Source organism: Ptychodera flava, chromosome 5, assembly GCF_041260155.1.
Source record: "Ptychodera flava strain L36383 chromosome 5, AS_Pfla_20210202, whole genome shotgun sequence".
Lineage (NCBI taxonomy): Eukaryota > Metazoa > Hemichordata > Enteropneusta > Ptychoderidae > Ptychodera > Ptychodera flava.
Genome location: NC_091932.1, coordinates 16,921,807 through 17,065,985, shown reverse-complemented (window position 1 = coordinate 17,065,985; position 144,179 = coordinate 16,921,807). Strand labels below are relative to the sequence as shown.

The following is a 144,179-nucleotide window of genomic DNA, read 5'->3' as shown; positions in this document are numbered from 1 at the left end:
AGAAAAACAAGTGTTTATAAAGATCAAGCAGACTTTCTTAAACGTTTCATTGATGATTTGTACGGTATTTGGACACTTGGTGAAAATAGACTCCAAACTTACCACACTTTCCTCAATAGCATTCACCCGTCAATCAAATTTACTTTAGAATACGGAACAAAAATGCAACATTTTCTGGATATGTCCACCAGCCTAATTAATTCAAGAGTAGAGACAGATCTATATATTTAAACCAACCGATAGCGGTAGATATCTGCCTCCATCCTCTTTTCACCCCAAGCATATATTCAACAGCATTATCTACAGTGGTACCATAAGACTGAGACGCATTTGTTCCCTAGACAAATGGTTTGATCAGCGAATAGAAGAGTTTCAAGATAAATTGGTTAAATCAGGATATAATAAAAATAAGATAATTGAAATCATAGAGAAGGTTCGTAATAACCTAGGACACATTTTCTTCAATAATAAACCTAAGACAACAAAGAGAGTAGCATGGGTCAGTGACTTTCATCCTCTGCGCCCAAATATAAAAGAAATGGCCAAAAAACACCAAGATATATTAAAAATTTCCAAAGAATGCGTGAAGTCGTGCCCCACCCACCTCTTATTTCACAAAGAGTGTGCGCAAACCTTGGCCAACTCATTGTTAGACATAAATTAACATTGAAACGTAGTGACAATATAAATTATGGTTCAGGACCATGTGGAGATAGTAAATGTAAAATAATGTGTTCACATATGGTAAAAACGGACAAAATGACTAATATCCATAATGGAAAAATATTTCAAATAAAAGGGAATTATAATTGTAACACTGAGAATGTTATATACTGTATCTACTGTGATAAATGCATGTGTCAATATGTTGGACAAACCAAGAATAAAATCAGATATAGAATGGCTGGACACAGGAGTATGATTAAATCTAATAAGTCTGACCCTAATAACCCTGCAATGTTCGTGAGCCAACATTTCAATTCATCTAACCACTCCGTCAAAAATATGAAAGTTGTAATTCTTGAAAAAGTACACAAAGATGACAAATTCTCCAGAGATTTCACAGAGTCCAAGTGGATATTTCAACTCAACACTATGTATCCTCAGGGTTTGAACAGAGAGACACCACAAAAATTCTAGATGTGTAAGCAGATTTTACAGCTCTTTCTTCATTTCATTTTGACGATTTTTAGTAGGCATCACTCTTTCAGCAGTATTCTTTTTTAGTTTTCTTTGTAACTGTTCTAGTTTGATGTATTGTAGAATTTCAGTTGTTACATAAGTGTCCTTGGATGTACGCTATTGTCCACGGTTCATAATTTCACCTGTTTGAGCTGTATTTTTAGAGTCGGATATTTTTAGTACGTCATTTCTGTGTGGTTTGCACTGCCACCTTTCCTACACTTTAATATGCAAATGTCTTTCAAGTATAAATAAGCCTTGACGTTGTTTTGAAACAATACCCACACTTTGACCATTCGACTCCTGGGTTTGAAGGAAAGCGGAGCAGTTTTCTGCTCGGCTTTTTCGTAAGTTGGCGCCAATTTTTATTTTTAACTTTTACACGTTTTCCAGTCTCTGTATGATTCAATCTATTTTAGCATGTGTATTTTACTTTAAGTTTGTCGTTGTTATTTTATTTCAGATTGTTTTAACCTTGATAAAGTGGGATTACTCCCACGAAACGTCGGTGTAATAAATTTTATAAATGAAGAGCTTGGTGTCCTGAGTTGGTGCGTCTTGACCTGCTTTGTTCTATATATATATATATATATATATATATATAATATATATATATATATATATATATATATATATATATATATGGTTTACCTTTTTAATCAATTGTCTTTCTCATATCAACGACGTTTCCATAGTGATGATCAGAGCATGTTTTAATGCGTTCTCGACAACCTCACCTCTTTCAATCGTTGTAAGTCATCGACACAACGTGATTAAGATTAAACAACCGTCCTGCATGAGGGAGGACGAAGGTGAGCAGCTGTAGTTCAACAACTGTGCGAAGAATATCAAGAACACGCCATTTCGTGATGACTGGAGCTTCTGCCATCAAAGAACTGAACCCGAGGCAGTTATCGTTTTTATACTTGATAAACAAGCATCAATTTTAGGTTGATACGGAGTATTTCCACGTAAATGGATTTTTGTTTGTCTCAGAGCGCTCTCTTTGCATGGAATAACATCACTGCTCCAGAAAAAAGCGCAACTGTTAAAATGTGTTTATTTTTCCATCTCTTTGCATCCTACTTTTTCAGAGCCACTTGTTTAATCAAAAATTATCTGATGTATATAGCTCTCGGCTATGGCTACAGTTTTCCTTACTTTTGATGGGTGCTGTCAAACCGTGAAGCACACTGGATGCTCCGTTTCTATAGTGATAGTGTTATTGCCAATGAAACTTTCTCTAATATGTGTTCTCACCATGGTCACATGTAGCATGAAGCACCACGCGCACTGTTTCAGGACGTGAGCGAAATTCGCATTACCGACAACCCATAGCTCGACAAAATATGACTAGAACACGATAAATTGAGATATTAGCTCTTCGCAGAGAGGAGACATTCTGATCTCAATTAACATATGTATAGAAAACTTCGTCGAGATACCAGTGCCCGTCCTGCATGCGAGTTCAAATAAAAATGGCAAGCAGTGAGATACTGGCAATTTTTTATCAAATTTCAGGTTGTGATTTGCCGTGGATGTCTGCATATCAGTAAAACGCCAGCGCTATCTTTCGAAGAATGAGCAATCTTTCGAAAAGGACTGAGTAATTTTCTGATCATGAAATACTATGATTTTTTATCATTATGGTAATTACGCTTACTATATATACATTAATGAAAGTGTCAATCACATCGCGGCGATATTTTATCAGGAGACTCTGAAATCCGCGGATCAAGCGTTGAACCATGAAATGGCTCGTTAAGCCCCGTGACCTCTCTCCTTCTTGACCCCTGCTGAGGTCCTTCGACGCTTTACCTCTCGCTCTCTAAATCCCCGTCACAGTGGAAGGCTAATTGTCTGGATTTCTCACCTAGCAACGCTCCAATCTGGTAACTCAAAGAGTGTTCATGGAGGACACTGAAGCTGTTTTATGCTCACTAACGCCAGGAACGCATAACAAACATTAGCGTAGTTAAACAAGGCAGAAGTGCGGTGACTTATTCAACTCTTTCAAAAATATACATGCATGCGCACTTGTACTGTTGACGTTATCCCTTTAAGGTCGTATGCACCTCGAAAATGATAGCCTTCAACATTTGCTCAAAATGTTCTCGATTAAACATTCAGTCATTCTCTTACTTAATCAAGAATAAAAATCAGGCGTCAACGTGCAAAGTTTGGCATGAGAGAGAAACAAATTACCAAACATTTACCGATATTATTTTGAAATTCAAAATGGCCGCCATCCCTGTAGTAACTCTAAGGGGAAACGTGAAATTTTCGATTTTCAAAAAATAAGACGACAAAAAACGTTTCTTACCACAAAAGCTTTAAAACGAGTCCCCACATGTGGTAGACCAGAAAAGTATTTAAAAAGTTGAGAATCTGAATATCTGTCGCCGAGGCGCATTCTACCTTATCGTACAAGAAATATTGGTTTCCACAATCCAACAGAGTCGTGATAAAGAGATGTTCACCAGTAGATCCTAGCCAGAATGAGTAAACAGATTATCGTGTAGAGCGTGTGTCCCCCGATACGTGTTAAACATTCTATCAAGCAGTTTACATTATATGATCGATTATGGAGAGAAAAGAATTTTACAGTCACTGTGCTGTAAGTCGCGCAGAGGATCAACTGTCGCTTTTGTTGGGGTAATTTCTCTGAAAAGGTCTTCACTGCAATTTACTTTAATAAAACGACACCGTGAAGTTGCGAGGCATTATGTCCCACGGTTATTTATGTCTGTGATCCTGCGCTCATAGCGTCGTAAAAAAAGCCTCCGCAAAGAGGCTGCAGTCACTAGTACTTGCGCAGAAATGGCAACTCACCCTCTTTAAAGCCAAAGTGCATGTAATTGAGCCTGTGTTGTGTTTATCAGGCTTTAGCACTGTAAAGAGAGGTCATCCCATCACATAAAGCTCCACACATCGATTTTTTTTTTTGATGCTAGATTTCCGCATGTACAGTATATGTGGCAGTTCTTTCTGAAAATCTCCTGTTTAAACCTAAATCAAGTAATCAATATTACTTGTAAGATTTCTACGCGTCGTCCTCCAGGAAGTGATCGGATGGGTAAGCCGCCAATTTAACACCTGATGCCATTTCTAAAAGCCCCAAATTTGATGGTACAATATAGCAGCTTTGAATTTTTACTTTTTTCGACATTTTCAGTATTGGTGTCCTTGAAAACAAATGCATCTTTTCTTTCTTCTTCCTAAAGTATATTGAAATACGAAGTATTAGACTGGTAGTGCATCGTGAACAGTGTGCTGAGCTCTTCCTTACAGAATATCGATTCTACTCAAGATCAAAACGAGTTAATTGCTCAGTTAATACACACACAGGCCGTGAGACACCAAGTTGAATACTATGCATTTGGACATGACTTGGGAGGGGAGTAGAACAAGGAACACAATATACTGTAATTTGCGAACTGAACGATATGAAAACCAAATCAAAAGAAACTGTTAATTAAGCTTTAAAACACAACAAGTTTTAAAGGTAAAACGAACCTCGTCAAATTTCTACAATTTTTTTCTAATCTACCACTTGTGGGGGTTCATTTTAAAGCTCTTGGAGAAAGAAAAACTTCCAACGTCTTAGTTTTTCGAAAATTTAAAATTTAATTCTTCCCTATAGAGCTAATACTGTAACAGGAATGGCAGCCATTTTGCATTTCAAATATTACACAATGTTGGGCAATTTTCAAACTTTGCACGGTGACCTCCAATTTTTATTGTTGACTTGGTGAAAGAATGGTTGAAGGTTTTATTTAGGAAAGTTTGAGGAAAAGTTTAAGTCTTTAACTTTCGAGGTGCATACTACCTTAATGAAGTACACCCGTTCAACCCAATGAAGAGTATGTTTTTAGACCACGGCATCAATTTTGACGGCAATGTGACGACTGATTCAGTGACGTATACTTAAGCAATGAGTAAGAAGAACATTCTGACTTGTATCACGTGATCATGGTATAAAGTACAAAGATATGATCTTAATATTCGCATGATGCATCAACGATGAGGGCGAGCTATGATTTATTAGCTTAAATTATGTCTCAGTAAGCAGAAATGAAAAAATAATGTGTCACATGCAACCATAAAGCTAAGAAAAATTATCAAATGATAGTGACTTTGTCATTATACACGGTTTCGCCAATCAATTCTCATTAGCAGCCACACTTTTGCCTCAGAGCACCTGACAGATGTAAAATCACTCTGATTCAGTAACTCTTTGCCGAGCGCGAAATTTCACAATCATATGATATATGTTTAAGTGATATCTGGTACAATTCGAGAAACAGAAGCTACGACTGAAGCAATGATTGCCCAAATGAAATAAAAGGTCAGCCTGTAAATATAAAATTCAATGTCGTTTTACTTGCCTAATATTTCCAAGGTAGCGATGACGGATTGTAGAATAATTGCGGAAACAGAATTCATCTACTGGCGCTATGCCTGCGGGAATATTAACTTTAGCGACATAAAAATATTACATAGTCAATAACTTGGGCGTCGATGCCCCGGGCTCTAAAATTGGGTCGACACTCTCTGTTGAACCGGCATGGTTACTTAATGCATCAAGTTTTAGATTCGTGGAGTTTGGCTTAGTGCAGAAATGACAAAATGTTGTCATGAGCTAAGCCATTATTAAAAATGGCTATGTTGTCTGTTTGCCCTACTTGTAATTCCTGGTATTTATCCAAAACTTTGAAGCCCGATGTTCTCTCTTGTTATTATCAGAGATGGTACAGCTGTAAATTGACACTTGAACTCTAATTTCCTGCATTTTCAAAACATGTCGTCTTGTGGAATGCTCGCAATCTCGGTTGAAACTCTCTAGGTCAAATATATTTGTATATAGAACATATCCCTTGTCAAAACAAACATTTCTTTCTTTCGCCGTAAGCAACCAAACACTCTTTTCTTTACCCCACTCGTGCCTTTGCCTTCCAAAGCATTCCGAAAAACAGCATTTCTGACATATCAAAACCATGTCCAATTAACCTCTTGGAAAATATTTGATACAGGGCAATGAATGGTAGATCTCCATGAATATTGATTAGATGACGTAATATGCTTGATTCATCATATAGACTGCGTAGCTGGAAGCAGCTCGCTTCATCTATAGAATTTCAAAGCCGAAACGCTTCCGCGGGTTTTTTTTCTCTCACTCCATTGAAAGGACGATTGTTGTGATCCTACGTAAACATTTTATTTCTTTCAATGTTACCACTTTGCAGTGTTTTGGAATAAAATCGAAATTTTACAGAGAAGAAAAAGCGCTTCTAACGACGCATACAATTATTGCACTGGTTCTTTGTGCTTCAAAGTTGCGCGCCTCCGCCACAGACAGTTAATAACGGCACGAGCCACGCTGTGTTTTTAAAGGAAAAAAACATCATAAATGCACGCTTTTATTGCTATTAATACATCTGACGTCAAGTTGTAAGCCTTTGTGTGTTTCACACAAAAAAAAAATCGTATAACTTACCGTCAAAAAGAGTCCCCACTTGCCCGAAAATAACACCGAAGCTTGAACGTGGAATTTCACGTCGTTGTTAGTTTAAAGAGGGTGCCAATATTTCACGTTTAACATTTTTCTAAACTTTCCTTTCGTGCAATTCCCTGCGGACAAGTATTTGAACACACGACGGCAAAGAAATGTATAACAAAGGTTAGATTGAAGATAAGACGAGACCCTGAGCGACCCTTATCGGGGACAATAAATTTGGCTAATTCAGCTGAAATAGGATATTCCGTACTTGGTCCAGTGATAATGATGGCATGTGTTGCCATTAGAGCCAAGAAGTAGCAAGATGAGATAAATTCAATGTATGGCTCTCTTCCTACGAGAGCAAATCAGTCGATATTCTCTGAGCAGCTTCCGGAATCTTGAGAGTATATAGTATATAGTATATATGAAGCAAGTTGAATGGTTACCGATTGTGTGTGGTTGACTTTTGTCAATGCTCGCTTGATGCCTCATGTAATTGACTTCGATCAAATGAAGGAAAGGCGAGTTGTTGTGTAGATAATCCCCTTGAAATATAGTAAATTCCGTCTACTATCTTTCTATCTATCCACACACCTATCCATCCACCTACCTACCTACTACCTATGTATCTATACAAATACCTAACTGCCTACCCAATGTTCTACCTACCTTTCTACCTGTACATACTTACATGTACCTACCTACCTATACCTACCTACCTACCTACCTACCTACCTACCTACCTGTCCAGTATCTATCTATCTATCTATCTATCTATCTATCTATCTATCTATCTATCTATCTATCTATCTATCTATCTATCTATCTATCTATCTATCTATCTATCTATCTATCTATCTATCTATCTGTCTGTCTATCTGTCTGTCTGTCTGTCTATCTGTCTATCTATCTATCTATCTATCTATCCATCTATCTATCTATCTATCTATCTATCTATCTATCTATCTATCTATCTATCTATCTATCTATCTATCTATCTATCTATCTATCTATCTATCTATCTATCTATCTCTACAGCTGACTACCTATGTAGTTACTTGCCCGTCTGTCTATCTGTCTGTCTGTCTGTCTGTCACGAGAACCAACAAACTAACAACACAATTACACATATCTCGAAGTTTAGGTGTGTCTTTAGAGGGGGAGGTATCTTTCGTCGGATTTAATCACTCGACATCGTATTTCTGTGTATCGTCCTGCCTGCCTAGCTTTCTGTACAATAGACCAGACTGTGGGTTTGTAATGGATAGAAAAGGGTAGAAACAGAGTGGGGTGCAATACAGGCCTATTGGCCAACGAATCATGATAGACCCACATGGAAAAAGAACCTACGAAACAATATTTTCCTGTAATACTGATTTACGTTCAAAGACTGAGTAATAAATTGCCATTTTGGAGAAGTGAATTTATTCCTATTGGAGCTGGTGAACATGTAACCAAATTCCATGCGGCGGTGTTTCACGCAAATAAACTTTCAAACGTGCCCGGAAACATTGCGCTATATCGCAAGAGTTTCAGTAAAACATTGCTTTTTAAAAAAATATCTTCATATTAGGACATTCCAAAAAGCTCCGTAATCATCTGTGAATGAGCGCCAATAAATAAAACCTGGAATCTCGTCTTCGTTCGTGTTGGTTTATGAAGTACAACCCTAACATTGTGTGATGGTCTTAAAATGCCTCAACCTACCTTTCAAAGTTGACTTCCATTGGGTTTTCTAAAAAGGGACGATTTCTGTTCCAAAATCAAATCGGACATGCGCGTTTAAACTCCCTCCATAATTTCGCGCAGAATTGTGACCAGACGTGTATAGCATTTATCCTAACATCACAGCGAGATTGCTGAGACCAGCAACATGTACACCGCGTCGTTTCCACTGCCTTGATCAAATCACTGACAGCGCGCATGCGCACTTCTGTTTACTATCTAGCATAACTTTCACGACAATTTTTCTCAGTCGCCGACTTCCGACATTTCGTACATGAGAGCCTCGGCCGCTTTCAGCACTTTTTCGGCGTCTACAATTTGCTCACAGCGCAACATACAGTAGCAAAGCTTTGGATGTCGATGAGTTATTGTACAAGTACGATCAATATGTTTTCTTGTGGATTAAAACGTCACACTGCGAGTAAACTCGGTGGATATTCTACGACCCGCAAATAAAAGGGTTAACCAAAACGGTGAAAAGTTCTTTTCTTGCTTAAAATAATCGCATCTTTCATTTGACAGCTCACTAAAGCCGTCTGCGAAGTACGTGCCCTGCCGTTACAAGTAATTACCTTGCCGTGTTTTCGCACTGAATCAATGTCTGCCTTCCTTTAATATCATATATATATTCCACAATAGAATATAATTTGTCTTCACAGAAATGATAAGCCTATTGTTTTTATGATACAGGTGAAGGTGCTCATAATGACTGCGATGACAAGCTGGCAACACGACAATAACGCAATACCACATTCTTATCCATCCCTGTATATATGGTAATTAGTCTTTCCGTACCGACGAATGAAACCATGCTTCAGATTTCATAAGATTTCTAATTTAATAAGTCGGATATTTAACCAAATTTAATCTCAATACATTCGTTCATTCTTGCTGTGCCTTGAGTATTTCAATGTAAAATCTCTTACAAAATATGCCTATAGTAAAATTTCCTTCGCAGAATATCTTAGGAGCCTAAAAGAATAGTAACTCCTCGCTACAACTGTCTGCTGTGTCCCACTTTTTGCTGAAATAGAACATCTAATATAAAACAACTGTTCTTGAAATACCAGTAGGATTCCGACCAAAGCGGTGATATTCTAGGGTGAAACCAAATGGCGAAATCGTCCTCGTGAAATGTAAACCGGAACTGCACTCCGTGAATAGATACACTACACAACCACGCAGGCGACAGCATCGCCGTCCCTGAGCGAACACAGTGCACGAATTATTGCCACTTGCGAAATAAAATCATGTAGTCATGGAAACGGCGAACGCAGAGGTTGAAATGGACATGGAGCATACTTTTCAGCGCGATATGAATTGCTCTCCAGGAAAATTGAGCAATAACTCATTTCTGTCAAAACAGATGGCAGTTAAACAAGGAAATCTGACAACGAATTAGTCTTCAGGAGGACGTCATCCATACAGGCACGCATTGAACCCGAGTACAACGCGCATGCACACGTTTTTCAATAGGACATCTCCAGGCACAAAGACTCATCGGTGTTGGTATGGCGACTTCCTGCTGCTTCAACACACATTGTATTCACCGAGGGTAGTCGATGCTTCCAAAGCCTTTGTATGTACAGAAGTGGGAAGTTGCGTGAAAAGAGAGCGGGGATTCCTATTTTTTGTCGCCAGCAGTCGCCCTAATCACGCGGGCCCTTCAGCCTGAAAATGTTCAATATTTACCCTGAACGGTATTAGCGACCATTCAATAAACACGATTGAATCTGTCAGCTAGCTAATGTAGCGATTGTAATTGTTCTCAATGAAATCTAACCGCCTCAGTTGTTGCCACAAGCCGCAGACAAATTGCCTGGCAAAAAAAACAAAAAACTTGTTGTGGATACTTTTATTGAGTGAATCGTGCTAAATAAGCGTTGAACATGCTTGGCTGGTTCAAACCTAAACGACCATATTTGTCGGCAATTACTGTTAATCAGTGGCAATAAAATAACCCCGCATAGAGGTCAAGGTCATTCATACTAAAGGTCGAGAACACGAAATATGCAAAGGTTTCGTTCAATAAAGCGTTAATTACTTGTGGCCGTCTTGAGGATAATCAGTCGGTTTGAAAGTCATCACAGCCAGTCACTTCAGCTACTTTCGATCTACTTTTGAAAGAATCCAATCTCTTGACACAAGACATAAGCTTATTGGAAGAAGGGAAACTTCGTTTCAGTTAAAGTAGAGCGCGCCTCGGTGACAGATAACCGGACTCTCAAATTTCTACGATTCTTTTCTGATCTACCAGTTGTGGAGGTTCATTGTAAAGGGATATAGTCGTCGAAACTGCGCCTGTGCGAGTTTCTTGTTTACAAACAATGTATTTCGTGCACGATATCAAGATGCACCTCATCATCATAGCTGCAACATTTAAATTATACGATGATAGATTATGACAGACATGTTTTAACTGTCATCAATCACCATTGTGCCTTGGATGCATTGTTGCCATGGGTCGTATGGGTCCCATACGACCTTTGAGCGCAGTTCCGACGACTATATCCCTTTAAAGCTCTGGGAGAAAGAAAAACTTTCACCGGCTTAGTTTTACGAAAATCCAAAATTTTATTTTTACCCCATTGAGGTAACACAGGGATGGCGGCCATTTTGAATTTCAAATCTTGCAAAATGTTGAGTAATTTGTTTCGCTAGTTCCATACTTTGCAGGGGACCCCTGATTCTTATTGTTGATTTTGGCAAGAGAATGCTTGAAAGTTTCATTTACGAAAGTTTGAGCAAAATATTAAATCTTTCATTTTCGAGGCGCATACTACCTTAAGCTATTAAAATGTGGTTTCTTTGTCACGATATGCGTAACTATGACGGAAAATTGTACATTTTCATCTATCACCATTATACCTCGTGTTATGTTTTGTTTTCGTCATCATTGCATATTAACAAACAACATATAGGCCTATATAACAGAAGGACGCCAATCTGTTCGTGTCGAGAAATACCAGCACAAGTACGCGTGGACAAAACGGATCGAAATTATGCGCAATGCCATTTTAAATATTAATTACAACATATTTTGGATTCCGATAGAACTTTGTTCATAATATAGACTTATCTAATTCCATATGCAATATATATCATCATATCATACCAGTATATTTATGGCACAAATGCAGCTATCTGATCGGTCGAGATGTGAAAAGAACCGTGGTATATACGCGATATACCACGGTTGGCACACACGCAAAGTGCAAAAATCCGTTTATGACGTTCCACGCCAGAATTTCAATATACTGTTATGATATAATAGCAATAAATCACACCCAACGACGGTATACCACTCGATTTTGACCAGTTCATTCAATATATGCACTCGCTGTCGCTCGTGCATAAATGTCGTGAACTGGTCAAAATCCCATGGTATACCATCGCTTGGGGTGCTTTATTGCTTAAAAATTTCACTTCGCAAAACAAATAATGAGGAAAAGAGTGATATTAATATATCTTAGATATGACCCAATTTAAAGTTCCTTGACTTTCACCATAGGGTTTTTTCATTGCCGACTCTATATTGGGAAGTCTATCGAAAAAAGTCTCATCATGGCTATATTAGCGTTGCGAAGTAACTACGAAGCCCGTATAAACTTGATGCTGCCACGCGACACTGACTGTTTTTCGGCTACCCAAACTGCCTAGATCGGCATTACAAAAAAAAACAGAAACAACCGCTGCTTGTCAAAGTCGTCAGGTTCCCATAAAAGACCTTAGTTTTCTGAGTGTCACTGCGAAGGTCGATGAAACATCTACAGCAATGACTCCTCCATCGGCCGTTACCGTGACCCTTGAACTCTATTTGAAGCGTTACTTAGATCACTTTCACGGCACGTTAACCTCACTAGCCTTGATTGTAAATTTCAGTCCTCAGCATAAATGATTTGAATCGTTCGAACAACAGCACTGAACCGCAATTGTTTTTTTTTCTTTCTTCCATTCCCCTCAACAAACATCAGTCTTAGCCTGTCAGTGCCACAACCTTGACCTTGAAGAAAAACAGGATACGCAACGAAAGACAAATGTATTCGCCTATACATGGCAAGTCTTTTTTTGACAGATGAACGCGTTGCAATTTGAGATTCACGAGGAAAGCTTTTAATCAAACATAGTATTCTTGAACAACACTCAGTAATGGGTAGGGGGCTGAAACGAATGAATTTCAAATCTTAATTTGCTTCAGTTCCCAAAATACTCTGAAGAACATTTCAAAAATGTCCATATCCCAACTATTATATGGCCGAACATGTATTAAACCAACAATATTAAACTAAAAATTTGATATATTTTTTTCAGCATTTTTGCTCTTTTTATCAACTCCCATCTATTGATTTACATCCTGTCTTATTGAAGTATTTAGTATTCCGTGGCAGCTTGCTATTGAACACAGACTGTGCATGTGTACCGTGCATTTGTATCGTTGACAAATGAATTTCAGTCTGGACTCTAATTTAACCATCAACAATTAGTAAAGTATGTACATACAGGCTTTGTTGAAAAGTTGAATATTTTGTGTTTGAATGGAAATAAAATTCATAAGATGATATAAAATAATCCCACGACGCGTTTTATTGTTATCAGCATTAGAGCTATATATTGGATAAACATAACGATCTTATTCATTCATTTTTTTTATTGAATTACCTACCAAACTATGGAATCCCATGTTTTTAAGAATAGGGAATCAAAATATTTTCAGACCCCACCCATATACATACATCTAAGCCAAAACTTCGATACGTATATAGCGAGAGGGGAGTCCTTAAAAAGTTTGTATCTCCGATCTTGGAGTGTATACCCATATACCCAGTGAAAATCGTTCAAATCCACTCTACGACCCCGGGAACCCAAAAATCCCCCTTACATTCCTTCACCCCCCCCCCCCGGTATTGTGAATGCATCCTAACTGCGTGAACTAGTTGTTGGAAATGCCTACAGAATATATTGTGACGTTATTTTTTATTTTGATTTTTATAAGTTTAATCTTGGTATCATTATTATTATTATATCTTTATTTCGGACTTGAGCGTCCATATAATAGTCAAATAAGGCTATAGTATGAAAATTCAGTTACAAAATTAAATTATGGTTGAAAAGATAGAAAAATTGATTATATCTACATACATAATCCAATGGTTTTCTTTTTAAACAGACATTTAAACATAGAGTAACTTATTCCAGTGCTTACCATCTCTGAGTTGAAATACAATGATTTACATACATTTCGTACAATTGCATTGCTACTTTTCAAAAGTCTTTGTCTCAGGCTGTTTATCTGATTTCTCAGAAGAGCATCAAAGTTGCTTATTCTGTTAGATACAAACATTAGACTCGCGCTGCTCCGTTTCTCATAACCCAATAACAGTCGTGCTGCATTATTGTAAGCAACTTTCAATTTTCTCAAGACATTTGCATAATAGCTATTCCATATTGGTCCCCCATACAACTGATAACAATACGCTTTAAATAGAATGCATTTAACATGAAAAGTACACATGTGGAATTTTCTCATTAGCATATTCGCTACTACGTAAAAATATCTCGTCTGCCGCTCAATGTCATCATCATCTCTGAAATGGTCAGTTAACACGAAACCTAGATGTTTTTTCTTAACAACAAAGGTTAATTTAACCCCGTTCAGATACACACATGGAATGCGCCGATTTACTGTGATTCGCAAACACGCACATACAGTTAGTCTTTTTACTGTTGAAAATGATGTCGTGAATATCGCTATAATGAGTACAGAGATCTATTAACTTTTGTGTACCTTTGACAGAAGGACTAATCAAGCAGATATCATCCGCGTACATTAAGTGATTAACAAAAATGCCACCAATATTACAGCCAGTATTCAAGTTTGATAAGAGAACACTCAAATTATCAATATAGATATTAAAGAGCTTTGGTGATAAAATACCACCTTGCTTTACACCGTTAGTGACAGTAAAACCCTCACATAAACATGTACCCCAACGAATAATAATAATTTGAGTTCGATACCATTTGACAAGAAATCTGACAAGGTAAATGGAAATTTTACGTTGAATTAATTTCTTGAAAAGCGTCCAATGGTTCACTCTGTCAAAGCCTTAGAGGCGTCCATAAATGTAATAAATACAGTACTACCATGTTGTTTATAATAATTGATAATTTCCTTCAAATAAAGACGCACATATCAGTGGAATGTCCTGACTTAAAACCAAATTGGTTATCAGTCGTTCCCAGATAAGAATCAATGTGACGCAATAAAACAAGTTCAATTATTTTAGAAGCAATAGTGGAAAGTGCAACAGGACGATAATTGTTTTTATCTGTAATATCACTATTTTTGTCTTTGATAATTGGAACAAGGATAGTGTTAGAAAGTCGTCTAGGGCAAACTACATGGACAAGCATAGCTGTTAAGCACATACTTAGCAAAACAGAAACTTTGTGACTGGCAAACATAAAGTGCTCAGCGGGAAGATAATCGAATCGTTAGTTTCTGCTTTTACGGATTTTGATATTCGTGCGCGAACATCTCGTAAAAATATAAGTGCATCTTTACAGAGAATCCTAATGTTCAAAACCCGTTCAGATGGCAAATGATTCGCCAGAAGCCTTGATTATCTCTCGTTAGCTGAGTCTCTATTGTCGAGCAGTGAGAAATATCAACATTTAATTTAAAGTGGTATTGCGTTAGTCATTACTATTATGTTAATATGGCATCGACACATATCGAGCAATCAAAGTAGTTTTCTAGCTTCTCAAGAAAACGATGGTGACCGTCCCTCGTCGTTGATGAAGGGACTTCGTGTAATAGTGATTATGGGCACAGGAAGGCTTTCTGAAACTTCAGGCATGGTGACTCGGAAGTACTTTACAGAAGGTACAATTATCCGGGAACACAGTAGTTCGCCCCAGGATAGGATCAGAAGATATTACCGTGTACTATGCAATTCCCTTTTATCGATGAATAGAAAAATATTCAATAACAAACTTTGAACTAATTCAGTGCTAATCTTTGCGACATGTAATTTCTATTGTACTGCATAAGGATATAGGCCTACATAAAGGCACTTATTAAGGTATTGCATTACAAGATTGAACAGGTCACCCAACGATTCGGGGTTTTTTGCATCACTGTTAGTAACAATAAAATTTTACTCAAATTAATATAAGGGAGCTATGACTTTGAAAATATTGACTTTGCCCTTATTTATCGTTACCTGTGCAGGAAGCACAAGACTGGATGAATCTCACCAAAGCTCTGATATGGAGCTTTTTCGAGTCGGTATTCTGTAACGTTTATTTCGAAATGAGAAGTCAAAGAACAAAAATCATAATTGTTTAGTAAGGTTAACGGTAAATCAGATTTAGGGTGATAATTGCAGTTTGTGATTATTTGATTTCTCGAAGACTCTTGGTTCGAAAAATTAGTAAATCCGATTCCTGTGTTTTGCATAAATAGTCTTTAGGTTGTCGTTACTACAATCGAACATGAGCAAATAATTGTAAGGTTCATTAGCAAAGAACCGAACTCCTAGTACCCGTCCAACGAACAACGAACAACTGGGCACTTCTAATACCTTCATTTTGGAGTTGGTACATCTGCAGATGGGCGCGATTGTATCATGCAATCGCTGAGGTCAAATTACTATCTCTGCGTCTATCTGCTGAGAGGCACTTTGCTGTCGTTGTAAGTGATGAAATTCTGAGCCCATAGTGCGCCACGTACCAAACCAATATTGGATGTCTCACAAAATTGAACGTGAAAAAGTGTTTCATTCATAATACTCCACCCTTCCGTTAGGTTACTTGCCATGCTTCGGAATGAAACGTCCGGCTGTTGCTAGGCAGTCGTTCGGTGGTTGCTAAGTTACCGCGAGCGGTGTTCATTGCATCATTGCCACCCTCGCTGCGTGGGGCAAGTCGCATCTTAGTCCTCAAAACGAGTTTTTAAACCAATGATCATTGTGGAATTATAGCCATATATAATCGGCATTCCGAGACAGTCTGACATGTAAGATGTGAAAGGTCGAAATGTATACCGTGATTATACCTCAGTGTATCGGTTCAGTGACGTCTTGGTTACGGGGAAATCTAATTCGCTGGAGCCTTGAGAAGGCCGACGTTGCTGACATAAACCATTCAAGGGCACGCATTATGCGTCAGTTTCACGAGTGCGGTCGGCTGTGCAAAGACTGTCATTATCTTAACCAATTATTCTTATTATTAGCGGGATCGTATAATTGCTCACCTTGCAACAAGCCCCACGCATGCGAGATTCATACGGGCTTTTTATGGCACATAATCGGACAAAGTGAGTGTTGTCGTGAACAGCTGAAATCAACATTGTGGTTTCGTTGTGGGAAATGCGTTTGCTTTTGCCCTGGTAATATCATTCAATTTGAAAGGAATACATAATCGTTTTTGTTTGATCACAGAAAGTCTTCAAAGAACACAATTGTACAGTGATATTCTTTAACCATAGACTCTCCAGAAATCTCCCGAGGGTCTCTATTCTAGTTTTGAGTTACCGATTCTAAAATATAATTATGTAGGTAACCAATATCACTCACGTTATTGAAGTCAAACCACAGGTACAGAATCCTCTGTATCAGGGCGTGTTGATTTTTACAGGCAAGTCAATATTAAACGTAAGTCAATATTTTTCATAAAGTCTGCGAACATTTTATCGGTAATGTTGACATCTCCGTCGTGTTTGCGCTGTGTTTCACCAACGCGATTCTGTGTTCTTTTATCGGCTAACACCCTGAATAGTCGGTGTGTGAAAAAAGCCATGTGTGTAAAAAAATAATGTGCATAATTTCTTTTGACATCAATGGATATTTTAAAAGGCCAATGTGAAAAGGTAAGAAGCGTACATTTTCAGTAAAATTATTAAATGACGAGAAAGTGATGCGTTACTTAATACTTATGATCATAATAAGGATAGAGTTGCCTGTCTTTAGATAAGGTTCGGGTAACAGTGACGCGAAAAATACAGGATGGTTTTTTACACATACAAGGGGGCAGGAATTGCAAACTTTCAAAATATTTATATTATATTCAATTCAGGAAAACATGTAGAAGTTTCATTTTTTCTTCCCCAGAGTATAGAATGCTAAAGTTCAAAGTGTTAGCTTTGTGAAAATAGCGAATTCTTGCAAAATGCAATGTTAAGGTTGACAAATGAATTCTACTATGGACCACGTAAACGTAAGATGATATTAGGTATTCAACTCATATCAGCTGTTATTGAAAGTTTAACACTAGGCATTTCGATACGATGGTATGGGGAAGCTAAAACGAAAACTGATATTTTATGAAGACAAAAATACCGAAAAAAACATTATATCAAAATTATAGCTTATAAATATCTCCTGGTTCCAACTTCAGAATGAAGCTTGAATGTTTATTATCAAAAGTGTACGACTCTCAATCCAACACGTCGTCTTCTATCAAGAGTGTTATCACGTGACCCGCATATCTTTTGCGATATCTATTCTCATTATCAGCTACATTCAATCTCGAAATTAAGGTTTGATTCTATCTCAAAGGAATGCTGGGAATTTGAGATTCTTCCGAATGTGTTCGTTATTTGGACTAGGGACAGCTTTATGCAACAGAAACGTCTATTACCAAAGCTCGTTGGGAATTTTCATGCCTGATATATGCTATCGTAATGTTCTTCCATCTTGACGTAAACTGTCATCGGTGAATGCTCGTTAGCGCGCTATCGCGGCGTGTATTCCCCAGCCGATAGCCGGCTTCCAGTTCTACGCTGATAAGGGAAGACATTAGCCGAACCGAGACATAGGGTGACAGGTTCCTGACACAAAAGGGTCGTCCACGACTACGGATCAGATGCAGCTGTCGCCAAGCGCGCATACAATGAGAACACTGTCTCCCCTCAAAGTAGTGCTGGCGAAGTGCGCTCGATTTGATATTGTTCTGAAGAAGCCAGTATATGTCGGATATAATGCTTCCCCAATGTGTTTCTTTGCGTGAAGTTAATGGACGCAATTCTCATCTTATTTCCTGCACGCATACAAAAACTTTGTATTCAACTCATTTTAATATCTTCACGTAATACAAATGTACGCACCTGAAAATTTCAAAGTTTTGCTTAGCGAAAAAAAAATCAGCTTTTGTGTGTTGTGACATCAAATTTTCCCCACACAGGTTAGACGCACACGCTCAGTCTGCGAAGTTTATGATCGAGAATAATAATTCGGGGGGGGGGGGGAGTCATCGTTTACATTTTGACTGGGGGTAAATTTCCACTTCAAATGAATCGGATATCTACAGTTCAAAACAAAATGGCCATCCGTCCTGCATGAACTCATTTTGAAAAATCAGTTTGTTGTTTTCACTAAAGAAGATTGTCCTTCCTTGAGCAAAACATGCCCTTACAGAGGACACATCTACTTTAAAGATTGAAATTTGGTAAATTTGAAAGTGTCGTTTTCACTTTTGATTACTGATTTTGATGTTTTCCTCAAAGGTTCCTCTAAATAGTAATCCGGGTAATATATAGAGTGCACGAAAAATAAAGCTGTGAATTTATTTGATAACCGCAAAGACGTTGCGTGATATTGATGTTTTCACCATTTTCAAAGATAAGCGTTTTATTGAGTTACCTGAAAATCTGAGTTTCATATCGCATCTAGAAGAAATTAAATTACTACCCGTAACAAAATGTAGAAGAGCTGCCGAGCTAAAATTCACCGATACCGGTGCAGAAAAGACATGACATATGGGATCATAGCTTACAAGCTGAACACTAACTGAATTTGTATAATGATACCATTTCCCAGATAATGAGACATTCAAATTATCTGGTGAACTCCAGTAAAATATAAAGGCAACTTGAAGTTTCTAAAAAAAAGGTGACAATGCGAGATGCCAAGCCACGTGTTTCGTGTATTTGATTGACCTATATGCAAAGTTTCACGAAAAGTACCACTATATATATAGAAGCGGGTTATCGATAAACGCTCAACAGGTAACAGTCGGCACATATCCCGAATATTAACGTCTGAAAACTCATTAAATCGCATATAATGACAGACCATATGAGCACCTGTTTAAGGACTTTATTGTATGATTAAAAATCTTCTAAGATACGATAGATTATCCAACTTGTCATATTCCGAGAAGCATGTGCATTTTAATACAAGACGTATTCTAAATTAGGATTTCTAAATGCAACATAAAGCTGAAAATACAGCAAGTTCGTTTTAAACGTTACAAAATTGGATAATATGCTGAAACTTAAGAAAGTTGAATGGTATGTTTAATAACTTGTTTAACAAAGTGTTGGAGACAAAGCATACTCGCCGGTTTGCTGAAACAAATATTCCTTTGAACTTGCTGTTGTTCGACATCAAATCAATATAAGAACAGTGCAACCTGGACTAGTGTACGTGCAATCAAATCAAGTATATGCAAGAATTTCGCATATATGAATTAACATTACAATTGTTACACCGTGACTACACATAGTACCTGGTGGTGAATATAATTATTATCTCGGAGGAAGGACTCGTGCAGGGGTGAGAAATACAGAAGACAAACAGACGGATATGAACGATTCCGGACAGTTTTGGTGACTGTGAAAGAATCAAAGCGCAAATACCTCAGTCCTGAATCGGGGCTGGAGACACAGATAATTAACATTTTCTCGAGATGATGTGGTTTTTGCACAATAACAAATGTTTCTGAAGACTCTTTTATCCATACACATCCGGTTACATTCTAGCTCGCATTCCACGACACGATACGGGTCAGCAGGCTAGCTTTGATAAACGCACACTGGGTGATCAACCGTCGAGGCAGAACGTGTTGTACACTTCAATTTTCCAATTTTGTCGCGATGCATTCGCTAGGTTCCGGTTTTTTGCATGAGAAACATTCTGACATATATCGCAAATCATTACAAAACACGCTCCATTTACGGCCTGAACGTTTGATAAATTTCCATGCAACGGATGTAGAAATGTTGTCATCAGAAACACAAAACCTATATCGTTTATGTGTTTGACCCGTACTCTGCACCAAGAATCAGAAACGGATTCCCTGATATAACCATGGACTATTGGAGCGATACAACTCACAAAAGTGTCACGGTAATGATATTTATTTATTTATTTATTTATTTATTTATTTATTTATTTATTTATTTATTTATTTATTTATTCATTATTTGTTTATACATTATTTGTTTATTTATCTATTTATTTATTTATTTATTATTTATTTATTTATTTATTTATTATCTATTTATTTACATATTTGTTTATTTACTTATTTATTTATTTATTTATCTATTTATTTATTTATTTTGTAAGCAACAGGCTTTTGCACATTTACAGCTCCCGATAGGAAACGTCCATGAAGCATCATTTTCTGTTATTTTCAAGTTTTAAATACCGAATCCAGACTGTAATGTAGCGCGCACCCTTCTGATAGCAGACTTCACGACAAATATTTTCCGTTCTAACAGAAAATTCGAGAACAGCATCGGTAAACGTTTTTGTTATTTACCGATTTAAAAATTTCATGTCATACATTCAATACGTGTACCTGTCCATTGCATGGGGTTTTTTTTCTTATCAAATCTAACAAAACCCGATCGTTATGCCACCAATGGATTTATAGTCTACTGAGTTAGACGGCTTGTTTTCTTCCAAACTGCGTCACAGTTGAACATTCTTGCCACTGCTGTTTGCAATATTTTCTTAAAGTGTTACATGCTACTTTCCATCATTTCAACTTTGTCTTTTTTGCGGTTGATTCAACTATATTTATTTAACTATGCTATGATATGATACGGTCATTTACTATTTGTTTCGTGCGGAGGGGTCAGGTATGATAATAATCTGCTGCAGTATGAAATTACTCAGAGATAAAATTTAGAGTAACGCTATCGTGAATTGAGTATCCGCCTACAAAGAAGTACCCTTAATTGAGAAGTGTCGTTTTTTGTATCTTTGAGTTACACAGCATAAATGTGTACCAAGTGAGCTTTCCAGTTGACCTTGGATATTGGAAAAGAGACGAGTCTACCCTTTTTCGTTAATTAACATAAGGGAGAACTTGCCCCGGCGAGGCATTTTAGGTTGTTGCGCTGTAACTCAACCGACATATCGATGTGCGTTGTGATAGTTATTTGGGGACATGGTCGGTATATCTCGTGTACAAACACTTAGGTATCAGATGTTTTGACGAAATTTGAATATCAAACTTTGTACGCTCACTTGCATGTCTATGACGTCACGGGTAATATATCTGGCAAATGTCCGTCTGTATGACCTCAGTGTAGGACATTGCATGCGCGATAAACAAATAAAACGGCACATTCTTCTCAGCAACCGTTGCTTGGTAATTTAAATTATGCGGTATCGCCTTAAACCTAGGTGATCAAAAAATATAGAAAAAATAGTGTTTCTGACAAGCTAATATTGCTATTGGCTTAGGTGTATTTCATCCTAAGTAAAACGAACGTACCTTACTTTAGTTGTTAAATGACTTTCGTAAAATATTACATCCTTACTTTCCCATAGCCTCCATACTTGCCCATTTTTCTTAGACCTGTAGACCTACTTGAGCTAATTATGGTAACCATATACTCTACTTCTTCACACGTTGACTTGCGAGGGTATGCACTGGGCGTTACAGAGATCACACTTAAGGAGGAACGTTGTGCTGCAGAAATGCAGGCAAGGCGTTGCAGTAGTCAGACGATGTGCTTATGGCAAGATAACAGATTTGTTGTGAAGAAGTATAAGAAATATCGACTCAAATTTCTGCACACTTGAAGATGATATATACATTATCTCTTACTGTTTTGAAGTTTCCCTAAAGTTTAATCAGTACATATATGCAGTAAATATATATATATGTTCTTGATTTCTTCTTACTGTTTCTGTCTGTTCGCCATTTCATGGCTGGCTGTCTCCTTTCCTGTGTATGTTTGCCTCTCTTCGTCTGTCTGTCTATCTGACTCACTCTATCTCTGTCTGTCTGCCTGTCGCTCGCTCTCTCTCTCTCTCTCTCTCTCTCTCTCTCTCTCTCTCTCTCTCTCTCTCTCTCTCTCTCTCTCTCTCTCTCTCTCCTCTCTCTCTCTCTCTCTCTCTCTCTCTCTCTCTCTCTCTCTCTTTTCCCATCACATAACATGGCACAACATGTTAAAAAGGAAAACTATGCCACATTATCAACGGCCCCTGAGTAGTCTCTCGCACAATATACACGCTGTCACGTTTTGCTCCGTACAAGAGATGTCTGGATGGACATGTGGTGTAATTTACTATTTCATCTTGAGGAGCTGGAACAAAGTGGACTATCCGCTATGACATATACATATCCACATTTTAATGTGAATCGCACAATTACTGCCATAAATCTGGCCCTCCTTCACAGTCTTGGATTCCAAAGGGGGATTACGTCCATCCGTTTATCCCACATTAATAATGGTGTATGTCAAACGGTTGTATACCAAGGTTGGAACATTAAATTTATTAGAGCACAAGTGGGAAATGAGCCGCGACATTAGCTTATTTCTGTCGAAACGTTTGTAAGCCCGCTATTCATTAAAAGGCGTCTTTGAATGAAGAAAGCTTATAATATTATAGTTTCAAGTTATCGGCATCTCGGTGAGATATTTAATAATATCCAATTCTAAGCTCTGTCCCAATATCCTCTTTCTAGGGACTTGTGAAATGAATTTTTGGCTTTAATTTTTCCACTACTAGGGTCTGCATACAAGCTTATTAAAGATCACGTCTGTTCATCACGACAGTCTTGTATTATTCTCAGATTAAGCGCATGAAAGATTATATGTAGTGGGGGTTTTCTTTTGAAAAATCACGAAATTATTGCAAAGATATTTCATAGTTTTAGGTGACTTGTCAACAAGACTAGGGAGCTCTGCACCCGAGTCCGTTTTCCGATTGTCCGGCGAATCGATGACAAATTTCTGTCAGATGTTAGGGGGGACTCAGATGCGAGTTCTAATTGATAGATGCTGAACAAAAAATCGGTTCTGTTGACATGATTGTTGGAAACTCTTCTGACTATTTTCGGGAGTTGATTCTAGACATAAAATATGACTCCAATGCACTTAATAAGTCAATACGATCTCGCAAAACACCTGAGACACACAGTCGATCATAGTTGTTTTCACCGTATAGACTATTTGGAATATTTCTCTGCTTCCGTGATTCAGGGAAAAGTACCTCAAGAAAAGAGTCACGGAGAAGTTCGCGCCCTCTCTCACGGGTTCGTCTTACCCAAACGCAAATAAATATCAGTGACTATCCATGAACAGTTCGTAGTACAGCCAAATGCTGGTTTTTCGTCGTTTAACCAGATTTACCAGCTTATTGAATTCGTCAAACGCTCAGCATAACTTTCAAATACACCTTTGCAAAGTGATTACCCCAAAACTGGCAAAATAAAATAGATTCACAAATAATTATTTTTTTTCAAAAAATGTTTTCATCCAATAATGTTGCTAAAAGATGCGAGTCAACGTTACTTGTTAGTCCTTATATAATGTTGGTACGCACGCGCAAATAGGAATCGATAAATGCACACGTATTGCAGTTTAATCATTGACCTTCTTTAAAACTTTTTAATATCCGTGATTTTACACTTGAGTAGAGTGTATGCATGATTCATGGTAATTACTCACATCATTCGGATGTGCCATATTCCTTAATTGTCTAAAGCCCGTGATGTATAAAACTGCTTCTTTTTTCTAGAGAAATAAGTCCTTTCAAAAATGACATTCCGACTCCGAACAAATTGCAAGAAAGTATATATTTGATTTTTGTCTGTACTCATAGATTTTCTAGTTTGCCGCAGCTGAGAGTGTAGTTTTTAGCCGCGTTTTAAAATGGCGGCAAATGACCCTGAGATATAGCTGTGATGAACTATTACGGGAAAAGGCAATGTAAGGGTACCGGTCTTAATGCATAGGCAACGCGTATACTTCAACAGTCACAGAGAATATCGACAAGAAAAAAAGGGAAATTGAAGGACATTTAAAAGACAAAGCAACTCAAAACAGAGAAAAGAGATTACTTTAAATAACTTGACCACAACTTAGACTTTTATATTTGTTATACAATATTTTTGACTAGCTTGAAAAATTGGACGCATGCGCATACATAGTGGTAAAATGGTCTTTTGGATACTGTGTACTGATATGCACAAAGAAGACGATGTTAACCTGTTGTCTGTACATGTAGCAGGTTCAGAAATTGGAGCCTTGTTCATTTCAGATCAAATAAACGATCTTGAACTCGAAAAGCAGCAATGTATGTATGTATGTATGTATGTATGTATGTATGTATGTATGTATGTATGTATGTATGTATGTATGTATGTATGTATGTATGTATGTATGTATGTATGTATGTATGTATGTATGTATGTATGTATGTATGTATGTATGTATGTATATATGTATGTATGTATGTATGTATGTATGTATGTATGTATGTGTATGTATGTATGTATGTATGTATGTATGTATGTATGTATGTATGTATGTATGTATGTATGTATGTATGTATGTATGTATGTATGTATGTATGTATGTATGTATGTATGTATGTATGTATGTATGTATGTATGTATGTATGTATGTATGTATGTATGTATGTATGTATGTATGTATGTATGTATGTATGTATGTATGTATGTATGTATGTGTGTATGTATGTGTATCTATCTATCTATCTATCTATCTATCTATCTATCTATCTATCTATCTATCTATCTATCTATCTATTGCGCGAGAGTACATACGTGCATACTTTTATGTAGAATCTTCCAATATACGTTGTTAGGAATCCAGTAAAGATCACCAAGGTACCATTCAATGAAAATAGTGATTAGAACGAGTACTGAGAAATAATTTCAATCCTCGCCATTTAACCATTCAATTTGCCAATCACAATGGGACAAGTGCTTAACGCAGAGTTGCTGTGTATTCAAGCGTATACAAAGCTGGCTCAGAGGTAGATTTCTGCTTTCTGCGCAGCCGCGATGAAGGTTAGCGTGACGAAAACGAATCAGATAATAACGGGGCCTAGGTGAACCTTGTAAATGAAATACTCTCATTTGCGTCTGAAGTGAATGCCTGTAATAGATTTACTTCCCTCCCTGCGTTTACCACCAACGTCCATTTGAAAATGTTTGGCGTCGGCATGGCAACAAATATTGATTTGCATATCATGCTATATTAAGTAAAATTGCCACCGTAAATGAATGCGAAAGGTCAATGACTATTTAGGGTTTTTTTCTAATTCAAAACGAGTTCATTGATATCGGGATTTCGAAACTCTATTGCACAGTAAAGGAAATGTATCTGTGAGGTACATGTAGCGTTTTTCATATGATAGAGACTATATGCATTGTAGCATTAAATCTGATTGATCGGAGTCAACCATCGATATCGTTCTAGTGTGTGAAGATCATTGATTACATTGATGTAAAGTGTATCATCTTGCACGATGGTGTACTATCTTGTAAAAAAAGTGGTTTATACAAACATAAGTGCGTTAAGACGTTGCTTCGGGGCTCCATCAAACGAATAATGCTTATAAGACTCTCAACGCATACCGAGATTCCAATGCCTGTAGGACGGCCAATTTACGTTTTTACAGTCGCTTTTGTATGAAGAATAAGGTGTCGATAGAAAACACATCAAAGTTGTGTCGGCAGAAAAACAGCGCGTTTAATGTCAGGGTTTTAATAAAGACTCACAGGGATATAAAACAGCGTTTCCTGAACTTGCGACGATATCGAACAACTGTAAACGGCAAAAGACGCTCGAAATTGTGAAATTTACAAGCACCTGGTCGATTTAAATACAATTCTTAAACGACTCCAAAATAAAGATACTGTGTGCTTTTTTTAGTACGAGCTGTTCTGCCAGCAAGTGAAAAAGTAACGTCAACGTGATCTTCTTGTCGATTACCGCGGGGTTTTTTTACCGTTCATTGGCTTTGTATACATTTACGCCAAGGGTATAAAAAGTCAAGAGTGCCGTCATTACTTTTTATTCAGGAGATGAGTGCCAGTCTAATCTTCTCCACCTTGACTTTGACCCAAACCTGTGTACATATTTTATAAAACAATTCAGGGAAGTTCGAAATCGTTGTCTGAGCGTTTGGTCAATTGCCAGCCCTCATGATTTCGTTGTGTTCAGAATCAGAGCTGGTTTACTCAAGAGTGACACTATCCAACCGAATAAATTAACTTTTGCAGTGAAAAGATTTCAACGTGTACCCACTAAACATGTTAGTTTTCTGATCTCTGCGTCACGTCAGATCTTGTATAAAAATATAAAAGAAAAAGAAAACAGGAAAAAAATACAATGGCTAATTGTCTTTTCTACTGTCTTGTTGTAATATTCTGTTTTCACAATCCAGTTTTTTGTTTTTTTTGGTTTTTTTTTGGTTTTTTTTGAATCAGTGACAATATTGGGTATTAACAAAATTAATCTGGAGCTAGATATACAAGTGGCGTTTTAACTAAATTGATCAGTATTTTCATATTGAAGCATTGCTTACATCTTCATGTAGTGTATCTTTGTGCTGCTGTCATGCGCGTCTTGCCAGTACCTGCACGTCATCATCAAGGATGGGGGGGGGGGGGGCGACAGTATGCGGTGATGTAATTTGTATAGAGTATACTTTGACCAAACACGTACAAGCTATCGAGCGAGTGGGGAGAAAGGGTGTTCATTTCATTGGACAGGTATTAGATACGTATTACTGGCACAACGTACGCATGCTCGGTCGCGGTGTGTCAATACCATCGAAAAGGCGCCGGATTATGCGCTCGGACTTTCTTTGCTGGAACTGTTAAAGCAAGCTAAACAGGAAACGAAATATGCATCGACATTTATTAACCTCCATCAAATCGTTAGTTTTATTATAAAATTACCAAATGCGAAGAAAAGCTTCGAACGTTTTATTAAAACCACTATTAGAAATTAATTGGAACGCGTTTCGAGGCTGTTTGATATACTTGATAGAAATATAAAGATTTTTTTTCGCGCAAAAGAGAACAATAAAGAGAGTCTAATTTTTCAAAATATTGAAGCGATATTTAGTCATTACAGAAAACCGTTCAAGTTGGCGTAGATTTCGTTTTGACCCAAGTGACCTTTCCAATTAAAGACTCGTCCCATGACGTGAAGTTTCGGCGTTGGGAAATGTTTAATTGGGCATTCTCTTCCCGTGCAGCGTAATTCCTTGGCATATATGAGACTATTTATAGCTCTGGGTATAGTAAAAAAGGCCGTTTCAGCACACCAAGACTTTAATCAAGTCGCTCGGAGCGGTGTAAGCGATACTGACGCAACCAGTCGATCGCGTTTTATGTTGCAGCTTGTCATTAGATGCCCGAGATATCTTCCGCATCGGGTCATGAAAGCAAAGCATTATAATTCTTTTTTGCATTCACCGCTTGGTACACCGCCAGTCTGCGATTGGGGAAAAAAACTTCCATCCGATTTTTCTCAACAAATCTAATCAGATCTTTGGGCAATAACAAGCGTAATTTCGCAATTACAGGTATTTAAAATAAATAAAATGTTGCCTTAGTTTTTATTTCTTTATGGCGTCTTTTTTTTCTAGAGGCTGTTTTCAGCGTTGACGGAGGGGCTATTAAATGCCGCCTTTATGTGACTTTACAGTGGCTTTCTTGAGAAATTACGCTTCATAATTAAATTACACATTCAATATCTCAAAACGAACTGGATACGACTCAATGGTGATTAAGTTGGGCCAGTGTGTTTGTGCAATATGAGAAAAAGCTAATCAAAAGTAATTGGAGGGATACTTTAGAGGCATCTTGAATGAGCATTGTGGCATTTTTTGTTGCTTTGTCAACGTTGCACAATACAGCACTCGCTTTACCTGCCGTTTCATGAATGTACCACTCAATTTGATTGGCAACTTAATTTGTATATTCAGAAGGCGCGTTGCGGTGCTCAGGACAACGTTGATTTTGAACAAACAATAGAACAATCATGGTCATCCCTCTCTGTCCCCCTCTGTTTCTGTCTGTCTCTCTGTCTCTGTCTGTCTGTGAGTCTGTCTGTCTGTCTGTCTGTCTGTCTGTCTGTCTGTCTGTCTGTCTGTCTGTCTGTCTGTCTGTCTCTCTCTCTCTCTCTCTCTCTCTCTCTCCTCTCTCTCTCTCTCTCTCTCTCTCTCTCTCTCTCTCTCTCTCTCTCTCTCTCTCTCTCTCTCTCTCTCTCTCTCTCTCTCTCTCTCTCTCTCTCTCTCTCTCTGCTAATGTAGATTTAGCAACGCGAAAAGTCTTCGCCGGTGGTTAAAAGTATATTGGCTCCATGGTTTGAAATCGATGAGGCGAAACAGTGCTTTTGTCGAAATTTTGTGATTTATTGCAATTCTCAGCTCCTAAAATACACCTCGGGGACACATTTTTGGACTATCAAACGTTACGATTATTTCTTGTTCTACCACTGGCTGGGGCTCATTTTGAAGCTCATGACTCGACTGTTCACCGGTTTATTTTTGTGAAAGTCGGAAACTGTCTATTCTTTCCCTTAAATTTAAACACGGGAAGGCGGCCATTTTGAATTTCAAATATTGGTAAATTTAAGGTAATTTGTTTCCGTTAGCAAAAACTCTGCAGGGTGACTCCCGATTTTTTATTCATGCTTTCGAAACAATATGTTTTAAATGCTTTGAAGCTTGTGGTTTAAGCCAAAGGTTTAGGCCTGTCATTTTCGAGGCGCGTGATACCAGCCTAGACATTAAAGGGACAAAGTCGACCATTTTTTCATGAATTTTGTTTGATACCGAGATACTTCTTATATTGTTTGACATGTTGAAAGATACTGAATGAATGGGTGACCATGCATATAGTCGACCCCGATTTTAGACATGATACATGAAACCATCGCGAGAATGAATTAATGGTCATGACCATTAATTAATTCCTGTGATGGTTTCATTTAATTTGTCTAAAACCGGGGTCGACTATATGCATGGTCACCCATTCATTCATTATCTTTCAACATGTCAAACAATATAAGAATTATCTCGGTATCAAACAAAATACATGAAAAAATGGCCGAGGGAGGAGGTCGTCGGAACTGCTCAAAGGTTGCCAGGGACCCCTACAATCATTGTAATTACTGTATCTAGGTTTTTTGAAGCTGATGAAAGTTAAAACATATTGGTTAACAATGAATATCGTAAAATTTAAATGTTGCGGCTGTGTTGACGTGATGCATCTAGACATCATGCATGAAATACATTGTTTGTAAACAAGAGAGTCTCACACGCGCAGTTCCGACGACCGCCTCCCTTTAAATTTAGTAGCTTTGCATTGCGTACAATACGTACTGTTATTGTTTATATTTGATTCAACTTGTGAACAATGACATTACACACATATAACGTTTTGTTTGACAAGTTCATGGTTAAGAATTTCAACGTGATTTTGTCACAAAACAAAGCTATGTACGTTGCAAACGAAACAGACGATAATTTGGAAAAAATGGAGATCTACGGAATTTTGACAGAGAATTGTCTTCGATCTAAAAGTAGCGGTCCATCAGAAAAACAAAATTGTCAAGAAAATGGTCCGAGAAGTACTTATCTGAGCTTTCAGACGAAATGATACAAATGTTGTAGAGATTTGAACAAGCTTGTCTGGAAACACATTTGTCATCTGCTAGCATATCGACGGACGAGCGAGAAATGTACATGTCACGTTTATTGGAAAATTACCGCAATAACCCCACGATTTCATCGAACGCGGGAAAGTCTAATTTAGATTGCAGCGATTTGCCTAGATTTTTGCAGACAATTACGGCCGCGTCTTCGTCAACGATCGAACGCGTCGCAGCGACCACAAGAATAACGAGGAAAGAGAGATGCGCTCCTCAAACGACTGCTGGCGATGGGAAGAAATGGATTAAGAAGCTGATAATTGTCGAACTAATAAAAAGAATTTGGACAAATTCATTAATTGGTTTTTCGTAATCGCGAAGGGATAAAAAGAAACTGCGACGTTCCTGAATGTAAGAAATTTAAAAATTTATGATTTGGACCTACCTTATCGGCAGCAGTGTGTCTTGCAGTATTCCCAAGCATCGGTACATGCCACTTGATATAATACAATCAGCCCTTTTCTACGCTAATTGAGTTAACACATTACAAGATGAACCGGTGAATCAAGCAAAGTGACAGACGATTGTGCATCCAGATAAAGATTCCATTGCGTAGAATATAACGCCATAGGCTCTCTACCATCCGGGAGAAAAAAATAAACAACAAAATCCAAACAGTAAAAGAAGAGCCGTTTTTTATCAACGCGGAACAGTTTCACAATGCCGTTGTCAAATGTTCTTTTTTCTTCATCCTTCAAGATGAAAGTGGAACCGCCGATTTTTTTATCCAAAATTAATCCTAATCAGTCTCTAGCCTGCCTTGTTGCGTGAAGATGTCACTGCCGACAATGTCTTCCTCCCCGGAGAATATTCACATACAACAGTGTACGCGTACATGGCCGATGAGAGCCACAGCAATCAAATAGATTGCCGGCTCCCTTTTTTTCGCGGGAATAGAATTAACATATAATTAAACCCGCACGGATTTGTTATATAGGGCGTTAAGATGATGAAGTTGAGCGGGGAAGACTGTCTCTGAGGAATTACGGTGTTTACTTGCGCGGGTAAAGCTCTACCGAGGCGCTATCAATATCAATGTGTGTGCAAGATGTAGCCTAGAGCGCGTTCTTAGACAAGTCGTCGCGAACCGATTTCTTAGCGTAATCGCACCGAGCAAATACCTGTCTTTTAATCGACGTGGATACCGTTTCATCGCTCAATCTCTTTTTAAATGAGTGTTTCCGAGATTTTAGACTGAGAAAAAGATGGTCTTATGGAGATTAATTACGATTCTGGGTTATTGCAACCGCTGCTTAAACGAGCGCATCCGAGATTCCAGAATCCGAAATTACATGCTTATGGAGACTAATTACAGCCCTGCTTGGTTGTCATCGCAATGATACATTGCACTCAAACGCTGGCATAGACAAATTACGTAATTACAGTACGGTGCACGCCCCGAGCATGACAGTAAATCCAAAAGCAACCGAATATGAAACTAATAAATGATTTCTGCATAGTTTTTGCAATCCAAACAATCAGACGGTGGAAGATTGACGGTGTCTTTCCTCCGTGTTAATCGAATGCATACGGAATTCGAAGACGACTAGGCTTATCCCGCGGGGCTACGATGAGGCAAACATGTTGCCGGTTGGAACTCAGTCCTCCACCACATGGAGGCACTGTGTTTGAAACAGTGAGACAACAGTGAGCGAATTTTAGAATATTAGTACAATGTGTTGTGTCATAATGGAGACAAATTTTGCGCACGTATGTATGTATGTATGTATGTATGTATGTATGTATGTATGTATGTATGTATGTATGTATGTATGACGTATGTATGCATGTTCTTAATTTGTATAATTATAGCAACACAAATACATCTTGTAGATCCTGTTCCTAAATCCCTCTTAGCGATGGCGCAAACCAAATCAAGTGTAAAATTGTACTTGAAACCTGAACCTAAGGGCAGGGACAAAACAAATAATTTTACATCAAGCGAAGTGTTTCACGAAGCTGTATGTCGCCAGCTGTGTTAGCTACGGTAATCCAATGACCAGGCACCGTGACACAGGGCAGTCCTTTTATTTCGCAACCGTGACAGAACTTGAGAGGGACAGGAGAAAAGATAGTGTTGGATTGGTCGGCTGGTCGATATAATTATGTTTTGAAAGTTGGTCACCAGAACAACCACAGAGGGAAACGAGGAGCTGCTGGGATTGGTGTGATTAATTCTGCTCTTCTTAGTGGCTGTAATTGATTGAATTCTAGTTTCTCCAACCGCCGCCCTTTCCTTTCACATGTATGTATACACTCATAATGTTGGATATGTTGATGACTTTACCTAACCATGAAAAATATATAAAGATAATGCCAATAAAACAAAAATGTAGTGATATGCATGAGAGAGAGAGAGAGAGAGAGAGAGAGAGAGAGAGAGAGAGAGAGAGAGAGAGAGAGAGAGAGAGAGAGAGAGAGAGAGAGAGAGAATAGTGCTAGGTACTTGTAGTAGACTTTGAAAGCAAATCGTCAGAACGAATAAAAAAAACAGGAAATAGAAATGTAGCAACGTTTACCTTTACGCACACACTTGAATAATGGAATGTAACGCCGTATGAACAACATGGGTCCCAACTTGAAGACCAAAAAACATAATATGTCCCATTTAATCAGACTTTATCGCAGTTGCTAACTCTGTTTCCATTCACGTCTATCTCCTCGCAGAAGAAACTGATATGATATATGGTCAGTATAACATATCGAACAGAAATAGCCGCCGAGCATCACAGGTTACAGCTCCGATGGCCAGGTATTCTTGTCATGATCTTCACGTTTTCTGAAGCCTCGCCAATATTGATTTATGACATGTAAGTCTAATTTGCATAAATATGGCAACTGTCAGTTGTTGACGTGTTGTTGGCGTAGCTTCACCTGAACTGTGACCCATCTCAGTCCCTGAATAAGAATCCAACCTGTACTACGAACTTGATCGCAATAGGAATTGCTATGCTTGAAATAAGATGACACGTAACGCAAATGACCTTGAACATGCGGCCTTTCTTAGGTCTTTGGTCAGTCATTTGCACATATTACCAAATGATGGTCGCTCAAAACTGCAAAACCATCTTATTGAAGGTCATTCAAAATATGTTTTGATTTTTATGTAAAAATAAAGAAGCATTACTATGAGCTAAGGTTTCTTTCCCGAAAAATAACAAGCCTTGGTCAGCCCAAAAAAGTGTTCATGTATGTAAAAAATGTGTTGACAAGAGATTTCGTAGCGGCTTTTTAATGCAATAATGGGTAACGAGCGGGTGTTCTAACATTCATTAAATGTCTTGTTGGGACGGACACATTTAATTTTTAGCAGAACAGCCAACTCGGCAAAAAAGTATAGTGAACGGGGAAGAAGCATGATTTTTAAATGGTTTTGTGGGTTTGTTGATTCGAAGAGGAAAGGAATGTGGCAACGAGAGAGCAGATAGGGAGCCTTTGTACTTGCAAATTGGAAACGGTAAAGAGAGGAGGTATTCTAGCACTGTGGAGAGCGGAAGGAGTTGAAAACTAGTGGGCGGGAGGGGAAAATCTTCATATTCTGGTGAAGGGCAGCTACGGACAGGTGTCGTTTTCTCCTCCAAATTTCTTCTTTTTTCAAAATACGCAGGAAAAACTAGTATCATATTTGCATGTAAAACACGCTTGATTACAATTTCTCGGAACCGACTGATTGTCATTACCAAGTGTAGTTACGTACATGCTTCGAACCTTTTGCCCGCTACATTGTGAGTCCGCAACTCCAATCGGGTATCAATGTTTTGAAACACCGATTCTGACACAAGCCCAACAAGTTGCCGTACTCTATTTGAATTTATATCAAGGTTGCAGTCTTGCTTCTGTACCATATAGGCGATGCTCGGTACCTTAAAGGTACACTGTCACATGTTCCAATTTTGCCACAGTTACCATGGAAAGAGAAAATCTAACCAATCACAGATTTTAAGCGGGTGGCCACTTTTTAAAAACAGCGCCCTCACATGGACATTTTGAATACCAAGAACGCCCTTTGACTATATATGGGCATATTTAAATTACAGGTGACTGTGTACCTTAAGTACGATAAATCCACCTATAAGTGAGCCATAAAAGTCTCAACAGGCGGTCGACCATATTTTCAAAATGGAATGGCGGATTTCTACAGGCACTATACGTAAGATTACAGAAGTCAAAGCAAAGTTTTCGGTTATACAGGAATTTTACACAAGAAATGCCTAAAAATATGACAAGAGTAATGAGGCTAGCTGGTTCGCGAACAAACAGAACTTTTCGCCGTGTAGACCATTACATTTGTATTAAAAGTATTTATTCGACCATACTCGTGCTGTGGTGGGAAGTCGATTTTTTACCAACAATGGGTTACAATATCATGCTGTTTGACCCCTTAGCATAAGACAAAAGCTATTTCAGGTAGGGAGAATTTCACATCATGATCCAATTCTATAAGTAAAGTAAATTACCCAAAAATTCCACGATTGCTAAGATAATACCCATCCCAGTTACATCATGACAGTGTTTCCTGCAACAAGGAACATGTTACTATATAGATTTGGCGATATCTTGACGTATCGCGATAACAATCACCGACGGTACACTCCCTTGGGAAGTCATATCGTTATATCTACCTGCATGTGCAGTCGCCGTCGCCTTAACGATGGATGGCAGTTAAAAACCCTCCAAGTTTAATTCATATTTATGTTAGAAGAAAAAAATGCCGGTAGAATACAGTTCATCAATGTGCAATGCCATTTATAGTATCCAGACGTTACAGCTTATCATCGTTTAAATTTCACTTGAATTAGCTTCCTTTGCAGGTGTTCATTTCCACGATAGTGACGGAGACACATTTGCGCTGTTGCTAGGATACAGTAAACATTAATATTCTCCATCTTCCTGTGCGTGATGGTTTCATTGCTAGCATAATGATATGTGACTTCGACAGGCAATGTTCCGTTCCTCGTTTCACGCATGCGCACTGGAACAGGGTTCGCTGACAACCGTGCAAATCACCATACATGTTATATGGATGTACACATTCTTTGTAATTCTCATCTGTTCTTAATGCGTCGAAAATTTTATTTGCAGTGACATTCTGTAATTTAAAATAAATATTGTCTCTTGTATTTCCCTCAATCTTTACGCTTAGTCAAAGATCATGTTAGCGACATAGGTGAGCGATATCTGGAAAGAATGTTTCTTATCTCTCGTGTATCACCGACATGACAGCCGTACACATGAGAGGCCTATCATAATCACAAACGCCAAAAACTGTCAAGTTCTGGCCTAATGAAGATCACCTCGTTCCTCTGATCATGATTTCCATGGGTCATGTCAAAAACTACTTGACGGTTTGAAATACTTCGAAGGTTCCGGACACTCACTGAAAAAGTCTGCGTCAATTTATTCATAATTTTGATTTCAAATTAAATAGTAGTCTGTTTTATTGCAATTGTACAACACTTCTATCATGCCACTCATGATAGGAACGTTTTAATAAAAAAGTTAATTGCGAAAAAAAACCCTGAACTTTAAGCAACAAGTAGTAAAAATGACAAATCTGTCACATGACAATCAAATATATTGTCTTTATAAGACAGCTGTCGGATTTAACTTTATGGAATTATGGTTAAACAGTTCCGGTCATTAGACGTATAAAAATTAGAAACAATGGCGATTTTGTAAAACTCACAGAAAATGCGTATTTTAAGCTGATGAATAGTTGGCAGATGACTTCCATTCAATAATCTGACAGAGCTGTCATCGTGTTTTTTTTGTTACTATAGTTTTGTTGCATTATTGAAGTGCTGTTGAACAAATCCTTCGCTTCTAGACGTCAGACCGACTATTTGGATGGAATAATTTCTGATATGTATGTTTTGAGGATTTTGCCGTCAAAACTGCAAACTGATTGATGTATACACTCGATGTTTTCCGATCATTGGTCAAATATTGTGTTTCCGTCGGTCGGGAACATGCCTTAAGCAAATGAGGGAAGCCGGTCCGGAACTTTTTCCTGTTTCTTTTTATTTTATTTCTTTTGATTTTTGGATCCATCAAAACAGCAGAATTTGGCAAAATCATGGGTGAGTTTGGCAAAATTCAGGATTGGAGGGTTTTGAATAGGGTAGGTCCGATGGGGTTATCGGAAACGCTTATATGTTTTCAGATGGCCTTACGATTTAGTTTCGACCTGAAACATTTCACAGCTCCGCTATGGTTCCTCTCTCCTTATCATATATTTTATATGATATCTTTAAAGGAAGAGGGTCGTCCTATCTGCGGCTGCGCGACTTTTTTTGTTGACATTACCTCTTCCAAGAAATTGGCAATGAATGTGGAGCAAATGTGAAGCAAATTCAGCATTTAATGCATGTTCATAGCACACCTGTTTTGTAGCTTTTCCAATCAATGGAAGACTTCTGCAAATAACCTTTGGTTGCGTCCCTACGTTTAAATGAAGCTGCTTCGGCCAAGGTTACCAGTTTTGACACACAGTCCGTCAATTTTGAAATTTTGGATTTGCACAAGGGATGTTGGGATATGTTGTGAAAAGCAACAGACCCTTTGCATGGGTCCCATACGCACAGCCGGGATGGCCCCTCCCTTTATTTTTTTTTGCAAAACGATCGTCTCATAACAAAATAATTTAATCGACGAGAGCGCCACAGTGTACTGTGGGAAAGTCCTCAGTTCCTGCCGCGTCTATAAAACGACTGAACACGCGTCCTATGACAATTTAGAAAATTTGGAATCTATAATTATTGACGCAGATGTTCACTTAAAAGCTGTTATCAAATTGCACGTTTTATTACTTTATTATTATTTAATTCAATTTTAACCATCGACGAATGATAATTTATTACATAATAGTGTACTCTTCCATCACCCGAATATTTCAGTCACATGCAGGCGATATATTTGCAAATAGAGTCTTAATTATCTTTCGTTCATTAAAACCGATGATGTTTCACAGAAGAGAGTCCGATATAAAGCGTCGTCTATGGTGGTGCATAGTACTGAACCACGTTAATGCAACTTTTAAAATTCCACTTTGTTGTTTGTCACGACGGACTGCGCATGACTGCTCACTGGCAGTCACCGTACATGTAGATTAATACGACAAAGTGACGCCAGGCGTTATGTTTAATGTTGTATGCTAACCCAAAATCAAAAACGAATAAAAACAGTAAACTTTAAAGTCATTTGATCCCTTTGAGTGCATCTAAAATTGTTTGACGGTTAAAATGTCTTCAGTGTAATCAGAAAAATGGAGGAAAACAGAAGATATTTCTTTTGCTGAAATCAATCTAAAAATAGTCAAGACCTTATCCATAAGTCGAACATAAGTCAATCGTCCTGTATCGTGTCATTTTTACATCGACCGTAGTTCATAGCATGCGATGATGATAAGGGTTTTACGGTAGTGAAACCCTTCTAGTCACAGTAAATATAAAAGTGAAAAGAAGACGCGAAAAAATAAAGGGAAGCGTTGCCATGAAAAATCATCATTATTACTATGTCAGCCCATCTTTATAGATAGCAACTTTTCATTCGGCAAGTTTGTCTCGAATTGATCTGATGGATGTGAATAGATAGGGACGTTATGTGACATGCGCCACACTGTCAAAGGTTGGTGTGTTGGACACCTTGGTTTGACGCATATGCTACTGGTTTTCTGACGGCAGTTGATTTCGGAGCTTGGTCACGTATTTGTATCTCGGCTTCCTAAGAGCATGTGAACCCGCATTCGCAATCAGAGGCAAGTTTTGTGCAACCATGATTGTAATACAAGTACCTACCTGAGTTTTCAACCACGTCACGGGAAGGCCATATTGCCGACGGGAGCCAGTGTGACACTGTGCTGAGACTTACACCGCGTTGAAATGGTCGAACTGTCACGGTGTTCGAAAAAAAAAACACCGCAAAGCCGTAGGAAAAACAACTTCCCTCTCAAGTCACATATAAGATTCTTGCGATAGATCGTTCAATTTGGTTGCTCACTGTTGCTCACAACCCGTCGAAAGGTGCTACAGTGCACATTTTGTGGCCAACGTGTTGTTCCCTCTCGCTTATGCGAACATATCAATACTCAACACGCTCACTCTCCATGAAATGCGGACAGTAAAACCCAAAGGCGACTCTACCCGCTAAGATTTAATTAACAAGCAGTGTCGAACGAGAATGTTCACGGTGGAAGTAACAAACAAACAATTATTTTATCTGCGTTTAATCAGTCTTTTTTTCCTCACAAAGTGTAGACTCAGCAGTGGAAAAAAACGCGACAAAGAAATCCTTTATTATTTGCTGAATGGCATTAGAGGCCATTTTTTTCATTATCTAGCGATAGGTCCCCCAAAGGCATACTTAATAAAGTGATCATTCAAAAAGATATAACAGGTGACAATACCGACAGTGGCGCTATTGATGACGCGCTGCGCAGCAAAGAGTGCGCGAGTCTTCCGATTCACCCGTCGCGGAAGTCATTTCAAGAACGGGCCAATCAAAAGTCAGCCTGGCATAATAGCTGAGCAAATCGGTTGAAGCGCGCTAGAAAGCCTGCCATTTTTTTCGCTCTACTCAAATTCGCCATTCAGGTTCCACGTAGGAGTCAAATGAAACGTGACAAGACTCAAAAATTAGACATATGGGACCATCCAACTGCAAAAAGTGGCGGTATTGGAGTGGCTACGTGTGAAACAAAAGTGTGAAGGCAGCCTGTAAAGTTAACCTGCATTTTTCTGTGAAATGAAAGATTATTTCAAAAAAATATCAGTCATTGTGAAAAGATTATTTTTATATAAATTTGTCTTCAGCCCAGAAATCCAGTATAGATAGTAACTTCACTAATCTAATAAAGACTAGAATTATATGTGTGTGTGGTGTATGATTCATCCTGGGAATATCAGAAGAAATAATTATTGATCAAATGAAGTACTTTGCATAATCTTGTTTAATTCATAGAGGGATAGATGTACCAATGAGACTCATACACTGTCTTGCAGGGCCGTACACATACTCTACTTTCCTTGAAAAGCAAGACCATGACCATTGGCTCAATTTAAATGTCAGACATACGTATGAGCGCCGTATATTTGTTTATCTGTACGCTATCGAACAAAACGTCGACAGAGAAAGGGGAGAGAGAGACAGAGGCAGAGACAGACAGAGAGACTGACAGACAGACAGTGAGACAGACAGACAGACAGTGAGACAGACAGACAGACAGACAGACAGACAGACAGACAGACAGAGTACTATGAGGGAGACGGAGGTTAAGATAAGATAAAATTGTTTCTATGTCCAAAAGAAAAAAACCCACAAGGATGTGAAATATTTTTGATGATACTGTTGGAAGCACATCTAATACAAATGATATCTTTAATTAGCTTACGTAGCTTTACGTTCACACTGGCGTCATTACTTACAAAGTGGTAACCCGTATTTATTCATCGTGACATCATGCGAACCCTATGTATTTAACGGCACCAGCAGTTTATGAAAGGGGTATACGATCGGCCAATGCCACATATGAGAAACCTTTCATCTTTCCCCCCGTTACCGTAGCTGGTTGGAAAACATACCTATCCAATAATACTTTTTAAACATAAAAACTTAACAATCATCACTGGAATTCAGTAGAATATAACAGGTTCAAAATACAGACATCAAGTTCAGTTTCATAGGGTAGTATTTGCTTCATCTCATTTTGTCCAAAGGATTTTACGTTTAAAAGAACAACAGTAGGAGTTTCAAAACACGCTTTCGCAACTGTACATTACTTTTTCCGAGTTAAATGGCCTTAGCTTGAACGCACAACGAGGACAGATATTCGGAATCTCAAATTATCACCTGACTATGTCGGTATGATGTTTATATTGCACTCACTTTAAAGCTTGTCGAGTAAATTCAAGTGTTCATCTTGTCTCGTCTTTGAGAATATCAAATATTTGATCGTTCTCAATAGTGTTAACGTAGCGATAGCGGGCCACCTGGAATTTTAAACAATCGGTAAGTTTTAGATCATTCTGTTTCTCTGCTAACAAAACATCCACGGTGACCCCTGATTTTTCTCTTGATTTTTTTATAAAAAAATGCTTAAAAGTAATATTGGATAAAGTTTGAGCAAAAAGTGTAATTTTTTTCAGTTTGGCGGCGCATATTACATGTCAACGTGCATTAATCTTATTAATATAGTGCTACGACTGGTCTAAAAGTTCCAAAAATTTACATAAAACATGATTGGAACTAATTTTTGAGAATAGGATATTGTAGTAAGGACGCTTTGATATACAAATTTAAGCTCATCTACTTTGTAATACATTTGTTTTTATGGGAAAATGTAATATTGCAATTTTCAGCTACAGGGCACCTAACACTTTTGAAATATTTGAACAATTAAAAGATCCTGTTCTCTATACAATCGTGTTACAAATGGAATGTCCACAAAAACAAAAAAAGATTGTATGATAATACTGAAAGACTAAGTTTCCCTGTCTCGCCAATACACAGGATTCGGACTATCATGAATGGTGCCCTCATCGATGTAGCTGATGTGACCCCATCCTTGCAGAGGAAAGAGTGCATCGTTGCCCGCTGCTTCCTGGGTGCTGGTGGTGTCCCTGTCCGGAGACGATCGGTGACTACTCGGCGTTGGTGGCGCTGGCGGGGAAGGTGGGGGTGATGGGGAAAGTGGCGGCGGCGGCGGCGGCGGCGGTGGCGGTGATGGCAATGTTCGAGCTGGCGGGGGCGACAACGCCTTCTTCTCCAGCTGTTCCATTCGCTCTTGCATCTGCTTCATCTGCCCGTCCATGTTGTTCAGGGTCTCGAGCATGTCGTACTTGAAGCCACTGATGTCCTGTTTCAGTTGCATCACCAAGGGGTCTAGCCCATCGTCCTCGTCGCCATCCCGACGTCTGTCGAAGATGTAGCGACGGACGAGACGCTGTGCCACTCTCTGAGCAAAAAGACAATAGTGATCGAAATATGTTTACCAAGTGTCCATCCAGCACTTGTATTTACTTAAGGTAGAACGCCCCTCGGGGACAGATATTCTGACTATCAAACTTTTACAATTCTTTTCTGATCTACCACTTGTGGGGGTTCATTTTAAAGCACTTGGTGTGAGAAAACTTTTCACCGTCTTACTTTTTCGAGAAAATCGAAAATTTTATTTTTCTCCATAGATTAACACAGGGATGGCAGCCATTTTGAATTTTAAATATCGGTAAATTCTTTGGTCATTTGTATCTCTAGAACCAACATGTGCACGGTGACCCCCGATTTTTAATCTTGATTAGAAAGAAAATGGTGGAAATATTCCTTGAGCAAAGTTTGAGCAAAAGTTTAACTTTTTTACTTTCGGGGCGCATACTACCTTAATACTACAACTCACAAAGCCTGTTGTATTTGAGACATAGTGGCGTATACACAGCATTTGGATGGAATGATATGTCAACATTAAAACACAGGGAAAAAACACCTTTGAAAGAACTGTCGAACACAGTATACCACTCACAGAAGTCAATGCTGTATAGCAAAGGTTTTCACGGAAATAAATCAATAATGGACCCGTATATCATTGTAACTACAGTGACTTAAATCATACCGTTCCCATCTTAATCTAACCAAACATTGAACTAGGACCTCACCCATCAACAAACACCAGCCTAATTTTAAAAGCGATACGAGAAAATTAAAGAGACTTGCGCATTCATTGTCTTTGTGACAATAACCTTCTCTGGCAAAGTGTCTCACCAAAGGTAATACAAAATCTTATCACTTCTCGAATTTGAAAGTGCCGCATCATGGCGACATCAGTATAATTTAGCCCTATTGTCTGAATAAACAGTACACTCACTACTAAAGATTCTTATTTGATATTCAGTATTAAAACGACAATTTTTATTTGACACATATCTTTAAATTTACCTCATATTCCTTGTTCGCTTGGTCAATAAGAGCCTGCTTCCGCTAGACGAAAGAAAGAAAAAAAGGTTGAACTTCTTATCTGAGACGAAGGACAGCATATTGATCTCACATTACATACATACATACATACATACATACATACATACATACATACATACATACATACATTCGCACGTATGTACATGCTTTCGTTCATTCGTAAGGTGGCCTGACAAAGACAGACAGACAGACAGACAGACAGACAGACAGACAGACAGACAGACAGACAGACAGACAGACAGACCAGAACAGGAAAGCGTCACCCTACCTCTTTCCCATTGAGGAGTTGATGGATTCGCTTTTTTCGAATTCCTTTTACGCAGGATAAGGCACACTTGACACCTGGTATCACATTGAACGGTGGGGGCAGTGTTTGTGCCTGCCCGAAAAAGCTCATCCACAGACTAGATCTGGCATATTTCCACTGTATGTCTGCGTCTTCCTGCAAAAAATAACGTTCAATAATGTAAACAGAAATTTTAGTTATTCATGTTAACTTACTAGTACGTAAACAAATAACCTTAAATGTTTTCTTTCCCTCTGTTTTGTAACAGTCTGACGAAAACCAAAGGGATATTGGCTATTCACAGACTACAGACTAAAAGCGAAGTACATACTATCAATTCATAAGAGCAAACGGCCACAAGTAGGCAATAGATTGGCCCTAGGAAAGATTTTTTTGCACGGGAAATATTGTGCCCCACAGAAGATTTCAACTCGTGCAGCACTCATCGCCACAATTAAAATACATCCTGTTGCCAGTGTTATAAGGAACAGACGATACGGAAAATTGGAAGAAAATAGACAAATTTGTGAGGAGCTAAAGTTTTAATGTGTCTACATTTTGTTTTGACTCTATCGATCTGTATTGTTCAGTGTTGGAGTGAAAATTCAGTCGATAATGCCAATTTACAATCTGCTCCAGGACGCCTTAACGATGAATTTCAACGCATTGTATGTTTTCAATTCAAATTCGCATTTACATAGTGCATTTTAATGTACTGTGTTCAGTTACATTTCTTCAAAGAAACAGCTTTTAATTCGAATGTACATTCTATTTGTATTTTTCTTAACAACACGATCATCGAAATGCACGATTTCGTCTCTCTTATACTTTTAGCCTTTGGTTATTTTCGTCTAGGGCTCATAAAACACTTTTTCATCAAATTGAACTTTCTTTCACCTTCGACAAGTATGTCGATCGTAAAGTTGAAAAATAAAAAGGTACGGTCCAGACATCAGATGGTATTAATAATAGGTAACTCATCCTTTTTTATGTTAGAAAACATCAAACATATTGTGAACAGGAATCTGATGACGAAATACATGATATTTATTGAAATTTCTCGACTTGACGGTAATTATCCTTTTGTTAAGATGGAATATTCCTACGACGGGAGTACTGACAGAGATTGATGGCGATAGCATTTCCATGACAACATAGTTGACAGGTAGACATAACAACAGACTGACATGCCTCCAATTATTACGCGAATCATCGAACAAGAGACAACGGAACAATAGGACAGCTGGTCGTCCGACGAGTCTGGCACGCCCTCGTCAATCACTCGACGTAATTCATCGGTAAGGGCAACCATCCGTTGGCAAGAAGGGGTTGCGTACTTTTGGAGTGGATACACATTAAAACGCGTTCGTGCGCACGAACCGGAGTAAATGCACTCTCCGTGCATAAGTTCAAGGACAGGACATTCACCCCTAAATCTGCGCATAAAATGTAGGGAAAATTTTTGCCCTGATAAATAAGGAAATCAGACATATTCGGTTGGATTGACATTAACTAAAGCTCACATGTCTTGCCTTCTAATTATCTCCCCGAGTGGCTTCAATGACACCATAAAAACATTACTTTATTATTAATATTTCAACTGGGGCTCTGCTTTCAAAAATGGCTGTTATCTTGCTTAATGTTTCTTCCTAACTACGGATTTTTTTTTCAGTTACAAGTTCAGTCGATTCATTCTGTGCAAATGATACAGTGAAGAAACGTGTTGTCTCTACCGATATGCGAAAGATGTGTCCATACTCCCTGAAAGAGTTGTGAAAACAAACTCGACACCCTGGGCGGGCTTTGTTACCCGAGAGATATGAACTGTGATTCAGTGCGATTATTAGTTATGTTTGCAAAGTGCAACTTTCGTGGATGGCCTACATATCGCATGTGTTGAAAATATACCAAGCTCGACGCATGACTATGAGAGAAGTCCCCCCCCCCCCCGGGTGAAGTTGAAGCTCGCGATACCATGCTTCTTTAGGTGTCACTGCTCAGGCGCATTTCAGTAGTCGGCTTGTAAGCGGTAACTGTTCCTTAAAGATTAATGATTTTTAGCTTTTTTGACATGCAGCACACAGACATCAAAACCACTTACTTCGACACGTGTGTACGTGTTGCTCATCATAGCGATTAGGACGTTGAGGAGGACCGCTATGGCAATGACGTGGTAGACTGCGTACAGGCCCTTGCCGACACTTTCCGTGAACCAGTGATCAGCGCCATCTATGTCCAGACTCACAAGTTCTGTCACACCGAAGAGCGCCCAGAACAGCGTGTTCAACGCCTCTGGTATTCTGTGGTGGGAAAATATTGCGTAAACTACGTTACTTTTTGCCAGGAGAAGTGGATTAAAAGTTCTCGAGGTGACTGCATGTTCAACCTTAAACGTTAAATTTATGACCTGAAGCGTTTTCTTTATGTATTAAAATTACTACATTAAGTACAATGCATGTGTATATATGTGTCTATGTATGTATGTATGTATGTATGTATGTATGTATGTATGTATGTATGTATAAACTCTCTCTCTCTCTCTCTTTATATATATATATATATATATATACATATATATATATATATGTATATATATATATATATATATATATATATATATATATATATATATATATATATATATATATATATATATATATATATATATATATATATATATATATATGAAGTATGCGGTTCGACTTGTCCGATACAAAGTGCTCAATACAAAAGTAGAGCGAGATATATAAGGGTTGCTGGAGAATTGATTTTACAATTTCATCTCTACAAGGTTGTTTCGTGAGTCGCGAGACTCACTCATCAGGAGACTAGACCGGAATGAAACAACCTTGTAGAGATGAAATTGTAAAATCAATTCTCCAGCAACCCTTATATATATATATATATATATATATATATATATATATATATATATATATATATATATATATATATATATATATATATATATATATATATATATATATATATATATATATACATCGCCAGAAGTCTGGCAATCTATGTTATGATAGACATGATCTAGCAAGCAACAGCACAATAAAAAATGAAATACCGCCGTTTATTCTTGTAAAAATAAATGTAAGAATTGCCGAGAAATTTGACTGTATTGAAGAGGCTCTACTTAAATGGGGAGATTTTGATGTGCAATCTTGTTTTAGGTGTGGAATGCCATCATTCACAAACACTATTAGATTGTTACCGGGCATTAATGCTATTAAGCAAATATATTTTTGTTTCTCCCGAAGTGACATCCTAAATAAAAAATAAAAAAAGAAACAGCACAATATCAAGAGAGAGACAGAGAGAGAGACACAGAGATACAGAGAGACACTAGACAGAAGTGGTGGGAGGGAGGGAGATATCAGTCTAAAGAGTTTTAAGAGTACTCACGTGCCAAATGGTTCGTGACAGTTCGTCTCATTATGAATCCTACAATCCAGCTTAGATTCGTATGCGTAATACCAATAGAGCTGATTGAGACCAACGGAGAATGCAAACCAAACCAGCGAAAATATCATCAAGAACTTCACAATATCCATCATCATTCGGCCCAGGGAGATCTGCATGGGTCCCACGTGCATGCTGACAACGGTGATACGGATGACGCGGAGGAAGCTCATAACTTTAGCCAAGGCGAACAGGCCTTCCGATATGAGAACAGGATCGACTGCATTCCATCGCTTTCTTCTAGACCTGTTCAAGTGTTCATCTTGCCTGCTCTCGTGGATTCCCGAACTACCGCGAGATCTGGACGTCTGCTGCTTCGGGTAGCGCGATTTGGCCGCCGAGTCGTCGCTCAGCTGCTCCAGCATTTTGGTGGCGCTGTGAAGCTGCTCCGTCATGTGAACGAGAATGTTGGTCAGGTTTCGGTGGTTGCTCGTCTGGGTCTTGACCAAGGAGTCGAGCTTGCGGCTCACGAAAACCACGTCGCGTCGCACATCTTCGATGTCATTGAGGGCGCTGCCCTCGTACGCATCTTCCATGTCCTCGAAAGTTTCGTCAAAGACGGGGACCGGAGTATACATTTCGTGTGTGTCCTGTTCTGAACCATTGGAATAGACATTATCGATCGGTACTTCGAAAAACCCGCTGCTGAAGTCCCCGTATTGGGAAATATTGAACATCTTACGGTAAATATCTGTGTCAAACGTGGGCACTTCAATGGACCGTCCTTCTTCCTGAGTGGAGAGTATAATATAACATAAAATATAATTTTTGTGGAAAGTGTTGTCACGATAGTACGTTAGCATGATCCAGCGACTGGTGACTTGCAATTTGAAGAGAGGATTGTTTAACTTTTTGTGATCACTGTTTTATAATCACTTTTGGACAAATTTAACAAATAATGCGATCGCCATCAGAGAATTCAGGACAAGAGGGTTTTTGGTTTTGTTTTGTTTTGATTTTTTGATTTTTTTTTTTTTTTTGGTACTCTACGTCGCCTCAGAACCGGCCCTGATTTTTCATCCACTAAACAAAACACCATAATATGGATACGGTATTCGTTCGGCCCTGAGGCCACGTAATTTAAGTCGGGTCTGCCAGGGGAAGTCGTAGAGTTGACAAACACACTGAAATCCGCCACCTGACAAACTGGCTATATATGGAAGATACAAGGCCAGCCATGGTTGCAGGCGACGCCTAAAAGTTGATTTGGGAGTTCGGCATTATCCTATTACTTGCTGTTGTAGCGTTGTAACGTTGTCTTTGAAGCTATACATACCTGTAGATAATAGCAATAGCATTCTCTAACACCTTTGTAATACGCGATGTGCTACAATGATTTATCTTTGTATTCTGCAGACAGAAAGGCCCACCGCATCCCTGTCACTCCCTCGACAGCTTACAACACGCAAAACACAGAAATATTCATTAAATTTAAAAATGTCGGATACCCGAATGAATTATATAAAATTTTATCATTTTCTGAACTTTGGAGAACCATTGATGTGTTTATTATTCTGACCTGATTCTGACATGCGTACTAAGTAATATGCCGAAATCCTAGTTTTGCATCCTCATCTGACACTGTGCACATTATGGGACTACAAGTGTACTGATCTCGAAAGCCATGGCCTTATTAAAATGGTGTCAATATTTCAAAGGATCATACCGTTAACCACGTTTTAACTTATCCTGATAGGGCATCCTAAAGCCATGAAGGAAGTAACTTTGCATGTGTTTGGTTTTTTTTTTTTTTTGTTTGTTTCGGATGAGAAGTGTACTGAGCCTCTCTCACCAGGCAACCTGTCGCTGACTGCCGTCTGCACGCAATAAATTCCGTTTTTTAGAGAACAAAATCCGTATGTAGTGTTGACCATACTATTGGGATTAACTCGCGAAGATGCCGGGTATTGAAAATTGTACGGTGGCCTCCGATCATGAAAGGCGCTCAAATGAAAAGTAAACTAACCTGAGCTATTTATATGATACTATTTCAGGGTCTAAATAAAACATAGCGAGGGAAAAGCAAAGCAGTTCACACGATTGAGCCAATGCTGTCTGGGAATTGTTATCTCAGCTTGATGACAACACGAGTGGTCATCGTCAAAGATTTGGTGGGCAAAGGTGAGAAATCCCAAAGGAAATTTTCAATTTACGCCTCGTTTGACAAAAATGTTTGGATACTTGTTTGGTGTCCGCATTGAAATATACGGCTAAATGACATATGACTATTGGTTTATCGAAAGCTAATTACAAATGCACACATGACTTGTGTCTGGCTATAAAATGGAGGGCGCATAATGCCTTGCAGTATCTGCTCAACCCCGTCATCGTGGTGGCTTTCAAGTTGTCGTCCGAAGCCGACACGGAAATAACATAATATCCTGTGTTGATAAGTTGTATGAATTATACATGTCACGATACACACACGAGTTAAGATAAGTTAACGTAAAACTCAGAATGCGAACAAAAATGGTTTCCTGGGGCGCCCTCTCTGATGACTCCTCAGGTTACCGGTTATTAATGCTATGTTTGTCACTAATCTCAACTCTTACCTTCAGTGTGTTGTAATTTGCCATACATTCGATGGAAAGTATATATTACTCACCCTCAGAGCCACAGATAGTCGCAAAGCTATCCAGGCCCAGTACAGGGACAGAGTGACAAATTCGTAGACTTTCCACTGGACATTGTCCAGGAACGATTTGTAGCCCTTTCTCCATAACGTCTGGCACTCTTGCCACGTGAGACCTGGAAGGTCAAAGGTCACAGGAGATGACATTAGTAAGTATAGCTTTTCGTTCAGCTACCTGAACACCATGCAATCCTTACCGAGGGGTATTACTTCTACTGGTTTCCATTCATTAAAAAATTAATTTGCATTCAATTATTCTTCTCCCCACTATTTACAACGTCCCTATAGTTCTATATATCATGGTCCCTCTATGTGATAGAGTGACCGTATGTGTGTGTTTGTGTGTGTATATATATATATATATATATATATATATATATATATATATATATATATATATATATATATATGTATGTATGTATGTATGTATGTATGTATGTTATGTGTATGTATGTATGTTATGTGTATGTATATATGTTATGTGTATGTATGTATGTATGCATTATGAACCAGGTATTGTAAGCAGGTGTCAAATTCAAGAAAAAATGTAGACGCATGCGCACGATTTACTAGTGAGTGAGTGACTGAGTAAATATCGATTAAACGATGATAATATGACAGTGTTTGTCATGTTACTGAGTTCAGTCACAAGTGTACTGGCATAACTGACGCAGCAGCATACTTGAAACTTAGCACTATTGCAAGCTCCCTCCTCTGCCAAAACCGGGGCACCACTTCGGAGTATGCAGACTTCAGTCACATTACATAGTTTGCGGCTATCATCTCGTCGGGCACAACTTCTTTGGAAATGTTTTGATTTGTTTTCACTATTTCGGAGGAATTCATGAATGTTACATGTAAAACGAGAGACCGAGTATGCGAGTCGGCTTCCTCTGGGGAAGAAATTGCAAGTTTGCAAGCCGAAACAGTGTCGTGTAAGGTCTGTCAGGATGTTTCGGTGGTATTTTTATAAAGTAACAATTATGATATTTGATACATCAATCATACTCAGCTGGTCTACAAAGCTTTATTTGTTTCCCTCTAATCAGTATTGTAATTACAGTTTTTTTCCGAAATATTGCATACGCCTAAAATTCGTGAGGGACCAGTGCGATATGTTCGCATATATCTGCCCTACAGCTTCAACTTCGCCCCTATGATTTCCATCTATCGACCACTGCAACGCCCGGCATGATGCTCGCCCTCTATACTGCCCTCTCTCCGCCACTACGTTCGCACTCTACATCGGAAAACTCCTAAATGTCGACTCACGCTCCTCATCAACCTGCTTGACAGTTTCTTACGGACGCTAGCTGAAAAAATTAATTATGTTTTGATAGCATAAATCAACCAAATCAGCTTAACTTTATCTTGGTAATCTTATCATGTCTGTGAATAAGGACAGCGTTTGGCCCTGTTGATAGTAGAAGTTCATATGATATCTTAGTACATCTGAGGAAATATACATTTATTTAATCTAAGTTAAAGCATCAATAGCTTCCGAAGGTGCAATTAACCTATCTCAAATATCCTCAATTTTCCAAGAGTTTTCTTTGAATAACACCCATTAAAGACTGAAAAAGTGTATAACACTATCATAAGTGTCGAAAGTGGCATGTAAATTCAAAACTTTTATCATCATTTTAGATTTCCCGCCATTTTCAAACTTGAAGACTATCACATGACAGAAAAATAAAGATTATGACAACAAAATGTCGGCCCGATGATCGTGTGTTATGCATTCAAGTAAATGACGCTATGCTTGTTTCTTGGATGATCACGATGTGTATGTGTACGAAATACTTTATTTTTGTGCGTATACTTTTCTGTGGGGGCGCCATTTTACGAATGCTGCACCCGTTTATTATTTAACCTGTTAAAACGCATTAGCATGGTCCAAACCAGCGATCAGTGATACTTCTATACATGTCCTTCAGCTAGCACATTTACACGAACCAACTTTGGTTTGGAAAAAAAATCATAAAAATATCCATAAAATTCGCAGTTATTGGGGCTTTAATGTCAATGAGAGTTACCGTTCAGAATCAAGAATTGATGCAATTGCCTAGGAGGTCGATAACGCACATTTGCGTTGTTTACGTTGAGTGTCAATGTATTTGAGCTTCACGTATAGTATAGTGACAAAATATTTTCCTTCGTTGACAGAGAATCTTGTAGTACACAGTCAGCTATTAGTTTGAGATACGATCTCCTTTGCTTTATTTTGTGTGACTTTTGGCTGCTGCCAAGGATACAAACACAAGAACATGCTATTTATAGACTGTAATAACTAGATTTTTCAAACATTTGCTATTTAGCCCTATGTAAATTACTATGTATGCATTGTTTTCCGTATTCGTTTCACCGGTAATGTTAGAAGAGTTATTTATGTTTCAGTTATAAGTCGATGATTAGTTCATCTCTCGCTATAAATTAGTGAAAAGCGTGTAAACACACACACACACACACACACACACACACACACACACACACACACACACACACACACACATATATATATATATATATATATATATATATATATATATATATATATATATATATATATATGCTATTTCTAACGTATTAAACAAAATTAATTGTGCGTGACCTTCCCCCTAACAATTTGACAATAAACTCTTCCCTCCCATAAGTTTTCCCCTTCTCAGGCTCCTCGCCACTACCCCCCCCCCCCCATAAAATTCCCACCTACCAACCACAGAGTTCCCACGTCTTTGTCACTCACAGACACTTTTGATCTCCATCTGTAAACTTCCGAATACGATCATTTTTTTTTGTAGCCCCCTGTCATGTCACTATTCGACTATCCCATTGAGCAGTGGAAATTTCCCCACCCGCCAAGCTAAAATAAATTGCTTTCCCAACCGCTTCCCACTGCAACCGCTGATGAAAAATGAAATTTCCGCCCATAAGCCAGGGTTCCCTGACAGACTGCAGCTTTTAACTCGAGTAACGTTGTTGGCTTCTATTGGTCTTGTCTTCAAACTGACATTAGATTTACACAGGTACTGAACTATATAGCGAATAAACTTATCCAGCAGAGCGCGTTCCACTTAATTTCTCCTAAAGCTCTTGATATTATTGATACATTTTATTCCTCTCTTGTATTCCACATGTGAGGTGGGAGAAGGTACGACAGTTATATGTTCGCATCTAGTTATCAATCGGTAGGCGAGCTGATCGAAGCGACCGCCAGCCAACAATTTTCGCCCAGTATCCATTTAGGTTCGTTTCACCTGTGTATCGTGTTTCGTTCCGTTTCGAAAGCTGCCCAGTTATTTGTTCTTCGGATTTAAATTAAATCGCGAGGTTTGCGCCTCACCCAAATTCCCGTTGCTAGGATACATTGTAACTGGCCGTCCTTTTCATCTTACGTAATATACCTTGGGTGTTGGCCATTCGTACATCTGCAGAGCCACGTATGTTGGAAATACGGATTAAGTATACGAGATCGCTGTGCGGCCGCCTACACGCAAATTTCGGGTGATACCATTCAGTCTGAGAGGGACACATACTTCAAAAGAGTTACAAAAACAGAAATTTAAACATTTTTGCTGGTGGCCAAGAATGTTTCAAAGTTTTTTTTATCATCTATCATTTATAAGCAGATTATATCTATCTGTTGTTTGCAAGTCTCCTTGTCTTATTACGAGCTCAACACATGTAAATTTATCCCAGACTCCCCTCGATTCAAAATATAGAACAGGCTGGAAAGTTAGTGATTTGATCGCACAATTCCAATATTTGATTCAAGTTCCTGCGATACAAACTTCATTCGTACACTACGCTGTAATACGGTGCGAGTTCAACAGACAGCAAAAAACGTCCACGCCTTGGCATTTATACTTCAGTCACTAGCACAATGAGTCGTTACTGGTCGTCTGGTCTCTTTGGCTGCTTCGGAGACTGTGGAGTCTGCATCATCACGTACCTGTTGCCGTGTGTGACGGCGGGAAGGAACGCCCGGGCCGTGGACAAGAGCTGCCTAATGCACGGTCTCTCGGTGTTCGTGCCCATTCTCTACTGCATCTGCGCCACGAACGTCCGCGCTCAGATCCGGGAAGAGCGAGGCATCATCGGAGGCAAGGGAGGCGACTGCATTTCTCACATATTCTGTCCTCTCTGCGCTCTGGCACAAGAAGCCCGGGAACTGAAGACGCCATCGTCCTCATCCATGGCCCGAAATTAGAAGAAAATCGCCAGGTAGACACCTCGCACTTTACCTGTACAGCTGATTTGAACTCACCGTAACAACCACGGCATGTTGAGTGTGCACATATCTTCATTCAAGTTTACTGCACAGGCACCGAAGACACGGGCAAAAGTTTGACGGCTGCACTGGATCGTTATATTCATCACGAAAGACTACTTAGCGACAGAATAATTAAAGCAGAATGAATAATTATATGACCAAAATAGCACTAGATAGCGTACTTGAAGAACAATCTCGAATGAACTGAAAAATCGTCAACCGAGAAAAGATAAATATGGGATCAAATGAAAACGGTCAAAGAAGATTAATGAGCCGACCCAGCGACACAATCTAGCCCTGAATGTACAGGACATCGCAGTTAATCAGAGATAAGACCTGAGCAAGATTCTGAGAGCGTTTCATGTTTTTGATGTAACTTGTCCGTGTTTTGTTCTTTCTTCGTTTTAAACTTAAATCTGGCGACGACAGGATCTCCACGTTCATAGACGGAACAAAGGCCGCCAGAGAGACAAGTTCAAACATCTCAGTTCAAAACTCTTGGTCTCAAGACACATTCATTGTACATGGAGCGTTTACTGCTAGGTGACCACATTACGACATTTCTCTTAAGGTAGTATGCACCTCGAAATTGAAAGACTTAAACTTTTGCTCTAACTTTCCTCAAGGAATCTTTCAATAATTCTCTTTCAAAATCAAGAATAAAAATAAGGGGGTCACCGTGCAAATTTGGTACTAGAGAAACAAATTACCGAAGATTTACCGATATTAGAAATTCAAAATGGCCGCCATCCCAGTGTTAACTCTATGGAGAAAAATAAAAATTTTTGAATTTCGAATAACTAAGCCGGTGAAAATTTTTCTTTCACCAAGCGCTTTAAAATGAACCCCGACATGTGGTATATCAGAAAAGAATTGTAAAAGTTTTAGAGTCCGAATGTCTGTGCCCGAGGTGCGTTCTACCTTAAAAGACGTTTTTAAATGACCGCTCCACTATATGAACGATTTTTCAGATTCATTTGAAGTTTTTCAGTCACTTCTGATCGATGAACTAATGGCCGTGATTCGTTCAACTGTCTTTTTTAAACTTACTTTTGGACGACGGAATCTTCCCAGTTCCGAGACAGATCAAGGGCGGCAAGAAGAACAATTTCCAACTCACCGGTCGAAGTAACTTCGGTATAAACTTCTCATTGATCAACACTTTGCAATGTTTCCCTTACAAGACAATGTCAAATATTCAGTGATGCATATGCTTGTTTTTTGTTTCGTTTGCATTTGTTGTTCCTAAGCGCACTTTTCTTGTTTTATTTTGCATTTCCTTAGCAACGAGCGACCAGAGCGCACAGTGTACAGAAACAAACGACCGGATATATCAGTGTTTTACATGCATTTGCCCAGTTTAAACACCTTAGTTCATTTAGTATAGGATGATATTATCACCACGGTATCGACTATCATGGTTTGTTAACCAATATGCAATCGGAGCAGATGCATTGGATTTCAAAGTTGAGTTGTAACTAATGATTTACCTGCAATTTCAGAACTATAATAAACGTCACTGATTTGTTCATTCACATTAATGAACGATATGTTTGTCCAATTTCTATAAATTATTAAACACGATGATCGCAACTACACGTATAGTGACGTAACACGGTAACTTACTGCTGGCTCGTTTAATCTTCTGTTATGTATAACTATATATTATTAATTGCCAGGTAACCTGGAATGATCTCACAACTTTTCCATCACTGATGCCAATCTTTGGGAAACGTAGCTTTTAACGCCATGCCTGCCTCTTCAATTATTCATGGGCCAGAGCATCATATTGAGAATGATATCTAAATCACCACAGTAAATTTAACGGCTGAGAAGCCAAGGGGCGACGCCCTCATATAGCTGCTCGTGCCTCTCGGTCACCGATTTTTAAATAATTTTCTAAGTAAGCAAATTTGTACACGAGGCATGTCGGTCTTACTACCCGACACCTAAACTTGGTTCAACGTTGTCACACGCCCCTGAACAAGATATGAAACTCCAGAATGCAAATCTTTCCTCAATTATCTTTTAGCTTCATTTAACTTGATAAAATACACCACTATGACCACATTTCCTCTGTCTAGACGTCCTTATTTGTAGACGATCCCTATATAAAGACAGTAGTGAGGTTGAGGGGTTATGGCCAGGTTCAGCTGTAGGTGATGCCCTTGCGACTGTAAGCACACTAAGTCACGGTCAGAGAACAAGCCAATTGGAACTTAGGACGCAGCGTTAAGCTTATTAAATCTTCGATGGAATTCGAATGGTGGTTGTTACGTTATTATTTGTCCAGCCCGTTAATTTGTTACACTAAACTCACCCACGCTATCTTAAAATAACCTGTGCTCATTTTGGCCTTCCATGGTTTTGCTTCGCCATTTCCCGGGAGACAATACTCCGTTTTGTGCGGCCAATTTTGTCTCTTAGTGTAAGATGCGAAGGGAATAAGTGTTCATTTATGCAGATTGCGTTAATGAGCCTTGTTTCGGTTTTGAACTTCTATACCGATTCTTTGTTCCTGTACCTCACATCTTATCTCTTTCTAATTTACTCAATGTTCCGTTGAAGTGTCGCGCAAGCGCGTGGGATTGAATCCCTGACGTGACGTCATGATTGATACATTCATGGAGGTACAGGCGAAACTCTCTCGCTTGTACCTCCATGCTGCTTCGAAGTGATCATTGAATGTGCCGTGTTATTATTCAAACATGTTCAAACGCAATATCGTCGTGCCAATGCAAGAAGAAATGCAAAGCTAGGTCGGAGAATTCCGAACGAGAATCGGGTGACCGCCCTTACCAGCGCCCTCTAGAGCTGCACTTGCCGTAACTTTCGTGTAACCTCAAAGAGTTTTACATTATTATATTTGCAAGTTCTTATTCTACTCCAAAAATAAAGTTGAATGCCTTATTCAACTTGTCAATACAGCTTGTATGTGTGTGCTGTCCAAATTTATTGTAGACGCCAAGAACTAGAAATAATTCGCCAACAAGAACATTTGATATACTTTGTATTTCAATGAGTAGTTGAGTATAAAATAGACCGATTATTTCAAAACGTAGTTGTGATATATACCAAAAATTTGAAAAAAGTTATCAAAAGTTTAAGATATCAACTCTTTTATAGTAGTATGCGCCTCGAAATTGAAATAATTAAACTCGGACAAATTTCAACCATTCTCTTTCAAAAATCGAAGGTGACTGTCACGTTGCAAATTGTGATACTGTACCAGGGAAACCAAAATGACAGGAATTCAAAATGGCCGCCGTCCCTTTGTTAACTCTATTGGGGTATATGGTTTTCCAATGTTCGAGTTTAAACACTAGGGGCGATGCTCCAAGAGCTTTAAAATGAGGCCCCACACTAGTGATATCCAATAAATTATTGGAAAAATTTCATCCGAATATCTGTCCCTGAGGCGCATTGTACCTTATGTTGAGTAACGGAGGACGGATACATTACCCATAACCCAGAGAACAATTAACATCTCCGTGATCGTCGGCCGTTTCACTCTCTCCTGCTGCGACATCTGATAGTTCCATTTCGCCATTTGCCCATCCATGTCGTCATACGAGTTCCAATCGACGGCCTGCAGCCCCAACAACACCAAAAACCATACGGAAGACGAGGTGTGGCAAAGGAAGCGAACGAACGGGATCTTCATGAACTTGGTTATCTTTCTGAAGGGCGCCACGACATAGAGCATGCACAGCAGAGGGAAGGAGAGTCCGATGAGAAGCATGTAGACTATCGTCTTCACTCGGCTTTGCTCGCGCCATTCCGGAAGACCGTGGTACCAGCCTTGGATAAGGCGCTGTTGGCAGTGTGGGTGAGCGACAAACTGCAACAATGAAATAATTAGGTGTTTTAATTTTCAGCATCATTGGTGATGTGAAACCAGGGCCGTAGTGCGACTAAATTGCCAAGGGGGCAGAACTAAGCTAAGCTGGGATTGAGGTAATTTACATAAATTTACATATTGAAAGTATACAAAAATCCATGGGGCAGCTGTCCCCCCTCCCCCGCAGGCTACGGCCCTGTAAAGGTCAGGGCAGTCAACAACGCTGTTTGTTCAAAGTGCTACTCATGAGCGATTTCTCGGGGCGGGGGATGGGGGCGCACTCATTCCCATATCTGCAGGCGGGGAAAGTTGTGTCCCTCATTTGTTTGTAGTGGTAGGCAGTTAAGGTTCCAAGACAAGAAATTGACCTTTTTAATCTAACAATTCTCTAATTGTCAATAAGCTCAGAACCGCTGTAAAATATACATTTTCTGAAAGCCTAGATATAGGGGAACATTTTGGTAACCACAGTGTCACCATTATTTATATAATTATCACGTGACAGGTAATTTGCATAACCTTTCTAAATCGGTTTTCCCTATGTTTTGTCTCAATACTTCGAAATATCTGACTCAACTTGCTGGAATGCAAGCTGTCATAACGCTCTTCCAAAGCGTGTCTCATTTTTTTTTATATCATGCTTAGTTTGTTTGAAGCACAGTTTTAAATGAATCAACTACGGTTAAATTCACCGCTCTGGAAGTTTTTCTGTCATAAAAATTGTTTACGAAGGTTCAAAAAATTTCTGAGACATAAATTTCAGCCACATATTTCAAAGCATTGAAACAAAACATAGGGAAAACTGGTTTTTTAAAGGTTATGCAAATTACCTGTCACGTGATAGTTATGTAAACAATGGTGACACTATGGTAACTAAAATGTTCCCCTTTATCTAGGCTTTTCGAAAATATATAATTTACGGGGGTTCTGAGCTTATTAAACACAAGAGAATTGTTAGTTTAAAAAGGTCGATTTCTTATCTTGGCTTCTATAGACAGAATCGTTTCTGTTTATTAGTCCCCACGGACACCGTCCGGGGGGACTTATAGGTTTGGTCATGTCCGTGCGTGCGTGCGTGCGTGCGTCCGTCTGTGCGTCCGTCCGTTCACGCAGATATCTCAGATACGCCTGGAGCGTTTTCATCCAAACTTGGTACATAGATTACTTCATATGTCATACATATGCACGTCGATTTGTTTTTTGATACGATCCAATATGGCCGCCAGGCGGCCATTTTATTACGATTTTTTCATGTACAGAGCCATAACTCAGGCATATCTAACCTGATTTTATTCAAATTTGGTACAAGGACATTGACCTATGTCATACATATGCACGTCGATTTGTTCTGTGATACGATCCAATATGGCTGCCAGGCGGCCATTTTATTACGATTTTTTCATGTATAGAGCCATAACTCAGGCATATCTCAACTGATTTTATTCAAAGTTGGTACAAGGACATTGACCTATGTAACACATATGCACGTTGATCTGTTTTGTGAAACGATCCAATATGGCCGCCAGGCGGCCATTTTGTTATGATTTTTTCATGTACAGAGCCATAACTCAGACATGTTTCAACCGATTTTATTCCAAGTTGGTACAAGGACATTGACCAATCTCATAGACATGCACGTCAATTTGGTTTGTGATACGATCCAATATGGTCGCCAGGCGGCCATTTTGTTACGATTTTTTCATGTACAGAGCCATAACTCAGGCATATCTCAACCGATTTTATTCAAAGTTGGTACAAGGACATCGACTTATGTAATATATATGCACATTGATTTGTTTTGTGAAACGATCCAATATGGTCGCTGTGTGGCCATTTTGTTATGTTTTTTCCATGTACAGAACCATAACACAGACATGTATCAAGCAAATTTATTCAAAGTTGGTACAAGGAGATTGACTTATGTCATACATATGCACGTCAATTTGTTTTGTGATACGATCCAATATGGCTGCCATGTGGCCATTTTGTGATGATTTTTTCATGTACAGAGCCATAACTCAGGCATATCTCAACTGATTTTATTCAAAGTTGGTACAAGGACATTAACCTATGTCATACATATACAAGTCAATTTGTTTTATGATATGATCCAATATGGCTGCATGGCAGCCATTTTGTTACAATTTTTTCATGTCCTTAGCCAAAACTAGGGCACGTCTCAACCGATTTTATTCACCGATTTTATTCAAACTTAGTAAAAGGACATCACAGACCAAATTCACAAAGAGGACTCTATCCTCTCTGAGGACTTATAATCAAAGTACCCATTAACAAGTGGGGACTGTGTCATCTACGATGACTTGTTTCTGTTTATTAATCACCTTTTTCTGATGGCATTTTATCGCCCTCTTGACTTTGTAAGGCTCATCGCGAGCAGGTTGCCCGTTCCTCTCCAGCTCAGCGCTGTCGTGGTTCAGCACGATCTCCTGCTCCTCCGAGTCGCGCACTTTGCTCAGCAAGTCGGCGGCGAACTGCTCGCACTGGCAGGCCAGCTCCTCGTACTGGTAGCGGAACTCGTAGTCTCGTTCGCTCAGCTGCCGTAGCTTCACGCTGAGCTCGAAGGCGGTGGTCAGCGGGTCCCTGCTGGTGAGGGCGATGTACGCCTGGCTGGCCAGCGCCTTGTACACGTTGATCAGACCGAGGGAGTGCTGGAGAGAAAACTTCTCCGTTTGGAAGACGTAGAACTCGGGTTCGATGACCTTGGCACCGTAGTCGAGAAGCAGTTTGATGATTTCGTAGTTGTTGTGATGGGCAGCCAGGATGATTGGAGTGATGTCGGGATGAAGATCGCCATTTAGCGAATAACAGCTCAACGCATCCTGTACAAACAAAGAGATAAATAAACATACAAACAAACGTACGAAATGAAACCAGAAATTTGTAGGGAAATATTGACGTCGTGACATTTTATTTATTGTATGTATTAGCTAAATTAAAAGTCCTTGTATATTTTGTCAATAGGTGAGTTGGTAGATTTTGAGGGCAAAGTGACAGCGTCAATTTATATCAAGATCACGATTTTTAACTGATATGCCAATCATGAAAGAAGGGCATTGAACGTATTTTACATGTAAATTCAACATCGGCTTTGCCTATCAGAAAAAAGTGAAGGAATGAACGGTACCCCCCCCAAAAAAAAAACGAAAACAAAATACCCCCCTAAAAAAGTTTCAATTCAACAATTCAACAATTCATCAAGTAGCTCGGTCACGGTCATTTTGAAAATGAAGTCATCATAATTCCCTTACAAGGCAAAGAGAAATAGTTTTGGTGGTTTCAATACGGTTTTAAGGTTCCAAGACAAGAAATTGACCTCTTTAATCTAACGATCTCTGGAAGCTAATAACCGATTCTTTAATGTTTCTGCAAGTTACTTGTCACGTGATAGTTATGTAAACAATGGTGACACTGTGGTTACCAAAATCTTCCCCTATATCTAGGCTTTCCGAAAATATATAATTTACGGGGGTTCTGAGCTTATTAATTAAGCACTAGAGAATTGTTAGCTTGTAAAGGTCAATTTCTTTTCTTGGAACTCTAATATTAAATTTTAATTCGGCAAATGTGATGCATTCTTAGGTAGAATTGATCTCGAAAGGAGATGTCTCGTGAACTACTTAATGATGGTGTGTAAACCTTACCCCACGGAGTTTTTGGCCAGTGAGCCCAGATTTCAACGGCACAACGTATGCTTTGTATCATGAATAGATATCAGGATAGCAGCTGATCTATTGAGGGAAATTTCAGTGTTGAATTGACCGTTTCTTAATGGTTCTACTCCGGAATAAAAAGGACGCGATGCGTTCTACAGACTCAGTACGCCCAAATAATCACGTGACGCCGGTACAAACAAACCTTGGCTGGTCCCCGCCTCAGTGACAAGCACAAAGAGGCAGGTAACGGGAAACCGCCATGTATCGAATTACGAAATCTGATTGTTTGAATCATGGGGCGCTGTCATTGGCTGTTCAATTTTATTTGGAAGTAACGCTAAAATTATCACAGTTTCAAGATGCGAACGTAGCTAGAATTTAACCAAGGATTTAATTACCATTCTTACAAGTTTTGAAATATTGGCTGCTACCAGATTAGACAAAAAGCACGCGACAAAAAATGATGCACTATGTGCGGGCATGCGCAATTAACAACTTCCGGGAGACCAAAGACTGTCTCATTTCAAAATGGCAGTTTGCCGGTATCTGCGTCTTACTACGTGCTGCATCTAGTCAAGTCACGTGAGACGCAGTGATCAGCGAAAAACAAACCCACATGTGTACGAACGCGTATGGAAATACACGTACGTCTATGCGCGTTTGCGCACATGGCTTTGTTTGTACCGTGGTCGATTCGAATTCCGGGTTTGGCCTATTGAATGTCAGATTGCACGATCACGATCATCCACTCTCCGTCATAATATGTCATTATAGAATAGGTGGATAATATTGGGGCCACCTGACCAAGTCCCATGATACAAAGCAATACGCATGCGTCAATAAATTTTTAACAAATTAAGACATATATAAAACGACCTCTGATTGAGAGCTTTACATGCTTTACACACACTTGAAGGATGAATGGCTTTAAGGGAGACGTCATTATTTACGGCCTGGGGGTCGGAGGAATCTACAAGTTGGGTCACTCAACGAATTGAAAGCTTCAAGTAGGGGTTGCTCAAAATGTGGAGAGAAAGAAGGGGGTACTTCAGTTTTTGATGCAAAATAAATTGAAACACCGCTCAGATTGCACAATTTCACACATCAATTTCTCAAAATTTTCGATACGAGAGGGGACACCCCCACTCGTGCTGTCTTTTTGGGGTGTTGTAACAGTTTAATTTAGTAAAAACAAATTGAAAACACCTCTCTGATTACACCAGACTGAGCCTCTACACCATTGCATACGTCAATTTCTGACAATTGTCCATGCAACATAGGGGAGGGGAAACCCTTTCTAACACTTCCCCCTCAGCCTCTCACATGTCCTCCCCCTGTACTCTCAAATTCTGCCCCAATCAGATATCCTGGTGGAAACCCTGTCATGGTACCCATCCAAATCAAACAATATTATGTGGTTGGATACTGGTTATAGCGTGAGCTTTTCTATATTTTGTTGTGACTTTGAATTTCATTTTGTTGGTTTCACCTGTTTCAACCGTCATGAGATAACCGATTATAATCTGGCAGGTACACCAGAATTTGAAAGGTCTTTACTATTGCTGTATTTTTGTAAATTTTACAAATACATGTATTTATAATTTACTTTTCTAAAACTTTCTGTGTTATCGAGGGGGTTACTCGAACATCATGGTTGGGGGGATTACCCGAAATTTTAGAGTTTCCGATGAAAATTCTCCGACCCCAAGGCCGTAAATAATGACGGCCCCCTAAGTTAGAGTATTAATTAAGGTCATGGTGTGATCTTGGGATTTGGGTAGACGTCATTAATTATACATGAAATAATTTGTAAAAGTTACAGTTGATATCACATGCGAGTGAGTCATTTCTCTTGTCCCAAAAGCAATTACTAGTATATTCCATAATCGTCATCAAAAGAATTGATTATATTTAGACGATGTGCCCACTTCTAGTTGATAATGTAAGTACATATATACGTAAGTATGCACGTCTGTGTGTCTGTGTGTCTGTCTGTGTGTCTGTGTTTCTGTCTCTCTGTCTGTCTGTCTGTCTGTCTGTCTGTCTGTCTGTATGTATGTATGTATGTATGTATGTATGTATGTATGTATGTATGTATGTATGTATGTATGTATGTATGTGTATTCATGCATTGGGGCACGATGCAGTGTGTCCTTTCGACATCAGCCAAGCTACTACCGTAGCGAAATATATTTTTCTTATGATTTGATAGAAAATCAATTTTCTGTTCTGACAAACTGCAGGAAAATTCGCCATGGATATAGATACGTTGCAATAAATACATGAATTGTGCAGTTATTTGCATGAATGATTGTGTAAAAACGAGGGAGCTGGCACCAGTACATATTACTTCCAAACGAAAGACCAAATATTCATTTCACGTATACACCAGGACTTGCCACTTTACTTGGTAGGCCTAAGCATTGTTAAGTTCCACCCTGTTTTATGGGTATGGCACGTTGTGTAGTCAGGTACAGTAACTACAAAGCCTGAATAGTGTCATTATCTTCAGACTAGGATCAATAGAACTGACTAAGCTGTCTTTATTACGAGGCAGGTTTGTACACAGTCAGTATGCAAGTTCAAGTTTCACCAAAAGAATCCCCATAAATAATGAACATAATAAAATGCTCAACATTCGATATTTCCAAATGCTGCTCCTTTGATAACAACGTATCCATCCATGCTTCCGCTGGTATGGATGTTTGGTATTTTGAAAAGTGATAAAATGCATTTTTGGAGTCCCATGTCTATACTGATCTATACTTACCGTCAAGGAATATTTTTTGATGTGGTTCAGGAGGATTGTAACCGACGCGACTATTTGCTTATCGACCGCTTTAAGAAGGGCATCACCAATATCGATATTCCGTTCCAGCAAAATTTCTACCACATCTGTGAATGTACAATGAATAGCATTTTTTAAAATTAATGATAAGATAAGTAATCAACTTCATTTCAGCTTCCATATTTACACACGGGAGCTGATGTCTGTCTGTCTTGGTTTTTGTTTGTTTGTTTGTTAATTAGTGTGTGTTTGTTTGTTTGTTTGCTCGCTTGTTTGTCTGTTTGCTTGTCTGTGTGGCTGTTTGTCTACGTGTGTGTAGGTCATGATGTCTGTTTATCTGCCTGTCTGTCTGTCTGTCTGTTCGCCAGTCTAGTCTGCGAAAGAACTTACTGATTTACTACATACATTTAGTTACCAAGTATGTAGGACGCAAAACAGTCTGCACGACGAGATCAATTTGTATAATAGGTGTTAGTTTACATTTTTTATGATTTGGATATCTATGATATATGGGTGATTTATTTTATGATCCTCAATTTTATGATCCTCTATGTTTGTCAACAAATTTGGGTATGTAAGAATTTTGAGATTTTTTGTTCTTCTTATTTGGTTTTGTCCAAACGATCATGTAGTGTTTCTAATGAAGGATCCTTGACAGTATTTGCATTTGCAAAGTTCTTTAGTCAAATCTATTGATCTCTGGTCAAAATATAATTATTTCTTTCACAACGTGTCTATTCGTGACTTTTGAATTGGTTTGTAGGTAGTGGGGAAGATTTCGGGCAGACATTTTGATTGGTAACTCGGTTTGCATGCCATTGTGTCAACTTAGGGGCCCATTTTGTAATCCCTGGTAAAATGCCATGATTTTCTCTCAACCTACAGTTTTAAACCTTTGTCATTTGGTTCATACGTTCATTGGGAATGAATCTTATTCTATCATGTTAATGTGGTGACACAATCTCAATTCTTGTTTGCCAAGATATGCAATAGCGATAGGAATACTGAGTCAAAAGCAGGCGTTATAGAATATAATGTTATTCCCCTTTAACGAACAATTTGTGCAAATTTGACAAACACTTTAAAAATTGAAAAATCCATTTGATTTCCAGTTATTAAAGTACATCAAAAGAGTAGAGGAACAAACATAACGCCGATCAAATATAACTAACGGCATCATTAGAACATACTTCTTAGATCAGTGATTGTCGGCAACGTATAAAAGAATGCCTTTGGTCCCGGAAATAATTGATTGTTAATAGATCTCTATTATTTCATTCACATGGAAGCACAATAATTGATAATAAAGAGATAATTAGTAATGATGATCATGAACTCAGTGAATGGAAATGAAATTCCGTATATTTGATCGATCAAATCACTTTCAGTGACGGATTCGTTCATAAACGCCGGCTATGGTATGGAAGGTTATCGTTTGGAAAATATGCTCGGAACTTGAACGAATTAGCTTCATGGGCGGAGAAATAAAGAGCACAATTTTGTTCTGAAATGAAAGAAAAATATTTTTGAATTTACTGGTTATTAACAGTGTATTTTTACAAGGGCATCAATTAAATTATCATGTAAATTGTTTGTGTTGACCTTGACTTTCACTTTTCTCATTACATGGCTAGATCTATAGGCCGTGTCCATTCATTGAAATAATAGGGCATACTTTGGTGATCTGTCGATGTTGAGAGCCTTGTGCGCATGCTCATTCGTCGTTACTTGGTCCGGTAAAAGCAAAGTCAGAACTACTTTTTCTTGAGTCACGCTGTTGTCGCGCTTTTGGTAAAATCTGCTTGCGTATTGGGAATTTGCTTTCTGGTAAAGATGCATAAAATTGCCAACTTCATCGAAAACACGTTTTTTTCAGATACCGGACAATAAAGTTTGTCGATAGGCCGCTTCGTTGCGTCCGTCAGCGTCTGTGTCCGAGTCAGCCATGGCGTAACTATATTACCACGCGTCTTTCGGTATTGACTTTTTTACAGACTTACGTAAATCCTTCCGCTTTATTGCTCGATGTGACGCCTTAAAATGAGTCCGAGAATTCATCATTTTTGTCTCTAAATGTCACGTGACTTTGTCCGTGTACAGCTGGTGTAAATTGGAACATTATTATCTGCGTTTCTTGATTTGAAGGTCCTTATGGCGGGACACTAACGGCCCTCATGGCGTCGGGCAAATGATATAGAAGTCTATTGTCTCAACTACTACGATGTGATTGAGCGAGACGCGAAACAAAATGTCATATTCGCGAGACAGAAAATTTGAAACTTGCACGAGCTCTCGTGCACAGAAAATATATTTTTCAGAAATTCAAAATACTGTTATAATGTTATAGAAGTAAAGCCGTATCAGCTGCTGGAATACCTTTCGGTTTTGACCATTTTCATTTATGCCCTCGCTATCGTTTGTGCGTATGTAATTCGTGAACTTGACAAAATCTGGTGGTTTGCCCGTCACTGGGTGCTGAAGTTCCTGATGGCGGGATACTAACATCCCTCCTGGCAAATGATAGTTTATGATGCTTATATGGAAATAAAAATACATTATCCGTTTATCATATGCATGGTTTGAAGGCAAATCTATCGGTTTCTGTATTGTCCTTCTACATTTTGAAGACGAGGGTGACTATCTTTAAAAACCAGGAGTCGTTCTACTTACAGAACCACGAAGAACTATATCACATCCGAGTCCAATATATCGTCAAAGTTTATATTCTGTGTCTCCGCTGAAAAGTCCCCGCGAGCCCTTCGGTATCGAACGCAATTCATTTTCCGGTCATTGCTTGCCAATGCATTCAATACATTCGAAAAATTATGAGAGATTATATAATGATAGTATTTTTTGTGAAATTAATATAAGCCAGGACATGATTTTATATAGCCCTCGGCTTGATAGTTTCTAGCAAGCGTTTTCTCTATCCTGTTTACTCAATTAACAATCCTGTTTACTCAATTAACAATCAACATGATCAAATAGATTCATGGTGACTACTTATGGTTAGAATAATTTCTTGTTATCTGACGTGAGCAGTCGGTTATTGTATGTCTGGTATGTAGCATTTCATACCCTGCAAGGCAGATGACTATTAGAATACTTAATGTCCATTTAAGCATCTAGTAATTAGGGCTGCCAATGGCACAGTATGTATCGAGTCGTTCGTGATTGCTTCATCAAGTGTAATTGTGTCTCGTAAAAGCTGATGGAAGGCCATTATGCGTTATACGATCGAAAACATGTCAACTTCTCCGGTTCGAATACCGACTGGTAATTGCTCCTATCAAGAGTCATCACAGGTCACAAAATTTTCAATTCTTTCAGCTTAGGGCGGTGGCCGGATTCTAAGAGGGGTCACCATTGTTTTTGAATTGCTCAGTAGGGGCGGGGGGGTTTCAGTGTTTTTTTGAATTAAGACACGGGCTCATATATACTTGCATAAAGTGCATCGTACCAGCCACGAATTGCATCATTCACTTACAGTTTTCGGAGCGCTCTACGGGCACGTAACTTTACTATATCAGAGATATAATATCAGAAATATCTGGATGCTTGCAAATTGACAGTGCCTGTACGTCAATGCAATGCATCATACCAGCTTCAAATTGCATCATTCAGTTAGAGTTTTCGACGTTCCCTTCGGGCGAATAACTATTATACATCAGAGATATATATCAGAGATATATCTGGATATTTGCAAATTGACAGTCTATTTTGCAAAGCGTACTTATCACTATGAAATCTGCAGTTCGTATACAAAGCATGACAAAAACCTGATCCTTTACAAATTCATATTCCATACCTTGGAAGCAAGTACAAAAGAACAACTATTAAAGTACGGTTTCAGAGAACTGAAATAATGCATTGTCACGGAAAATAAACTTTTATAATTCAATTATCATGACAACATAGAGTTAAATCCAAGATGGCTGCCGTACGGCGGCCATTTGCCATTATGACTGCCATAAGGCATTTTAAGACATAAAAGCACAATTTATTACCGGTTTCTGTGTCGCATTGTATGTTGTTATGTGCCTTAGACTGCTCTTGCAGGGTTTAAAAGCATGTTTTGTGATTTTTTCATCTGTAAACGAAAAACAAGCTTGCAAACCATAAGTGTACTATTTAACAGACATTCATTGAACCATAGCATACTTTGAAAACGCTGTTTTTTACATTTTGGGGGAAAATATTAAGACTTTATTTTGTCTACACTGACATGATATTACTGGTAGTTTAGGCAAAAACAACTTCAAAGTACTGTGCAAACCAGACCACTGCGATAACACCCACACCTACTGGCACATTCTCTATCACAGCCACATTTTCAACTCTTGACGACTTGCTGCAATAAGAGGTAGAGCTGTCTAATATTTCCCCATCCCCTGTCTCTTGGTGTCGGGATATTTGGAAAATTATACATTTCCTGTCCCCATATATGGCCTGCCTGATATGCAGGACATTTGGCATGTTGTATGAGTGTCGATTGAGTTGGAGGAATGACATTGTATGATCGTTGCTGCTTGCAAATGAGTCCCATAGTGTATCATTCACATATACAGCTATGCTCAATCTATCATACATATACACAAAGAGCTTTTCTTAAACTGCAAGAACCTCATCACTGACTGATGCTGGTTGTTGACTCGGTGTTCTAAAGGTATCAGATATCAGCTCCTCAATTGTATCGAGCAGATTTCTTTCATCATATATTTCTTTCATCGTATAAAGGAAATCAAGGCAATTTCACACATCTGTTCTACCTTTGTTAATGATACGGTATAATTAGTGAGTAGATAAGTGACATTTCATAATAATAGGAAACGTGTGTCTGTCACCGCAGACACCAAGACATGAAAACAAAAACCAGAAAATTCAACAAACGAAAAAGAGGCTTCTCAAACAAAGGAAGCATGGTCATGTGATCTGGGTCCCCGGGAAAACGGGTTTACGTTTGTGTGATTCGTCTTAACGGTGATTCAGGACAAAAGTGGGGTCCCTTCATCAGTCACTCAAATGGTCTAAAATTTGTATTCCCACATGTTTACTTTGATGACAGCCGTTGTTCATAAAAGAAGGATGCGTAATTTTACCGCCCAGAAGATAATTACGCCTGTTAGAATTGAAAACTCCTCAATGTAGTCATCATATAGAGTTCAACTATCGCCAACGGTTCAGCGCAAATTACTGAAATAACACATGCTAGTCGTTAAAGCGGGGATATCAACGAGCCAAATTTCAGAAAATTCACTCGATTGGTATACGCGGTGCACTGCCACGCGTCTCTCCTTATCGTATTTGCAATTTCCCATGCTTTTTGTTGGCATGAAAGAACCTTTTTTCCAAAACACAACACCCCGGTTTCATTCTACCTTATGTAAGTTACCCTCATCAAGCGATTCAGGCCTGAAAGACAGTTCGACCTCCATAGTGGTTTACTGGAATATAATGAATCGCAGGTGTATATTATCAGCTTATGTGTTTTACTCATCAATTCTTAATATATATAGCTGTAAGCTATTTGGTTTTCTTGGTGAACAGGGAATTGAGGAAGAATTACAACCTGACAGCCGGTGAAGTGACAACGAATATGTTGAATCACTCGTGACCTTTCCCAAGACATCATGTCATTTATGTCAGTCAGGCAGTGCATGACATATTATGACCTATTAGGAGCTAGACTGTTCTCTTATCTTAAAGTTTTGGGGAGCCAAGGGACAGGGACTCGTGCTATGTTCCAGACGTGGGAATGAGTGTTTCGGAAACACGGAATTATCTCACAATCCTGCGACAATCCTTGCGATGAACTTGACAGTAGGGCTCCAATTATAGGTTGGAATGCACATGACCTTGAAGAGTGCGCTGACCTGTCAGTTTGACACGTAACCGAAGTACATCCACTCACATGTGATCAATTCATCACAGAGAAAAAAGTATTGCTTCTCATATGGTCCCTTCCTTATCACATGACGCAAGCTCCAAGCTGGAGCTTTTTTTCCCATGATTCAAATTACATGGGCAACTTCCTGTACTATTTTTATCGCTTTTTGTAAAATATCTCTCGAGTTTATATAAATGGCGAAAATAGCTTTTCCGGGGTAAGTGACCACAAAGCTAGCACATATGTAAAAATCAACCTTGGTGAACTTCCCCTTTAACGTAAAACCCGTTTTTGACAAGAATCGAGTTTGCTTCGGAGAACGGAATGATTTCAGAGGTGGTTCGAAAATTTGCTATTAATTTGAACTGAAGCATAGTGAATAACTGTACCTCTGTCAGCAAACACATCTGAGAGGGACATGAGCTTCTTGTAAAGGGTGGTTAAAAGATATACATAATTTCTGTGAAATAACGTTTGGATGGCCATGGCTGTGCCACGCAATTCTTTACATTTTTTCACAATTTTTCTCTCCTCTGAAAGTGAACATATTACTTGAATATAGCATACATGTACTTTGTACTTATCCTGACGTGCCTAATTAAGATGGCGCGCTTATCACATTTGGCAAGGTGATCGTAGCGGTATTGACATCTGCAGTATTATCTGTCACAGGAAGAAAGACAAGTAGATTTGCCCTGTCGAGAATTCAGTTATCAATTCCATAGATATTTAACATGGCTCTAAATTTTTATAATGTAATAATTATTTAATCTATGTCAGAAGTCGTGTCATACTAATAGAATATAGTATATATTTCATTGTGACAACTCGATGGCTCAAAAATACACACGTTATTTTGTAACATTTCACCACAATGTTTCTTTGAAAGACTTCTGTATCCCAAGATCTTCTAACAATGTGGAACTTATGGTTCATGTTCTGAAAAATCATAATTTCGGAAAATGATACGCGCGTCATAGTTGATTACATCAGGTGCGGAATGAATGATATTTGTCAAAGGTACCAGTTTTTCGCTTTTAGAAAAATGAAAATTCTGGTCGATGGCTTGTGGAAAATGTCTGTCCAATGATTGGTATACTGCAACTTTGCCTTTACAAAATTACATCGCGCACCAAAATTGACAAAATAAATTAAGCCAACGATGCACAAGTGTTGAATTCAAGTGCATCGTCGACTTTTCATTGTAAAAAGGGGGGAACAGGGTGTCCATACACCTTCTGGTCTCTCTGCAAAGGATCGGAATATGATTGTCAATCCTTGTCAGACTCTATTTCTCTCATCAACATTATTTATTATCATTCTTTTGAACTCAACGTGAGAAAAGTGGCTTTTTGGCGCTTACTTCGATTACTTTTGACAACTCATCATATGGGGGACAACATGTTGTGTTTTCTATGTAAAGCCATTTACCACTATGAACTAACTGAGTGTCAAAAACATCTTTATTGTACCGTATGGCAATGTTTGACGTTTCTGAGAATGGCTACACGCATAAAGGAGCTAGCATATAAATACACATATAATCTACCTGACAATGACCAAGGAAGGGTATAGTCTGCCTGCATTTTCTCTCTTACAAAAGGTAATGGTACGGTATTCAAATCATGTTTACATTAAGGTAATATGAATACTGATTGTGTTTTGCTTCTTTGTCGCACCTTTCGTTGACATTGAATAGTCTAGTTTAAAGGGACAAAGACGAATTTGGTCTCGTTTTCTACGTTATGGAATACCCGCTCACGATTGTTGTTAAATAAATTCGTACCAAATACAATTTTGCTGAACCACAAGCTGTTGTTTGCGGTTTCTGAGAACAGCTAAATGTTTGCAGGAGCGAGAATGTGCAAATTGCACTCGGCGTTGACAATGAACTTGAATTGGTATCAAGATAACTTTGACCTTGACTTCTGTAGTGCTCATAAGTTAACATTTACACATCTGTAATCTGATGTAATTATATTGTTATCTCGATGCGTATATTTTAATTTAATTTCAGAACATCTCACATTTTATTATCGAAGTCATCCGTAATGCAAGGAAACTTTAATGCAAGCAATAACAAGACTTGATTACACGACACATATTTTCATCAAATTCATTAATCAAACACAACATCCCATAGGTGGCAGTTGACTTAACGGAAAAGATTGAGCAAACTTTACATTTATCATCTTGGCTTTTGAAAACTATGTTATACAATACTGCTGGTACGTGTCCAAAATCACATCGGAGCAAACTGTCTACATGCTTCAGTACATACTGTTTATATATGAACATAGGCGCCCTACGCCGGTTTTAACAAAATTTGTCGACAAATTTGCAAAATTTAAACATTGTTGAGAAAAGTACAATTGACGATTCCAGGAAAATGTACATGGTCGACTCAAGATGCCGAATGACAACTGAGTACGACTTATTCAAATCTTGATATATAACAGAGAAAATTCATAGAGAAAATTCATTTATATGGCAAGCGAAGTACTCCAACGCTGTAAGAAACAACGTGACTGGAATATGTTTCATTTCGAATTATCATCTTATAAATAATGTAAGCTTATTACCCCATGCCGGAAATGCCGAGAGAGTTTGACCGGTTAAGAAGGGCTTGACTACGCAGTTTCTGCGTAGTGAAGCTTCATTACGTATTCATGGTGACCCCTGGCCAGCTGTCAATAACTTTGGGGGCTTTTGTCTTTTGGCCTGCTTTGCATATGCGTCGTTGGCACACGACCTGCCAATCACCCAGGTAGTCAATTAAACTATTAATTGACTGTTTACCGACCCATTAACACTATCCAGCAGTATCAGTCATATTTTAATCGCGTGGCCCGGGTGGGCACAACGTAGGAACGCGTGTATTTCTGTGTGTACGTTTCACTTGTGGTGTTGTTTGTACCATCGTGTGTCCTTGTTTCACCTACAGCATTACCTTCAAGGTGACAGGCTTACTATTAATGTTCAGTATCATTGCACCGAGTTCTGCCCACGGTGAAAACCACCTGTTTTGCCTACTAATTACTGCCCGTCGCTGCCCGTCCTGAATGTAGCCTATCTATAGCTACAGTAATCACATAAATCATTTATCAGTTTTGATATATACTCCTAAATTGTAAGTTTGATCAAAATCGAGACCACATTCAAGGGCTATGCAGACTGTCCATGTAAGCACACACAGTGACAAGAAGGCGGCAAACACCTACTCACCAAGCACATCGAATCGGCGAAAAGAAGCATAAAAAGCTAGGCTTATCGCCAAAACAAACGCGCCAAGCGCTAACAAAAACCCATACCAAGCGGCCCTTTTCAGGGCCACCAAATACTCCAAAAAGGGAACTACCAAAAAATACGATAAGATGACATAGAACACACAAACACTTAAAAGAAATAACAAAAATCGTACACATAACAAACAACTGAAACACAACATTAAATACAAAATAAACAATCACAGTAACGTAACAGAAAACATGGCCGTGGAAATAAATCAGCTATTTCCAAAGAAAAGCCGACAACAACATGAAATTCAACAACAACCTATCATCGCTCAAACTATGAAACTCCGAAAAATAGTACCAGGCAAAAGCCTTAAAATTCATTCGGACACCAACAAAACCAAACAGAATAAAACCACCTCAGGATTTCAACAAATAAAGTCGTATAATGTGACTACGCTACATCGTGAGACACAAACAATCGTAACAACACCATTCAAAGAAAAGTCAAATTGGACTCCACGAACAACAAAAAAACAAAAACTTGAAAGCTATCTGAAGCTTCTAAACTCGCACTTCTAGAGATACCCTTTCAAACAAGGAAACAAAACATGTCGCGTGCCAAAAGAATCGCGATAAACCAGCTTGCAAACATTGGACAAATTTTGGGAAAATAACCCTTCGACAAGGGTCGGTTTTTCGTTATTGTCAACACAAACGATTACGTACTCGAATGCGAAAGGCAATTACGTAACACTCAGTATTATACACAACAAGCCAGAACAAACAAAGTAAATGAACTATTAATTAAAATGTACGAGAACAAGCACATCAACCAGGATACTTGTAAGTATCTTGATCCAATAAACATAAAATCCGTACCCCGCAGTGGTACTTATTGCCTAAAAATTAACAAACCTCCGCAAAAATCTAAAAGACACACCAGTCAAAACAAAATTTACCGAAGTAAAGAAATATAGAACAAACAAACCGAACCACCAAACGGACTCACAACGTGACCAAAATTAATATACTTGCCTCGCTAATCGGAAAGCAAGACCACTAAAATGCATTAAAATAAATTTTCACATACACAAACTAAGGAAAGAATCTACACTGCGACTGATGAGAAACCACACTCGGGTTTCGAAACGCAAGCGTCAAAGGGCGACTCTATCAACTTTTGTAACAACATAGGTCCGGCTGCGTCTCGCCATAAGCTTTCCCCACACAAACAAAACATTACCGTACACACTAATCCAAACTTCTCTACAAATATCCAAAGCGAAACAAACATTTCATTAACACAAACAATCGGATAAGAATGTAGGAACACATTTTCGAAACGAATCAAACACAAACTCGACACAAAACATTTAGGATAGTTAGGTGGGAGCCTGTTTCACATTTTTTACATCTCGCTATGCTGTCTATGATTCTAAAAATAAAGTCATCTGCCACTTTTTCTGTATACGCGGTTTGGCAAAACTCATCTCTTCAATCGAAAGTCGAGCGATTTCATGGTTCTTTGAGGCACTTAAGTGTACGTCGAGCTTAAGGAATGTAGTTACATTCGCGATGTTTTATTCGAAAATTATTTATTCCTTCAAGGGCAAATGCACATAATTTATGCTGTTGGAAATACTGGCCGCTCATAAACAAGACAATAAACTCAATATATGTGCATTTTTACTTATATTGTCAAAGTACCACCGACACCCACAAAAAACCAAATGGTTCAGTCCAGGTACTTGCAACTCTGCCATCCGACTGGTCAACAGGAAATCAACCATAGGTGTCTTTTGGCACGCGTATACGCCAGTCACCTAGGCGACGGTAATCTGCACCACTTATCACCATCGGGAAGGTACTCCTCCCCATATACCACTGGTGATCCCACCCTCAAGGCACTGCGTCATTCGACCAAGCATTGTTATTGTAATTTCCTGCATAAAATTAACAGCGAGGTCAACCGGTCAAACTCTCTCGGCATTTTCTCTCATGCTTCAAAAGTCTGGTCGTTTATGTTTTACGTGAATAGACGAATCTTCAGTCAACTATTACGTGACTTCCTAAAATATAACACCGTAGATATTCATTTCCGCCAGTAGCACTCAATATATTTGAGGGTCGGTAACTGTACAGCCAATGACTTGACAGTCAAGTTTTTCGTTTTAACATGAGTGAGATAACACTTTGTCTCAAAGCTCTCAAACACTCGGCGAAAATCTCTGGAATGAATGAAATGAAAAGTGTGAACCATTTTAATGGTAACGACGACCTTATCGAAAATGTACTTTGGTTTTGTGTGCGGGTTCAGCGAGAAACCTTTTCCAACTGAACGAAGGTCATTTGTTCTTAGGTCCTCGGGATAGTCAAAGGAAACAAGGTGACCAGTATGGGGTGTGTTTGTTTGTTAAGTGGGATTCTGGTTAAAGTCATGATTCAGTCGCACGTATTTCTTTCATACATGTATGCGGGTACTGTTGCCCGTGATAGGTACGAGGGTTTTTACATATATAAATTAAGTCAATTCAGACAAAAATAAATGGTTAGAGTATATGATTTATCTTTGTGTTACAAAACACAAGTGACATACAATATGGGGACTATTAAAAGCTTCGATAACATGATATGACACTTTGCATCGAATGATTATCTGAATATCATCATTGTCCGTGTGCCACTGTCATTTTAAACATTTGTAGGATATTTATAGTTACATGATATCATTATGAAATGATTTTATAATTCAAGCATTTGTATCTTTAATCACACTGTCACATTTTGTCCGTTTCACTCATTTGCACTAATAAATGTTGGAGGCAGCTCGCAAACAACCTGATAAAACCAACGCGGTATCTAGAAATGCATACGCCTGACTTACCATACTCATATCGTCATTAGTATTTTCACTTTTCATATTGTGAATTGCTATCTATGGTTGAAATATTCATAATATTGGACTTGTCAACAAATTCAAGGACATGTAAGATGTGTCGTTACTGTTGACCATTGAATTTCCGTCCGGACTTGAATTAGTTGGTCGGAGAAGACAAATAAAACCACTTTTGTAAGCACGCTATCGACAGCATAAGTTCTTTTACTCCAAATAGTGTGGAATGGGAAATAAAATGAACGACAAAATGACACAATGCAAAACTGCAATGTTGTTAGGTACCCAGACTGACATTTCTACCGAATACAATGTACTCTGAACTTCGAAGGCTTGACCGACAATTATAACACGTGTCTATATCCGAGATGATACGGTGTAGAAGATGAATGTGGCCCATTGAATGTGGCCCATTTAGCGCTAAACGTTGATGGCAAGGCTTACAACTGTTCCAGCTGCAGTTCCAGTGTAGAGGTCAAAAACTTCAATAACTGAATGCACCTAGATCTCATGGCAATTATGGCTACAGTAATACCACATACTATGAATTGTTCATGGTGATCCAATTCATACACTGTCTCATGGACCTTGCATATTTTACCTTAAATGGAAATAATGATTAGCTCATTGCAAGTTTAATGTCACATTAGCCTTATATTAACCTTCTATAGAGATATAATTGTCAAGAGCCCATATTGTACGCTTGCTTTTTCAGATATCAACAATACTTGATGGGAAGCTTTGAAAATTTGAAATGACATTTCATCTCTTGTTATTTGAAACATCTTCTGTTTTGTCGTAACTGTGGCATGTCCTGTGACTGAATAGTCAGATATAAGCAAAGTGCCAGGGGTAGGGGGTGGGGTGGGGAATGTCCTAAACGCTGTTCGACCGCAGTCACCAGGTGCTTGTAATCTAATACCGTCATGGAAATATAGTTTCATAGTTGTTTGTAGCTCTGAGTCATTATTATTCCATATGATATTACTGCCACCTATTTCTGTATACCAATTTCCTCATAAAGTTAACGCGTCTGGCAAGTATTTCTGAGTGTGTTTTGTTCAAATACAGTACGTTCATTTTAAACGTAGGCTCATTTACTATCGTCAGCGCCAGATGTCGCACATACTTATGTGCTTCTTAATTATATAAAACGTGTCAGAGCCTGTTGATGTGTCTGTTGACTGAACAACCGCTAACGAATTTATATCATCAGTAAATTCCAATTTAAGACATCGATATTTCCAACAATATTTTGTCAACAGTTGTGAGCCATAATGTCTAACTTTCGAAATTTGCTTTATCAGAGCGAGTTTTACTGGTTTTATTTATTATTTTTTTAATGTTTCACTGCAGAAATACTTAAATAAGCATTTTAATGACAAATGCATATACCAGTAATTGTCAATAATGAAAAAAGAATGGTTTATCACTTTAATGAGCAGAAGTACGCACCCATTTCGCTCTATTAATGCTTCATATTAGCCAGTTAAGAGCATTGCTAGGCCTTCATTACAAATTAAACCGGCTGGCAACTGAAACACGTTAAAGGACAGTTCTATACCAGTCTTCGTTACGTCATCAAACTACAAAATCTGCCAAAAAGTAAATGACCATCACAAAACATTTTATCAAATATTACAAATATTTTTAATCACTTTAATTTCCTGCACAGAATAAGATATGATTAAGCGTATTTAGGGGCTTGACAGACAGGTTTTTATTTAGGAGAAAAAAATTATGCATATAACAGATGCAAAGGGTTTTAAATGCCAGATGACGCTATAGCAGTTTTCGTCTTCCGAAGTTCTTGCAATTATTATGCTAAAACGCCCTTGCAAGTGATCACACAGTCATGCAAAAACATTTCTCCGCTCACAGATTAGTATCCAATTGTACATACAAGGTACATTTTAATCATGGATGTTACAGTTACAAGTTACTTTTCAGCGAACGATAAGAAAATGGTGACACACAGACTAATGTCTTTGGGTTTCAAAATGACCATCTTTGCAACCTTGATTTGAGTACAATTATCTATCCCTTAGAATATTTCTTATAATTAACTTCAAATTTCACTTTATTTACAAACTTATCCCCCGTCGTCTCTGCTGCGTCTTTATGTACGACAACAAGGCATGCGTGTGACATTATTACGCCCCAGGTAAATTGTAAGTAATCTTACAGTATTCTGAAGTTGTATCCCTTCAGGTACTCATCAACCCGTTCACCTAATAAACGCATTAATCGAAGCATATGAGAATACTTTTTAATCGCAGGAGAAAATAAGTAGAATTTTACATTAGTCATGATCACGAATTAACGTTTACTTCTGGGAGATTGAATGGACATAAATTTATACAAAAGTGTAATTAGCGATTCACGGTGATTAAATTATGCAGACTATTTGACCATAATGACCGCGTAAGGGCAATATCCAAATCAACAACTGATGAAATTGTATGAGACTGCTATACTCTTATACGCTAAGTTACACCAGTATGCATAGTCATCTGCCATCGCTCAAGGCATACGAGTGGCAGCTCACAATCCCGGGAGATATGAATTTGATATATGCTCCTTCAGTTTAGTGTTTGTTGTATATCTTTTGATACGTTCTTGTCAACGGGCCATCTGTTCCGCAAAATTTCTGAATTGATAGAGCTTCAAGTAGCGCAGCACCTGACCACACTGCAGAGCGTGTACACTAGCTCATATAGTATGGTGCTGGATTACATAGTATATGGCTTTGTATGTGTATTGAGTATTCCGTAGACATTAAGGCCCGTTATTACGGTAGGAGAGAACTGATAAGATATAATCGCTAGCCATTGTTTCTATCAACACTGCAAAATGTTACTTTAACAAAATTGTACCACTACTGATTAAGACAAATATTACACTGATATCATAACTTCTCAGCAAGGTTAGAGAAGAGAAATGTCACCTTTAGTGCGATAAAGATCACACGCCCAATGACGCATCTAAATTTTAGTACCTTTTGCCAGCGCTATGTAGCTTAGTAAACAGGTTGTGATGAACTCTGCACTCCCAAAAGGTTTAAGGGTTAGAAAAAAAACTCATCTTTGTTTACTTGGTTTATAGACAACACGACATAATAAAGTCCGTAAGCTTAGTGAAGATACTTACCGACTTAATACTTAACTACCAGAAGCAGGAAGAATTCCAAGTTTGCCAATTTGCCCTCAAACTGCTTCATAGGGTAAAATAGCTATGTTCTTACCATTTACGAGGCACCCGCACGTTTGAATACAAATTTAAAGATGCTTTTTTGCCACTCAAATTCCAACTACACACCAATAACGCTTTGCATAAACATAGCATACATCAGTGACAATGGAAAGGAAACGTATTTAAAAGCATATGTAAACATTACTAATGGTATAAATTTTACGTCCCTGCTGAGACGATAAAAAGACAAATCGAAGATTATTTCTGGTATAAGTATCGTGTCAGATTAGATATCATGTTCTTGTATTAATTGCCAAAATCGTTTATTACATGCCTCGATGCGAGTGCAAATCAATGCATTGATTTGAATAGGAACATCCAGGGAGTTAGTGGGCCGTGTGAACTAAGTACTGACCGTTTTCATAGTTACCCGGTCCGGTAAAGCCCTTTAAGGTCAAGGTAGACTCTTAACGTTGGATGTAAAATATCCATGCGCGCACTGCTATTTTGACTTTCGTTAACATCTGTTTGATGCTGGTCGACAGTGGTAAAATTGTTTGGTAATGTCCCGCATGTAAATAAATGTCATTTAGAGTTAAATGTTAAGAGGCATGTAATAAAAGTATTACTGCCTGAATACATGGGTTTATGTGTCCTTGCAGCAAGAGACAATTTGTTCCCCTTGCGTCAGGCAAATTGTCACCTGCTCTCGGGCAAATAAAACCATGTATTCAGGTAATAATACAGAAAATATACAATCTGCCATGCTTACAGGCTACCATGTAATCGGTTAAGTGTAGTTTAAGATTCATTGTTTGACTATTAATGGGCGAGATTTGAAAAGTGCAACGGCGTGGTTACAGTCAGTTTTACTGTCACGTCTTCATAGTAAAGTATCTTCAAGTTCTCTGAAATAAGAACTGAAGTTCGTGAGCAATTTATTTAAATTATTTATTCTCGTCGTTTCATGCGACATAGCCATAAAGACTATGCTTGTCATATCGACAGGTTACGAACACGGGGGTTTCAGTGTTTTACACTACGATTACGTGCAAGATTATCCTTCGCGATATTCGAAAGTGCTGAAATGTGTATTTCATCACGCAAAGGCTTGTAAGCTTCATAGTTTCTGGAACGCCATCAAACGATGAAAAAAAAACTGTCACTCTATCTCTTGAAGACATATCCTTTTAAAATTGGGAAAACCGTGCGTGCGTACCAGATTATAATCTTATCTTCATGAGAAAAAATGCCGAGAGGTTTTGACGGTTGACCTCGCTGTTAATTTTATGCAGGAAATTACAATAACATGCTTGGTCGAATGACGCAGTGCCTTGAGGGAGGGATCACCAGTGGTATATGGGGAGGAGTACCTTCCCGATGGTGATAAGTTGTGCAGATTACCGTCGCCTAGGTGACTGGCGTATACGCGTGCCAAAAGACACCTATGGTTGATTTCCTGTTGACCAGTCGGATGGCAGAGTTGCAATACCTGGACTTAACCATTTGTTTTTTGTGGGTGTCGGTGGTACTTTGACAATATAAGTAAAGATGCACATATATTGAGTTTATTGTCTTGTTTATGAGCGGCCAGTATTTCCAACAGCATAAATTATGTGCATTTGCCCTTGAAGGAATAAATAATTTTCGAATAAAACATCGCGAATGTAACTACATTCCTTAAGCTCGACGTACACTTAAGTGCCCCAAAGAACCATGAAATCGCCCGACTTTCGATTGAAGAGATGAGTTTTGCCAAACCGCGTATACAGAAAAAGTGGCAGATGACTTTATTTTTAGAATCATAGACAGTATAGCGAGATGTAAAAAATGTGAAACAGGCTCCCACCTAACTATCCTAAATGTTTTTGTGTCGAGTTGTGTTTGATTCGTTTCGAAAATGTGTTCCTACATTCTTATCCGATTGTTTGTGTTAATGAAATGTTTGTTTCGCTTTGGATATTTGTAGAGAAGTTTGGATTAGTGTGTACGGTAATGTTTTGTTTGTGTGGGGAAAGCTTATGGCCAGACGCAGCCGGACCTATGTTGTTACAAAAGTTGATAGAGTCGCCCTTTGACGCTTGCGTTTCGAAACCCGAGTGTGGTTTCTCATCAGTCGCAGTGTAGATTCTTTCCTTAGTTTGTGTTTGTGAAAATTTATTTTAATGCATTTTAGTGGTCTTGCTTTCCGATTAGCGAGGCAAGTATATTAATTTTGGTCACGTTGTGAGTCCGTTTGGTGGTTCGGTTTGTTTGTTCTATATTTCTTTACTTCGGTAAATTTTGTTTTGACTGGTGTGTCTTTTAGATTTTTGCGGAGGTTTGTTAATTTTTAGGCAATAAGTACACTGCGGGGTACGGATTTTATGTTTATTGGATCAAGATACTTACAAGTATCCTGGTTGATGTGCTTGTTCTCGTACATTTTAATTAATAGTTCGTTTACTTTGTTTACTGTTTGTTCTGACTTGTTGTGTATAATACTGAGTGTTACGTAATTGCCTTCGCATTCGAGTACGTAATCGTTTGTGTTGACAATAACGAAAAACCGACCCTTGTCGAAGGGTTATTTTCCCAAAATTTGTCCAATGTTTGCAAGCTGGTTTATCGCGATTCTTTTGGCACGCGACAAGTTTTATTTCCTTGTTTGAAAGGGTATCTCTAGAAGTGCGAGTTTAAAAGCTTCAGATAGCTTTCAGGTTTTTGTTTTTTTGTTGTTCGTGGAGTTCAATTTGACTTTTCTTTGAATTTGTGTTGTTGCGATTGTTTGTGTCTCACGATGTAGCGTAGTCACATTATACGACTTTATTTGTTGAAATCCTGAGGTGGTTTTATTCTGTTTGGTTTTGTTGGTGTCCGAATGAATTTTAAGGCTTTTGCCTAGTACTATTTTTCGGAGTTTCATAGTTTGAGCGATGATAGGTTGTTGTTGAATTTCATGTTGTTGTCGGCTTTTCTTTGGAAATAGCTGATTTATTTCCACGGCCATGTTTTCTGTTACGTTACTGTGATTGTTTATTTTGTATTTAATGTTGTGTTTCAATTGTTTGATATGTGTACGATTTTTGTTATTTCTTTTAAGTGTTTTGTGTGTTCTATGTCATTTTATCGTATTTTTTGTAGTTCCCTTTTTGGAGTATTTGGTGGCCCTGAAAAGGGCCGCTTGGTATGGGTTTTTGTTAGCGCTTGGCGCGTTTGTTTTGGCGATGAGCCTAGCTTTTTTATGCTTCTTTTCGCCGATTCGATGTGCTTGGTGAGTAGGTGTTTGCCGCCTTCTTGTCACTGTGTGTGCGTACATGGACAGTCTGCATAGCCCTTGAATGTGGTCTCGATTTTGATCAAACTTACAATTTAGGAGTATATACATCAAAACTGATAAATGATTTATGTGATTACTGTAGCTATAGATAGGCTACATTCAGGACGGGCAGCGACGGGCAGTAATTAGTAGGCAAAACAGGTGGTTTTCACCGTGGGCAGAACTCGGTGCAATGATACTGAACATTAATAGTAAGCCTGTCACCTTGAAGGTAATGCTGTAGGTGAAACACCGTGGGTGGAGGGACGGTGGGTGAAACAAGGACTTCAAACACACGATGGTACAAACAACACCACAAGTGAAACGTACACATAGAAATACACGCGTTCCTACGTTGTGCCCACCCGGGCCACGCGATTAAAATATGACTGATACTGCTGGATAGTGTTAATTGGGTCGGTAAACAGTCAATTAATAGTTTAATTGACTACCTGGGTGATTGGCAGGTCGTGTCCAACGACGCATATGCAAAGCAGGCCAAAGACAAAAGCCCCCAAAGTTATTGACAGCTGGCCAGGGGTCACCATGAATACGTAATGAAGCTTCACTACGCAGAAACTGCGTAGTCAAGCCCTTCTTAAACGGTCAAAACCTCTCGGCATTTCCCGGCATGTTCAGGCATGGATTTTAAAACAATTACGAAAGGAACACATGTCAGATTTGTTACATCAAGAACACATCTTAATACGTTAAAAAATCAGAAAAACCTCCAAACATCAAACATCTATTAAAATGAACTAAGCTATAAAATTTGATTCAGCTGACTTTTGAAGTACGATAAGTAGTTTTACTATTATTGTAACGTATTGGTTGTTCAACCCTCCAAACATACACAAAGGTTTGTAAAACATGTTAGACATAAAATCTAAATGTAATCCAAAAATGAGAAAATGAATACACTCTATATTTAGCACACTTTGTATGAGAACATAAATTGGGGCTAAGTGGGGATAATTGCATGAGGTAGAAGGTATTTTTACAGTTTAAGTGTTACATACTAATGATCATTATTTTCACCAATTATTCAAAATATACTACCATAATTGTCAAAAAATAGTTCTCATGGTGTTTTGTAACATGCCATGTCAAATAATCCTTTCACATCATGTCGAAGCTTTTTGAGTGCCATTTACATGTAGATATAACATAACTACAGAGAAGTGTACCATACATTTTGCAGCTGCATTGGTTAGACATGAGGAGTTATGTCGTCCGTTTCCATATCATTTCTATTTTTTAGCTGGTTGACGGGTTGTTTTACAGACAAGTGCTTTTTCCATGCGGAGTGAGTTCCGTCATTCAGATCTCGTACTTCTGAAATCGTACAAGGAGAGGGTCTGGCCACAAGTGAATAGACATCCGACAAATCCTTGAACCTAGCTACTTCAAATTCAGATGTCTTCAATGCTTCAGGGTCCCTTCGTAGATGAATTTATTACGTGCAGGTGTTCCTACAGTCGGTTACCGATGTGCTTAGCTATTAAAGGATCAGGGTGTTCTGGTGTTGTCGTTATTGGACCGGCTCAAAGTACGCAGAGAACAAAACCCAGAAACGTGCAACGAACGGTCTTATGGGTGATACAAAATAGCAGCCCTGTGATCATATATCTAAAGTCAATATAACTTTCCGATATTTTTCACACGGACACTCGTGCTTTTATCGGCATTTCCGATATTGTACGTACTAGCTCACTGTGTGCTATATTAAAAGCTTGCATGAAAACTGAGCGTTGAATTCACCGCGTAGAACGAACGTTGTCTTTGCCAAATCGTTTTCAGAAATTTGTGACGTAGACTGGAAACTGTGGGCCACGTGATATATATATTTCACACCAGAATGCGACAGTGTCACACTGACAGGTTTGGTTCGATTCACTCCACAAAACTACATTGAGCTTAAGGTAGTACGCGCTCGAAAGTGAAAGACTTAAACTTTTGCTCAAACTTTGATCCTAATAGAACTTTCAACCATTCTCTTACTAAATCAAGAATAAAAATCGAGGGTCACCGTGCAAAGTTTGGAACCAGCGAAAGTCAAAATGGCCGCCATCCCTGTCTTAACTCTGTGCGGAAAAATGTAATTTTGATTTTCGAAAAACTAAGACGGTAATAGTTTTTCTTTTTCCAAGAGCTTTAAATTGAGTACCCATAAGTGACAGATCAGAAAAGAATTGTAGAAATTTAAGAGTCTGAATATCTGTCCCCGAGGCGCGTTCTACCATAGGAAAATGGTCACGTTGTCAAATAACTCCACAATTACACTGTACTTATTGAAGTCTGGTTTAATGACACCACCGCTGCCCTCTCACACAAACGACCATCATTGCAAATGAAACAAGTCAGAAAATAGATTGTTTCCATAGCCATCCATTGGTCATTTACGAATTCGAGCCGAATAAAAAGCCAAGATTTGTCAGTAAATTACTCTTAATATTTCATTTGATGTAGCTTGTCATTAAACGGCAGAATATAGGACGGAACTGAGTTAGCACAATCGTTTTAAGGGAAATACGACGGTACAGTCGCCGTCCTGTCCGTATAAATCGTTACCTTCATTTTACGAGCACTAAAAAGGCATTTTAATACAATTGGCACCCATGGAAAGTTTTTAACGACGAAACTTTTCAATGTAAAATGCGTGTGTCTCTATCTATCTATCTATCTATCTATCTATCTATCTATCTATCTATCTATCTATCTATCTATCTATCTATCTATCTATCTATCTATCTATCTATCTATCTATCTATCTATCTATCTATCTATCAATTGTTTGCATTATCAAGAGCAATGCTTATTCTTTGTTGAATTCTGCCTCTAGGCGAGAATTAAGATACGGCCATTCTTTTAGGAGAGCTCTTGTCGCCGTCAGGCAAACGATATCATGACAGTCGGACTATCTAAAGAAAACTGCCCGACAGGCCGCTAAATTGGAGTACCAGCCTGTAAAATTCTACCTAATCATACACAAAGGCATACCCTTATATCATTACTGGTGATATTTATGTTAAACTGAGGTCCGCAAAATTTGTAATTATTATTGCTGGCTCAAGGTCTGCGATGTATTTTAGGTCCTGCAGTCATGAAAAGTAAAATTTACAATACTCGCTGAGTGGGAATTTAGTAGTTCTAATTCAAGTTTAGATATCCAGCCTTTTCCTATGCAAACATTGATTGACAATTTCAGAATTTCAATTTGAATGCCTTTTGGGAGGTTCAAGTAAGTTGATAAATGTGACATGATATCAGATGATATTACATTCAATTTATCTTTAAAATGTGACGAGCTTCTGTTATGATTTATAGATTAGTGTATGACTTGAGCCAGGTGTTGGACAGGTATTACTCACTCTCGTCGAACCACCTGACTTCACTCGTAAATTTTATTAAAAGGAGCAAATCTATATGTTTTCTTGTTGACTCAGTTTTCTTGTATCTAGGTCTATGACAGTATACTGTCTGTATTTAATTCATGGACATGTAAGCTTAAATAATCACACATACGACCGTTGCAATGATTTTCAGACTTCCAGTTTGTACGTTATAACCTTTTATTGTATTTTTACTACTCTCTCCTGGCGCGTGGTGGCCATGCGTTTAATATGGTGTGAGGTAGAATGCCCCCAGGGACACATGTTTTGGATATCTTATTTTTACAATTATTGTAAAAGTATTATACTTTTTTTGAGCCTAGGCACACTTTGAAGCTCTTAGAGTCCATTTTCGCCATTTTTCTTGCGAAAGTCCAAAATTTCATATTTCTCAAAGAGATGAGACACGAATACCAGCCGTTTGGAATTTCAAATGGCGGTAAATGTTATAGTTCCTTTACATCAAAATTGCAAAGTTGAACCCAGTTTTTTTTTCTTGATTTCGAAGGGGAATGGTTTAAAATTTTCTTTAAAAGGTTTGAGCAAACAATTTACTATGCTTGTCGGTTTTCGGTGCATACTTTCTTACAAATATAAAATAAAAGTTATCAGACTCCATACATAGACACTTGTTCAAGCCTGCTGTGAGCGCTCACCTTTTGTAAAACACCAATTCACACAACGTTTTAGAATAGTGGAATTCTGTTACGGAACATGAACAGGTTCCACCTCAATCTAAAGTAACATTTAAAGTAATAGTATAAGCAGGGTCGTAGGTATCTGCATAATAGTAAACTCGCCATTATAAGTCTATTAGTGTTTTGTCGCCATACGTAACGTTATTTGTGTATCAATAAATATCTCGACAAAATTTAAAAAAACAATGATTCTGAACTTTATGCACTTGATATGTTACTGCCTGCAAAAATTCTGCTAAGCCAGAGATATTACCCCTCATAGGTCGAAAATAATGATGCAAACAGGAGACTCAATCGATTTTTTGCTTAACCAAAAAACCATTTCACCACAACAAAGGGCATGCACGTCTATATGATACCGTTTCAACCTATAATGTGCCATGTTTTTGAGTTATTCTTAAACGCATTGAATAAAAAATGCGGTAGTCAAAATACATATAGCTGGTACTGCAGCTGCAGTTTACGGGCTGCAAACGTGACGTTTGTATCCACATAGGAAGGTCGCCGTCTCTAACATATGGGACTAAATACAGAGGACACAAGTGTGCTACTGAATAATAGACGTAAGAGACATGAACTGTAGAGCGCTTTCCCACAATTCTATGGTATCAGTTGCTCTCTCTCTCTCTCTCTCTCTCTCTCTCTCTCTCTCTCTCTCTCTCTAAAAAAAAAAAAATACATGAAAATATTATATCGGTGTGTAAACCAGTCGTCTCTTCTGAGTGGAGGAGAGCTCATTGTTGGTATAATTGAAATTACCAAGTTAACACGACTGCCTCAACTGGCATTGAAGGTTAATGTAGAGGCAAAGAATGTTCGGATGGCGGGAAAATTCGCATTGAAAACTCACTAAATGTTTGAATACAAAATGTAGAGGCAAAGCATTTTCGAATGGCGGGAAAATTCGCTTGAAAAAAAATAAATGTTTGAATGCAATGTGATTATTCGAAGGGCAGTGTAAACGTTTTTAAAATTTGCGTTTAGAACTGCCGTATTATGACATTTAGTTTGCGTTTCGCCATACTCGAATCGTTACGTTTTGTCGTCTGGTCAACACGTGCGTGTCCCTCTGCGTGTGCGTGTTCCTCTCGTCAACAGTGCTCGACTCCAGGAGTTGAATTTTCGTTTCTCAATTTGTAATTCCCTTTCCGGCAAGGATGTAGATATGGTGTCGCCACAAAGTGATGACATCAAAATCGTCGTACAAAAACACAAACGCCTAGTAAATGCGGAACTGACTAACTAATAACGTTAAAAGAATATAAATTTCCACTTTAAATTCTTCCATTCGTATTCACAGTTTCTGACTACTTAGTTTATGCGTCGGGTGAAGCACAGTGGAGGCCAGGTACTGGGGTTAGCTGACCAAATAGTCGGAACGGAGCGAGGGTAACCGTCACAAAATCAAGCAAATGAAGTTTAACACACATATTTTAAGGGGGCACCATATTATAAGTGGCATAGCAAGAAACTGATGAATGGCTTGAAAAAAGTGAAAATTGAGACCTTTCTTTCCAATCATTTTCCGGTAAGTTTCCAAAACCCCATTCCTAATTCACTTACCCCTCAAAATAATTCCTCATCCCTTTTAGAACATAACCTTTGACCTCACTGCCATACGAACACACGTCTTCAACGTCATCATTTACATCCTTGCCCACTACACACTCGATTTTGATGCAATTCGATCAACATGGAACTTGCCCAGTGGCTCATGCTGCATGTCGTGCAGACCCGCCTGCTGACTAGTTATTACGTAATTGTTCCGATTCACATTTTACATGCTTCTTTCTATGAATACCCTCATTTTAATTTATAAGTGAATATCGCTGCAAATTTCTATAAATGTTAGCGCATTCGTAACCCGCATTATGCAAATTCAACCTTTATGTAACTTAGCTAATAAGCAGCGAGTAAAATCAATTTGTTGAATACCGTAAAGAATAATTATTTGCAACAGGCAGACTTTGACTTACACTGCACCTGTGACCTGTAGGGCGTGGGATAGAACGTCCAACATCAACGTTTTACCTTGCAACGTTACTAATTATATAATATTAATCTTATTTGCGTATGCTTCCAAACATTCTACTAATTTTGAAATTAATCGTTACCCGCTCATTCACAAAATATGCATATTTATAGGATAAAATATATTTTTGGACGAAAAATCACCCTGGAAATCTTCCTTGACAACGCGTTTGCGACGGACCTTGTCATCTTTACTGTTGTTTCAAGCTCACAGAATGAGACCATTTCCATTCTGCAAGTAATGTTTTATTCAACGATTTTTTCGATGAACCGTTGTTCATGTCGCAATCTGCGGTAATGTTTTTCCAGGATACATTAGATAAATGTGTTACGACTTTCTTTGGTAAGGTGAAGATCGTATCAAGTCATTATAATATTTGTTTATTTTTTATCAAGTTTTCAACATTCGACGGAAAACATTGGCAAAAAGGCTCAATATATATATATATATATATATATATATATATATATATATATATATATATATATGCATTTGGTTCAGAGCTCTAAAAAATAAACGTAGACATACTTTAACGAAATTGCTAAACATATGTTCAGACATTCGATATTTGAGCACATAGCAAAGAAGCTTGCATCTACACGTCATAGGTGTCCCCGATGCGTCGTATTATTTTATGATCCGATACAAAATACTAATCATCTTTTTCGGCCGAAAAGGCAGGAAAATTGAGTACTTTTTTCTCTGAAGAGAAAAACAGCAGGCGAAAGTGGATCGATCGATTGCCCTTTCACAAACCTTGAACTGCCAAGTGATCACTATATATTGTGTATTATCGCCAATTCTAGTAGATTCACAAAGAGTATCAAACTAATATCAAGGAATTTGGCAAAAAGAAACGACTTTCTTAATCTGAAATATACACGACTCTGACAATTGGTACTCAGTGCTACATAGTGTGGTATCGTTTACATACAAAAAGGAAAAAAAAAAACGCTTTCTATTATATTCGAGTGAGAGTTAGTTTTGTGAAGCAGGTCAAATTTTATTTTTTCCAGTGATATGCCACTTCTCAACCATTCGTCAATCTTGCTATCTATTCACATTGATATTAATTTGAATTATAAGCGTCACGGTTCTAGAGTAATGGCAATGACATCACAAATGGCAATGACATCACATGCACTTCGCTTTATCTGGTCAAATATCAACATTCAACTCTTGATCCCTTTCAGCGGTGTCACAATCTACGTGAATATATAATGAGCGATAAAAAAGAACAATGTTAGCTATAAAACTAGCAGCTTTAAATAGAAGTAAGGGACGACATAATGCGTCTTTTGTCATTTATCGCTGGATTTCTGGACAAAAACTTTGCAATGCTGTCTTCACCCAGTCGAATCGCCAAATATGAATCCTGCAGCCCTACAATTCTGTATTTGTAATTGATGAATTGTACCTATAGAACAAGAAGAACAAACGCTCACCCGTGTTTCCAAATTCAATTGCAATTACAAGAGCCGATTGTCCCTCCGAGTCAACGCAGTTGATATCCAGGTTGTCATAGCGATCGAGTGTCTCCGTCAATAACTTTTTGTCTCCCTTCTCGGCGGCGGCGAGAAATAACTTTTCCGCCGAACGTTTCGTCGTAGAAAGGACATCCATTTATTCTCTGCTTCCGACAAGCTAGTTGGTTTTTTTAAGACTGGTGTCTCTTAGGGATCCCGGCAGAGCTACTCATACCATACTGCTGCTGCAAGTGAACGACTGTCACAGCGCGGTCGAAGGCACTCATGTGAGCGCCGAGAATGACGTCACACTTATGCGGGCTGTGATCAAATGAGGGCACCTATTTGACGAAGTTATCTGTAGCGGGGTGTCACTGTATGTGATCCATGATTAACCCAGCCCCGCTACCTATTAAGTGTGACCGTTAGGCTGGAACGTGAAAACGTGTTCAATTAATATTAGTGTGTCTTAGTTTGAGTTCACCGCTATCGAAATAAAACAAGCTTTATCTCTCAAACTGGACTGGATTTCAGACGATAGTGGAAATTGTTTCCTTAGATGTCAAATTTTTGGTTTCTTTTCTTCGTGAGAAAGTTTTTATATAGACGAACTCGGCAACTGTAAAAAGTGAATTTCAGCTACTCTGTACAAATAACAATTCGGAATGAGGTAAATCGACACAGACAATTATTACAATTATTCTTGCACTCCCTGTTTGGTCGGATTTTCTAGGTCAGGGTACACAATTGTAACTTCCTAATTCCTTGATGATGGAGATCATCTTGTCAGTTCCTTCTAACATCCTGTGTTAGCACATTCTTGTAATTCTTTCTGACTTGACTCATCTCTGACCAATCAAAGTCAAAGACACTTCTTACCTTCCCATCAAAACCGGCTGCATCACAGCCTGTATCAACCACTTTACTTTAGTATATATATTGTGTATCGTGTATTGTGTAAGTTACCATCCACTGATACATTACATTATTGTAGCAGTAGTTGAACGTAGCTGTAATAGACATATATATATATATATATATATATATATATATATATATATATATATATATATATATATATATATATATATATATATATATATATATATATATATTATATATAGTTTGAAGAAATAGAGCCGTCGCCTCTGTCTCCATAACTTAAACTCAAAAGATCCTCCTTTACAAACAATCCCACACAAAAATATCCCTCAACTGGCAAAACAAAAAAAGAACGGACAAATTGACATTTCAAGAACCCGTATAAGTCATATCTGTAGTTAATATTATAATCGTAGAGTGCTATAGTTTGTTTACAATAGCTTGGTAACTCACCCTCTCAGTTGAGAGATATGAACAAAAATCATTGTCATTATTACTACTAACAATTATCAAAGCCTCAGTGACCTTCACGCGTGCGTAGTCTAGCGAATACTTTCTCAACAGCGTCCTTAACCTTTAATCCTTGACAGTGCAGGACAGCCTCGTTTTGCGCTGCATGTCATCACTGCGATATGTAAAATTAATACAAATTTAATAAACGCAAACTGTCAGATAACTTTGTGCTCAGTCTGATGAAACGGTCCGGGTTTATTCCCAAAGTGAATATGGTACACTCTCCTGTTCAGAATCAATAATTTAAAGGCATGTATGCTTAAAAAATCGAATTGGCCGTACAATTACTTTACAAGTGGTATTTAACACACTAGTATTCCGCCCTATGGATATAGTCACTACCCCCTCCCCATCTTGTAAATTGAGTATTTAAGCTACAGAAGCAATAATTTACATTTGTTTAGAAAGAAAACATAGCCGCAACATAATTACTCTATAAACATAATAAACCCACGAGTATTCCTCCTTGTTAATATGGTACACTATGCAAATCATCTTGGATGCTTTATTAGTGAGCTACTGAAGCAAGAATTTCAATATACCCGCAAAATCAACATGTCCATAGAATTGCTGGAAAAGTGTAAATTAACAAAATTGTGCAGATTATCGCCAGTATCATTATTATTTTCGCACTGATGGTAATAGAGCGCATTGCCTATAGCCTACAGTCCATACTGAGCCCTTTCCAGTGGACGACAAGACAATTCTTACATTTACACAGTATCCAATTTAATAATTTAATAATATCGAATTTCAGTATCCAAGTCACGTGTATAATTAATGAGGGAAATTATCATTGCTTTTCATTTACTACATGGTACTAATTATATCATATTAAGCCGTGGTGCTAAAACAGAAGCGCCCTTCCTCTGCAAGAGCGAAAGTAGTCTGGAGAGACCCTGCGATTCGCGTTCTCCCCTGTTGGAACACGCGCGCCTTCAGAGACGCGACGCGAATCCCAGGGTCTGGGGTGCGTTCGATTATCTTCCTCGAGGCGCCCTCGGGCGGCCCGGGGCGACCTAGTTTCTGTTCGATTATCGTGTGACGTCATGGTCAGGGTACCTCGGGGGAGATTTCACCGCCCCTGCTCGTCGAGTCGGGGATGTGCGGGGCACTTCATAACAAACATGGCGGACGATAGGCAAACGACACTGGTAATGATGGAGAAAAACCGTCCTATAACTTTCATTTAAAAGAATCGCAGTTAAAGATGGTGATGGCAAGTAAGTTTCGTATTTTTTTAATGTCTGGTGAATTTTGTAAATTAATAAGCCTTCAACTGTGAATAATTTGTTATATTTTATACGATGCGGGCGATCGGGCGCCCCGCGCCCTGCGCCTGGTACAGGTTGTGCACGATACAAACAATGCACTTTCAGTCATAATTCCTCATGAAGTGTATTGGAGTAGCATGCTATGATGATAAGCGTGATAGTAAACATTGAATATGGCACTAACATCCATCCATCTATCGTTTTATCGTATATTTTTAAACCTACATAAATAACCATCCAAATTATCGATGTCGATCAAAACCAGTGTCTTTTGTCATCTGTCGTCTGCTGCTTTGAATTGCACACGCAGATCAGGCAGTGCTACAATATCTTTATTTAGAAGTCGCAAGTCAAATATGCCCGATCTTTTACGCTTTTAATAGTGGGTCCGTAGCTGTTGTTTTGACTTTTACGATTTTAACCCCGCCACCACACCGGGTAAAAATCGTAAAAGTCAAAATCAGCCCGTAAAAGGCAGGAATCCCGTCTGAAAACACCACAGATATGGACCCATAGCTGTTATGCTTTATGCGCTCAGTTGTCATACATAAAGAACTTTAATAGTGTAGCAGACATCATTAGGGTGACCCTTTTATTTTTTTTTTTTCTCATCTCTAGAGGAATACTCGGGTAGGGCGGGCGGTCGCAATAAAAAAAGTCTGTGAAGTCTGTAGAATTTTTAAGTACAAAAAGGGGTATATGTTTCAGTTCAATTGTCTGTCTGTTCAGTCACTGCAGTTTCTTGTCTTTTAGTTCAGCATTCTGTGCTCTCTGTCCTTTCAGTCTGAGTCGCCGCAATCTCACAATTTGATGACGGTGGTGCTGTTGCTAGGATGATCGCCTCAGAGGCGACGCAAATAAAAGTTTTTTTTATTTTCATGTGGGAGCTGAAATTTACGGTCGGTCTGGAGATGAGAAACATAAAAGTAAAAAATGTCGTCCTTATAATGTGTAGCTGACATTATACTTTATGGACCTGATAAATGATTTTATTTCTGATCAGCTGTCATACATAAGGGACAGACCAATAGACCTTTGGAGGGATGGTCATAAAAAACAAGAAAAAAATATAAGCAACCAGTTAAGGAAAACAATCTTCAGACTAGTTTGCAAAATATAAAAAGAATGCAAATGTGTAAAAAAAAGTTTTCTTAGTTTTAAAAAAATTAGCACACCATGACTTATTAAAAAAAATTAAATTGTAAAAAAATATTCACAATCTGAATGTTGTCATCCGCAAGATCTAGTAGTCCTTCTCTAAGAACTTAGTGTAGTACTCAGTAGTAGTAGACACCATGATAATATGTAGCTGACATTTTAAGTCCTGATAAATGATTTTATTTTAGATGTAAATCTGAATTTAACTTTTACACATACAGATAGTGTTAATTAATTGACAAGTCAAATCATTCAGTTTTACAATACATGTATGTTCAGGGTTTTAAAATTTCAAAAACCCAAGTGATCGAGGCTTTGGATTTGTAATCCATGATCTACTTTTTCAAGTTGGTTCTTACGCATACGGTAAATGTATAATTCCTGTGTGGAACATTCAATCAATAACTTTTTTAAAAGGAAACATCTGCTGTTTGTGAAAAGAAGTGGTATGTTTGAAGTAATTTCATGTTGTCCTTGTTGCACAAAAAAGTTTGTATGATGTGTTATAAAATAAGTTGGACAACTGTTACCCATCACTGATGTAGTAAGAGAAAATTTAGTATTATATCGACACCTTATTAATTCCTCATTGATCTCTTTCTCTTTTTTTACACTGTAGATCTGCAACTCTTACAGCCAATCATAGAAAATCTGCCACCAGGCCCTGTCAAACGTCACATTCAAGTTCATACTGAGAAGGTGCCAGCCCTTGCATCAGTCTCAGCCTCAAAACCATCACTAACATCAGCCTCAGCCTCAGACTCAATGTTGTCACTTGCACCAGCCTCAGCCTCAACACCATCACTTGTGTCAGCCTCAGTCTCCAACGCCATCAATTGTATCAGCCTCAGCCTCTACGAGACTTGTCAGTGTCCAAAATTCCAAATGAGGGGGAAAAAAGGAAAAACCTGCAAATTGCTAAAACTCTGTAACCGTTGGTCAGATGGGTTAAAACTTGGTGTGCAGGTTCCTTTAGATTTCTAAAGTAGGTGTTTAAAATTTAGGATGAAATTTGCATGTTTCTATTTTTCAGGTAATTTTTTCAGTTTTTAGTCAAAAAATGTTTAACTCTGAAACCACTCATCTGATTGCTTTGAAAGTTGGTATACACGTTCCTAAGGATGACCTCAGTGTATACAAATTGAATGGAAATTTTCATATTGTAATTTTGGGGCAATTTTCCGAATTTTTGGTCAAATTTTTTTTATTCAATAATAATATAATAATATACTATAATAATAATATTTGGTATACAGGTTACTAAGGTTGATCAAAATCAGTTTGATGAATATCGTGAAGATATCTTGAATTTTATTAATTTTGCTGAATTTTTTGTTATTTTTCTCATTTTAAGTAAAATTTCTTCTTCTCTGAAACCGCTAGCCCAATTGCTCTCAAATTTGGATTGGACGTTTGCAAGGGTGTTACCCTTCTAATTGTTGAAATTACGACAAAATTGGAAATATTACTGTTTTGGGGCAATTTTTGTCATTTTTGGTCAAAAAATCGTAAAAAATATTTTTATTTTAAAGCCCCTGGACAGACGGCTTTTATATTTGGTGTACAGATGTCCAGGGATGACAATAGTCAGATGTGTGGAAATTGTCCTGAAATATACAAATTTGTATTTTTAAGACAATTTTGTCATATTTGGTCAAGAAAACTTGTTCTCAAAATTACTTGTCTGATAGCTTTGTAATTTGGTACAAAAGTCCCGAGGGATGTTATTAGATAAATTTTCTGCTCAAAGTGTTGGGAAACCCCCAAATAGTTATATTTTAGGTAATTTTCTTTTGTGACCTTAAATGACCTACACCAACCAAAGATTTGTTGTGAGACAGTTTCGAAGGCTGTGAACATAATTTTGTCATGTTTAATATCAATTTGTAGTAAAATTTGATCCAGAAAACAAAGCTGAGGTAAATTTTTTCATTGCGAACCAATTTTTGCAACTTTTGCATGTAAGACACACAAGAACTGATGAGAAATTTGGATCCAGGATAATTCCAGATGACATAATCCCCTCTCCCCCCCCCTCCACAGTTGAAGGAATCTCACTATCTGTAACTAATTTAAGTGCTGTTTACATTTGAATGATAGCACTCATAGCATTAATTAAAACATCCCCAAAGTTGTAAATATACTGCCAGCTGGTCTTATGTAAACATGGTCAACCAAGGGGTGGAGCATTTGATATTCAGGAGGGGGTAGGGGATAGAAGATTGGTGAGGTAGCATTCCTTTTTAAAAGATCCCTTTATATTTTTTCCCAGTTTCCCCCCCTCTCCAACCTTTTCTTTTTGTCAAGTATCTCTAGCTAATTTTTGTTGACATTTGCTTATGTATGAAGGATCTGCTTGTCCCATTGCTATAGAAGTTCGTATGCATGCTTCTAAAGTTTACCTCCAGTACCTAAGTTGCAGACCTTACTTGCTTTTGTCATTCTTGTTTTTCTGGTTGATCTTTGGTACCCATGCTGGTATGTACCAATTCTGATAAAATATGAGCGACATCGTATAATTGCGGTATTTTTTCATGTCCTGAGCCATAACTCTGGCACATCTCAACCGATTTTATTCAAAGTTGATACAAGGACATCGACCTAAGTCATACATATGCACATTGATTTGGAACGATAAGATCGAACATGACTACATGGCATCCATTTTGTTACCATTTTTCATGTCCAAAACCATAACTCAGATATGTATCAAACAATGTTCTTCAAGGTTGGTACAATGACATTGACCTATGTCATAAGTGTGCATGTCTATTGGTTGAATGTCAGAAGCACTGCATCAAAGTTTATGAAATATGGTACCTATGATAATCTGTCAGTGTTATCATAGGATGCAAAATTGTTTGGCAACTTCCTGTTGATTAATTACGGATTCACTTATCTAGGTCCCTTTAGTTATTCTAAGTTAGGTGTGTACAAATTGGGGTGAAATTTGCATGTCAGTTTTAAGTTAAAAAGTCTTCTCTGGAACAGCTTGTCTTATTCCTTTGAAAGTTGATCCTCTGCACAACCTCTGTCAAGTTTGCAAAATTTGTAGTGAAATTATCATACTTGTAATTTGGGGGCAATTTTCTCATTGTTTGATCAAAAAATGTTTTCTCCAAAACTACTCATCTGATAGCTTTGATATTTGTTATACAGGTTCATAAGGTTAATGGAAATGTAATATATTCAAATTCTGTTGACATCTGCAATATTGTATGTTTTGGGCAATTTTTGTCATTTTTGGTCAAAAAAAAAATGTTTATCAAAACTACTCATCTGATAGCTTAGATATTTGGTATATACATTGGAAGGGCTTATCTTAGTATGATATATTAAAAGTAAGATGAAATCTGAAATTTGTATTGAGATGTGTTCTATATTCTCTGTTACCAGTTGGTATTAATTAAATATTATATTTATTCTATTTAATTCTTTACAACATTTACACTGTAAATTATTGAGCTATTTTAATAAAATATACTGACTTAGAAGTATTTAAGCTCTTTTATGACCAATTAAATTATTATATAAAACTACTGACTTTTGCTTTTTTCAATATATGTGTTATTGTCAGAATTTATTGTTGGTGTCTTACATGAAATGCTGAAATGTAATTTAATATAAATGTAATTTAATATTTTTAGTATTATAAGATGCGGCAAACATAGACTCATTGTATAAATAAATTATTAAAATGAATGAGTTGTATATACATACAGAAAAAAAAGGTTTTCGATTTCAGCTTGAAAACAAAACACTCCACAAGTGTTGTATGGCAGTAGATTGAAATATGAACTTTGTGTATTGAAAGTTAAAATGTAAAGTTAAACTTATAATATACATTTTAAATATTTATAGTTTAATTATGCAATAAAAGTTCACTCATGAATCACTAAATGAACATTTTAATGTGTTTTATTTTAAATGTTAGATAGGATGAACACTTTCAGTGTACATTTGAATATGTCCTTCATTCCTCACTGATTGAGTTGTTGCATCACTTCTTGATGATGTTGGACTCCAGCTTGATCATTATTGTAAGGCATAGCGAGATCATTATTTACTTCTTCATCTTGATATTGTTCAAGAAGTTCTTCGTCATTCAGTATGCAGATGTTGTGCATTATGCAAGCACTGATTGTACCGTTTACGATAAGCTCAATGTCATCTGCAAAGAAGTCACTAAGTTTACGGAATCTTCCTTTCAATGTCCAAATGCTCTCTCTATAGTTTGCCTAGCCCTGCTGACTTCTGTATTGAAAATAGCTCAATAGTTAGGTTGCCATAATCTCAGAAAGGTGTTATCAGATGTGCTGATAAGGGGTATGCAATGATCTTCTGCCAGATGACTGTTTGGAAACAACTGATTTTGCGCTCTGTAAATTGGAGAGTTCCTCCACACCCGTGCATCATGGCTACTACCTGGCCAACCAGCATGTACGTCTGTGAATAGTAGCCTTGTGTTGCATACTGCCTGCAGAACAATGGAGTGGAACTTCTTTCTGTTGTTATATGAATCTGGGTGCAGCTTTGGTGCTTTTATTCTGATGTGAGCACCATCAACAGCTCCGATGACATGCGGCAAATGTGAAATGTGGCTAAATGCTACCATTGTTGATTGTGCATCAAAACCTCGTGGCCATGATATGTATCTGGGCACAAGTTTGTCAACAATGATTCGGACGATTCTTTTCCAGCAGAGATGAACTGTAGATTTAGAAACCCCAAATCTATCAGAAATGGACCTGAATGTTTCGTTGTTACCTAAAAATAAAATATAAATGATACTTATTTGTGTGTTGAAAATTTATCCCGTTCATTGATTACATTATTAAAGCCCCAGTGCTGCTAACTTTCGATGGTTTTTTCATTATTTTTATTTTATAAATCAATTGCAACTTCTTATTCTACTCCCCAAAGATTGTTGAAACCCACTATTTAGCTTGTCAACTTAGCGTCTATATGTGTAAAATGCATGAATATTGTTTACATTTGAATTCTAGTCCGGACGTACCAGAGGTCAGTTTTCAACAATGACAATGCACTTTACAACCATAGGGGCTGAGTTGACAAGCTGGATACTGTGTACATCAACATTCTTTGGGGAGAAGAACAAGGAATTGTGGAACATTCAATATAAAAATGGTGAAATTATCATCAAAAGTTAGCAGCACTGGGGCTTTAAAGTCCTAACACAGTTACTAAAAGACCTCTTTCCTAGTAACTATTGTCTCAGTAACTGTAACTTGTAAGTGTTGGAAGGAGTAAACCATGTCTTATTTCAAGAAATAAATATAAATTATTGATTAAAACCCCTTTCAGAAAAACTCAAATTGGCTGCTTACATTTTAAAGGAAAAAATGTGAACCCCTGTGTATTTGCAAGCCATATATTTCTTTGTCACAAAAATACTTGTGAAACTCTCAATAAATTTTTAAAACAAACCCAATCTCAATGTTTTCCAAATTTCTTCAGTAAACTTACCTAAGTACCAAAGGAAAATTAAAAGTTGCTTCTCTGTTGTTAATGGAAGTTTTCCCCGATTACCCTCTACACCAGGCTGGGGAAGCTCACGGAACTCCATAAGAATCTGTAATTACAGTAAAATATTTAACTGTGAGGGTCTAAAATTTCAAAACGGTGATTTATGTTCAGCATTGCATTTTTTTTATTACTTATTATTTCAGACCATATGCCCATACTGTAAATATGCACACACAGACACAAAGAAAACTTTCTACATATACAAAATTAAAATAAACTTATTAAAGAATAGTTTTTAAGTGTTTCCAAAATGTAAAATGAAAATAAGAGTCAGTGTGAACACAGTTGCAAATAGCAGCCGGTATTTTCACACACTCATAATATCATGAGACCTGCAGGTGTAGTGTCTACGTAGGGTTGCGTTGATTTTTACGCGAAGCGCGATTGAAGAGGCTGGGTGCAATCGGGCGAATCCCAGTCTCACTGTGGTAAATTAATCTATGGCTTTCCAACGTTTGTGCAGCGATGCAGGGTTCCAATACGATATCGTATTACCGATCTTCTAAATTTGCAATCATTTATATTAAACACATTTTTGAGTTACGTTTGTTATTTCTTATCAAGAGATAAAAAAGATAATTTTACTTACATTTAGGATGATTTCAAAACTTGATCTTTCAAGTCGAAAGTGACTTCGGAAATCGTCCAGCTCATACCTGGGAACAACATTTTCCGCGTAACCTGTAATGCGCGGAAGACTTTGCCTCCTGACAAGAATTGGAAGTACCCCAGTGACAAAACCTTGGTTGGTACAGTTAATCAAAACAGTTGATGTGACATGGTGAAGTTGTTGAAAATAAACAGGCAAAAAAATAGCTAATCTGTGGCGAAATCTTTGATTTCCGGGTATATTGTTGTTGTCGTCCGCCATTTTGTTCCCCCGGTAACGTTCGATTTTCCCACTTCCTCGGGGAGCCCCTCGGCAACAGCATGACGTCACTTAGGGCTCCCCGAGGAACATAATCGAACGCAGCCCAGGACGTTCTTGCAAGCGACCGGTCGGATTTCTGCCTGATCCGGGTACTTTATAGAACTCCACACACCCGTTAATCAAAAAAAAAAGACAAGTAGCATAGCCAAATAAAATGAAAAATGAAAAATAAAACATACCACGAATATTGGTCTACCGGCTACTAGTATATATTCTCTCCGCCCAGTTAGATAGGTGTTTCTTTTGAAGTCACTACCCTTATGAATATTCATACCCTTGCAAAAACGGACAGTCGCTGTGTCTGGCAGCGCGTGCTCACAGCTGCACATCGTAGTCTTCGAATGCAGGCCCATCGTGGGCGCGCACAAAACAAGGCACAACGACTGTGGAGAGTCTAGAGCGAAAGCGTCGATGCGTTTTTATAACCGGAAATCAATAATTTGAACTCGTCGCGTGGTGTCGCTGTACATGTTGTTTCGCATAGTTATGTTACGAGGGCATCAGATGTAAAGTGGAAAAACAGAGGGAATCAGATGCATCGAGTTGTCAAATACCTATGCTTTTCTGTTTTCTATCTTGGATTTCATTGTGACATTAATAATAACACAACATTTCAGAAAGTGATAACACATGTTTTTGTGTGTATATACATTCAAGGACAGTGCTAATGGTGCATATGTACACACAAAAGATTTGAGTTCATTGTACAACTTAAAAACTATCTACTGTTGATTGACCAATCAGAGTGCTCAATTCAGGGTGTTTTATTTACTCATAAAGCCTTGGTCACCAAATTCCAGAAACGAATGACAGCGCCGTAGTAAAGTACTGTCCAATCAAAAGTGAACATGTCATATTCTGTAGACATCTGGTACGTTTTAATATTCAAATTTGGTAACACAGCGGAAACCAGCTGCAACACAAACTCTGCTGTGCCCTAGGGCATTTATATAATGTGCCCTAGGGCATTTATAGGATGTTCTATTACATTGGAAGGCTATTTCACAAAGGAAAGTTTTAATTCATATCCTAAACATGTTACATTGACAAAGGGGACGGTTGACGTAAACACATTGAAAACGAAAATATATCGGTTAGGGGCGATAGTTTTTAAGTCGGATAAAACCCTCGTACTCGGGCTCTTCTGGTATATAAAATCCAACCCTACGATAAAATGTCTCGGCCTGCGGCCTCGACATTTTATCGTTGGGTTCGACTTTATATACCAGAAGAGCCCTCGTACTCGGGCTTTATCCTATACATAATTGACGAGCTGCCAGGCAAGTTCTATATGAAGCGAATTGTATCCAAATCAGTGTGTATACCCGCCTGGGAAGGGAATATTAGTAATATATTTTATCAAAACGTTTAGATATGCTACGGCGCGCCAAATGTTTCAAAAATATTTATCGTCATAGAGTAAAAATAGACAGTCAAATCAAAATAAAGTCTTAAACGTGTATGAATAATAAAAAAAGTTCTTTCGTCTCGCATTTTATTAATGTACCTTTTCGTAAAATTAAATAGCATTCGTTTGAAAATATGTGTCATTATATATTTGAATGTGTCTGTACAGATAAAGATGACGTGCAACCGACTTACTCGATTAAAATGAAAATTCAATGGCATTACGAAGAAAATAAACGAGAAAAGTATAACTGCAAAAAAGAGCAAAATGTTATGTAATACTTAATTGTAAAATACTCTTTAAACCGTGATGAGAAGATAAACTGTTTGCAAAAAATTGGAAATACCACACTTCCATACTTATTGACTACACTGCATACACGTGTATTTGATATAAAGGTGCAATGAACGCTGATTATAAGGGAAAAAGCAAAAAAAAAAATCAAGCACACACAAAAAAAATATTGAAATGATTAAAAACAAAACCAAAAATAGTACTTTCACTACTACAAAAAATAAAACGAACCACCATCAGGTTTGACTAAAAAAAGAAAGAGAATCACAATTGAAAAGTCGACCGAGATCGCGCTGGCATGGCGTTGAGGCTGAAAAGAAACCAAAACGAGGTCAGCTTGAAAAAAATCCCCAAAACGAGGTTACCAAAAAAAAAGAGGTTAACAAAAAAAAAAAAAAAAAACCAGGAGAAAAAAAAGAGGCCCGTCCGAGAAAAGAAACAAGAGTGGGACACCCCGCAGAAAAAGCCCAACGTGTAAATTGAATAATTCTCAAGGGCATGATTGTTAGAGGGTTTGGGACCATCACACTCGGATATTGGACAAGATATTTGGGGTATTTCAGCGATGACTCTCAGCTTCTAGTCTTCAATATCATCTCATGGACGTCCAAGTTACGTCCCATTCTATATTAACAGTTAGTTACAAGTGGACAAAACTACGGCGCGCCAAATGTTTCAAAAATATTTATCGTCATAGAGTGAAAATAAACTGTCAAATTGTCCTTCTAAATAAAGTCTTAAACATGTATGAATAATAAGAAAAAAATTCTTTCGTCCATATCATTGCATTTTATTAATGTACCTTTTCATAAAAATAGCATTCATTTGAATGTGTCTTTACTACGGCGCGCCAAATGTTTCAAAAATATTTATCGTCATAGAGTAAAAATAAACTGTCAAATTTTCTTTCTAAAAACAAGTCTTAAACGTGTATGAATAATAAAGAAAAAAGTTCTTTCGTCCATATCATTGCATTTTATTAATGTACCTTTTCATAAAAATAGCATTCATTTGAAAATACGTGTCATTAAATATTTGAATGTGCCTGTACAGATAAAGATGACGTGCAACCGTCTTTCTTGATTGAAATAAAAATTCGATGGAATTACGGAAGAAAATAAACGAGAAAAGTATTATTGCAAAAAAAGGGCAGAATGTTATGTAATGCTTAATTGTAAAATATTCTTTAAACCGTAATGAGAAGATAAACTTTTCAAAAATTTGGAAATACCACACTCCCATACTTATTGACGTACTACGGCGCGCCAAATGTTTCAAAAATATTTATCGTCATTCAGTAAAAATAAACTGTCTTTCTCAATTGAAATAAAAATTCGGTCTCATTAGGAAGGAAATAAGTAAGAAAAGTATAATTAAAAAACAAAAGACAGAAATGTCATTTAATACTTCATTTTAACTTGAGAAAATCTTAAAGCGTAATTAGGAAATAAACAATTTTCAGCGATTTGAAAAAGTTATACATCCATACTTATCGACATATATACACGTATAATAGTTCGCGTAAAAGGTGCAATGAGTGCTGATTTACAAAAAAAAAGAAAATATGTTATACAGTGGTACGTCCACAAAATTCACAAGAAAATCACTAAAAATCACTTCTACCACTCGGAAAGAATAGTACAAAAATAAAAATGTGAATCACATACAGAAAATCATAAAAGAATCAGACAAAAAAAGTCATGCATACATAAAATTATTTATGTACTTAAAGCACTACGTCTCATAATAAACGTATTATAGATAATCAAAATATAATATGAATCACCAGCCGCTTTGACAGTAAAGAGAGAAAATCGGAGAAAAAATTCGGCAGTGATGGCTCTAGACAAAAGTGGATCTCATCTACAAAAAAATAAAATAAAATAAAATAAAAACGAAAAAAATTAAAAAACGCCATGAACAGAGATACAAAAAAAACCCGCGTGGGCCTGTGGAAAGAAAAAAACAAATGAGGACTCGCCACAGCAAAAAAAAAAAGAAAAAAAGAAAAAAAAGAAAAAAAAACGAGCACTCGCCACAGAAAAAAAAACCAAGCCCGAAATTACAATTATTTTATTCAAAAAACTCATGGTGCACGTTTCCTTCGATCGATGAATCCCCAACAGCGGGGAATCCGATCACCACATACTCCAATGTTTGACGAAATATTAATCCAGCATTTCAGTGATAACGTGACATCTTGAAACCTAGCTCTGTTTGGCTGGGCCCTGCTCTACTTGAAACCATACTTGATGAAATGAAGTGGGCAATATCATCTAAAGAACGTCCAAGTTAACAGTGAATAGTTCCAGAGAGTCAAGTTAAGTGAGCCAATTTCAGGCAGTCCACAGGTCGGATCACGAGCGAGACGTACAACCCATGACCCTTCATAGCAACACTGCGAACATATCGATGCCTTAGGCGCGGTATGGCAGGGAGCCCACTGCAGGCCTTCCACCGAGCCGCACTGTCATCGCCGTTTGGCCCACATGATTTCTACACAGTTTTATACGTGTGGTTCGATACATCGGGTTCAAATACCATGATAATAAACCACCTCGTTGTTTGCTAATTCCTCGTCTATCCTCAAAGATCACCCAAATCATGATAAAATGAATAGTTTTGAAGAAATCTGCCGCGTGTTGAGAGAACGTCCATCGTTTTCCGTGTTCGACAAGACGAGCAACGCAACTGTACAAGCCTTACGACTACGAGTATGGCGAGAGTGTCCGGCCTTCGCAACGCCAGACACTCTCACTATACTCGCAGGGCTAGACCGGCACATACACGACATGTCGATCCCCATTGCAGAAATCTTTATATCCACACAGTCCAATATATGGAGCTACAATATTTGTGCAGTAGCCTATACATAGCTCTGGGTGGCAGGGCTGTGAGTTACCGGCGTTATACGGCCTGGCCGTATAACGCCGGTAACTCACAGCCTAGCCCTGCCACCCAGAGCTAAATTTAAACGGAGTGTTTCAGCCCGAGTATTTTTGCCTTTGCCACACTCCGTTTAGAGGCTAAACCCACGGGATACGTGTGTGGTTCGATACATAGCGGCCGCTGCTAGCTCTGCATGGCAGGGCTGTGTGTTACCGGCGTTATACGGGAGGCCGTGTCACGCCGGTAACACACAGCCCTGCCATGCAGAACGAGGCCGCTGCGTGGTATGCAATTTTACTATGCATACCCACACGGCGGCCGCTGTGTATCGAATGACACGTAACCGTGGGCTAGCGGCTAGCCATCGTTTTGTTGGGGTTTGGGCACAGACTGTCTATGGTTTGGGAGAGGAGGCCCTACACTTTACAGCAAGGGGATCGCTGGTTGCCGGCGTGTAGGCCTACTGTACTAGTGACGGGACCGCCGGCCGCTGGCTTACCACCTCGAGTGTACATTGGAGCGGGGGACCGCTGGCAGCCGACGAACCACCACGAGTGTTTTGTCCACTTTTAACCAAAACTGGTAACTGTTTAATATAGAATGGGACGTGTCGGTAACTTGTACGTCCATGAGATGATATTGAAGACTAGAAGATAAGAGTTATCGCTGAAATACCCCAAATATCTTGTCCAACATCCGAGTGTGATAATCCAAAACCCTCTGGCATTAAACTGTAACAATCATGACGTTGACAATTATTCAATTTTCATGTTGGGCTTTTTCTGCGGGGTGTCCCACTCTGTTTTCTTTTCTCGAACGGGCCTCTTTTTTTTCTACTGAGTTTTTTTTTGGGGGGGGGGTAATCTCTTTTTTTTTTTTTTTTTTTTTGTAACCTCGCTTTGGTTTTTTTCCAAGCTGACCTCGTTTTGGTTTCTTTACAGCCTCAACGCCGGCGCGATCTCGGTCGACTTTTCAATTGTGATTCTCTTTCTTTTTTTAGGTGAGACCTGATGGTGATTTATTTTGTGTTTTGGTAATAGTGCAAGTACTATTTGTGGTTTTGTTTTTAATCATTTCAATATTTTTTGTGTGTGTGCTTAATTTTTTTTTTTTTGCTTTTTCCCTTATAATCAGCATTCATTGCACCTTTATTTCAAATACACGTGTATGTGTACGTCAATAAGTATGGGAGTGTGGTATTTCCAAATTTTTAAAAAGTTTATCTTCTCATTACGGTATCTTCTCATTACGGTTTAAAGAATATTTTACAATTAAGCATTACATAATATTCTGCCCTTTTTTGCAATAATACTTTTCTCGTTTATTTTCTTCTGTAATTCCATCGAATTTTTATTTCAATCAAGAAAGACGGTTGCACGTCATCTTTATCTGTACAGGCACATTCAAATATTTAATGACACGTATTTTCAAATGAATGCTATTTTTATGAAAAGGTACATTAATAAAATGCAATGATATGGACGAAAGAACTTTTTTCTTTATTATTCATACACGTTTAAGACTTTTTTTAGAAAGAAAATTTGACAGTTTATTTTTACTCAATGACGATAAATATTTTTGAAACATTTGGCGCGCCGTAGACGTACACATACACGTGTATTTGATATAAAGGTGCAATGAATGCTGATTATAAGGGAAAAAAGAAAAAAAATCAAGCACACACACAAAAAATATTGAAATGATTAAAAACAAAACCACAAATAGTACTTGCACTACTACAATAAACAAAACGAACCACCATCAGGTCTGACTAAAAAAAGAAAGAGAATCACAATTGAAAAGTCGACCGAGATCGCGCCGGCGTTGAGGCTGTAAAGAAACCAAAACGAGGTCAGCTTGGAAAAAAAAACAAAGCGAGGTTAAAAAAAAAAAAAAAAAAAAAAAAAAAAAAGAGGTTACCAAAAAACTCAGTAGAAAAAAAAGAGGCCCGTTCGAGAAAAGAAAACAGAGTGGGACACCCCGCAGAAAAAGCCCAACATGAAAATTGAATAATTGTCAACGTCATGATTGTTACAGTTTAATGCCAGAGGGTTTGGGATCATCACACTCGGATGTTGGACATGATATTTGGGGTATTTCAGCGATAACTCTCAGCTTCTAGTCTTCAATATCATCTCATGGACGTCCAAGTTACCGACACGTCCCATTCTATATTAAACAGTTACCAGTTTTGGTTAAAAGTGGACAAAGCACTCGTGGTGGTCCGTCAGCTGCCATCGGTCCCTTCGCTCCAATGTACACTCGAGGTGGTAAGCCAGCGGCCGGCGGTCCAGTCGCTAGTACAGTAGGCCTACACGCCGGCAACCAGCGATCCCCTCGCTGTAAAGTGTAGGGCCGCCTCTCCCAAACCATAGACAGTCTGTGCCCAAACCCCAACAAAACGATGGCTTGCCGCCAGCCCACAGTTACGTGTGGTTCGATACACAGCGGCCGCCGTGTGTGGGTATGCATAGTAAATTGCATACCACGCAGCACGCTGCGGCCTAGTTCTGCATGGCAGGGCTGTGTGTTACTGGCGTGACACGGCCTCCCGTATAACGCCGGTAACACGTACACAGCCCTGCCATGCAAAGCTAGCAGCGGCCGCTATGTATCGAACCACATACGTATCCTGTGGGTTTAGCCTCTAAATGGAGTGTGGCAAAGGCAAAAATACTCGGGCTGAAACACTCCGTTTAAATTCGAGGCAACGTTTTCACTAGTACCTGTAGAACGCGAACGCGCCCGACTTGACAAACACTGATCAAGGAGCCGCTATTTCTCTGTATACTGTTGCTCAACACAACCAGCAAAGGGAGTGGTAGGGCTACGGAACCGCAGCAAGGCTGGGCTGTGAGTTACCGGATACGGCCAGGCCGTATAACACTGGCGTTATACGGCCAGCCGTATAACGCCGGTAACTCACAGCCCTGCCCTGCCACCAAGAGCTATGTATAGGCTACTGCACAAATATCGTAGCTCCATATATTGGACTGTGTGGATATAAAGATTTCTGCAATGGGGATCGACATGTCGTGTATGTGCCTGTCTATCCCTGCGAGTATAGTGAGAGTGTCTGGCGTTGCGAAGGCCGGACACTCTTGCCATACTCGTAGTGGTAAGGTATGGCTTGTACAGTTGCGTTGCTTGTCTTGTCGAACACGGAAAGCGATGGACGTTCTCTCAACACGCGGCAGATTTCTTCAAAACTATTCATTTTATCATGATTTGGGTGATCTTTGAGGATAGACGAGGAATTAGCAAACAACGAGGTGGTTTATTATCATGGTATTTGAACCCGATGTATCGAACCATACGTATAAAACTATGTAGAAATCATGTAGGCCAAACGGCGATGACAGTGCGGCTCAGTGGAAGGCCTGCAGTGGGCTCCTGCCATACCGCGCCTAAGGCAATTGATATGTTCGCAGTGTTGCTATGAAGGGTCATGGGTTGTACGTCTCGCTCGTGATCTGACCTGTGGACTGCCTGAAATTGGCTCAGTGAACTTGACTCTCTGGAACTATTCACTGTTAACTTGGACGTTCTTTAGGTGATATTGCCCACTTCATTTCATCAAGTATGGTTTCAAGTAGAGCAGGGCCCAGCCAAACAGAGCTAGGTTTCAAGATGTCACGTTATCACTGAAATGCTCGATTAATATTTCGTCAAACATTGGAGTATGTGGTGATCGGATTCCCCGCTGTTGGGGATTCATCGATCGAAGGAAACGTGAACCATGAGTTTTTTTAATAAAATAATTGTAATTTCGGGCTTGTTTTTTTTCTGTGGCGAGTGCTTGTTTTTTTTGTTTTTTTTTTCTTTTTTTTTTTTTTTTTTTTTGCTGTGGCGAGTCCTTCATTATTTTTTTCTTTCCACAGGCCTACGCGTTTTTTTGTATCTCTGTTCATGGCATTTTTTTATTTTTTTCGTTTTTATTTTTTTTATTTTATTTTTTTGTAGATGAGATCCACTTTTGTCCAGAGCCATCACTGCCGAATTTTTTCTCTGATTTTCTCTCTTTACTGTCAAAGCGGCTGGTGATTCATATTATATTTTTGATTATCTATAATACGTTTATTATGAGACGTAGTGCTTTTTAATTTTCTGAAGTACATAAATAATTTTATGTGTGCATGGCTTTTTTTGTCTGATTCTTTTACAATTATTTTCTGTATGTGGTTCACGTTTTTATTTTTGTACTATTTTTTCCGAGTGGTAGTAGTGATTTTTAGTGATTTTCTTGTGAATTTTTTTGACGTATCACTGTATAACATATTTTTCTTTTTTCTTTTTGTAAAATCAGCACTCATTGCACCTTTTTCGCGAACTATTATACGTGTATGTATGTCGATAAGTATGGATGTATGACTTTTTCAAATCGTTGAAAATTGTTTATTTCCTAATTACGCTTAAAAGATTTTTTCTCAAGTTAAAATGAAGTATTAAATGGCATTTCTGTCTTTTATTTTTTAATTATACTTTTCTTACTTATTTCCTTCCTAATGAGACCGAATTTTTATTTCAATTGAGAAAAACAGTTTATTTTTTGCACTGAACTTTAAATATTTTTTGAAACATTTGGCGCGCCGTAGTCTTTACAGATAAAGATGACGTGCAACCGTCTTTCTCGATTGAAATGAAAATTCAATGGAATTACGGAGAAAATAAACGAGAAAAGTATTACTGCAAAAAAGAGCAGAATGTTATGTAACACTTAATTGTAAAATACTCTTTAAACCGTAATGAGAAGATAAACTGTTTGCAAATAATTGGAAATACCACACTCCCATACTTATTGACGTACATATACGTGTATTTGATGTAAAGGTGCAATAAACGCTGAATATAAGGGAAAAAAGCAAAAAAAGATCAAGCACGCACACAAAAAATATTGAAATGATTAAAAACAAACCAAAAATAGTACTTTCACTACTACAAAAAACAAAACGAACATCATCAGGTCTGACTAAAAAAAAAAAGAGAATCACAATTGAAAAGTCGACTGCGATCGCGCTGGCATGGCGTTTAGGCTGAAAAGAAACCAAAACGAGGTCAACTTGAAAAAAAACCAAAACGAGGTTAATACAAAAAAAAGTTAAACCCCCCCCCCCAAAAAAAAAAAAACTCAGTAGAAAAAAAGAGGCCCGTTCGAGAAAAGAAAACAGAGTGGGACACCCCGCAGAAAAAGCCCAACATGTAAATTGAATAATTCTCAACGGCATGATGCTGATCATCACACTCGGATGTTGGACAAGATATTTGGGGTATTTCAGCGATAACTCTCAGCTTCTAGTCTTCAATATCATCTCATGGACGTCCAAGTACCGACACGTCCCATTCTATATTAAACAGTTATAAGTGGACAAAACAATCGTGGTGGTTTGTCGGCTGCAAGCGGTCCCCCGCTCATGGCGTGCCTCAATGTACACTCGAGGTGGTCAGCCAGCGGCCGGCGGTCCCGTCGCTGGTACAGTACACACCGGCGACCCAGCGATCCCCTCGCTGTACAGACAGTCTGTGCCAAAACCATGGAGTCCTATCTCAACAAAACGATGGCTAGGTGTGGTTCGATACATAGCGGCCGCCGTGTGGGTATGCCTATAGTAAAATTGCATACTATGGACGCAGCGGCCGCTATGTATCGAACCACACGTAACCGTGGGTTTAGCCTCTAAACGGAGTGTGGCAAAGGCGAAAATACTCAGGCTAAAACACTCGGTTCATATTCGAGGCAACGTTTTCACTAGTACATGTAGAACGTGAACGCGCCCGACTTGACAAACACTGATGGACTTGAAGCTGACGCTATTTCTCTGAATACCATGACTATACTCGCAGGGCTAGACCGGCACAAACAAAACATGTCGATCCCCACTGCAGAAAGCTTCATATCCACACAGTCCAATATATGGAGCTACGATATTTGTGCAGTAGCCTATAAATATAGCTCTTGGTGGCAGGGCTGTGAGTTACCGGCGTTATACGGCATGACCGTATAACGCCGGTAACTCACAGCCCTGCCACCCGGAGGTACAGTATTCAGTCTGGGTCAGCTCCAAAATTGGAGACGCTATACCATAATATTTCCCCCTCTCATTAGCCAATCAGCGGCCAGCGCGCCATCAGTAAAAATTGTATTTCCTGGCAACCTCCACATGCGTCCTTCGTTACGTACGCCATACTGTGTCGAACTCCCGCGCCGTATTCTGTCATAATGTCGAACAGTTGTGTGGCCACTAGGTCAACAAATTTTCAAAATCGCGTACCATTTTTAGTCTGCGTTTGACAACTACAAAACAGGTATCGTTTTAAAGTTCTGACATTGCTCTCTTTCTTGCAAAATGTTATACGCGTACCTACACAAATAACCTTTATAACAGTATTTCTAATAGAGATGACGAACATCCACAAAATGATTCTCGGTACTTGAGCGAAATCGATAAACTGGGGGTAGAAATGAATCGTCAATATTTCGAATATTTGTTCACTAATCGGACTCCTTGTTGGACATGACCTTCTGCAGAACACGTGGATTATGTTGACTGTCGAAATTCGTCGAAATTCACAAGACAGGGGCTTAATAAGCGGCCCAAAACTGCCGATCACACTTGGTGGGTAATTTGTGACCCAGCGTGACCTGTACTTTATTATGATGTAATCTGGTCGATGATTGGCTGAATGCCGGAATACATTATCATAATGAGTCTCCAATTTTGGAGCTGACCCGGACTGATAGTGAGAGTGTCTGGCGTTGTGAAGGCCGGACACACTCGCCATACTCGTAAGGCTTGTGCACTGAGGTCTTGCGGGATCGTGGTTGCATCATAGTGCATGTTATATAAAAGTTGCATCGCGTCGCTCGTCTTGTCGAACACGGAAAACGATGGACGTTCTCTCAACACGCTGCAGATTTCTTCAAAACTATTCATTTTTAATGATTTGGGTGATCTTTGAGCATAGACGAGGAATTACCAAACAATGAGGTGGTTTATTATCATCGTATTTGAACTCATTCCATTGTAGAAATCCACGGTTACGTATGGTTCGATACATAGCGGCCGCCGCGGGGAATGCACACCATGCGGCGGCCGCTATGTATCGAACCACACGTATAAACTGTGTAGAAATCATATAACGGCGACGAAGGAAGGCCTGCAGTGAGCCCCCTGCCATAACCGTGCCTAAGGCATCCATATGTTGGCAGAGTTGCTATGAAGGGTCATGGGTTGTACGTCTCGATCGTGATCTGACCTGTAGACTGCCTGAAATTGGCTCAGTTAACTTGACTCTGGAACTATTCACTGTTAACCTGGACGTTCTTTAGGTGATATTGCCCACTTCACTTCATCAAGTACGGTTTCAAGTAGCTCTGCGTGGCAGGGCCCAGCCAAACAGAGCTAGGATTCAAGATGTCAAAGTTATCACTGAAATGCTCAATTAATATTTCGTCAAATATTGGAGTATGTGGTGATCGGATTCCCAGCTGTTGGGGATTCATCGATCGAAGGAAACGTGAACAATGAGTGTTTTGAATAAATTAATAGTAATTTCGCGCGTTTGCGTTTTTTCTGTGGCGAGTGCTCGTTTTTTTTTTCTTTTTTTTCCTTTTTTTTCTTTTTTTTTTTTTTTTTTTTGCTGTGGCGAGTGCTCATTTGTTTTTTCTTTTCACAGGCCCACACGTTTTTTGTATTTGCTCTGTCCATGGCATTTTTTTTTTAATTTTAATTTTAATTTTTTTTAAATTTTTTTAGTAGATGATGTCCACTTTTGTCTACAGCCATCACTGCCGAATTTTTTCTCTGATTTTCTCTGATTTTCTCTCTTACTGTCAAAGCGGCTGGTGGTTTATATTATATTTTTAATTATCTATTTTACGTTTTTTATGAGACGTACTGTTTTTTAATTTCCTTAAGTACATAAATAATTTTATTTATGCATAGCTTTTTTTGAGTGATTCTTTAATAATTATTTTCTGTATGTGGTTCACATTTCAATTTTTTGTAATATTTTTTGTTTTTTGTGGACGTACCACTGTATAACATATTTTACCTTTTTTGTAAATTCAGCACTCATTGCACCTTTTACGCAAACTATTATACGTGTATATGTGTTGATAAGTATGGAGGTATGACTTTTTCAAATCGTTGACAATTGTTTATTTCCTAATATTCTCAAGTTAAAATGAGTATTAAATGACATTTCTATCTTTTGTCTCTTAATTATACTTTTCTTACTTATTTACTTACATAATGACACCGAATGTTTATTTTAATCGAGAAAGACAGTTATTTTTGCACTGAATCGATAAATATTTATGAAACATTTGGCGCGCCGTACAAAACACTCGTGCTGGTTCGTCGGCTGCAAGCGGTCCCCTCGCTCATGCCCGTGCCTCAATGTACACTCGAGGTTGTTAGCCAGCGGCCGGCGGTCCTGTCGCTGGTACAGTACACACCGGCGACCAGCGATCCCTCGCTGTACAGTGTAGGCCCTCCTCTCCCAAACCATAGACAGTCTGTGCCCAAACCATGGAGTCCTACCCGAACAATACGATGGCTAGCCGCTAGCCCACGTTAAGTGTGGTTCGATACATAGCGGCCGCCGTGTGTATGCATAGTAAATTTCATGAACTGCTTCTTTTATTGCAGAAGCCTTTAGGTCTCCATCACATTCGTACTTCATTATTTGCTCTTTCCATCAAGGACTTGAGAAGGTTGCATGTCTATGCATTGGGATTGTCTTTGACAGATCCGAACAAACAACCGTACAGACTGGTTAGTATTATTGCTGACATTGCACTATACAGACTATACAAGCCTGTTCGTGCTGAACCTATGACTGATGATCATCGTCATTTCATACATCTTCCATTTACTAACAAAGGAATTGATGCCATTAATATCAGCAATATACTACACAACAAAAAGGTTACATCAACTATACCTGTATACTTTAAGAACCAGTCTGTACCTATTCTGTCATATCAATAGACCAAGACAATCTCCAATAAAATATTCAATTACAATAAGGCATTGCGGCACTTAAAAATTGATGAATTCCTTCAAACACCAGCATCCTGTGACTGCTCTACATCTCCCTTCAAATATACTCCAGTTGGCCATGTCATCACTGGTGATCTGAACTTGGTTGAACATCACCACCTTCGTAAGATATTATCTTGTGGACCCAAGTTCAGAGAACCTCGCAGGATCAACTGGAACCATAATTTTAAGATCATTATGGACTCAGTTGAAGATTATGCCAGGAAATGGGCTAAAAGGGAGGATGTAGAGTTGGACACATTGTCAGAATGGGTCAAATCTGTGAGGAAAATAGTGCGTGGCCGTATTGGTCGACTAAGATCACATGTTTGCAGAAGACCCTATTCTGTATTTAAAGATCCTGATGCTGTTAAGTGTTTGAATGATATCCATGACAAATATGTTGTCGTCCCTGCTGATAAAGCTGCCAATAACATTGTATTTGTCTGTAAGAAGTATTATTTTGAATGTCTTATAGACGAACTTGGTGTAACTAAGACCTCAACCAACTCCACTTACAGACAATCAATGTTCAACAAATCTGAAATTTTGGCAAACCATAAGTCATTCATGGATAATTTTAATATTACAACAAAGGATGACCATAATAAGTTGCCTAGCTTATACTGGATACAAAGCTCCACAAAACACCTTACAAAGCTAGGTTTATCGCAGGATCTTCAAAATGTTCAACAACAGAGTTATCGAAGATACTGACTTCTGTTCTTTGTACTGTTAAACGGGGACTTCAAGCATACTGTGATGTTGTCTTTTCTCGGAGTGGTATAAATCAAATGTGGATATTAAAAATTTCGAAGGAACTCTTGGAAAATTTGAAATCAAGATCTGTTTCAAAAATAACATCTATTAAAACTTTCGATTTTTCCACATTGTATACCACAATACCACATGATAAATTGAAAGAACGCTTGAAAAACATCATCAACCAAGCATTTTTCTACAAAAACGGTTCACGCCGTTACAAATATGTGGTATTAGGGTATAATTCTACATATTTTGTTAAAAATACAACTAATGCTAAAGTGTTTTATACCGAGAAAGACATTATCAGTATGCTTGATTTCCTCATTGACAACATATTTGTTGAATTTGGAGGACACATTTTCCAACAGTGTATAGGAATTCCCATGGGCACTAACTGTGCTCCCTTACTTGCCGACTTATTTCTGTTCTCATACGAGGCAGAATTTATCCAGAACCTTATCAAGCAGAAAAAGGTCTCTGTAGCTCGTACTTTCAACCTAACATTTAGATACATAGACGATGTTATTTCATTGAATAACTCTGAATTCAGTAAATATCTCGTTATGATTTATCCTCCAGAATTGGAGATTAAAGAAACTACAGAAACGGCCTCTTCTGCTTCATATCTGGACATTGTTACGTGCAGAGAAAACGAACAAAAGGGTGAACTCAGCAGTTAACGTTTAAAACAAAATTTATTACGAAAAAAAACTAATTGCTAAGTCAGGGATAGAGTACAAGCTTTAAAAGTGTACAGACTACTTATCTCAGCTGGGACGGCAAAGCTCCAGTCTCAGAGTTGTAACAGTCAGTTGAATGAATGAACAGTCCTTGCAGGCTTGCAGCTGCACAAAGTCCACAGTATAAATCCAGCGTTGACAGTGAAGGTCTTGAAAAGTCTTGAGAATGACTACTGCTGGAGTTTATAGTAACACACAAGAGACACGATCCAAAAGTCTGACTGGAAGCTGTGCACGTCCCTTTTATAAAGGCATATAAGAACAATCTAGAACTTTTATTGACATGCTAATTACAGTTCTAAAATTATCTCCCTTACACAACTAATCAACTTTCCAGAACATTCCAAACATGACTAATTGAATTCAAGGTTGTGAGGTCATCAAGGGCAGTGACCTTGAGAATGTTCTAGACTAATTGAACTCAGGTCATGATGAGTGTGGGGGAAATGACCTACATAACACACCCCCTCTTCAAAAAAAAGAAAATTTTTCAAAGAAAAATCTTTCTTTTACAAATGTAATCTTGAAAAGGATTTAAGTACTCAATTTTTTTTACTCTAAAGTAAAATTTCTTGAAAGTGAACAACAATAAACTCTAAATACGAGAGAGACAGTCTGCAATTAAATTGTCTCTGCCTTTGATATGTCTAATATCAAGATTAAACTCCTGTAACATTAAACTCCATCTTAGCAATCTCTGATTTTTGCCTTTAAATTTCTGCAGAAAAACAAGAGGGTTGTGATCAATATAAACCACTATTGGCTGATTTGAAGAAGTAACATAAACTTCAAAATGCTGTAAAGCTAATATCAAAGATAAACACTCTTTTTCAATCGTAGAGTAATTTCTCTGGGATTTGTTAAATTTGCGTGAAAAATAGCAAACAGGATGATCTACACCATGACTATCCTCTTGCAATAAAACAGCACCAGCAGCCGTATCACTAGCATCCACAGCTAATTTGAATGGCAAAGTGAAATCTGGTGCAGACAACACTGGAGCACTTTGAAGTATGGCTTTAAGTGTATCAAATGCCTGTTGGCATTGCTCTGACCAAACAAACTTTACTTTCTTTTTAAGTAAGTTAGTCAAAGGCTCAGTAATTGTGGAGAAATTTGGACAGAATTTTCTGTAGTAACCAGCCATACCGAGAAAGCGCATCAGTTGTCGTTTGCAGTTTGGTATGGGAAAACTTGAAATGGCACTGATTTTGGCATCAACAGGTTTTACCTCACCCTGTCCTACAGTATGTCCGAGGTAAGTTACCCTTGCCCAACCAAACTCAGATTTGGCAAGGTTGACAGTCAACATTGCTTTGCTCAGTCTCTCAAAGAACTTCCGCATGAGCTTGATGTGTTCCTCCCAGGTGTCACTATACAGGATGACGTCGTCAACGTAAGCTGCACACCCGTCTAGCCCGGATATGACGTCGTTGATCATCCGTTGGAACGTTGCCGGAGAGTTCTTCATTCCGATCTTCATTCCGAATGGCATCACCTTGTACTGGAACAATCCGTCTGGTGTAACAAAGGCGGATATTTCACGAGCACGATCCGTCAGAGGGACTTGCCAAAATCCCTTCAGTAGGTCAAATTTCGTCACATACTTGGCTTTTCCCACTCGGTCGATGCAGTCATCAATCCTCGGGATTGGGAAAGTGTCTGTCTTTGTTAAAGTGTTGACCTTCCTAAAGTCTGTGCACATACGATAACTGTGATCTGATTTGGGAACAAGTATGCACGGCGAACTCCAGTTACCTTTACTGGTTCAATAAAGTCATTGTCCAGCAGGTATTTGACTTCTTCCTGGAGATATTTTGCTTTTGTTGGATTCAGTCTGTATGGATGTTGTTTTACAGGCTTACTGTCCCCAACATCAACGTCGTGATAGATGACGTTTGTCCTCGTTGGAACATCTTGAAACAGGTGTTTATATTCGTGGAGCAGTTCTTTCACCTGTTGTTGTTGTTCTGGCTGGAGGTGTGCCAACTTTGTAGACTCCAGCTTCTCCAGGATTTCTGAGTTCTGAAGCTTGACCGAGCCCAGCTTTGAGTTTAGAGTATTTTCACTCAAGTCAGTTTCAGTATCACTATCTTCATAATGGTTTGAACTGACTGCACTGACAGGCTGAGTTATAGTAGGATTATCCCTATCCAAATATGGCTTAAGCATATTTATGTGACATAGCTGTTTTTGTTTTCGCCTGTCAGTGTTATTATGATGTAATTTAAATCACTCAATTTCTTATCAATTAGGTATGGCCCAAAGTAACGAGCATGGAGTGGTTTGCCAGGAATTGGAAGTAGAACAAGAACTTTTTGACCTGGTTCAAACTTCCGTTTTGAGGTGTTTTTATCATATTTGGTTTTCATTGACTGCTGAGATGACTCAAGATTTTCTCTGGCTAATTCACATGCTTTAGAGAGTTTTGTACGAAAATCTGACACATATTGCAAAATATTCAGACAATCATCATCGTCTGATAGGAATTTCTCTTTAACGAGCTTAAGTGGGCCACGGACTGTATGTCCAAATACAAGCTCAAATGGGCTAAAACGAAGAGACTCCTGAATTGACTCTCTAACAGCAAAGAGCAGAAAATGAATTCCTTCATCCCACTGCTTCTCTGTGTCAAAACAGTAGGTCCTAATCATGTTTTTCAAAGTTTGATGAAATCGCTCAAGAGCACCCTGACTTTCTGGATGATAGGCGGATGACCTATACTGTTTAATGCCTAGCTGATCCATTACTTGTTGAAAAATACCAGACATAAAGTTGGAGCCTTGATCGGACTGGACACATTTAGGGAGGCCGAATAAAGTGAAAAATTTGACTAAAGCTCTCACTATAGTCTTTGTCTTTATATTTCTCAGTGGTATGGCTTCTGGGAACCGAGTTGATGTACACATAATTGTCAGCATGTACTCATTTCCTGATCTTGTTTTTGGTAGGGGCCCAACACAGTCTATTAGTATCCTACTAAATGGTTCTTGAAATGCAGGAATTGGCTGTAAAGGGGCCTTTGGAATGGTCTGATTTGGCTTTCCTACCATTTGACATGTGTGACAAGTTTTACAGAAATGTGCTACATCCTGCCTGAGATTAGGCCAATAAAAGTGACTGAGAATTTTGTGATAAGTTTTCCTACTCCCAAATGACCAGCCCAGGGGGTTTCATGGGCTAGGCGCAATATTTCAGCACGATAGGGCTTTGGAACGACAATTTGATGTTTTATAGCCCAATCGTCATCAACCAAGACATCTGGAGGTCTCCATTTACGCATGAGAATACCAGATTTTGTATAATAGGAAACAGAGCTATCTGAAGTTTTACCTTCATCATCTACCCTGTCAAACAAAGACAAAATATCTGGGTCTTTGTGTTGTTCTGCAATGAGATTTGATCTAGAAAATGTCTGACTTTGGTCAGCAGAAGTTTTACTGGAAGTTTCAAATCCACGAGGGATAACGGAATGATCCGTGTCAAACACCTGACTGAGAAAGGTGTCATTTATGTCAACATCTGTGACATCATTTTTGAGAGTATTTTGATTCTCGGAAGTTTTCTTTGACATGGCTCGAGTAATGGCACATGAAGGAAATAAATCGGGTATCTCTTGTTCAATTGGCTCTGGATCCTGATCTAAACTAGGATTATCAGTCACAAGTGGATTAGTAATGACCTTGTCCCCCAGCAAGGTCGTTTCCAAGAAGAAGGTGAATCCCTTCAAAAGGCAAAAAAGGCCTAATACCTAAAGCCACAGGTCCAGAAACAAGTCCGAAGACAATAGACATTATGGAGAGGAACAGGAATAAAGTCATTGCAATCTACCCCCTTAATAAGAACTTTAGAACCTGAAAATGACTTTTCAGAAACGGCAGGGTATCTGCCAACAAAAGAGACTGGGACGCCCCGGTATCTCTTAAAATTTTGACAGGGGTAGCGGAAGAGAAATCACTAGAAAGTGATATAAAACCATCATGAATAATGGTTCGAAAATACCCATAATGCTATCTTGAGAAGAATTGACCTTGACCTCATTAATTGGGGATAAGAGGGGTTTAACCTCAGAAAATGTGTTGCACACATTATTAGACTCTAATTGAGTTGATGAAGAAATAAAGCCGGTTGGCTTAGATCCACTTTGACCACTTTGACCTTCACGTTTTCTTTTCAATTTGAAACACTCTGACATTAAATGGCCGTCTTTCTTACAATAATGACAAGAAATTGTACCAAACTGTTTGTCAGAAGGGGATTGAGACTTTAGACCTGATGATGTGGGAGTGTTACTTGAATTTTGTGAACTGTTGTCATTTGATTTTCTACTGTCCTTTGAAAATTCTTGGACGAAAAGGAGGAGTTAAATTTACCTGCATTGTTTCTGTATGAAAAGGACTGGGATGGTTTGCTGAGAAATGAAGATTTGTGGGTCAACTGAATAATCATCGGCCAAACGTGCAGCAACCTCCAATGTATCTGCCTTTTGTTCATTGATAAACGTCTTGATGTCACTCCGGATGCACCTTTTAAATTCCTCAATCAAAACAAGTTGTCGTAATTTGTCATAATTCTGACTGACCTTTTCAGAAGAACACCAACGATCAACAGTTGTTCTTTTGTTCGAGCAAATTCAACATAAGTTTGATCTTTCGCCTTCTCACAATCCCTAAATTTCTGACGGTAAGCTTCAGGCACCAACTCATAGCCCTTGAGAATTAATTCCTTCACAGAATCATAATCTGAAGCCTGCTCTACTGACAACTGAATGTAAATTTCTCTGGCTTTACCCACCAAAGCACTCTGCAAAAGCATAGACCAGGACTCCTTAGGCCAATTCAGACTCTGAGAAATTTTCTCAAAATGGAGAAAATATTTATCAACATCCTTTTCTTGGAAAGGGGGAACTAACCTGAAATGCTTAGTGATGTCAAAATTGTCTGAAGGAAGAATTTTCCTGACTTTCCAAGCTCTAAACGTCTCATTTCTAACTGCAGTCGTGTTCAGCTAATTCTCTTTCCTTTTCTTTTTCCTCTCTTTCTTTCTCCCTTTGTCTTTCTTCCATTTGCAATTCTTTTTCTTTCATTTCCAATTCCCTCTCTTTCTGTCTTTCTTCCATTTGCAATTTTTCCTTTTCTAATTCCAATTTCTTAAGCTCCAAATCTGCCTGTATTTCTAATTCTAATTTTTTGAGTTCGAAGGAAGACTCAGGCTCATAATCTTTTAAGGCAGACTCTTCAAAATGGCCAGAATTAACTAAATGTTTTGCAATCTTGAACTGAATTTCTCGCTTGCGCATAGATCTTTTGACATCTACTTTAAGGAATTTGCCAGTGCTATGAGGTTGTCTTTTCTGAGGGAATTAAATGTGTCCTGATCAAGGTCATCCATAAATTCGTCTGGTTTAAATTCCGCCATGATTGAATTTCGCTGAGTTCACAGTATACAGTAGTTTTGAAAAGGCAGGCAAAATGTTGTCAAACGGCTCAAATATTCGTATCCCGGACAAGCCCCCAATTTGTTACGTGCAGAGAAAACGAACAAAAGGGTGAACTCAGCAGTTAACGTTTAAACAAAATTTATTACGAAAAAAAACTAATTGCTAAGTCAGGGATAGAGTACAAGCTTTAAAAGTGTACAGACTACTTATCTCAGCTGGGACGGCAAAGCTCCAGTCTCAGAGTTGTAACAGTCAGTTGAATGAATGAACAGTCCTTGCAGGCTTGCAGCTGCACAAAGTCCACAGTATAAATCCAGCGTTGACAGTGAAGGTCTTGAAAAGTCTTGAGAATGACTACTGCTGGAGTTTATAGTAACACACAAGAGACACGATCCCAAAAGTCTGACTGGAAGCTGTGCACGTCCCTTTTATAAAGGCATATAAGAACAATCTAGAACTTTTATTGACATGCTAATTACTGTTCTAAAATTATCTCCCTTACACAACTAATCAACTTTCCAGAACATTCCAAACATGACTAATTGAATTCAAGGTTGTGAGGTCATCAAGGGCAGTGACCTTGGGAATGTTCTAGACTAATTGAACTCAGGTCATGATGAGTGTGGGGGAAATGACCTACATAACAACATTGTACTTGAATTTGACTCCAATGGTCACCTTTCTACTAGGCTATATGACAAGAGAGATGATTTCAACTTTAGTATAATTAATTTTTCCACACCTCATCAGTAATATTCCACTCTCACCTGCTTATGGGGTATACATTTCCCAGCTTATACGATATGCAAGAGCATGCAGTTCATATGGTGATTTTGTAGAGAGACATGGCCATCTCTCTTACAAACTGTTAAATCAAGGTTACACCAGAGCAAGACTTGTCTCTACATTCAACGCTTTTTGGCAGGTATCGCAAGCTGGTAGATATATACAATATCTCTCTTCGACAAAGGATCACTGATGGCATCGGTGACATTGGGCCTTAGTTAGTGACCACTACCTATCTGACTTACAGATTGATATATGGCGGGTGCCACATGTGGGGCAGGATGCGCTTACTATTTTCGAAACACCTGACATCACTTCTTGGTCTTTTGGCCAGAGGTCCATATATCTTTCTTTCATGGATTTGACTTTGTTTGTACCGTCTATTTACTGTCTGTTCTGTGCTGTTTTGTGTCTATGTTTACAACTATTGTCTTACAATTTTGACCTAGTGTTATTGGATTATGGATTGGTATGATTGCGATTATTTTGCTACCACACAGCGGCCGCTATGTATCGAACCACACGTAACCGTGGGTTTAGCCTCTGAACGGAGTGTGGCAAAGGCAAAAATACTTAGGCTAAAACACTCCGTTTAGATTCGAGGCAACGTTTTCACTAGTAGGACCTACATGTACAACGCGAACGCGCCCGACTTGACAAACACTGATCGAGCTGACGCTAATTCTCTGTGTACTGTAACTCTGGGTGGCAGAGCTGTAATTACCAGCGTTTACACGGCAGGCCGTATAACGCCGGTAACTCCACAGCCCTGCCACCCAGAGCTATGTATAGGCTACTGCACAAATATCGTAGCTCCATATATTGGACTGTGTGGAGATGAAGCTTTCTGCAATGGGGATCGACATGTTTTGTATGTGCCGGTCGACGCGGTCTAGCCCTGCGAGTATAGTGAGAGTGCCTGGCGTCGGAAGGCCGGACACTCTCGCCATACTCGTAAGGCTTGTGAACTGAGGTCCTGCGGGATCGCGGTTGCATCATAGTGCGTATTAAAGTTGCGTCGCTCGTCTTGTCGAACACTGGAAACGATGGACGTTCTCTCAACACGCGGCAGATTTCTCTCAAAACTATTCATTTTTAATGCTTTGGGTGATCTTTGAGGATAGACGACATGGACGAGGAATTACCAAACAACGAGGTGGTTTATTATCATCGTATTTGAATTCATTCCATTGTAGAAATCCACGGTTGCATGTGGTTCGATACATAGCGGCCGCCGCGGGGTATGCATACCATGCGGCGGCCGCTATGTATCGAACCACACGTAACCGTGAAGAAATCATATAAACGGTGATGACAGAGCGGTGGAAGGCCTGCAGTTCGCTCCCTGCCATACCCACAGGTTATCGTAACGTTGCTTGGATAGTCGTTCGAGGCGGGCGGCCGCAGGTCGCCATTTACGTGGCCAGTTACGATACAGCCGCCCGCCTCGAACGACTATCCAAGCAACGTTACGATAACCTGTGGCCATACCGCACCTAAGGCATCCATGTGTTCGCAGTGTTGCTATGAAGGGTCATGGGTTGCGGTTGTACGTCTCGCTCGTGATCTGAACTGTGGACTGTCTGAAATTGGCTCAGTTAACTTGACTCTCTGGAACTATTCGCTGTTAACCTGGACGTTCTTTAGGTGATATTGCCCACTTCACTTCATCAAGTACGGTTTCAAGTAGCTCTGCGTGGCAGGGCCCAGCCAAACAGAGCTAGGATTCAAGATGTCAAAGTTATCACTAAAATGCTCAATTAATATTTCGTCAAATATTGGAGTAGGCCTACGTGGTGATCGGACTCCAAGCTGTTGGGGATTCATCGATCGAAGGAAACGTGAACAATGAGTGTTTTGAATAAATTATTAGTAATTTCGCGCGTTTGGGTTTTTTCTGTGGCGAGTGCTCGTTTTCTTTTGGGTTTGGTTTTTTTCTTTTTTTTTTTTTTTTTTTGCTGTGGCGAGTGCTCATTTTTTTTCTTTTCACAGGCCAAAACGTTTTTTGTATTTGCTCTGTCCATGGCATTTTTTTATTTTTATTTTTATTTTTTTTTTTTTTTAGTAGATGATGTCCACTTTTGTCTAGAGCCATCACTTCCGAATTTTTTCTCTGATTTTCTCTGATTTTCTCTCTTTACTGTCAAAGCGGCTGGTGGCTCATATTATATTTTTGATTTTCTATAATACGTTTTTTATGAGACGTACTGCTTTTTAATTTTCTTAAGTACATAAATAATTTTATGTATGCATAGCTTTTTTTGTCTGATTCTTTTATAATGATTTTCTGTATGTGGTTCACATTTCAATTTTTTGTAATATTTTTTCCGAGTGGTAGTAGTGGTTTTTAGTGATTTTCTTGTGATTTTTGTATACGTACCACTGTATAACGTATTTTACTTTTTGTTTTTTAAAATCAGCACTCATTGCACCTTTACGGGAACTATTATACGTGTATGTATGTCGATGACTTTTTCAAATCGTTGACAATTGTTTATTTCCTAATTACGCTTTAAAGAATATTCTCAAGTTAAAATGAAGTATTAAATGACATTTCTATCTTTTGTTTTTTAATTATACTTTTCTTACTTATTTCCTTCCTTAATGACACCGAATTTTTATTTCAATCGAGAAAGACAGTTTATTTTTGCACTGAATCGATAAATATTTATGAAACATTTGCGCATATAAATAGCATTCATTTGAAAATACGTGTCATTAAATATTTGAATGTGTCTGTACAGATAAAAATGACGTGCAACCGTCTTTCTTGATTGAAATAAAAATTCGATGGAATTACGGAAGAAAATAAACGAGATAAATATTATTGCAAAAAAGGGCAGAATGTTGTGTAATGCTTAATTGTTAAATATTCTTTAAACCGTAATGAGAAGATAAACTTTTCAAAAATTTGGAAATACCACACTCCCATACTTATTGACATACACATACACGTGTATTTGATATAAAGGTGCAATGAATGCTGATTATAAGGGAAAAAAGAAAAAAAAAAAGAAAAAAAAATCAAGCACCACACACAAAATATTGAAATGATTAAAACAAACCACAAATAGTACTTGCACTATACCAAAACACAAAATAATGAATCACCATCAGTCTGACTAAAAAAAGAAAGAGAATCACAATTGAAAAGTCGACCGAGATCGCGCTGGCGTTGAGGCTGTAAAGAAACCAAAACGAGGTCAGCTTGGAAAAAAAACCAAAGCGAGGTTACAAAAAAAAGAGGTTACCAAAAAAAAAAAAAAAACTCAGTAGAAAAAAAGAGGCCCGTTCAAGAAAAGAAAACAGAGTGGGACACCCCGCAGAAAAAGCCCAACATGAAAATTGAATAATTGTCAACGTCATGATTGTTACAGTTTAATGCCAGAGGGTTTTGGATCATCACACTTGGATGTTGGACAAGATATTTGGGGTATTTCAGCGATAACTCTCAGCTTCTAGTCTTCAATATCATCTCATGGACATCCAAGTTACCGACACGTCCCATTCTATATTAAATAGTTACCAGTTTTGGTTAAAACTGGACAAAACATTCGTGGTGGTTCGTCGGCTGCCAGCGGTCCCCTCGCTCCAATGTACACTTGAGGTGGTAAGCCAGCGGCCGGCGGTCCCGTCGCTAGTACAGTAGGCCTACACGCCGGCAACCTCGCTGTAAAGTGTAGGGCCGCCTCTCCCAAACCATAAACAGTCTGTGCCCAACCCCAACAAAACGATGGCTTGCCGCTAGCCCACGGTTACGTGTGGTTCGATACACAGCGGCTGCCATGTGGGTATGCATAGTAAAATTGCATACCACGCAGCGCGCAGCGGCCTAGTTCTGCATGGCAGGGCTGTGTGTTACCGGCGTGACACTGCCTCCCGTATAACGCTGGTAACACACAGCCCTGCCATGCAGAGCTAGCAGCGGCCGCTATGTATCGAACCACACACGTATCCCGTGGGTTTAGCCTCTAAACGGAGTGTGGCAAAGGCAAAAATACTCGGGCTGAAACACTCCGTTTAAATTCGAGGCAACGTTTTCACTTGTACATGTAGAACGCGAACGCGCCCGACTTGACAAACACTGATGAAGCAGCCGCTATTTCTCTGTATACTGTAGCTCTTGGTGGCAGGGCCGGGCTTAGGCTGTGAGTTATCGGATACGGCCAGGCCGTATAACACCCGGTATAACACCGGCGTTATACGGCCAGGCCGTATAACGCCGGTAACTCACAGCCCTGCCCTGCCACCCAGAGCTATATATAGGCTACTGCACAAATATCGTAGCTCCATATATTGGACTGTGTGGATATAAAGATTTCTGCAATGGGGATCGACATGTCGTGTATGTGCCGCTCTAGCCCTGCGAGTATAGTGAGAGTGTCTGGCGTTGCGAAGCCGGGACACTCTCGCCATACTCGTAGTCGTAAGGCTTGTACAGTTGCGTCGCTCGTCTTGTCGAACACGGAAAACGATGGACGTTTCTCTCAACACGCGGCAGATTTCTTCAAAACTATTCATTTTATCATGATTTGGGTGATCTTTGAGATAGACGAGGAATTAGCAAACAACGAGGTGGTTTATTATCATGGTATTTTAACCCGACATATCGAACCACACTGTGTGTGTAGAAATCATGTAGGCCAAACGGCGATGACAGTGCGGCTCGGTGGAAGGCCTGCAGTGGGCTCCCTGCCATACCGCGCCTAAGGCATCGATATGTTCGCAGTGTTGCTATGAAGGGTCATGGGTTGTACGTCTCGCTCGTGATCTGACCTGTGGACTGCCTGAAATTGGCTCAGTGAACTTGACTCTCTGGAACTATTCACTGTTAACTTGGACGTTCTTTAGGCGATATTGCCCACTTCATTTCATCAAGTATGGTTTCAAGTAGAGCAGGGCCCAGCCAAACAGAGCTAGGTTTCAAGATGTCACGTTATCACTGAAATGCTGATTAATATTTCGTCAAACATTGGAGTATGTGGTGATCGGATTCCCCGCTGTTGGGGATTCATCGATCGAAGGAAACGTGAACCATGAGTTTTTTGAATAAAATAATCGTAATTTCGGGCTTGTTGTTTTTTTTTCTGTGGCGAGTGCTCGTTTTTTTCTTTTCTTTTTCTTTTTTGTTTCTTTTCTTTTTTTTATTGCTGTGGCGAGTCCTCATTTGTTTTTCTTTCCACAGGCCCACGCATTTTTTTTGTATCTCTGTTCATGGCATTTTTTTTTCGTTTTTATTTATTTTATTTTATTTTTTTGTAGATGAGATCCACTTTTGTCTAGAGCCATCACTGCCGAATTTTTTCACCGATTTTCTCTCTTTACTGTCAAAGCGGCTGGTGATTCATATTATATTTTTGATTATCTATAATACGTTTATTATGAGACGTAGTGCTTTTTAATTTTCTTAAGTACATAAATAATTTTATGTATGCATGGCTTTTTTGTCTGATTCTTTTATAATTATTTTCTGTATGTGGTTCACGTTTTTATTTTTTGTACTATTTTTTCCTAGTAGTAGTAGTGATTTTTAGTGATTTTCTTGTGAATTTGTGGACGTACCACTGTATAACATATTTTTCTTTTCTTTTTGTAAAATCAGCACTCATTGCACCTTTTTCGCGAACTATTATACGTGTATGTATGTCGATAAGTATGGATGTATGACTTTTTCAAATCGTTGAAAATTGTCTATTTCCTAATTACGCTTAAAAGATTTTTTCTCAAGTTAAAATGAAGTAATTAAATGACATTTCTGTCTTTTGACAGTTTATTTTTTTGCACTGAATCGATAAAATTTTTGAAACATTTTGGCGCGCCGTATAAGACACTCTAAACGTTAAAACTACTCTTGCAATTACAGCCATGTATTTCATCATTTATCATGTTTTTGTGTCGCTTTTGTCTGCAATATAAATGCTCTCTCTGTTTCCACATTAAGCTTCCATGCTAGTTGAGGGTCCGTTTTAGCGCTGGTAATGATAGTTTTTGTTTGCTTGGTTGGTTGTTTGTTTGCTTGTTTGTTTTAACGACAGCCGAATCGCGGAGTGAGCTCTCGTCCAATTGGGACGCTTCGGCGTCTTCGTGTGATATAATGACACCTGTGAAATAAGTACGAGAAGGGAAAATGTAGAGTGATGCCTTAGGAGAAAAGAAATGAAATTGGACAATTCTCACCTCAGATGTTGATGTTCAGCAATCACGATGGAAGCTTGGGCAAGATGCAAAGGGGATGTGTTTTGGGCTTTTTATGTCTTGTTCTGTTCTCCTGTGTGTTATATTTTTTATGTGTACAAACAAAAGACGGGGTAGAGGGTGATAGTGATGAAAGCACGAAAACCCGAATGCCAATTGCAGTGGAGTTGACTGTTCGAGGCATTTGTTCAAGAGTGTCCACGTACGGCGCGCTAAATGTTTCAAAAATATTTATCGTCATAGAGTAAAAATAAACTGTCAGTTTTTCTTTCTAAATAAAGTCTTAAACGTGTATGAATAACAAAGAAAAAAATTCTTTCGTCCATATCATTGTATTTATTAATGTACCTTTTCACAAAAATACATTCATTTGAAAATTCGTGTCATTAAATATTTGAATGTGTCTGTACAGATAAAGATGACGTGCAACCGTCGTTCTCGATTGAAATAAAAATTCGATGGAATTACGGAAGAAAATAAACGAGAAAAGTATTATTGCAAAAAAGGGGAGAATGTTATGTAATACTTAATTGTAAAATACCCTTTAAACCGTAATGAGAAGATAAACTGTTTGCAAAAATTTGAAAATACCACAATCCCATACTTATTTGACGTACATACACGTGTATTTGATATAAAGGTGCACTGAATGTATAAGGGAAAAAGCAAAAAAAAAATCATACACACACACACACAAAATATTTAAATGCTTAAAAACAAAACCAAAAATAGTACTTTCACTACTACAAAAAAACAAAGCGAACCACCATCAGGTCTGACTAAAAAAAGAAAGAAAATCACAACTGAAAAGTCGACCGAGATCGCGCTGGCGTTGAGGCTGAAAAGAAACCAAAACGAGGTCAGCTTGAAAAAAACCAAAACGAGGTTACAAAAAAAAAAAAAAAAAACGAAAACGAGGTTACCAAAAAAAAAAAAAGTAGAAAAAAAAGAGGCCCGTTCGAGAAAAGAATTTAGAGTGGGACACCCCGCAGAAAAAGCCCAACATGCAAATTGAATAATTCTCAATCTGATTGTTAGAGTTTAGTGCCAGAGGGTTTTGGAACATCACACTTTGATGTTTGACAAGATATTTTGGGTATTTCAGCGATAACTCTCAGCTTCTAGTCTTCAATATCATCTCATGGACGTCCAAGTTACGACACGTCCCATTCTATATTAAACAGTTACAAGTGGACAAAACATTCGTCTTGGTTCGTCGGCTGCCAGCGGTCCCCTCGCTCATGGCGTGCCTCAATGTACCCCTTTGAGATGGTAGGCTAGCGGCTGGCGGTCCCGTCGCTAGTACAGTACACGCCGCGCCGCGACCAGCGATCCCCTCGCTGTACAGTGTAGGGCCGCCTCTCCCAAACCATAGACAGTCTGTGCCAAAGCCATGGAGTCCTACCCCAAACGATGGCTAGCCACTAGCCCACGGTTACGTGTGTGATTCAATACATAGCGGCCGCCGTGTGGGTATGCATAGTGCATAGTAAAATTGCATACCACGCGGCGGCCGCTATGTATGGAACCACACGTACATGTAACCGTGGGTTTAGCCTCTAAACGGAGTGTGGCAAAGGAAAAAATACTCAGGCTAAAACACTCCGTTTAGATTCGAGGCAACGTTTTCAGTAGTACATGTAGAACGCGAACGCGCCCGACTTGACAAACACTGATCAAGCAGCCGCTATTTCTCTATATACTGATTAATGTAGCTCTGGGTGGCAGGGCTGTGAGACTTTACCGGCGTTACACGGCCAGACCGTATAACGCCGGTAACTCACCGCCCTGGCACCCAGAGCTATGTATAAGCTACTACACAAATATCGTAGTTCCATATATTGGACTGTGTGGAAATAAAGCTTTCTGAAATGGGGATCGACATGTCGTGTATGTGCCGGTCTAGCCCTGCGAGTATAATGAGAGTGTCTGGCGTTGCGAAGGCCGGACACTCTCGCCATACTCGTTAGGCTTGTGCCGGTCCTGAGGGATCGCGGTTGCATCATAGTCCGTGTTTATAGTTGCGTCGCTCGTCTTGTCGAACACGGAAAACGATTGATGTTCTCCCAACACGCCGGCCGCTATGTATCGAACACACGTAACCGTGTAGAAATCATATAACGGCGATGACAGAGCGGCTCGGTGCAAGGCCTGCATGTGAGCCCCCTGCCGTATCGCACCTAAGGCATCCATATGTTCGCAGTGTTGCTATGAAGGGACATGGGTTGTACGTCTCGCTCGTGATCTGAACTGTGGACTGTCTCAAATTGGCTCAGTTAACTTGACTCTCTGGAACTATTCACTGTTAACCTGGACGTTCTTTAGGTGATATTGCACTTCACTTCATCAAGTACGGTTTCAAGTAGCTCTGCTTGGCTGGGCCCAGCCAAACAGAGCTAGGATTCAAGATGTCAAAGTTATCACTGAAATGCTCAATTAATATTTCGTCAAACATTTGAGTATGTGGTGATCGAATTCCCGGCTGTTGGGGATTCATCGATCGAAGGAAACGTGAACCATGAGTTTTTGAATAAATTAATTGTAATTTCGCGCGTTTGGTTTTTTTTGTGTGTGGCGAGTGCTCGTTTTTTTCCGGTTTTTTTTTCTTTTTTTTCCGTTTTTTTTTTTTTTTTTGCTGTGGCGAGTGCTCATTTGTTTTTTTTTCCACAGGCCCACGCGTTTTTTGTATTTGCTGTGTCCATGGCATTTTTTATTTTTTTATTTTTATTTTATTTTATTTATTTATTTATTTATTTATTTATTTTTTTAGTAGATGATGTCCACTTTTGTCTAGAGCCATCACTGCCGAAATTTTTCTGTGATTTTCTCTCTTTACTGTTAAAGCGGCTGGTGGTTCATATTATATTTTTGATTATCTACAATACGTTTTTTATGAGACGTACTGCTTTTTAATTTTCTTAAGTACATAAATAATTTTATGTATGCATGGCTTTTTTGTCTGATTCTTTTATAATGATTTTCTGTATGTGGTTCACATTTTAATTTTTTGTAATATTTTTTTCCGAGTGGTAGTAGTGGTTTTTTAGTGATTTTCCTGTGATTTTTGTGTACGTACCACTGTAAACATCTTATACTTTTTTTGTAAAATCAGCACTAATTGCACCTTTTACGCGAATATTATATGTGTATGTATGTCGATAGGTATGGATGTATGACTTTTTCAAATCGTTGAAAATTGTTTATTCCCTAATTACGCTTCAAAGAATATTTTTAAGTTAAAATGAAGTATTAAATGACATTTCTATCTTTTGTTTTTTAATTATACTTTTCTTACTTATTTCCTTCCGTAATGACACCTAATTTTTATTTCAATCGAGAAAGACAGTTTATTTTTGCACCGAATCGATAAATATTTTTGAAACATTTGGCGCGCCGCCGTAGTCCAGGCATATAGAGTCAAGAAGTCAATATTTTTTAATTAAAACATATTCACGATATTTGCGAAGTTGTTCACCTTGTTCATAAATGATATTTTAAATGTGGTGTGAAGGTGGGGTTTTTTTTTAGCTTGAAGGTTTGATTATTTGGGAAAGTGGTTGTAAGTTATGGGGTAACTTATATCAGAGTTTTTGCAGTCGATGTGATTAGGCATTGAAAATTAATTGTGATCAGTACCGACGAAGACGGAATGGTGTTCGTGAAGAATTTAGAGACATTCGAATTCGATTTTGCTACTGCGGTATGAAATGATCACTTTATGGAATATTGGCCTTTTGCAACGTGGTGTTTTGTTAAGAATGTAAGCGTGACAAAGTGTAGATGTGCGCATGTACAAATTAATGGAACCGTTTGTCAATTTCACCTTTACCTTTCAAAATTTCAGCATCAAGTGCTGTTGTTGATACTGTTCGTCGGGTCCTATTTCAGTTTCATAACATGAGTAGCATTGGGTGACGGTGTATTTGTAGTTCGACCTCATTGTGGTCTTTCTGACGAAAGCTGACGCTCTAGTGGCAGCGCACCTTCTTTTGCATAGCAGAATTCTACCGGACGCAAATCAAGTCAATTAAATTCAGTTTTGAGTTCAACAAATGTGAATGCACAACCAGTACGTTTGGCAAACGACTTGATATTTCTTACCATCGCTCTAAATATTGTCACCATTACTTGTCAACGGAGTTTCCAGTATTCCAGAGAAATAACAAGTTGTTTGGACGCAAAGACTCAAACGGTCGCGGCTCTACTAAGTCGTCGAAAACACGGATGTAGACTTCAGAAAGCTTGACGTCACAAAGTTTCTGCAAATTCATATCCCTACAACTTTTGGGCCGACTCGCAGCGATTTCGAAGCTGTTATCCAATTGGGTGGCTGAATCTTACCAATATAATGAAAACAATACAAATAGACTCCCTAAGTGGCTGTGAATAGTGACAATCGACCAATCAGATATAACCTTGCAAACACGCTGCGAGTCAGCCGCAACTTTTTAAAACGTACTTGTCAAGCACACGTAATGCTTACTACGTAATTGTTCAGATTCACAATTGACATGCATCTTTCTAGGACTATTCTCAGTCTGATTTATAAGTGAATATCGCTACAAATTTCTATAAATGTAGCGCATTTGTAACCTGCATTATGCAAATTCAACCTTTATGTAACTTAGCTAATAAGCAGCGAGTAACAATCAATTTGTTGAATACCGTAAAGAATAATTATTTGCAACTGGGAGACTTTGACATACACTGCACCTGTAGGGTGTGGGATAAAACGTCCAACATCAACGTTTTACCATGCAACGTTACTGATTATATAATATTAACCATACTTGCGTATGCTCCCAAGCATTATCCGAATTTTGAAATTAATCGTTACCCGCACATTCACAAAATATGTATATTAATAGGATAAAATTTATTTTTGGACAAAAATCATCCTGGAAATTAATCTACCTTTACAACGCGTTTGCGATGGATCTTGCCATCGTCACTGTCGTTTCAAGCTCAGAGCTAGGATATGAGGCATTGCCGACGTGCGAGTATTGTATATTAAACGATTTATCGTTGACCGCTGCTCATGTCGCAATCTACCGTAATTGTTTTTCCGTGACACATAAGACAGATCTCTTAAATGCAGAGCGTATGCGAGTCATGGGCTTGTTATTTAATCTAGTTTTCAAAATTGGACCAAAAACATTGGCAAAACAACTGAATATATAATAAATACTTTATCGAAATTGCTAAACATATGTTAAGACAATCGATATTTGAGTACATAGCAAAGAAGCTTACATCTACACGTCATAGGTAACCCCGATGCATTGTATTCTTTTACGATGCTATAAAAAATACTAGTCATCTTCGTCGGGCGAAAAGGTAGGAAGCTCATTGCTTTTTCTCTAAATAGGGCGAGCCGAAAGTGGATCGATCGATTGCCCTTTCACAAACCTTGAACTGCCAAGTGATCACTATATATTGTGAATTATCGCCCATCCTACTAGATTCACAAACGGTATCAAACTAATATCAAGGAATTTGGCAACGAGATACGACTTTATTCATCTGAAATCTATGACAGTTGGTACTCAGTGCTTCATGTTGAGGTGTCCTTTACAGACGGGAACAGAAAAGGAAACGCTTTCTATTCAAGTGAGCGTTTAGTTTTGTTAAGTAACTCAACTTTTAATTTTTGCACTTATATACCATTTAACATGCCACGACTTCTCTCCCCTTCAGTAACTCTTCTATCTTACAGTATATCAAATTGATTTATAAGCGTCACGGTTCTGGAGTTGAAATACTAACAATGACAATGGTGTCAAATCTGTTTAAGGTAGCTACATACCTTATAGACACTTTCAGATTTTATTTTTTTCTCAGTTATAGAAGTCTTTGATTTCCTTTATGTACCATTGTTTTTTTTGTTATGCACTATTTAAGGTGTTAGACTAAGGTGTTTTTCAAAGAATTGTAATTGTCGTGCCATATAATTTGAATGGAGACTCTGAGAAAAAAATAAAACTCTGAACGTGTCTATAAGGTATGTAGCTTCTCCTAATGTTAACATTAAACTCTTGATAATCTTCAGCGAGATCATAATATGGGTGAAAATATAATAGGCGATAAAAAAGAACAATGTTAGCTATAACTTTCACTTGAATACTAGTTATCTTAAGGAACGGCATCTTTTGTCAAAAAAATACCGTCAAGGACACTATGTGCTCACATTCGGTTTGAATTGGTCCATTCGAGAAATATTTAAACCAGGAAAAACAAGAATGACAAAAGCAAATAAGGTCTCCAACTTAGGTACTGGAGGTCATCTTTAGGAACATGCATATCAACTTCTATAGCAATGGGAGAAGCAGATCCTAAATACATAAGCAAATGTCAACAACAAAAAACAGAGAAGGCTTGATAAAAAGAAAAGGTGGGAGTGGGCAAAAAATGCACAAGGGATCTGGTAAAAAAGTAATGCTACATCATTGATCTTCTAGACCCTACCCCCTCCTGAATATCAAATGTTCCACCCCTTGGTATTACATAAGACCAAATGACAGGAAGTACATTTACAACCTTGGAGATTTTTAATTAATGCCATGAGTGTTATCATTCTAATGTAAACAGCACTTAAGTTAGTTACAGATAGTGAAATGCCTTCCACTGTGGGTGGTGATTACAACATCTGGAATTATCCTGGATCCAAATTTCTCATCAGTTTCTGTATGTATTACATAGAAAAGTTGCAAAAATTGGTCCAAAATGAAAAAAATCACCTCAGCTTTGTTTTCTGCATCACATTTTCCTACAAATTGATATCAAACATGACAAAATTATGTTCACAGCCTTCAAAATTGTCTCACAACATATCCTGGGTTAGTATAGGTCATTTAAGGTCACAAAATGAGAAAAGTACCTAAAATATACAAATTTTGGGGTTTCCCAACACTTTGAGCAGAAAATTTATCTAATAACATTCCTCGGGACTATATACCAAATTACAAAGCTATCAAACAAGGGACTTTATACCAAATTACAAAGCTATCAAACAAGTAATGTTGAGATAAAGTTTCTTGACCAAAAATGACAATATTGTCTTAAAAATACAATTTTTTATATTTCAGGACAATTTCCACATATCTAACTATTGTCATCTCTGTACGTCTGTGTACGAAATATGAAAGCTGTCTGTCCAGGGTTTTAAAAAGGAAACACTGTCTAAGATTTTTTGACCAAAAATGACAAAATTGCACAAAAATAGTAATTTTCCCAATTTTGTCATAATTTCAACAAATTAGAAGAGTAACACCCTTGCAAAGAGACAACCCAAATTTGAGAGCGATTGGGCCGGCGGTTTCAGAGAAGAAGAATTTTTACTGAAAATGAGAAAAATCACAAAAAAATTCAGCAAAAATACAAAATTAAGGATATCTTCACAATATTCATAAAACTGTATAAGGTTAACCTAAGTACTTGCACACAATTTTCAAAGCAATCCAAAAAGGGTTCTTGAGTTATTAATTCTTAACCATTTTCACATTTTGTAAGCTCATTTGCATAATTTTGGCAATGCAGACTTCATTTGAACAAAATCCATCTATAGCCCAGAGATGCATCCACACACCAAATACAAAGCTGAAACATGCAGCGGTTTGCGTATTTTTGATGTTGACGGACATACTGTACGTACATACATACATACATACATACATACATACATACATACATACACACATACATACAGACGCCATCGACTTCAGCCTATACGATAAACTCACATTGGTAAAACCAAATGTAGCTAAAAAGCACAAACTCTCACCCGTGTTTCCAAATTCAATTGCAATTACAAGAGCCGATTGTCCCTCCGAGTCAACGCAGTTGATATCCAGGTTGTCATAGCGATCGAGAGTCTCCGTCAATAACTTTTTATCTCCCTTCTCGGCGGCGGCGAGAAATAACTTTTCCGCCGAACGTTTCGTCGAAGAACACATTTTGTTCTCTGCTTCCGACAAGCTAGTGGGGTTTTTCAAGACTGACGTCTGTTAGCGGTCCCAGCTGAGATGTTCATACCTCACTGCCGCTGGAAGTGAACGGTTGTAACAGCGCCGAGAATGACGTCAGGCTTATGTTTGCTGTGATCAAATGAGGGCACCTTTTTGACGAAGTTATTTGTACAGGGGTGTCACTCTTTGTCATGCATAATTATCCCAGCGAAGTGTAATGCTTAGCCCGCTACCTATTAACTGTGTCCGTTAGACTGCATGGAAACGTGTTTAATTAATGTTAACTATGTCTAAGTTTGAGTTTACCGCTATTGAAATAAAAGAAGCTTTGTCAATCTCTCAGAAGAAACAGAATTTTAGACTATAGTGGAAATTATTTGCTTTGATGTCAGATTTCTTAGTTTTTTTTTCCTCATGAGACATAGTGTTTGTATCAACGAATTCGGCAACTAAAAATTGACTGTTAGCTATTCTGTACAAATAAGGATTCGGAATTAGATATGTCTGATATATCGACATAGACCATTATTACAATTATTTTTTCCCAACCTGTTTGGCCGGATATTCTAAAGCACGGTACAAAATGTCCCTTAACATTTCAAACAAACCAAACCCAGCAAATTAATCTTTCAGGAACCCGCTATCTTGAATACCTATAATTAAAATTATAATCAAAGAGTGTTGTAGTTTGTTTACAATAGCTTGGTGACTCGCCCTCTGAGTCAAGGGACATGAGCAAACGTCATTGTCATTATTACTACTTTCAATCATCAAAGCTGCAGTGAACTCTACACGTGTGTATTTAAGCGAATTTTTTCTCGATAGTGACCTCAACCTTTAATTCCTGACAGCGAAGGATTGTCTCTTTTGGCCATGCATGTCATCACTACGATTATGTAAATATAAAGTTCATGAGTCACGCAAACGGTCAAAAATATTTGTACTCAGTATAATTAAAAGGGTCCGGATTTGTTCCCCAAGTCAATGCGGTACACTCAAGTTAAATAACTTACAAATATTCGTAAAATCTGATTGGCTGTAAAATTACTCTGCAAGTGGTACTTAACAAACCAGTATTCCGCCCTATGCATATAGTTAACTACTCCCCTCTCACCTTGTAAATTGCGTATTTGAGCTACAGAAGCAATAATTATTGTATGTTTAGAAAGTCAATATGGCCGCAGCATCACTTTACAAATGATAATGGACACACAACTATTCTTCCCAGTGAATATGACACATTATGCAGCCTATCTTGTAAATGTTGTATTAATGAACTACAGAAGCAATAATTTCAATATGTTTGCAAAAATCAATAAGGCCACAGAATTGCTGTAAAAGTGTTATTCAACAAAATTGTTCAGGTTATTATTTTTATTTTCGCATTCATTGTAGTAGAGCACGTTACATCCAGTCTGTAAGCGATGCAGAGCCCTTTCTAGTGGACGACAAGACACCTTTATATTTAAACAGTATAATATCGACTTTCAGTATGCAAGTCACATATATGGTAGAGGGGAATTATCGTTGCTTTTCTTTTACTAATTATTTTTACTAATAATAATTTTACTAATTATCATATTAACCTGATGCTCTAAAACAGAAGTGCCCATCCTGTGTAAAAGCAATTGAGTCTTCCTCGATGCGTTTTTATCACTTCAAATCAATATTTGAACTGGTTGCATGATGTCTCTGTAGATGTTGTTTCGCATAGTTATGTTACGAGGGCATCAGTTGTAAAGTGGAAAAACAGAGGGAATCAAATGCATCGAGTTGTCAAATACCTATGCTTTTCTGTTTTCTATCTTCAATTTCATATATATATATGTATATATATATATATATATATATATATATATATATATATATATATATATATATATATATATATATATTGAAGTCTACAGATATTCTCGTTGGAAATTACCGTGCTCGGCGCTACTTGAAGTAATTTGCATAGTTATTTATGTATTTAAGCAATGAATATACATCGTTACACAAGAGATTTCGGTACGTTGTACAACATATAGCACGTGCTACTAGGCGAGTGCTTTATGGAGCGAATTATGCCCAAATTGAGTGTATATTCACCTGGGAAGGAAATATTAGTATTATATTTTATCAAAAAGTTTAGTTATGCGTTTAATGGTGTTTCCTTGTTGTAGCTTTAGCACTTAAAGGGGAAGAGAGCAAACCCGACTTTTGAGCGATCACCGTCAAACAGAAATTCAGCGTCCGGGATCGGGCATTGTTGATGCAAAGGCTATGATAGTGGAAGCCAGGCAGACGGTAAAGATGAAAACCCTGATTTGGTGAAACGAAAGACAAATGCTTGAATGCAGCATTCTAAACGTTTGCACTAGTGTTGAAATTAAATGGATTCCCTGTATTTCATCATTGCTCTCGTTTAAGCGTCGCTTTTGTCTGCAATCGAAATGCCCTCTTTTTCGATCAGGACGCTTTGCCGTCTTCATGATGGACACGCTCTATATCTGTCATCTATATCTGTTTCATGCATCTCGCAATCATCAGACTACGGTATGAAATGATCATTGTATGGAATATTGCTTTATTTGCAGTATGACGTTTTGTTAAGAATGTAAAGTGTGACAAAGTAAGATAAGCGTGAATACAAATTCATGGAATCGTCAGTTAATATTACCTTTACCGCTCAAAATGTCATCATAGGGCTGTTGGTGATACTATTGCTCGTAGGTTCGGTTTCAGTTTCATATCATGAGTAACATTAGGTGACAGTGTATTTGTAGTGTGACCTGACTGTGATTTTTTTGGTGAAAGGTCACGCTCTAGTGGCGCAAATATAGTCAAATCAGTTTATAGCAACACGCTTAGCGGTATGTGACAAAATGGTGATTTATTTTGCCCAACAGCTGGCTCGGTACATTGAGACAATGAGATGTTGATGAAAATTGAATTGCTGAATTGGATAGCCTGAGTTTTTTTGTGAATTTTGTAGTAGGTTCGTGATATACCGGCCTTGAAGAATTAGTAAGTTAGATATGTATTGGTCCACATATCTATTAGATGTCGATTCCTATATATATATCAATACAGTCTGGATGACGTTTTCGGGTTACTTTTGTCCGTTTGTTAGTGCTTTCCTCCAATGGTCAAATTGCCTTGACAATTTTAAGTTGGGTCTTAGTTTAGTCAAACTGGAAAACACTGTCAAAGTAAGACGACCATGACTCTTACTCTTGGTCTTCTGAAATTTTCTGTTCTCCTTTAGTCTCGTGCAAACTGAAATCATTAAAAGTACATGACCCGAAGTACTGTACATTAACACTGTAATCTATGTAGGAAAATTTGTAACCGAGCCAAAAGCCCATTCATGTTTTGATTTGAACAGTGATGGCGCTATTCGATTGGGATGAACATCCCTTTCACGCTTGCCTGATATCGATGATCATCAAGCAAAGATATGTTTGCTTCCGTCAACATGTCTCAAGGAAATAGGGTTGTACAATAGGAAACCATTTCTTAAATTTACATTGGTATTTTCATCTGTGGTCTTTAAAATGCCTACAAAACTTTCAGGGACAGAGAGTTATAAGTACGGAGGGTCGGGTTCCAGAGAAAGCACGATTATTATCTAACACGCCGGTACATTTTGTCTGATCATGCCATTATTCAAATATATGTGAGACATACTAACATGTTGATTTGGTTTTTAGGTTTTTTCGCCAACCAGTTGTCTTGGATACCGCCTTAAGATAATCCCGGCCGAAACAACAAATACAGGCTAAGTTATGCGTAGGCGTAAGCAACATCTACCAACAGTATTTCTCATGTAAACATTAATATTATGACATGGTTAGCACTGGCTCAGGTATCTCTTTGTATAAATCTCACGAACTTTCTCCCTATAACTATGCTTTAAAGCAGAAAAACGAGGCATATTTGTAATCATTTGAAGAAGATGTAACAAACACACACTCCGTCTCAATATAAATAATGTTCGTTGCGTGATTAAACCAGGCAAAGTTTGTGCAACATTTTATGCGAGGTGCGAGCCGAGCGCCCCTTTGAGCACAAAGTATAGGGTTGACAATGGTGTTTGGATTATTGTAACCATTGTAAACGCTTATCGATACCGTCGAATTTGTAAAGTCAGGAAACGTAACATGGACATAGGGCTGTGCTCTAGTGCGATTAAACCGGAATAATTCAGCGCATGCTCACAACCAACTTGATTACATGATTGCATGGTAAGAAATTTTGGAATGCAGTGCGTCACAAAATGTTCATATCAAATTCATGAACAACAGGCGAGCTGTTTATACGTATGTCAGCCTTCATGCCAAAATAATTCGTCAAGAGATAATGTCCAAATATATAGTTTTCAGCGATATGCACACGATACTTTGCGTATTTTCCTGTTATGCGTGAAATACATATACAAAAAGAAACAAGGCATTAGGTATCATTGATAAGTTTAGGTTTCAAATAGGTTTATTGTAATTTATATCTAATTTGGAGTACAGTGTATGCGGTGTACAAGCAAATGAACGTTTTATAGCTGATCTCAATTTTGAACAAATTTATCCTTTTGGAATGCAATTTGCTACAAACTCTATGCTAGGTGAGGTGAGGTCCTATCTGTAATAGGTATCGTCTAGAAACCGTTGACCTGCATATCACTTTTCATTCTCAATTCCGACAAATGTAACGCTGAGAAAGGTTAATTGCTTTGAAGTGTATACAAGACTCAAATCCCGAATCGGCTGATGACGCTGTAGCGTTAATTTCTTCCGTTAGAAATCCTTCATAATAGTGAGGAGTGACATTCCTAAAATGCACCTAAAGGTCGCCTTCGCATTCGTCTCAATTATTATTTCATACTTATACATGTTCCACTTGGTTAATGTTAAAAACGATCAATAAACTTGACAATATCCGAAACTCAAATATTGTAAGGTATCAATAATTAATGACATCATTTAAATATTCAGCATACAGAGGTAAGAGGGCTAACCGACACCACGTACATCGGAAGATGTCCGTTTGAGCAAACGATGGCGAATGTCAGCGTCTTTTTACTTGTGTGTGCACTAACTTTGGAAAACAGAGCTATCGCGTTTGGTAAGTGAGCCATTCTTCTTTATGGAAATGCTGAAAATTGTAGATTTTGAATGCACAACCAGTACGTGTAGCAAACAATTTGATATTGTCTGAGCCTTCTCCGCTATGTGAATCAACGGATGCCGAATGCAGTGAGTTCGAACCCGATTAAAAACTTACCGTATTATTAACATTGCACGAAGTTTTGTTACCATTACTTGTCAATGGAGAGTTTTCCGTATTTCCAGCGAAATAACAGGACGCAAAGGCTCGAAGCGTCGCGGCGTTTAACACTCGTCAAAAACATGGTTGTGGAGGCCAGAAAGCTTGACATAGTCCCGGTTTGCACACTCGGGGTTATTGTGACATTACGTACAAAGTTGTTGCAAGTTCACATCCCTACACTCCCCAAAACGTACCTGGGGTGAGAAAGCAACAGTTTGCATCGATTGCGAAAGGCAGCTTCTCCCACTGGTTAGTGTAATTCCAGAGTTGCTACGTGTGACCTGGCCCGCACTGCTATGTTTGATAATGCTCTATAGCTATAGGCGACTGCTCGTCTGATCACAGTCCGGATAGGTCACCCTTAGGCTAGCATTGTCAAGAACATACGATTTAAGGGGAGACATGGTAATACAAATCATGGAGTAGAAGCGAAATATCGCTTCTCCCACCATGCTAAAATGAAGGAAATTCCTGATAATTGGAGTAATCTGTTAATTCGACCATCCCTATTTGTTCAGAAAAAATAATTTTCATTTGGACTCAGGAAATTCGGCCTTAGGCTAAAATGAGAATTTCTACAATTTCAAGTAATGCAAGAATAGATCCCAGAAAACGATAATGTAGGATTTGATCGGATCGTTTATTCCATCGAAGTTCAAAGTAACATGAAGTTTTAATTCAAAGCATCGAAAACATCGAATACGCCAAATTCCCAGGTAGTATTACCGAAAACGAGTTTAAAGGAACTTTTACATTGGTTTTCATACAATAACGCGAACATTTTTGGCAAAACAGTAATGTTCGTACTCGTCTTTCTCAAATGTACAAAAACTGAAAATATGCATGAAGTTATAACATGAAGTAAAAAATGAAAATATTACCAACCTTGTGTCAAGGCAATATTTCTGAACATCTTTCATTTTTTGTTCGTTCCTCCACCTTGGAAATAAGAACCGCTCCGTATATACTCAAGAATAGAGGAATTGTGCCCATCTTCCGTATTACTTTAAAAATAGGTTGGATGTGGCTAAGAACTTCTTGGTACTTCTTCTAAACCAAGTGCGGAATAGCATTGGCTCACTTGGTGCTTATCTGTCTTTCATGTAACACACAACATCCCCCTAGTTCTCTACGAGATGGAGCTTTGTAGTTGAAGTTCTGGTGAAGAGGTTTTGGCAATGGTATTACTTTCAGAAGGTTATTCTGTTGCGACGTTTGTGATCTCAGTAATTGATCTTCAAGAACTTGTCTGCTTCTTCCTTGCCAAATCCAGATCTCCCTGTCTAGTCATGATGTTCAACAAATACTGTACATACATTTGCATACTCTCTCCATAATTACTGACATGTTGATTCAAGGACAACTGTAGGAATCGAGACAATATAACATTCACATTAATAAAAATCAAAACAATTACTGCGCTCACAGTTATATATATATATATATTGTTATCTTTATTTGCGCTAAAGGCCACCGGCCCTTTGTGCCATACAAAATACCACACAAATAATACAGTCAAAGGTCAACACTTAGAAAAAAGAAACAATTCCGACAAGCAAAAAAATTTTTACAATATCTTAGGAGTTTTCACTCCGTCTCTCGAATGCATAAAACAAAAATCTGCATAAATTTCTGATAATATTAGAATTTTTACTTTGTAATAATTCATAAATTTATCGGTATTTGGAGAAATGTAATAGCAACTGGGTATGTATTTTATCCTGAGTTATGTGTACATAGGACAAACTAGCAGGAAATGAAATTCGTTTTCAATTGACACTTTATCACAAATACAAACTCTATGTTCTTTGGCGAGACCCTCGTGTCGCCCTCTTTCAATATTCAATGAATGTGACGATATACGGAAGGATGTAAATACATTTTTAAAGACTGGTTTCATGGAAATGTGAAAATAATTTTCTAAAACAAGCGAATTCTTAAATAATGTATAAGTAGCTAATCTGTTGTAACTATATATCTGATTATGCCAATTCTGAACATCAATATCTCTGCAACGTTGTCTAAACTGAGATAAAAATACAACTTCATTTCCTACTCCCTGGCTGAGCCAAATTTCTGCAAACCCATATGAAAAAAGAATACATTTTAAACTTGTTGCCCAGCATCTTTTATTTTGTTCTGCCATTTTAAACTGCTCTTGGTAAGCATGAAATACATATCTATTACGATTCGTTTTAAGATACGAAACCAATACTTAACCATGTGGAATAATCTCATTGATCTCAGCGTTGGTCTTCCAAGTTCCCCTCTCACTACAGCATATATCACACATTTCTTTTGTCTAATTAGCTGTTTACAAAATTTAACATGTACTTTTTCAATATTGTAACCTTCTATATGCCCCCAAATCTCGCTTCAATAGTGTAAAATAGGGAGGATTTTTAAATCGAAGATTTTAAAGCATATCGGAATAGCTTCAACCTTTAAAAAATGTATTTTTGAATTTAACATAAATAGTGCTTTTGTTGCTTGGTCAGCCAAGACCTCCTGCGCTTTACTCCGGAGACCACTTGATGAAAATACAACACCCAAATATTTGAAATAAGAAACGACTGATATTTCTTTCCCTTCATAAAACCACCGTTTATACTTGCGTAGTGGTCCATCCTTTCTAAATACAACAATATTTGTTTTGTCAAGGTTTTGAATTTTGTACAATATAACTGGAGTTGGTTGAGAAGTCTTTGTAATTTAGTAGCACTCTCTGCAATGAGTACTAAGTCATCTGCAAATAAAATGTAGAAAAGCTCAACCATACCAAAAGACATCCATCTATCCATGAATCTTTCTTTAACTCGTCGTATATGTCATTAATGAAAAAGGAGAACAGAAAAGGTGAGAGAATACAGCCTTGTCCTACTCCATTCGGACAGTTAAAGAAATCTGTCAATCCATCATGGCTCAATACACATGATTTCACTGTATCATATATTACACAAGTGTCTTAAACATTTTACCCCGAAGTCTTGCTTTCCCAACTTATAAAACATTGCAGTTCTATTCACTCTATCAAAGGCCTTTTCAAAATCGATGAACGCACAATAAAATCTCCCTTTTCTAACATTTATTTACTTTTGAATAAGATTATGTAAAATGAAAATATTGTCAATTGTACTGTAACCTTTTCTAAAGCCAGCTTGTTCTTCTCTCGAAGGAGCAACGTTTTCTTCCCAAAACCGAAGTCTGTTATAGAGAATACGTGTGTAGATTTTACTAATGATGGGTAGTAATGTGATGCCTCTGTAGTTTTTTGCTTTTGACTTATCACCTTTTTTAAAGATCGGAAATATTATCCCCTCGCACCATGAATCTGGAAATGTACCACTATCAAAAATTTCGTCGAATAACCTACACAAAAGAGGACTGATTTGATCACTACATCGCATGTTTTAGACGTTCGATTGATATTCTAACAAACGTGCTACTCAAAAGTACAAATTTGGATTATATGAAGAGATCCCTAAAGAAAAATACAAGCAAAGCAACAATACATATTTCACAACATACATACAAACATACATACATACATACATACATACATACATACATACATACATACATACATACTAAGGCATACACTCTTACGCGCACACACACACACTTGCATACGCACGCACGCACGTTTATAAGTACATTAATTAAATCTTCTGGTTCAGTCTCAATTACCACTGATGCTGGATCATGTGATTCGAACTTTGAGTGGCCTGAAAATGCGCAGTACAATATTAACTTAAACTGCGAAAAAACATTTCTTTTGGGAGGACACTTGACCCCTAGTTTGGATATATAATAACAAGTAGTCTTTCATTGTTTTGATGAGCGGTATTTTTATGTTTTATTTCAGAAAATTTCGCACTTAATAAA

At 38.3% G+C, this 144,179-nt stretch overlaps 1 protein-coding gene and 1 long non-coding RNA gene across 2 annotated transcripts; one reads left to right on the top strand and one right to left on the bottom strand.

Moving 5' to 3' along the window:
* The first annotated feature begins 580 nt into the window (after positions 1–580).
* Positions 581–1,713, top strand: LOC139133152 (uncharacterized). The gene is made up of 2 exons (XR_011552536.1): positions 581–1,529; positions 1,646–1,713. It is a non-coding gene; the product is annotated as an uncharacterized lncRNA (long non-coding RNA).
* Positions 1,714–39,064: 37,351 nt separating this feature from the next.
* Positions 39,065–89,432, bottom strand: LOC139133151 (short transient receptor potential channel 4-like). The gene is made up of 10 exons (XM_070699578.1): positions 89,137–89,432; positions 63,046–63,170; positions 58,944–59,441; positions 56,223–56,601; positions 48,461–48,603; positions 45,799–46,586; positions 44,486–44,684; positions 42,367–42,540; positions 42,060–42,101; positions 39,065–41,085 (listed from the first exon to the last, which is right to left on the bottom strand). Exons 1-10 carry the CDS (start codon positions 89,312–89,314, stop codon positions 40,612–40,614), a joined length of 3,000 nt encoding a protein of 999 aa, XP_070555679.1. The 5' UTR covers positions 89,315–89,432; the 3' UTR covers positions 39,065–40,611.
* Positions 89,433–144,179: the final 54,747 nt, after the last annotated feature.

Coding starts and splice junctions, on each gene's coding strand:
- LOC139133151 (XM_070699578.1), bottom strand. CDS start 89,314: ATGGATGTCCTTTCTACGACGAAACGTTCGGCGGAAAAGTTATTTCTC. Junction 59,442..63,045: donor TCAAAAAATATTCCTTGACG/GTAAGTATAGAT, acceptor TTGTTTGTACAG/GATGCGTTGAGCTGTTATTC. Junction 44,685..45,798: donor TGTCACGAACCATTTGGCAC/GTGAGTACTCTT, acceptor TTCCCACCACAG/AATACCAGAGGCGTTGAACA.